The sequence below is a fragment of the Amborella trichopoda genome, chromosome 9 (genome assembly GCF_054954075.1).
Source record: "Amborella trichopoda isolate Santa Cruz 75 chromosome 9, AtrichopodaSantaCruz75HAP2 v2.0, whole genome shotgun sequence".
Classification (NCBI taxonomy): domain Eukaryota; kingdom Viridiplantae; phylum Streptophyta; class Magnoliopsida; order Amborellales; family Amborellaceae; genus Amborella; species Amborella trichopoda.
In genome coordinates this window covers 2,335,942-2,474,055 of record NC_142344.1, presented here as the reverse complement: position 1 = coordinate 2,474,055, position 138,114 = coordinate 2,335,942, and the positions used below count along the sequence as shown (strand labels likewise).

The window sequence follows — 138,114 nt, the reverse complement described above, 5'->3', positions numbered from 1 at the left end:
ACGATTTTTTCTTGAACTTTTCAAAAGAATCCAGTTTTAAATATTTTTCATAAAAGCTCATTTTTTTGAAAAAATCGGCATTTAATCACCTATATACTAACTATGCTTGAGAGTAAAAAATTCACCTATTGCGTGAGCCTGTTTTCGAAATTAGTGTAAATCGAGTCGACCTATGAACACTTGAAATTTGACGATCCAAAAAATGCATTAAAGATGCAATATTTCAAAGATTTGAAATCCATTATTCTCACGCTCATGCATCTTAAGGTCGAAATGATCAATTTAAGGATTTATGGGTATTGAAATAACCTCTTCTAGTGAATTTTTGAAACGTATCCTAATTTGATTGTTTAAGGCCTTATCCCTATATAAAAATTTTTCTTTATTGGGATCCAAGGAAATTTGAACCTAATCGTTTCTTGGGCATATTGGTCACCTCCAAACAACACTACCGTTTTCTTAGGGTGAATTTCAATGGGCAGATAGCATTTATTCTTAGGGTGAATCAATCGGCAGAGAGTAGTAATCGTGAAAAAAAGTTTATATAAGGATCCTACCCTATAATGTAGAACTACGAATGTCCCTAAAAATCTATCGGAAAAGGTAGTTTTAATGTTGAAAAGCCCTTTGATTGATCATCTCGACATCGAGATGTATGACTATGAAAAATAAAAATATTTTAAATTTAAAAAATAATGCATTTTACAACATATTATCTACACCATTCATTTTCAAGATTTTCAAATGTTTATAGATCTACTTGATTTCAACCATTTTTAAAATTTAAAATTTTATAATTAGATATAAAATTAGATTTTGAGATAATCCTAAGAATATTTTACATCCAAATTATATACCATGATAAAATTTAAAAACGCACTTTACCGCTACACCTACTGATGCATCCCTGTGCAAACTGCATCCCTACACCTACGGATGCATCCCTGTGCAAACTGCATCCGCTACACCTGCGGATGCATCCCTGTACAAAGGAGTTTTTTTTCTTAGTGTGACGTTAAGGAAATTTAGGAGAGCTTGTAAGTGGAGTTTTCCCAAAAACCTGGACTCAAAAGTGTTGAAAATAATACCCGCGGCCCAAGCAAGCCCGCACCATCGGTGCAATCCTAAACAGCGCAAGCTCGAGCCACTAAATTTGGCCTAAGGCCTAGGACCATGCTTTAATTTTGGCCTAGTGCCTGGGATTGGGCGTGGACATGGCTCAATGGTCATGGCCCCAGCAGGCGTTGCTTTTTACCAAAACAAAAATATGTGAAAGAAACTGTGTAATCTGCCTAGGGCACAAGCCGCGCCCAAGGGCTAGGCCAAGCTCGCCCCGGCTTGACTTCACCAGGCCTTTTGGCCCAGTCTGGGCCCCCAAGTCCAACGCAAAGCAAGAACCAGCCTTGCCACAACTCATGCTACACTTCCAGCATAGAGCATTGAACATGGAACTTGATACTTTTGGGCGGTCCATCTGAGTTATCCCTTAGCATTTCCAGCATAACTACATCTCCGTCAAGTGGTGTTTCAAACCTCGGATTGTATCAAAAATTCAAAATGAGCCTAAATTTGTGATCTAAAAAACATTTTTTTTTAAAAAAAGTTTATATAGAGCCTAGGCTCAAAACAACCAAATTAGAGCCTACCTCAAAAAATTCACTTAAAGAAGTTGTTTTGATGTTTAAATATCCTCAAATTTATCATCTCAACAACAAGATGCATGAACATGTCAAAAACATAGATTTTAAGGTTTGAAAACAATGTATTTTATAACGCATTTTGGGACCGTCAATTTTAAAATCTTAATAAATCTGTCGATCTACACTATTTTTAATGCTATAAACTTCATAAATAAAGATGAAAATATATTTTAAAACTATCGCTAAGATTTCCAGTATTGAAACCACATTTCTCGATACTATTTGAAAGTAGGTTTTAATTTGATTGTTGAGAGCCTAGGATCTATGCAAACCAAACCCTTTAAAAAATTAAAATAGAGCTAAGGGGGATCTTGAAGGGACCTAATAAAAAAAATAAGCAAGCTTAAAAAAGGGAAAAAATAAACAAAGAGGGTTTTTTTAGGGAAGAGAGTCGAAACCGATACCATTCCGGAATTGGTTTGGTCCCAAGGGAGCTCGGACACGGTGGTCCAACTCTTAAATTTCTTAGTTCTAAAATAATGCCCACAACGTCGACAGTGCGGACACCTTCAAAAAATGCAACATCTCTACATCCAAAGCGTATTTTGGATATTTCGACAAAAAGACGAAGGGTAAATAAGTCACTTCCAATACAGGTACAGCTTACAGCCAACTCACTACTCAACCGCGCAGCCACACGAACCGAAGCCACACCCTAAAAACTTGAACATCCTGACCTTTCCCAAGTACCGCGACTTGGTGGGCTCACGCCCAACCGAGCCCACCAGCTCCCTCAGCGTGTCGGGCTTTGACCCACCAGAGTCTACTAGCCTCCCAAAGTGCTCCTTATTCTGCTTCTCTAAATTACGGATTTGCCCCTGAAGCTCCTCCATTTTCCGACCCAGCACGCAGACCGTGTGGTCATTTCTCATCCTCACAACGCACCTGGCGAGCTCAGTAGCCTTCTGGCTCAGAAACTTGTTTTCCGATATTACCCTTCGGTTCTCTTCCGTAACGGCCGTTATTTGGTAGGCCAGTTTCCCGTTTTCTGTCAATAAAACAAGACGCTCCGACTCCAGAACTTCTAGAAGGCTCTTTTGCAAATCAATCTTCTTGGACGTGTCTTTCAGGGATTGGTTGGTTTGCTTCATTTCATCCAATATAATTTCTCTCTCTACAGTTGCCATGACGAGCTCAGTTACGAGATTGCCCGTGTCGTAACATGGGGCAGCAGCGACTTTTAGGGGGGATTTGCAGGGGTGGTATTGGAATTGGTCAGTTTCTTGGGAGTGCTGAAAAGAGATGGAACTTTCGGCATCGGACTCGATTTCGTTCTCGGCTTTGATTTCGGCGAAATTTTTGAGGTGAGAGAAACGCTCAGCTAAAGAGAGAAAGTTTTGGTGGAGGTCATAAAGAAGGGAAACGAGCTGGGGCCTGCTTTCGTAATAAGTTTCCGCGCGTTGGGCAAAAGAGTTGAAAGTCTCTTCTTCAGCCTGGGACTTCAATACGGCCCGCATCCTCCCTTCAACATCTGTTGAATGGTTTTTTCACGTGGTTTTAGAGAGAGAGTATAAGTACCATTTCTCACGTGGTAAACAATGGTGAGTTAGAAAAGGTTCATCACCACGTTTGGTGCCATGTGAAAAGATTTCACCGGAAGTTCTTTCACAAGAAAGAACTTCCATCTGCAATTAGATTAGGAGTAGGTGATCTTTTTCACTAATTAATCTCAATGTATTTTTTTAAACCAATTGGCTTACAGTTGGAGTGAAACACTCCGACACCCAATCACGTGAGAATATTTTGTTATGCAAAAATACTTCTCATAAAACATTTTCAACCATACCAAACATACCCTAGTAGAGAGAGAGAAAAAAGTAAAACTGATGCCATAGCAGGTAAAGAGAGAAACACAAACCATCAATCAATGGTTTTCTAATAAATCCAAGTGATGGTTTACTTGCATTACATACATCAAAGCTGGTAGGAAATAACAAATATTTTCGTCCAAGACGATTATCAAAAAACATAGATAAGATATCAACATTTACCCGAATGTTAATAAACAAATACAACGGCAACAATTTCAACTCAATGTCATGTGCCTGATGGGATTGTGACGAATAAATCAAAAGAAATGAGTAAGATGTCACATAAGGTCGCAACACTCCGCAACCTTAAAATGTTGAATTACATATGCACTTCAAAAATTCATCCCAAAAAGTTGTTTTAATGTTGAAGGGCCCTTAAATTGATCATCTTGACATTGAGATGTATGAATACATATAAAAAAAATGATTTTGAGTTTCAAAATAAGTACATCTTGCAACACATTATCTAGACCGTCTATTTTCAAGATTTTCATATGTTTATAGAACAACTAGACTTTTGTCATTTTTAGACAATAAAATTTCATAGTTAGATATGAAAATAGACTTTTAGATAATCCTATGAATTTTTTACACCAAAATTACATGCTATGATAAGATTTGGAAGTTCGCCTTAATTAGATTGTTTAAAGTTGCAACCTTATAGAAACAATACCCACTGTTTAAAGTTTTCCTTTTTTTTTTTTCTTTTCTTTCTCTTTTTTAGAGAGGGAGGATTTTGGAGAGAAAGACGTTAAACAGATAGAGGAAAAGTTTAAATAGAGCCAGAGGCTCTAAACAATCAAACTAGAGCCTGCCTCAAAAATTTTAATAGAAGAGGTTGTTTTGATACCCAAATATAATGAAGTTGATCATCTTGACATCAAGATACATGATCATGAAAAAATAATAGATTTCAAGTGTTGAAATCAATTTTCAAGATTTTCATAGATATGTTGATCTACACTATTTTTTAAGCTCTAAACTTTATAAATAAAGCTGAAAATATATCTTTAAGGCCTATGAGACCCTCTTACATTCATGTGTGTAAACCCCAAAAGATCACCATTAAATTTGACACAGATCACTAGAAAAAGTATCACATGGATGCGAGGCTTGACGTTTTTAGAGATTTGTGTCAAATTTAATGGTGATCTTTTGAGGTCCTATACACATAGGTGTGGGAGGTCTTATAGGATCATTACTCTATTGGAAAGAGTAGAGTAATGATCGTACGAGACGCTACACCCGTATGTGTAGGACTCTAAAGGATCACCAATAAATTTGGGTTAGATATCTAGAAAAGTTATTTTTTAAAAATCTATATCAAATTTATTAGTAATCCTTTGTGGTCCTGCACACATGAGTGTGGGTCTTTAATACCATATTTCTCGATACTATTTTAAGGTAAGCTACAATCTGATTGTTTAGAGCCTACGAACTAGACAAACGGCACCGAAGAAATAGAAAGAAGTGTTACTTAAGATCTTGTTTGGACCAAGTGCGCTAAAAAAAAGGGTCAACTGGTTCGAGGGTAAGAAGATAATTACTTGTAATCCCCATACCATCAGAACGTTTTTCAAACCAAGGTATCTTGGGAGAGGGCACAAATATAATTTCCCCAAGAAAATATCGTTTGCAGCCTATGCTCGGGCGAGAACATGCAATGCAAGCTAGTACAGCCATAAAATGGAAATGCCTAGGTTGTGTATGAACATTTTATTTAAGCAGATGGTGAAGTGATCATGTAAGTTTCAGTAAAACCAATGTATTAAATTTAGTGATTTTCGATCTGCATCATCAATCTGATGGGAATCGTTCTGGACTAAACTGGTTAAAGGATGCTATGAGTTTTGGCGGGGCTCCCCTTAAAACCCCCAACCTGTGAATACTAATTTTAATTATTATTTGGGAAAATATTTTTATACCCTTATTTTTAAGTTTCTTTTCACAATAGACCCAAAGTTTTAAAAGATATTTTGGAACATAAAAATTGTAAATTTTATTTCTTCTAACCCCTAAGTTAATTTAAACATATTTTTTAGGTAAAACAAATCTAAAAAAACATATATTTTCTAAAAGACATCCTCCCAAAGTTCTAGAGAGAGAGAGAGGTTTCATAGAGGTGAGAGGTTGATGTTAGCGGGAGGAAAGATAGGTGTTTCGATCAACACGGGAGAGAGAGAGAGGGGGGAAGAAAGAAAAAAAACATCGGTTTGGGTATATAAGTGAAGAGAGAGAAATCATTGCATTAAAAAAGAGCATGTATTTCTAACATTTGTTTTAGGGTATATAAGTGAAGAGATAAATGATTGGATTTAAAAAGAACATGTCTTTTTCATATTTGTTTAAATTAAAAAACAAGTTTAAAATGGCGGGATTAGAAGATATTTTTTGAAATCTTGGGTGAAATCTAAAAATAGAGAATACGGAGATATTTTTTCTTATTATTTCATTTTAATTATCACTAATCCTTTTAGAAGTCACTAATTTGGATTTATCCAAACCAATACCCATTACTGATCCATCCTCATTATTTTAATTGAACCTGGTAGATGCAGTGCAAACATGAGCAGTAGCGCAAAAGAGATGGTTAAGAAAAAGGTTAGGTTCGTTTTGTGTTCATTTTTTTAGCATGTAAATAGCATATGCACCGTCAGATGCGACATAGCAAAATCCAGGCCACCAGGTAGACTTATCCAGCGCCGACGCAATTTGTCAGGTATTAAAAACCCAAATTTCGGAAAAACATTTTGTTTTAAAAACATATCGAAGGATCACTATTTAATTTCTCATTATTCAAATTCAAAACAAAGAACTCACAAACTTTTAACGCGAGAAATCAACAATTTAATTTGATAGTGACTCACCCGCAATTGTAGATTGAAGCCATGAAGACATAGTAGAGATTTGCATGCCATCTCTCCCAGAGGTCATAGAAGAACACCTTAACATATTTACCTGCAATTGCACGCACCTTAACTTTAACCGATATCATCGTAAACTCGTAACTGGGAAACAAATCAACCATAAAAATTTTAGCAAAAAAAAATTAAGACTAAAATCCATTTCAATTTAGAGATTAAAAATAAAATCTGCAAATTCACTAAAGTTGAAATTTTTGGGATGTGGAAAGTATTATAATTTTACCAAGTCTTTTTACTGATGCGTAATTTTACTAATTCTTAAACAACATATTAAGCTCGAATTATGGATATGTGTGATTATCGATAGCACAAATAGAAAAATTATCAAAATAACCCTTAACTATATAGCGTAATTTAACAACTTAACTTTAAAGTATATCTTTTCCCTATTGATTAGTGCCGGTCCTGGTGAGAAACAAGGACATGCCAACTTCGAACACAGTCCTATAAAGAGGAACAAAATTTTAGGAAGAAAATACATAAATTAAAACCATTCACTTTGGATATAAGCCCTCACAATCATCGTTTTCGGTTGGATTTGAAATCGGGTGGTTAAAAATTTGTTATTTTTTAGGCATAAAATCCTAATAAATTTTCTTGAATATTGCAAAATACTTGTATCTATTGAAATTTAGATTGATTGGTTAAAAGTGATTATGACTTTTTTATATAAAAAATAAATGATTTAATAGTATACAATTATCCCAAACCCTTTAAAAAAAGGTAGAATTTGAGGGTAATAACCAAATAAATGCAATAATTATTGAATTTTAAAAATAAAATAAGAACTTCTATAAGCCTACGACAATAACCATTAAATTTTGAGGAGTCAAATTTACTATCAAACCGATCTAAAGTGGTAGGTGTCGAATACAGATATCAGGACATGGGGCCACAGATCCAACGGTCCAGAGCTCCCCTTGTGTAAATTGACGGCGAAGATCACCATCCATTTGAAACCAGACACTAGTTAGGTATGTGTTTTGTCACGTTCTTTTCAAGTTTTTGAGACTCCCAAAAGTGGATCATTTTAATTTGACGTAAGGAGCAAAGGGCCAAATCGTCCTTTTGTCTTCTAACAACTGGGTAGCGTCCCATCGGGTATAAAAGCACATGTCATGTGTACAGAGTACTGCAAGAAGAGTACACTCCTTGTCTACAGAGTACTACGAGGGGAATCATAAAGTTCCTTGTCCTTTTATCTGAGTAAAAAATCAAATTCGTAAAGCAAAAGTAAAATCAGAGACTCATCTTTCAATTCAAATTGGCCCTGTTTAGATTCCAGAAGATTTTTGAACGGCACCTCTTTCTTTTTTTTCTTTTTTTTTTTTTCCTTTTTTTTAAAAAAAAAAAAATTGAAAAATTTTGAAATTTAAAATTCTTTGGCACAAATTGGAAGGAGAGTGAAAAGGCAAATCTTAGGGGAGAATGGCCAAAAGAGATGGAATACAACGCGACTGCTCACCTTTACCATAGAGAGGTCACCATTATTTACAACCAAATTTGATAGTTTACCACATAAAGGTCACCATTATTTACAACCAAATTTGATAGTTTACCACATAGAGGTCACCATTATCTAAAACCATCCAAAATGAAATTTGATAGTTTGGATGTTTCATTAAGTTTGAAAAAAAAAATTTGAACTTTGAATTTGACCGATGAGATTAATACACCCATCCATTTTCACATTTAATGGTCAAGGTTAATTGTTACCAACTTATAACATAGGTAAAAAAAAAAATTATCAATAAAATTCTAAAACTCTAAATAAATTAAGAAACTAAAAACTATCTTAATTATTTTTAACTCTTGAATAAATTAAGAGACCAAGATAATGACAAACTTAAAAACAATAATGTATTGAACAAGTAAAACCTCCCCTCAAAACACCTTGAAAATTGGAGTTTTGACAAAAACCTTAAGCCTTGCCCATTATAGTTATGAAAATAAATTAGGACTTATGTTTATATCCATTATCTTCTAAAAATAAATGTTCAAAGAACATGCAACATCTCTACTAATGTTTTAAAGTCAAATGTCATAGCCGGACTGAAAAATGATTTTAGAGCCACCATTGACCATTCTTTCAACAGTAGCATTCAAGGGGAAGCTATGTTCCCGTAGAGGCTACCCTTATAGAAAAGGAAAATGGTTTCATGGGGCTGCGGCCTTATTGAAATAAATAAAGCCTCAATTCATAACTCATTGAAATTTACAAAATTCAAGCGTAGACAACCTTTAAATCGATCGTCTCAACTTGAACATTATGGTTGTAAAAACAATTAGTATTGTAAATTCTAAGAATAAAGTACATTGCAACAAATTATCTAGGCCATCCAATTCACCCTAAGAATAAGTGTTCACAGTTCCAAAAATCTGTAGCATTTTTTTAGTTTAAAATTTTATTGTCGGTGTCGAAAATTGATTTTAGAGCATGGAGATTTTCGATGCCAAAAGTGCTTTAAGAATAAGGATTTGAGGTAAGGCTTTATTTTGTTTCATAAAGCATGGGCGTCGTAGCACCTTCATCTTACAAAACCTCATAATTTTAAAATAACCATATGATTCTTTCAGTGGATCCCCACATTTAGAGAATCGTTCTAAGTACCTCTAAGAATTGTCAATCTAAACAAATGTTATAAAACCCAAATCCGGAGTTGAGATTGGTGGGGCAAGTTCGAACCCATTTCAAGTTTAAACCCATTTCACCGTATGAGAATCCATGAAAAATAAATTAAATAAGAAGTTAAAAATAAATAAATAAATAAAGTTTATGGTACAATGTTGATTTATCCTATCAGGTCCTCCGACTCTGGGGCAGACTCACTCATTTCGCTCACAAAATCATCGAGTCTATGAAAATCCATAATTGGGCGAGTCCATGAAAATGAGACCTATTTGGATCCGGGGAGTCTCAACTGATTCCCAGTAGTGAACATTGATTCCGGATCACAAATGCAGATTCACTGCCAGCAGTTTTTTAACACTATTCTACACTAAGAAAATGGATTAGAAAACACTAAAAAAATAATAATAATACTAATAAAATAAAACAAAACGAAACAAAATAAGACAAAAACAAAAAAAAGGTGCTTGTCACCCATGAATACCAATTTCAAGGGCAATGAGAATGCTAGTGCATAGAAAAGTAGTACAAGTATTTCCTTAATATTTGAAATTTAAAGAGTTTAAATGAGATGAAAAAGTTCATAGTGTTTGATACTCAGGGGACAAATACCCTGTGGAGAATGTTAAATATATAATTAAATACCAGCCTTTAGTTAACAGCACGCCGTTTACAGGGTCTACAATAGCTAAGTGGACTACAGAAAGTTCACACTTAACATCGTGACAAATAAGTAGCAGTGATATTTATGGTGCAAGTCGTAGACTAAAAATAAAGAATTATTACAAAATAGACGATTATTGCCACGTAAAATTTCAAAATCTCTCGCCTCTAAATCGTAGAAAAGTGGTAGAAATATTACCTCTGTAAATTGAACGTTTGAGCGAGCCTTCAAAATTCCAAATGTGTCATTTAGAGAGAGAAACGACCTCGGATACAAGCCTTCCCCTTTCTGATCACTGTAACACTCCTATAAAAAAAAGGAAAAAAATTAAAAGAAAACCCATTTTCAGAGCTCAGATTAGCAAAGGAAAAACAGAAAAAAAAAGTAATCATAATGAGCTAAAAAATGGAGAAATGGAGAACGCCATTACCTTTCTGAACCAGTGCTGTTGGCTGAGCAGTTAGCCACTGAGCAAAACCCTAACGCCGGGGCTCAAACTTCTTCTTCGGTCCAAAATTTCGGCGACTTCGGAGCTCAAAGAGAAGAAACTGGGGTCCGGAGAGGGTCGGAGCAGGGTATTTAGCCCACAACCACCGTGTTGGCCACGAAATTTCAGTATCGGAAACCTGGGGCCGAAATTTCAGCGGGACGAAGTTTGAACTTCAAAATTTGAGGACGGGAATGTTACCGAGGAGAAAGCCGGCTTTTCGCCGAAATTTGACAGCGCTCGAAATTGCGTGTCGAAGAAGAAGAAGAAGAAGTGCAGAAAAAGCTTTACATAGCAAAAGACATTGGCTGAGATGAGGAGGCTACCCAGTTACAATCGGACACGTGGGCAAATGTAATATAAAGTCTGAACGAGGTCCCTTAGTTTTAAAGTTGAAATTTTGAAATAAGGTGACGGTTTGTTTAGCGGGCTAGCCCACCGTCCGACGGTGGAGATTACAAGTTGGCTGGTGTGGATTTGCAGTTTGCAATCTCCATCGTGCACCCAGGTTGAAACAATTTACCTTGAAATAATCATGAATTTTTGTCTTTTTTATGGGAGGCTGGATGAGATCCACGAAGCCCCGAAATGCCAAAAGATGATAAAATTCTCAGATTGTAACAATCCTGGCGAAATTAATGCATAGATTGGTGTGCCCACCATATACCGTACAATCCATTTTTAAATTTTACTGAAATATACAGTTTTTCAATTGGAAACACATCACTTTCTTAAAAAATGAGTTTAATATTAAGAGTTTAAGTTTTAACGGGTGTGTTAAAAAACGGAAATCGTGAAAAAGGGATCGGATCGGCTAAGAAATCGAAAATCGTCCGGCTCTAGAGAGAACCAGACGCGGTTTTAGAGAGAACCGGACGATTATGCACAGTGACTCGCCGAGTCACTGTGCAGAATCGGTGAGTCCGTGAAGAACACGGGTTGCACAATGTTCTTCACGGAATTCTTTGAAATTTGTCATTTTTTATCATTTTTTTTGTTTTTTTCGGCATGTGATCAAATTTGCAGGGTGTAAACAGCTTTATTCAGCTTTTTAATGATTAAATGGTTGAAAATTTTGGTGTTTTTGGATCACGAAAAATTTGGTGTTTAGGGTTTCCGCCTTTTCTAAAAGTTTCATGGCAAATAGGGCATGAATCTTTCAAAATTTGTAAGGCATTTTGATCTTAAAGCTGTGAATCAAAACCTTTTGTTACTAATTTGTGATAATCGTTGAGAAAAACAGAGTTTTTTGGAGATTGAAGGCTTCGGTTCAAAAAATCAGGTAAGAAGTTTGGGTTTTTTTTTTTTTCCGCCATTTGATTTATTTCACGGCATATTTTAAACATAATGAGTTCAATAATTAGGGTTTTTAATCTTTATTGTGTCTAGTATGATTTAAAATTTTCAATTTTACGTAATCTGGTCAATTACGGCATGAAATTTGAGATGAACACTGAGATGTCTGCGGAACCAAAATTCTGCTGTTTTTTTTTTTTTTTTCCGCCTTTCGATTTTGTTTTCATGATATATTAGAAATAATGTGTTAAAAATTTAGGTTTTTGATTCCTTATATTGTTCTTTATCAAAAAATATACTCAATTTGATGTAATTTATTCACTTAGAGGTGGATTTTTTAGTTAAAATCGCTTATGTAAAACGGCTCTGTGAAGAACATAAATTTTTTTTTTTTTTTTTTTTTTTCATTTTTTTTTTTTATTTATTTATTTTTTATTTTTTGTAACCCATGATAGAATTTTTTGTAATCCATGATCGAATTTTTTGTAATCCATGATCGAAATGTTTGTTTTTTTTTCTTGTAATCCATGATCGAATTTTATTTTTTATTTTTTATTTTTGTAACCCATGATAGAATTTTTTGTAATCCATGATCGAATGTTTTGTAATCCATGATCAAAATGTTTGTTTTTTTTTTGTAATCCATGATCGAAATGTTTGTTTTTTTTTTTGTAATCCATGATCGAATTTTTTGTTTTTTGCTTTTTTTGTAACCCATGATAGAGTTTTTTGTAATCCATGATTGAATTTTTTGTGATCCATGATCGAATTGTTTTTTTCTTTTTTTGTAATCCACGATTGAATTTTTTGTTTTTTTTTGTAATCCATGAGCGAATTTTATGTAATCCATGATCGAGTTTTTTGTAATCCATGATAGAATTTTCTGTAATCCATGATCGACTTTTTTGTAAATTTGTGATTTTTTTTTTTTAATCCATGATCGAATTTTTTTTTGTAATCCATGATAGAATTTTTTGAAAATTTATGATTTTTTTTTTTTAATCCATGATCGATTTTTTTTTTGTAATCCATGATAGAATTTTTTGAAAATTTGTGATTTTTTTTTTTAATCCATGATCGATTTTTTTGAAAATTTGTTTTTTTTTTTTTTAATCCATATTATTCAAAGATAAAATGAGAGAGATGATGATTCAGATGCCACCCTATCCCAGCCATATTATTCACATATCAAGTCCCAACAGCAACAGTGTAGGGATGAGCACGACAGTGCAGGTGAGCATGAATGATGGACAATCTTTGGGGATTTTAGATTGGGAATACAACGAAACACTAACACTCAGAGATTTGGGAATAGTCAGACGCCTGCTAATATCGATGATTCGTTTTTAGATCGAATCAATGAATTGTTAAACGAATTCAATCAATGGCACCAGCGTGACCAAGAAGAACAATAACATCTTCTATCATTTTATTTTTAGATCATATGTTACTAATTTTATGCTTTATTGTAGTCCATTTATGTTGATATACTTATTCCATAATAATTATATGTTTATCCTTTTGTGTGATGTAAATTAAAAGCTGAATGGCAAAAGAACATATCAATATTCGCATATTCATTCAAAAACATGTAAATTCTTAATGGAGTACCCTCATTTCTTATTGAATTCTTAAAAAACAATATTTATAATGAATTTTAATAATTTTTTCGGATTTTTTTAAGCTTTATTCTGACCGATTCACCCGATTCCCGATCCTGATCGTCGATTCGTCGATCCGGATCGATTTTTTGGAAGCCCGATCCGGGTCACCGATCCGTTTTTTAAACCATTGGTTTCATCTAACGAACCTAGTCAAATGTGATATAAAGTTTTAGGTTACAAACTTTGATCGGCACAATTATAAATTTGAAAAATAAAATAAAATATTTGAACATCACAAATAGTTAATCTAATATTTTATTTTGTTAATTTTTTATCGATTAGTTAGCTGACCCCAATTAGTTGGGAAAAAGCTTTGACGATGATGAATTATATGTAGATCAATAAATCTACATTATTTATTGAGCTACAAAGTTATAGATCTAAAGCATAAACACATTTAGAGTGACTCGGTTTATATATTAGATACTAAATCCACGAAAAAATAACATTTATGAATGCACAATAAAAGTTTTCCTTAAGGGCTCGTTTGTCTTATTAGATTCAGATTTTCAAGTATCATTTTTTCTAGAAAAGCCGGGCCAATCGTGTTTTTTTCACTTAGAATTGATATTTCCGTTGGAATTTAGTTTTCCATGGGATTCCTGAATGTTCATTTTAAGCCTAAATTTTAGAAATCCCACCAAAATAGATGGAATTTACATTTCATGGAAAGATTCATGTTGATACTGAAGAACAAAAAAACTATTAAAATTTTAGAGAGAGAAATATATCAAATTTTAAAGAGAGAATATATTAAAATTTTAGAAAGGGAAATTATATCAATCTTTAGAGAGATAAAGTATATGAATTTTTTTAGAGAGTGAAAATATACAATTTTTTTTATAGAGAGAAATAACCTGAATTTTTTAGAAAAAGAAACTATCTCAAATTTAAAGTTTTAGGGAGACCATATGAAGATTTAAAGAGATAAACTATTTCAAATCTTAAATTTTAGAGAGAGATAAAGTATCTTAAAAATTTTTGAATTAAACTATCTCAAATTTTAAGTTTTAGATAGAGAAAGTACCTCAACATTTTAGAGAGAGAAACTACATCATATTTTAGAGAGAGAAACTATATGAAATTATTAGAGAGAAACTATCTCAAATTTTAAAATTTAGATAAAAAAGTATCTCAAAATTTTAGAGAGAGAAAGTATATCAAATTTTAGATAAATAAACTATCTCAAAATTTTTAGAGAGATAAATTATTTCAAATTTTTAAGTTTTTGAAAGAGTGTATATTTAAATTTTAGAGAAAATTTTAGAGAGAGATACCATCTCAAAATATTCAGAGATAGAGAGAGAAAGGACTTGCATTTCCATAAAAAAAGATATTCCATAATAGGGAATTTGCATTTCCTTGATACGATCCAAACAACATACATCCTATTCTAAAAAATGTCAATTCCAGTAAATCTCAACTCTAAAATTGACTTTTTAAAAGATTGAAAAATCCAGATCCAAAGTGGCCCTAAATTTCATAAAACGATGATGGACAAGTGACCTATATTTGCCTAAAAGCTATAATTAATTTGTCTATTTGAGAACTGACGGTAGACTGGTGTGTATTGTGAACCACGCTTCAGACGTGTATGGTATACCTTACCTACACATGATTCTTGTTTTCTTTTTATTGTGTGGAAGGTAGTTCAGCTATTTCGAGCTTGGGAGGACGTGTATGGTTTTTACCGTTTCAAAAAAGAAAAAAGAAAAAGAGGTCTTGTATGGTTTATATCTATTCATGTGCCATGTTTCTCTCAAGGACGTGTGATAGGTTGCATTCGTTGTTTGAAAAACTGCCCGATCTAACCGGTAATCGCCGGTTAGATCGGAATCGGTTTCTTGTTAGTTTCGGTTTCAGATGGTTTTGGTAATTGGTCGGTATTTTAAAAATAAAAATTTTTAAAAAATATTTGTAAAATCTAAAAAACAATGAATTTGATTTGTTACAAATATTAAAAATTATTTTAATCATTAATACTCACTTTTAAAATCTATTTTTCATTAATTTTTAATTTTATTTTAATATATTTTGTTTTAATCATTATTTATATGCTTTTTATATTTTAAAATTTTTTTTTTCCGATCGAGCCGGTTAAACTGCTTTTGGCCCATGATCGGTTAACCGTTTCGATTTGATTTTACAAACACTGATTCCATTTAAAGTGGGAGTGAGCCAAAACATCGGAGTAGTTGGGCATTAAAGTGTATGCTTCCCCCTCAATCATATTTACTGTCAATTTCTACGTTTGGTACATACTTGGACCTACATCAAGTGGTTCCTATCCAACCACGCTCGATAATTTTGACCCCCTTAACAATGACTAGAGATTTTTTATTCTATTATTATTATTATTATTTTGACATGTGCATGGTGGGATAAAAAAACTATTTATCTTTTGTACAACGAAGTCATAATCATTATTGTCTTCTAAATTTCAAAATGGGTAGTTGTAAGTGTGTCATTGAATAGAAACAGAGTTTAAAAAACAAAAAATTATCGGACTTAGTGACTCACCCCAAGCCATCCAATTTGAGATTTGATGAGTATGAATGATTGTGATTTCTATGTATAAAAGATAAATAATGTGACTTGTATAGAGCCGAGGCTCTAAACAATCAAACGAAAGCCCACCTTCAAATAATGTTGAGAAATATGGTTTCAATATTGGAATTCTTTGTGATAGCCTTACAACATATTTTCATCTCCAAATATAAAAGTTTAAGCTTCAAAAATAGTGTAGGTCGAGTAGATCTATCAAAACTTGAAAATCTTGAAAATTGACATTCAAAAAATGCATTGCAAGATGGACTATTTACAAAACTTAAAATCTATTTTTTTCTTATGGCCATGTATTTTAATGTTGAGATGATCTATTTCAGAATATTTGGGCATCAAAACAATCTATTACAGAGAAATTTTTTAGGTGGGTTTTAATTTGATTGTTTATATCCTTAGCTTTATATAAACTTTTTCTAAAGACAAATAATTTGTATAGACAAACCCTTAAAAGATACACTACCACTAAAGACTTAATCCATTTATTTAAGGGAATGGATTATGTCAGCTTACGTGCTGGTGTCAACCAATGGTTCAGATTGCATTTGAATCGATTTGACGTTCACGACCTTATTTTGTATTTAAATTTTCATTTTTTTTTCTACAAATCCAAATCACTTGAAAATTTTAAGCTTACATTCTACTCATCAAGACACACCTAATAAAAAATAATAATTCAAAAATATAAATTAACCAAAATACCCTCGAAAAAGTTTAGGGGGTATTTTAGTCAATTTATATTTTTTGAATTATTTTTTTTATATTTTTATTAGATTCTACTATTTTTGAAGAATATACGTTCAAAATTTCAACTGATTTGAATTTGTATAAAAAATAAAATAAAAGTTCAAATACGAAATGTGGTCTTGAGCATTGGATTGGGTCCAGTTCAAATACAAACTAAGTATCTAGAGAAGTGAATTTAGAACAAAATTTTGGAAAAAAATAGAAATATATGAATGTTATTTTTGGAGAAAAAGTGAGATTGAGGAAAGTAAAAAAAAAAGAAACCAAAAAATAGATAATAAAGAAAGGAAAATTTCGTATAGAACCCTAATTCGTCGTATTATTTCATGGTAGAGCCTCATTCCGTTTTTCTTTCAAACGACATAAATAAACCTGTAAGGATTTCACCATACCTTCTCATCTCTTATCTCCCTCTTTTGTTGACTTTTGATCATAAAAATGAGTTCCAACTCTTTTTATACCATTTCAACCTAGTAATTTTTTTAATGGGTAGAAAGGGGAAAAGATGATTAAAAGAGTTTTTTTGGTTGAAATGATATAAAAAGATTCGTTAGAACTAATTTTTATGGTCAAAAGTCAATAAAAGAGTGAGATACGAAATGAGGGAGTACGATAAAATCTTTAAAAAAAAATTTATCCATTTTTAAATAAATCAGGGAATCTCCTTTAACATGACGTAGGCAAATAAAAAGGCTTTGGTGAACAAAGCTTTGGGGGTGACACACAAGGTAGGTGTACAAAATCGATGACCATGATGTTAGAAAAAATCTAGAGAAAGACAAGGTTGGAATATTCACGGATCACTCAAATATTTAATTTGTAAATCGTTGAAGAGGATTGCTTCTCTCTCACGCTTTCATATCCCACATCCAATTTCTTAAGCATGTGCCTATCATTCATGATTTAATAAATTTAATGCTTTATATTCCCAAACTTTTTACTTCATTACACAATAGACCCCAAACCTTAGCATCTTCCTAGAAATTGAATCTGCCTCACTTTCCGTGAAAATATTCTTAGGACCCATTCGGCTCACAAGGAAAAATTATTTTGGAAATTTTAAGGGGTTCGAGGGAGAGAGAGGGCTGAGATATAGATGATTGCTTGTAAAGAATATTTATTTTTAGAAAATAAATTATTGACTGATTCAGTTAGAAGTCTTTTTCTTTCAAAAGAAGAAGTAAAAACAGAAGTTTTCTCTCTCAATTTAGGCCCCAATTGTCAAAAATTGCCTCATTTCGAAAAAAAAGTACATTATCGGTATCATTATGCGAATTTTATCCCAACTAATTGGGGTCAGCTAATATCAATCATATTCCATCGTTACACTCTATCAAGGGTTAACCCTCAATCAAACTACAAGGAATGTCTTAGCACGAGCTTATAACATTGAATGAGAGGATTCATAATAAAAGATGTGGAAAATTTTTTATGTTGGTTGCCAACAGCTAAATCTTCTCCTTTCTCATCCGAACTTTGGACAGGTCATGAGGAAGTTTTGAAAAAAACCTATCTTAGAAGTTAATTTCAATTGAACTTAATTGGTATTGCAAAAATAATTACTTCAAATTTCAACCCGATAGGGATGTGTTAATTAAATCATTCATTGCCTCTCATCTTCTATGTGGTTCATTATCGGTCAAAAAATAAAAAACAATTAAAAAAATTCTACAATTAGACCATTCACCTTTGGTAAAACATACTCACAATTAATCTTAACAATTGAATATGAAATTGGATGGTTGCATTTATTCTATTGACCAAGTTTAAACTTCAAAATAAATTTTCTCAAACTTTATGATACACCCAAGCCATCAGATTTCACATGAGATGGTTATAAATAATTGTAACATCATTGTATCAAAAGGTAAATAGTTATACAATCCCTTTAAAAAAATAAAACAATTAGAAATAGCTCGGATGAGGAAGTGTAATTTTAAAAAGGAAAATAGAGTAAATTAGTCGTACAATAAATTGCCTACAATGCAAATTATTGGGAGGGACCTAATTGTATTTATTTTCGCTACTCTTGCGTTATATTTTATTTATTTTTTAAAAAGTGGCAATATTGTAAAAATAGAACCGAGAAGGAGATAAACATAGAGACATACACGTGGTTCTGCGATTCAGCCTACATCCAAGAAAGAGGAACAACCTATTTTTCTTCATATGATTACAATAGTTCCTCACGCTTATATATATAGGATAAACATAAGTCAAAGGAAATCCCATGATACAAGCCTAAGACAACGAAGGATCCCGTAATAGGCTAATTACAGCACAACCGAATAAGGAAATGATCAAAGGCTCTGATGAAGCACAGTTGGCATGGCTGGTACGACTAATATCCTTCCGCGACCTTCTCTACACTCCCCCTCAAAATTGGGATTGAAAAATGTCAAAAGGATCCCAACTTGGACAAAATTTCAGAGAATATCGACTTTGTGAGAGCTTTAGTAAATATGTCTGCCAATTGATATTCGCTTCGAAAAAACGGAGTGTCTGTGACTTTAGCTTGAACCTTCTCTCGAATATAATGGCAATCAATCTCTATGTGTTTTGTTATTTCATGGAAAAATTGGATTAGATGCAATATGGATAGCAACACGATTGTCACAAAATAGTTTCATTACTTTGTTTGAAAGCCCATACCATGAAGAAGATACTTTAAGCAAATCAACTCACTTGTTGTTGAAGCCATTGCTCTGTATTCAGCTTCAGCACTGGAGCAAGTTACAACACTTTGTTTTTTACTCTTCCAGGTATCCAAATTTCCTCCTACTATTGCACAATAGTCAGTTGTGGAATTTCTATTGTCAGGGCTACCGGCTCAGTTAGCATCAGTATAGACAAGAATATCAATATTGCCATTACATTTAATTAAAATACCTCTTCCTGGAGTAGTTTTTAGGTACCTCAAGATTCTATTAACTGTTTCCAAATGAACAGTTTGAGGTGAATATATAAATTGACTTACAAGGCTAACAACATGAGTAAGGTTAGGCCTTGTAATAGTATGATGAATCGAATTTCCAACTAGTCTTTGATAACGGCTAACATCATGAAGTAATTCTCTCCTTTAACTAATTAATTTTGCATTGCATTTTATAGGTGTCTCGGCCGGTTTGACCACCAATTTTTCAGTTTCTTTTAACAAATTTAGCACATATTTTATTTGTGCAAGAAAAATACCTTTCTTTGAATATGCGACTTCAATTCCCAAAAAATACTTGAAGTTGCCCAAGATCCTTGATGTCAAATTTCCTATGAAAAAAAAGTTTTAAGTTTTGAAATTCTTTCATTGTCATATCCAAAAATGACAATATCATCAACATAGATAAGTACTATAATTGTCCCATTTTTACTTTTCTTTGTGAACATAGAAGAATCAACATAACTTCTTTTAAAATCAATGCTCAGGAGAGCAGTGCTAAGTTTATCATACCAAACCCACGGAAATTGCTTTAAACCATATAAGGCATTTTTTTTTGCTTGCAAACAAGACGAGGCCTTTCTTATTGTGGATGACCTGGAGGTAGATCCATATAGACTTCTTCCATCAAGTCTCCATGAAGAAGGCATTTTTAACGCCCATTGATATAAAGACGATCCACAATTCACAACAGCAGATAAACGGACATGAACCGTACACATTTTTGCGACATGAGCAAAAGTATCCTTGTAGTCTACTCCATAGGTTTGCATGAAGCTCTTAGCAACTAACCCAGCCTTGTGTCTTTCTATAGTTTCATCACTACTGTACTTAATTTTAAATACCCACTTGCAAACAACATATTTTTTTCATTAGGGAGTTGAACAATATCCCAAGCTTGTATCTCTTCGTTCATGGTCATTTTCCATGCAGGTTGTGAATTAGCATCATGAAAGTTTGTTGGCTCAAGAGTAGAAATATAACTCAGAAAAGGTATAATATTTAGATGAGATATTTTTATAACAAATTTGACTTTCAATAGGATGCGAAACAACATGAAAAATAACAAAATCTTTTAAAGAAGAAGGGGGTTGAAAAATACGGGAAGACCTTCGAAGAGCAGGAGCTTGATCAGGGAGACGGGCCACAGGGACATCTTCATGAGTAACCTCTTCATTTTCATCAATCTGATTAGCTTCTCCCTCACTTACTTCTTGTTGGATTTCCTCTTCTTTCGTCGGCATAAATGGTTTCCAGTTCTAATTTTTCTTTATTTGCTTGCATGTCGAAAATATTACTAGGAATGGGCAATCGAAGTTTGTCTAAATTCTCCCCCTGAATCCTATTTTATTGGGAATTTTGAAAGTAAGATTATCTTTCATCAAATTTAACATCTTCTGATATATGTAATTTTTTAGTTGTAGGATTGTAGCATTTGTATCATTTTTTTGTCGAGGAATACCTAAAAAATATATACTTAGTAGCCCTAGGATAACGTTTGTCCCGGTGTTGATCAATATTATATACATAACAAATGCAGCCAAACACACATAAGTAAGACAAGTCAATTTTTTTTCCTTTTAATAACTCAAGAGAATACTTATTCCTGATAATTTTGCTCGGAAGTCGATTAAGAAGGTAACAAATGGTTAGGACCGCATCAAACCAATAAAATTTTGGTACATTCATTTCAAATAATAAAGATCTGGTAACTTCAAGAATATGATGGTTTTTTCTTTCTGACACATCATTTTGTTGAGGTATTCCAATATAAGATGTCTGTTGTATAATGCCATAATAAGAGAAATAGTTTGTGAATGCATTGTTCACATACTATGTTCCATTGTCTGAACGAAAAATCATAATTTTGGCATTATATTGATTTGATACAAGATTATAAAATTATTTAAATAGAGGGAAAACCTCATTTTTATCTTTTAACATATATACCTAGGTGACACGTGTATATAATCATCTGTAAATGTTACAAAATATTTGTAGCTATTATAGGATTCAACAGGGGTAGGTCCCCGTACATCAAAATATATAAAGTAAAAAGGTTCATCATAATCATGCATTGAAGATTTAAAAGGTAACCTGGGCAACTTCACAATCATGAAATCATAGAGTTAAGTTTGGCATCAAAATTTTCAAAACATTTTCAGTTGGATGTCCAACTTTAGAATACCATAATCTATCAATATTACCATTATTAATTTTTGCAACTATAGCATAATTCTTTTGATCAAAAAGGTAAAGTCCATAATCCATTTTCCCTTCACCAATCTTCATCCCAGTGGCCTAACACTGAAAGATAACGAAATGAGGAAAACAAACAATATCACAATTCAAAATTTGACTTAGTTTGCTAACTGACAATAGGTTGGAAGGAAAAGGATGCAAGTAATGAACCATAGATTTGTGGGTTTCAAAAAAGAAATTTATTCTTCCAATATCATGAATAGGAAATAAAGAACCATTGACAATTGATATAGGAGTTTTACTGACCACCTGTTGAAACTGAGATAGGCAGGAAAGATTGCTTGTCATGTGGTCAGTTGCTCCTGAATCAATCACCAAGTATTAGAACTCAATGAAGACAAGAAAACAATTTGATTACTTTGATCAAAGGAGAAATCATGAGAAGATGATGCATCATTCTTACCCAATTGCTGAAGAATTTGGGTAATATAAGAGTTGACGGAAACACTTTGAGCCAATGACCTTTCAGAAGACTTGTCACATGCAAGTTTAAGATGAGGATAGAGAACCCATCACCTATCCTTAATGTGGCGAAGACATTTGCAATGCTCACAACGAGAAGGTGGTCTTCTTCCATTTCCATGACCCCTTCTTCTGCCACGATATCCTCCTAGATATCTCCCTTTGCTATTGGCAGGTTTCTTATTTGTTTCCGTCTTCTCTTTAACAACAGTCATAGCATATTTTCACTACTCTCATCTTCAATTTTGACTTCAATATTCATCAATTTTTTCCTAGTTTCTTCGCGTAATATACTACAAAAAATTGATGAGAAGCTGGGCAATTAAGATGACATCAAAATTTGGGCCCTTACTTGCTCAAAATTGGGTTTGAGAGCAGCAAGAAATTGAAAGATCTTATCCTACTTAGGTCTCTTTTGCATAGTGGAAACATCAGTAGTAGCAAGACAATATATAGATAACTCATTTCACATAGGTTTCAGAATACCCAACAATTTAGTTGTAGTCTTATTCTCTTACTTGGTTTTGTATATCTCTTGTTTTAACTCAAATATTTGAGCAATATTGCTTTGCAGTCCATAAACTTCTTTTATGGAACCCCATAGATCCTTAGCATTCTTGGCACGAGTAAATATCTCAGCAATTTTAGGATCCATTGAATTTAATATGCATGACATCATAAGTTGATCATCTGTTTCTCAATCTTCGTACTCAAGTTCATCACTACTCAAAGCCTTTTTCTTGCCGTTGATATACTTGAGTTTTGATAGACCCCGACCACCAAGAGCAAGAGAGATGACTCTGGCCCAAGATAAATAATTAAAACAATTGAATAGTGTTGAAGTTAATCTCAAAGAGGTGTTACTTTCGGATTCATGAACCACAGTTTTAACAGGTTCTACTTTATTATTTTCATCCATTAAATAAAAAAGAAGCAAATGGAGTGTGAATAGCCATGTACCGGCCAAAAATAACAACCCTTTTGAAGAGAAAACCACCAAGACAACAGATCGCTAAACTTCAGAGTCGATCAACTTGCTATCCACGATTGAAGGGCTTTTTTTTTTTTTTTTTTGCAGGCAGCAGCTATCTACCGTGTTGGAATGGAGGCAGCTGCAGGCAGCAGCTATCTACCGTGTTGGAATGGAGGCAGCAGTCTACCGTGCAAAATATGTGCAAAATATAAGGAGTTATAAGAGGTTTGAGTTTATCAACAAAGTGAATCACGACATTGGAATGAATCACATGCAAAATATTGGGCTTCGATGCCCAATGCAAAGCAAAGGTAAGAGATACAAAAGTATTCGGTGTGTGAGGCGATGAAGTCATGGCCATGGGTTGCCAATGGGCTTGGCTAGGGCCCAGTCAAAGTTAGCCCTGCCCGTAGACCTGATACGGTTGGTTTGAGCTTGGTCCTCCCTAGACCAAGCTGAGAAGGCCCTTGCCTAGGGCTGAGTCAAATACAATCAAAAGAGGGGGGAGTTCGGATTAGGCTGGGCCGATCCAGGTTATGCTTGAGCCTAAGGCTATCGAGGAGTTGGGCCAAATCTAGACCTAATCTCTACAGGGACAGCCCATACCCTGCGTGCCCTTGACCAGGCCAAAAAAATCCCTCACCAAAACCCAGCCCCCACCTTATCAAGGCCTGACCGGGTGAAATAAAATAAAAAACTATGTGCGGTCATGGCCTAGACCTTGCTCGGCTCGGCTCATGCTAGCTCAATATTGGCTCAGCCCTTAGGCCAAAATTTGTGGCCCATGCCTTATTTTTTTAGGGGCGGTCTGACCGGGCAGGGCCACCCAGCCCATTGCCATCCCTGCCCGAGCCTAACTCTTGAACCATGGCGGTATAGGCTGGGCTGGCCCATTGAAAACCCTAAAGTTCTGCCGAATGCAGGAGGTTTTTTAATTTGTTCTTATGGCTTACAAACAAGTCACATGTTTCACCGGGGGACCACTGAATGAGCAATCTCGTCAAGCAGGACCACGTAAGTACACTACGAGAGATTTCGTGTTTCATGAGACCAACTATGGGAGCCTTCAAACGAGATCAAAGATCGACTTTTAATAGGCCCAGAGCTGAGTTGATTTGTGGGGTGGATCGCCCTATGGTCAAACAATAAATTAATAAAGAAAAAAATTTATATAAGGTGTCAAGGTGCACCTAGAAAACCCGTTAGAGGAGGTTGTTTTTATATCGGAAAACCTCAAAGTGATCATCTTGACCTCCAGATTCGTAGACACAAAGGCCTAAAAATAGCTTCTATTCTAATACATTATCGGATTATCTATTTTCAAGTGTTTACAGATCCGTTTGATCATCACTATTTCTAAAACTTTAAATTTTATAATTGGAGGCAATAATATATTTTCATATCAATGCAACGCTTTGCGATACTGAAACAACATTTTCAGCATAGTTTTAGGATCCACCTTACTTCAATAGTACAAAGTTAACACCTTATACAAACCTCACCCATCGATTAAAAAAAATAAAAAAATTAGTAGGAATCAATGGGTGGGGAGACATATTAAGCAAAAACAAATTTCAATTTGAATCGACAATTCCTTATCCAATTTTTTTCTAAAAAAATTTGCTCAACACTATTAAGCATAACAAATGGAGTGTCTGAAAACATCATCAAAGAAGGAGCATTGTCGTAGACTCCAACATAACGTCCTAGGCTCTATTCCCATTGTTATTTATAGGCTGAACAGCCAAACCACGTATATCTCTGTGATTTTCTCTTTTTCAATTCTATTTTCTAACATGGTATTAGAGCAATTGATTAAGGCCAACCAATGCGATTTTAGTCGCTATGGGCACCAGATTCGGGGGAATTTTGAAACTAATCGAATGTTTTTTCTCAAACTCGATCTTAGCCATCATAAATATTTCAAAGCTACCTTCAAAAGATGCGCATAAGGCATTAAAAATGAAGATTGTATATCAATATATACGTTGATCCCGCGGGACCAAATTGCTAATGTCCATCTCACTACTTTATTTCAGAGGTGAGGCGCACAAAGAGCGCAGAGAAATCTCTTCGGATGTCCGCGCCCTCTCTCCATCTCTCTTCACGCGCACGCAAAAAAACTGAAAGGCCCCTCCAGGCTCGCCATTAAACCCGTGTGCCCTATATATATCATAGTTAGCAAGTTGGGACTATGTTCACCTTAAAATCAGAAATAAATCATTTTTATTTTTAAAAGTCGGATGAAAAAATCAGGTAAAAAATACGGATTGGTAAAAATATTTCATATAAAAATATCGCTAATATATCGGATTAGGCTAAAAAAAATTGGAATCAAAAAATCAAATAATTTTATACTATTAGAAATTTTAAAATTTTAAAAAATAAAAATTATGTTAAGCTATCAATTACTAATTCATCCATAAATTTTTTATTAGAATAATATAATTAAGTCAATTAATTTAAATGTCCGTGACTCTCATCCAATCAATTAATATTAAATACATAATTAACTAGTATATACAAAAAAAAGTATCATATAAATCTACCTATTAAATACTTTAAGAAACATCACACCTACTTATTACATACCAAAAACAAATATACTATATAAATTTATTCATTAAATATTTTAACTATGGTATGGTGACAAATATACTACATAAATTCATTAAATACTTAAAAGGTATAGTTGACATTCAGATGCATCCGTATATGTAGAGGTAAGGTGTACCTTCAAATTTTATCATGGTATATAATTTTGATGTAAAATGTTATTAGGATTATCTCAAAATCTATTTTTATATCTGATTGTAAAATTTTAAATTTTAAAATAATTAAAATCAAGTAGATCTATAAACACATGAAAATATTAAAAATAGACAGTGTAGATAATATGTTGTAAAATGCACTATTTTTTAGACTTAAAATATTTTTATTTTTCGTGGTCTTATATCTCTATGTCGAGATGATTAATTAAAGAGTTTTTCAATATTAAAACTACATTTTTCGATAGATTTTTGAGGTGCATATGTAGTTCTACATTATAAGATTGCATCCATATATAAACTTTTTTCATACTTATGGCTGGTACCAAGGAAGAGTACGCGATTTTTGTTTTCTTGTTACAATGATTTAACTATAGCATAGTGACTATGGTCACTATATAATTATGGTTAAAGTTCTATAAATTTTTTTGATTGAAAATAGGCTCTTAGAAATTTGGGTTTCACGTCTTGTCTTTACGGTTTAGAGAGAGAGAAGCAAAGGAAGATAAGAAAATGGGCGTTGGGATCATAGCCATTAGGTATAGAGAGAGAAGGAAGTAGGAAAAATTCATCGTTTATAGAGAGAAGAAGGAAGAAGGAAGAGCTCATCGGCTTCACAAACCCTAATGTTTTAATGGAAAAGGCCCTAATTGATTTTTAGAGAGAGAAAAAGAAGATGTGATGCTGATTTTTGAATAGGATATTTCTCTCTGATTTGAGTTGTTGTTTGAGAGAAAGCCTTAATTATACTGATTTATTTTTAGAGAGAGAAAAGGAATAAGGTTTTTCATTTTGTTGGAAAACAGGAAAAGAGCCGAAGGATTAAGTTTAGGGGATTGCTTGCTCCTGTAAGTTTACAGTTTACACTATATTGTTTATATTTGTTATCACATAAGCAAAAACAAAATATTGATTACTGGGTCATGTACTCACCCACTTTGCTTCTCATTAAGTAAAAGATTATGTTTTGAGCTCTGATTTGTGCCATAAACATTATTTTCATTAAAACAATTATCACAAATAATAACATAAATCTGTATGTATATGATTTTTTTTATACAATGATTTACTTTACGAAATGATTTGCTATGAACAGTATTTATTTCATTTACACAATGATTTTCCATAATAACAATTTGTTTAAATTTTTTAAAAAAGGAAAAAAATTCATACTTTCAATATGTAACTATAGCTTTGAAGAAGCACACAATGGGGATAAAAATTTATATTTTAGATTTTTTTTTGAAATAATATTTTTTTCAAAATAACAATGGCTGCAATACACAAAATAGAAAGAAAAAAAAAATACTATTTTTTTGGCCTGATTTAGATCGTGTTATGAAAAAAATCGCGTTTTAAACGTTTTATTAAAAGAACACGATTGCTTCACGACCTTTTCAAAAAGGTCACCGTTTAAAACTGTTTCCATAAGACTGCGATTTGCTAACTTTGATATATATACCGATCTACAGGTCACCTCTTCGTCGTGCAACAGAAAACCCTTCTCTCTCTCTCTCTGCTGTTGCACCTCAAAATGACCGCTATGAACCGCTTCCTCAGATCCTTGACTTCTCTCTCCTCTCGCCCCTTCTCCAGTCTAGTTTCAGAGGCGGAGTCTCGCTTACACAACCTTTCTCTCTCTAAAAGTACTAGTAGGAGTTCTCAGCCATGGCGGCGAGACCCGAGCGAGAGGAACGTTCAGTGGGTGTTCTTGGGGTGCCCTGGCGTCGGAAAGGGCACTTATGCGAGTCGACTTTCTCACTTGCTTGCCGTGCCTCACATCGCCACTGGTGACCTAGTCAGAGAAGAGCTCGCTAATTCTGGCCCTCTCGCTGATGAGGTAAAGAGGGAACTCTCTCTCTCTCTAAATCACCTGTTGCAGAGCTGCCCCTCTTTCTTTCTCTCTCTCTCTCTCTCTCTCTCGTAGAAATGTTCCCTTGCTGGAACCTCGTCTCAGGCTTCTCTGCTTCAATGCATGTTTGAGCTTTCTCTTCTCCTTCTTCTTCTTTTAATTGGGCTTGATTTTTTTATTTGACGCATTTATTACAAATAGGGGAATTTCATGGGAGCGCCCTCGAGGTTTAATTGCTTCTATTTTACTTCATGTCTTTGTTGAATTTCTTAGAAATGGAGGGATTTCTTGACAGGTAATTGCTGAGATCTGTTTATTATTTTGGAAATTGAAAGCTTAAAGTAGCTCTAACAATGCTTAACTTAGTGATTTTTTGTTTCTAAGCGATTTCATGAAACTTGGAGTTTGGTTGAGCTTGAACTATTTAGTACCAGCAGTTCTTTGTGAATTTAAGACAATAAATCTGTTGATTTAGAATACCTAATAATTGGCAACAAAAGAGGTGAAACCATAGTTTGTGGTATCACTTATAGGTAAAAACTCGTGCCACTCATTAATCCATGTCCTTTTATTAATTGTTTGGATCATTCTTTCCTATCAGGAAAATTGAAGAACTTGTTGATATTGAAGAACTTGTTCTTTTTACAGAACATCTTAATAATCTTATTTTTTTGTTACGCTAGTGGTTTGCTATCAGCTCCAATAACTTTTCTGTTGCAGACTTGCAGTCCTGATATGTCTATGTCGACATGCCTATGAATGGATGATAAACTTATATTTCTCATCTTTAGCAAGGGTATCTCAACAAACCACTTTGCTTAAAATAATGTAGTTTTCGATATGTAATAGTGTAAATATTGACGTTTGATTAGCCACTAACTGTGGGAAGACTCCTTAAGAATGTATAATGATGAAATTATGGACACATAATTGGGTCTTATGTTGTGGCTGATTCTGACTTGACCAATTTCATATTTGTACATTCATTCTATTATTCTTTATTTCATTTTCCTGTTCATCTTTGTTTTGTGCAAAAGATGATCTAGAAAATGGAGTGAGTGGACTATTGGATTTGCATGCAGTTCAGAGATTGGAAGATCATAATCTTTGAATTGAAGGATGGGCTTCAAGCTCCAATTTAATGGAGTTTTGATATTCATAAATCTCTTCCCAAAATCCCTGCTTTTGTAGTTTGTGGTCTCTACTGTCTCATAACTCGATTTAGATTCCTTTGGATGGATCGAAATCTCCCTTCTAAGTAATAAGTTTCATATGAATTTGGTAACCAAATAACCAAATTTTAAATGAAAACTTGGATATCAAATTGAAAATTTATAAATCCTTTGGGTTCCTAATGGCATCTGATTTGGTGTTTGGTTTGACGATTGGGCTTACAAGTGATTTGGAGAGTCGATGTGGTTGATCTTGGTATAAATTAACTATTTGGGGTTCATATAAACTTGTGTTTTCTGATACATCTATGCAGATGCATAGCAGAATGTGTTGGTGTTTGTACTCTTAGTTCATTATCTTGTTTGGTAATTTGGGAATGCTTATAGTGTCTCCATTTCCTGATAAAATGATCTTTTCAGTATCAGTATAAATGACCTAACTGAACCCCTTGAATCTAAAGCTACTTGCCGCTCCAATCCAGTCCCAACAATGCATTTCTCAGACTGAGAAACGGAACTGCTTTGCCCACTTATCCTCCCAAAATATAGGGTTGTTAAGATATAGATCCCACAGGGCAAACCAACCTAGGTAAATGCATGCTATCTTGATGCAATTATTGCTTCTTATTCCTACATCTGATCCATGAATTGTCTGATCCCTCATCAATTATATGAAATTTATTGAAAAAACTATCGCGGAGCAAGTGATCTCGTCTTTCTGCTAAACAAGATCTATTGAACTCATAATTTATTGGATACTTTTTATGGATGCAATTAAGTATCGCAAATAAATTGATCCCGGTTGGTCAATCTTTTGAAAAACCAGAGTCTATCTTTGAGAAATGATCACTTTGAGTCAGACTCCATAGAATTAGTTCAATCCTTTTTCTGTCGTTAAAGGTGGAGAACTGAACCAATAATTATTTTCATCATCAATCAAATTACTGCTCACGACCCCAGATTCTATTTTCCCATCAATCCAACTGCTGTGCACGGTTTTTCTTTTTCTTATCAATGAATAGATTTCTTTATGACATTTTTTTTTTTGGCTGATAATGACTAATTATTACTTATAGTTGCTTGGCTTTTGTTATTATTATAGATTACTAAATGGATTTGAAGTCTCAGCATTGCAATCCCTTTATGTTGTCCTTTAGTTTTGTTAGAATGACTGTATGAAAAGACATGATTTTGTGGCCTTGGATGGGATACCTTAGCCTTCATCCTGCATAGCAGAATATCAATTTTGCTCTGATTTTTCTTTTTCCAAAATTCTTTTTGCAGCTTTCGAGCATTGTAAATCAAGGCCAATTGGTTTCAGATGAAATTATTTTCAATCTATTGTCCAAACGTCTTGAAAATGGGGAGGCAAAGGGTGAATCGGGATTCATTCTTGATGGATTCCCACGAACGATAAAGCAAGCGGTATGCATATATCATCACATAATTGTGGACATTGAGTACTAAGAGTAATGTCTTTGTTTATTTATTGGTGATCGTAAGATGTGAGCTTTTAATGAGTGTTTGGCTTATGTTAGGACAACTTCCTAGGAAGAGGAGAAGGTTTTACATCATTAATTTTGCATGAGAGTTTTATCTGCATTTCTTGTTTAATTTGTATTTTTTGTGTTATATCCTAAATAGTCAAATGAGATGTTAACTGATTCCTTTGTCCTCTGCATCGAATTCTTTTTTCATCTTGATCTGGTTTCCAGTGATTGCAATATTATGTGATTCTTGTATGATGTATGGACAATTGCAGGGTCTTCATTTGTGGTCTTTGGCGTTGATTTTACATCTTTCTTCTATGAAGAAATGTCATGAACAACAGTTGAAAGTTTCTAATAGTTATATGATGTCTTTATAGAACTTGACACATCACATGTTTAGCATGTGAGATTGCCCTTAGGGATTCCTTCAAACGTACACTACTTCGAATTAAAATGATTATGGGTTTTGCCCTGATAAAAGATATGTCATTCTTTATGTTTTATTGTCAGCTATTCTCATACTCTATTCATTCTGCCCTGCTCTTTTTCTTGCATGCCCATGCAACTCTTTGGAGGATTATGCTTTTATAATTTGGATTACAAGTCATCACCCTTATTTATTAGTTTTTTCTACCTAATCTTTTAAGTCTAATGCTTGTTTTGTGGAACCTCCTGGTGTTCTGCATAGATTGATCTTATCATTTATTTTGCCTGGATGCAGGTACAAATTTTCATAATGGGCATCTAATGGGGTACAGGATTCACCCCAGCCCTAAGAAATAGGACTCAACAGCATGGTTATGCACACAAGCACATAGATTTGTTATGAAATCACGAACATCAATATGAGAAATGAAGCCAAAAAAGACATTCCCGCAAGGAAAAGAAAAACATATCTGTCTTGATTATCCTAAACATGAAAAATCAAAGAATCTATGTTAGTAGAGCTACTGAAATATCTCCCACTTTGATTGGAGGCCCAAAAAGAAAACTAGAGATGGTGAATTCTTTAAATCCTATGCAGTTCTATTTGAACTTGGACATCACACTTGTGACCCTTAATGGAAGCAACTTTTGTAAGACAAGTCAATTCATGATGGATCGTCGCTTTTTCATTCTTTCTTTTTTTTTCCCTTTTTTTTTGGTGGGGGTGGGGGAGGGGAGGAGATTGTCTTTGGGATTAGTCTTTGCAGCAATTTCCCCCAACACTATTGACACAACTTCAGTTCCTGTTCAATCTAGGCTGCTGAATAGGTTCAATATTAAACCATAACAGTATGAGTTTCAAGGGGTTAAAACTTTTCAGAAATCTTATTTGTGTTACGTTGGCTCCTTTTAAAGCATCCCTTCAAACGCTAACAATTTCATGATACTCATTGGCTGAAACAGGGACATTACAGCATGCAGATCTACTGTCCAAACATAATTAGGACATGGCTCGTGGAGTTTGCATGTTTGATTTTACATTAACAGTATTGAATCATGCGTATAGAAAAATGCATGCTAATTTGTTATGTTGTTAATTAAGATGTTTAGACAATCAGTTGCCTCTATAACTCAGTGGTTGAGCATCAGTCTTGTAAAATGTAGGTCTCATTAGAGAGAGAGATGTTTAGGTAGTCTCAATCTTCGATATTGGTTTGATAAGGATTCCAAATATTGAGAGAGAGAGAGAGAGAGAGAGAGAGAGAGAGAGAGAGAGAGAGAGAGAGAGAGATGTTTAGGCAGTCTGAATGTTCAATGTTGATTTGATAAAGATTCCAAATAATGTTTCCATCATTCTATAAAATTATATATTAGAACACTTGTTTTGCACTACATTGCCATTACTTATATGTATGAAATATTTTACGCTGCATAGCAAATTTTTGTGATCATTTTGAGATTTTAAAAGAAGATCCTTTTATTCTATGAAATAGTACAGAAACTGCAATTTGTGCGAGGAAGAGAAATCTTGAATACATAGTTTTTTTGGTCTGGAAAGGATAGCATGGTAGTTATACATGATATCTCTGATTCTTGTCATAGAATTGGGAGAAAGGGGGTCATGTTAATATTTGATCTGCAGGAAGCATTCTATGTTTGGGATACCTATTATAGGTGAGGAAACCCCAGAAGTGAGGAAATTAGCCAACATTGAAATGGGCTTCTATGTTGAATACAATGCTCGAAAATTCGGTTGCCTGACCGCCTAGGTGGTCGCCTGGGTGAAAATTTTTTTAAAACGCCTAGGCGCAGTCTGTGCAGGGGCATTATGCGTTTCGCTTCTTGGTGCCCACCTAGGCGCCGCCCCATGACAACTTGCGGGCGGTGGAAAAAAACCCTCAGGTGAGGGTAAAAAAATGTAATTTTTTCCTCCTAAAAAGGGGGGAAAAAGGTTTTAGGGGGTATTCTAAACCCCCAATAGAAAATCTGTGGCCTTTAGGATGAGAAAACCCCCTCAAAAACCTTTCTTTTGTGATTTATTAAAAGATCGATAAATTTTTTATTTTTTGATTTCTTCCCAAAACAAAGGCAATAGTTTATGGGTGGATTTGGAGCTTCTAATTATTTATTTTGAGAAATTTTGGTGACCCAATAGTCGAGGTTTGCACTGACATCAATTTGATTTTGATATTTTTAAAGTATTATATTTGAAAGAGGGTTTGATTTTATTTTGCTACAACATTTTATGTTGTGAATCATGTATTTTTTTTTTTACTTTTTTTTTTCTTGTACGATATGTTGTCATGTCTATAGTTAAAAGATTGATTTTTTTTGGTGATTTATTTTATTTTTTTCTCACTTGGAGAATGAAATTGAGTATATGTTGTATTCTTTTATGAATAATTGATTCTTTTTTTTGTACAATGTGTCTTATATTGATATTCTATTTTGTTTGTTTCAGTTTATTTGATAAATAATTAATTATATGATATCTTAATGGGTTAAGTCTTATGTGAAAGTGAAACTAAAGTCTTAAATTATCTTATATATTCAGTTATTCATTTAAGTCTTATTGTAAAGTAAAGTAATAATTAGTGTCTTAGTGACTTAATTCTTTAATAGTTTGTTGGGGGGGGAGGGGGATGTTTGATTTTGACGAGGGCACCCTGTCCCTGGGCACCTGCCTAGGCGGCCAGGAGCCCAATCCATTTTTTTGAACATTGGTTGAATAGTAAATATTTGAATCTTAAACATTAACTTCTTATCTATATTGACTGGGGAGTGTTGCTTCTAGTTATTGGATTTTCAAGAAAACCTTTTCCAAAATGTAGCGACTACATAAATGAAAAATTATTTAGGGCCAAGCTAAGGTAAAGTAAAGGATCAGCCTTTTGCTACGGGCCTACGATGACAACTTATAATTATATATTTCAAGATTGGTAAACTATTTTTTTTTTTTGTTACTTGGTAATGCGAGTTTTAGCCCTAAAATTTGATAACTTTAATACTAGGTATAGCCTTAAAATATGACTATCAAATACCTTAATATTGCCCATTATGTATGATCTAAAATTTATCAGTATATATATTTTATTTTTGACATGTTAATGGGGTGGGAATGGTTCCATCGATGTCACGTTGTGTCTCTACGTCCTGGTTACCCAGGCCAAGGGCCCATTCCTATTTATGGGTATACTGTTAGCATTAGCTTGAATGTGAATCATATAGTATCTTTTAGTGGGATGCTTACTTGCAAATCTTCCAGAAGACTCAAGATAATTTTATAGCTTCGATTCCATAAAAGCATGGATACTATAGGTCCACTATGAATCAACCAAATAATTGTTTCTTCCTCTTTTGGTTATGCATATGGAACAAAATCAACCATCGGTCTTAAAGTGTACCCACAAAGGTTACATTGGCATCAGAGTGTTTTAAGGTAAGGGTACATTTTCTGTTTTTTCTTGAGACAAGTGTGAGCTGCTTCCTTAGCATATACATAACCACATGTTAAGGTGAGCTTTTGCATGTATTTCTTTCTCTTAAGCTCTCTCTGGCTTGTTTAAATTTTTCTTTTGCAGACTTTGAGTTGTAGACGTGTAACTAACTCCTTTGACCACCATACTCTTTCAAGACTATGGGACCAATGTTCTGTAGATCTGCTGTTAGATATCTTGTCACCTTATTGGTGAGTTGTTAAAAAAAAAAAAATATATAGAAATCACCTTATGATGGGTTCTTTAGCAGCAAGGTCAGAGGACCTCTCTCTCCTAAATGCTAAATGGTTTGGTAGTGTTCCAAGACTCTGTTGCTAAATGCTTCTCTACTATGTGGGCAGAAAACAATTTATTTCTAATAAATTGAATTTACAAGCAATTGCCATCATTTTTTGTGTTTTTTTGTCTATTGGAGCATTTTTAGACCAAAGATAACAATTAGCTCATGCAAGATCCTTGGGTTCAAGGTGTGATGAAATAAAATTCTCAGGCCTATAGGATTTCAGTTTTGTGGGGCTAACTTTGTTCTCTTCTTATCTAGGCTTGCCTTCAGTGACAATGCTTGAATAAGGGTTTCGATATTCAGAGCTTTAGAATGAAAGTATAAATTATTGTGATATAATGAAACTCGTAACATTGACACTATTAACATGGAAATACGTACCAGAAAACAGTATCGACATGAAATGCGAAATGGCAACATTAGTTGACAACCATCTTAACACATTGGTGCTTTGTTATAAATTGCAAAGTTTGATGGTGGGTAAACTGGAAAGCAAATGCTCCTGACTCAGTTGAGCCCATTTGAGAAATATTACATTGTGTGTTCGTTGTTTCTTTTGCTTGTCTAGCAAAAGAAAAGACATATAGGCTTTATCGTAGAGTATTTACTATTGTTCTTCCTTGGGGCTTAATGGTAGAAATGTGGTTATGCTCTGTTGATCCAGAAATGCGAATATAGGCTTTCATATTAGAGAATTTCCTGTTCTTTATTGGGGCTTAATGGTAGAAATGTGGTAATGCTATACTGATCAAGAAATGCAACAGAATTTTTATCGTAGCTGTAATTCCTTGCAGAGGAGCTGATGCATGTATTTTCTTTGCATTTAGGAAATATTGGAAGAGGTAACCGATATCGACCTTGTGGTTAATCTAAAACTGAGAGGAGATGTGCTTCTAGAGAAGTGTCTTGGAAGGAGAATTTGCAGTGAATGTGGAGGCAATTTTAATGTGGCAACTATTGACATAAAGGGGGAGAATGGAAGGCCCGGCATATGTATGGCTCCTCTTCTTCCTCCTCCACATTGTGTTTCCAAGCTCATTACTCGATCTGATGACACTGAAGAAGTTGTACAAGAACGACTCCGTGTGTACAACAAAATGGTATCTCATCATTTTTTCATGCATTTCCTTTTATGGCTTTGGTTTGTTGTTAAAGCTCTCTCTGTCTCTTACTCCCTCTCTCATTCTGGATTACTTTGTTGTTGCAGAGCCAACCTGTGGAAGAGTTCTACCGTAGTCGAGGCAAATTGCTGGAGTTTGATCTGCCAGGTGGAATCCCCGAATCATGGCCAAAATTGCTTGCTGCTCTCAATCTTGAAGATCATGATCATAAACAAAGTGCAGCTGCATAATGTACCGGTGGTCCTTTTGTTTTGTTTCAAGACCCTTCATTTTTCATTATCTATTAAAAGAGAGTAGAGGAAAACGGACAGGATACGAGGATCTGCTATTATGTTGTTGTATTGTCATTCTAAGGGTGGGAACTCAAATTCATCAATTTTTTTAAATAAAGCTTTGGCTGTCGTAAGAGGCGGCCAAGAAAGCGGGCTTTCAGAGAAGCATACATCGATGTGCATCAATCATATGTCCAAAGATGGAGATGGATACGGTATTGAGAGTATTTGATATGAAATTTTGATTGAGGGAGGATGGATTCTCTATTATATTATCATGATTGATTCTTCTATTTTTATGTTCCACAATACTGTGCTTCAGTATATGCAGGACCGGATTGATAGCTATGCTAGGATTGTAGTTCATTTCTATGCCTAGGATTTTAGTCTTTGGCATGGGATCTGACTGTGTACTTCTCTCAATTTCTATCTATCCAGACGCATGAGCACATATACAAACCCTCTCTCTCTATCTGTGTTCCAAAACAGGCAATTCAGAATGGATTTGGCGGGGTCCACGTCTCTTGCTGGAATCACTGGATGGTACTATTTTAAATTTTTCTGTCTGATTTTTGGCGATCAGGATTGGATTAGTGGAGGCCTTATCCACCTGGATGATCTGGGTTTTAAAACACCGCACTTTCTCTTGACATTTGCATGTCAACATGCACAAAGCTCATGCACAGTCCGATCATGGTATGGATTGACAAAAGGTCATTACATTTGAAATTGGAAATTGGATGTTATTTATTGATTACACTTTCCAAAGAAATTTTTGAAAATTTTATCGAATGTGATGTTGTTTGTCGCTTGATTTCACATCTGAGAGGTACAAGTAATTGTGGGTAAACGGTCTCATGGTAACTTGTATGCTATGACTTCAACACGTTGGAATCAAGAAAGTATATTGAACAAGCACAGCTTCTCATTGAATTGCCCTCCATTGGATGGCTACAGGGATTGTTGAGCCACAAGCGTGTGAGTACCCAAGCAGTCAGTTTGAAGGGATCTGCATGAGCAATGAAAGATTCCATTGGATGCATTAAATTGATCCTTAGATGAAAAATTGTATGGCCAGATTCATTTTATTGACTATTCTCATGCTTCCAAAGAAGTTTTTTTGAACTTTGTGAAACACCCAAACTATCATATTTCTTTCATATTTCATATAAGATGGTTATAAGTAATTGTAACCTCCTTGTATTAAAAGGTAAATGGCCTCATTGTATACAATCTTTTTATGTAAATGGTCTTAACTATGAACTATCTTATGTCTTAATTCATCTTCAAGCCATGATTTGAAATTTTAGGCATTGGTTCATTTATAAAATCAAAATAGAACAATTATAAAATAAAATATAAGTACAAAAAATTGACTAGGATTCTATATCATGAGACCATTTATTTTGTTACAAAGAGGTCAGAATCACTTCTAGTCATCAAATATCAATTTGGATAGCTTGATGTGTGCCATGAAATTCAAGAATTGCTTTTTTTTTTTAACTTTGAGTCTAGCTATTAACACATTTACAAGCACCCGATTTAAAATTGTTAAAAAAAGAGAAAAGATTGCGACCTTTTTGTACTAAAAGTAACTATCTCTTTGTATACTTTTCCAATTTGATTTGGGGTAAATGTTGATGTCTGATGGAGCTGTTCATTCACAAATAAGAGGAGAACTCACAAATCAAATAAAACTGAGGAATGACTTCATAGTTGTATAGCAGTATAATGAAATAATTTTAAAAAACTATGCTAAGGCCATTTGTTTGATCCTAATTTTTAAATATATATTGCTTTTATTGTAGTGAATAATCATAAAAAAACAAAATTTGAAAACACACCCTAAAATGTAATTTTCTTTTTAACCCAATTAACGTAAGCCGTCTGTTTTGATAAAAGCTTAGATTTAAGCCTTAGAAGATTTTTTTCTTTTCCAAATTTTTGAATGGCTTTAGTATCGTAAAATTTGAAAACACACCTTAAAAAGTATTTTTTAGCTTAATTAACATAGGGCACCATCCATTTTGGTAAGATACTTAGATCTAGACCTTGGAAGATGTTTTCCTTTCCAAATTTTTTAGATGGCTTTATTATCATTAGATGAATAATGTTAAAAAAAAGAAAAAAAAAAAAGATTTTGAATTTTTAGAGGCCTAAATCTTGAATTTTACAAAATGGATGGTCTAGACTCATTGTTTGAGAGGGATTCAGTTTGACCACATCTAGAGTGTAATTTTTTTTTTTTTTTTTTTTGGAGATTGGTTATTAGGAAGAAAAGAAGATGTGTACAATTTTTAAGGTCAGAATAATGCCACAAACATGATTTTTTAAAGGAAAAAGTTTATAGGTTGCAACTTTAAAATGTAGAATTACAGATGCCCTTAAAAAATCCATCAGAAAATGTTATTTTAATGTTGAAAAAACTTCTAATTGATTGTCTCAATATCGAGATATAAGAATATGAAAAAAGAAGAAGAAGATTTAGAGTGCAAGAAGTAGTGCATCTTGCAACACATTATCTAGACCATCTATTTTCAAGATTTTCATATGTTTATAGAGTCTATTTGATTTTAACTATTTTTGAAGTTTAAAATTTTATAATTAAATATAAATTTTAAGATAATCCTAATAATTTTTTACACCAAAATACATATTATGATAAAATTTAGAGGTATGTCTTAATTGGATTGTTTAAAATTACAACCATATAGAAACCACACCAATGTTAGTTTCAATGACATGAAATTATTCCCCAAGAAAAATAGCCTTGATCTCTTTTTAAATTTTTTTTCACTAGCAAACTCACCCATCCATAACTTAAAAAAACCACCCAACTCCTCAATAGCCATCTTCTTCATCTCTTTTTTACAGCACACCACTTTATTACTCTCCCGTCTTCACAGCTCATCTGCAGCTTTTTTGCCCGAAGGAAAAGTGTACAGTACAATGCACTCCATTAGAGTAGGATCTTAAACAGTGTGCTCCCAATATACATATGCGAGGGAAGGATAAAGACATGTTAAACACAAAACAGGCATAAACGTGAATATGAACCACCCCTTTCTCTTTATTCCGTTCTGAATTTTTCCTTCTCCGATCAACATCCCCGTGAACTTCCATAAAACAGCTCTCTCTCTCTCTCTCTCTCTCATATAAGCATTTCATCAAGTCCCTCCTTCTATCTTGTTGACCTTAACGATGGCAGTCATGTACAAAATGTTATTTGGATACCTTTTCATAAATTTTTTCTAAAACTCAATTTTGATGGAAGTTCGAACCCAAACCAGGCAGAATTTGGAGGGCCTAAAGCTGAGGCAAGAGCTCTTTTGGAGGGCCTAAAGCTAATAAAATATTTTGAGGCCCAAAAAATGACGGATGCGGTTTGTACAGAGCATAGGCTCCAAACAATCAAATTCAATGTTTAAAAGAACGGCCGATTTCTAAAAAATCAGCTGACTAACTTGGGATCAGTCATTGGCCGATCCTGATTTGGCCCAATTCCAATGGTCATGTATGCAGGAATTTTTATTCAATGCACTAATCTGCCGAATAATGTACTAATCGACAATTTGTTCTAAAAATCGGCCGATAAGTGCAATGTCACAATGCAAAGTATGTAAAGATGTCCTTATAACATTTTTATATATTTCTCATATTTTTTTTCTTTTTCCTAATCTTCTATGAATATGGTTCCTATGTTGTGAGCCCGCATATTATAGAAATGTGGGCTTGGCAATAAATATATTTTTTAAATAATTTGATCCAAATTTTTTATGGAGATCATAAATATGAAAGAAAATAAATAATTTGAAAACTAGAAATAATAATTATGGTAAGAAAACTTGTGGACCATTAGTTACACTTGTTTTTATATGGACTACCTATTTGCATCCATATTTAAGATGGATGCTTTATGCCTCTGAATTGCGTATGGTAGAAACGCTGTCTAGCCCGCATGAAACAATTTTCCTTCTTCTATTTAAATTTTATATATTATTATATACACCAGAGTTGGGTAGCCCCGATAGGGATGTAGGTCCCTCAACTCGAGGGATATAAAATTTATTTATTGTTCATTTGATTTGATCTTCAATCTAATACCTACACGACCAACCCCCTGAGGGCCACATAGACACATATATGAGAGAAATTTATTCTTGTCAAAAAAAAAAACAAAAGAGATAGAAATTTATCAAAATTATCACAAGCAAAAATTTTATATTTTACCTATACTTTTAATTGAATTCCGAAATACCCAAAAAGAACAAACATGGTATTGATTTGAAATGTTATAATATTTTATTATATATTATATATTAATATATTTATTTTATTTATATAATTTATAGTATATAGTATATATTGATTACATAGTATATATAATATATAATATTAATATATTTTATTATATATTGACCGCTAAAAAAGTATTGCTTTAGGTGCCTACACATTTTCTCCGAACCCAATTATGCTTATAATATTTATTTGTTTTGCTTTTCTTATGAGACAATAAAAAAAAAACTATACATGTATATTTTAAACATTTTTTACGATTATGCTTATAATATTTATTTGTATGAAATTCTTTAAACATAGGGAAAACCTCATTTCTAGCTTTTAACATATATACCGAAGTGACACGAGTATAATCATTTGTAAATGTCACAAAATATTTGTAGTCATTATAGGATTCAACAGGGGTTGGTCCCCACACATCATAATGTATCAAGTAAAAAGTTCATCATAATCATGCATTGAAGATTTAAAAGGAAACCTAGGCAACTTGAAATATGTGTAAATCTCACAATCATGAAATCCTATAGTTAAGTTTGGCATCAAAATTTTCAAAACATTTTCAGATGGATGTCCAACTCTAGAGTGCTATAATCTACCATTATTAATTTCCATAACCATAACGTAATTCTTTTAATCCAAAAAGTAAAGACCATCCATTTTCCCTTCACCAATCTTTGTCCCCGTGGCCCGGTCTTGAAAGATAATAGAATGAGGATGAAAAATAATATCACAATTCAAAATTTGAATTAGTTTGCTAACTGACAATAAGTTGGAAGGAAAAGAAGGCAAATAAAGAACCTCTGAATTGTGGTTCCAATGCCATGAACAGAAATTAATCTCACAATTCAAATTTATTCTACCAATGCCATGAACATAATTAAAGAACCATTGGCAATTTATACATGAGTTTTATTGACGACCTGTTGAAACTGAGATAGGCAAGAAAGATTGCCTGTCATGTACTCAGTTACTTCTGAATCCATCACCCAAGTAATAGAACTTTAGGAAGACAAGAAAGCGAACTGATTACCTTGGTCATAGGAAAAATCATGAGAAGATGATGCACCCTTCTTACTCAATTGTTGAAGAATTTGGGTAAGTTTATCAATGGAAATATGGGAATCAATAGAAGCACTCTGAGCCAATGATCTTTCAGAAAACTTGTCACGTACAAGTTTAAGATGAGGATAGAGAACACAACACTTATCCTTAATGTGGCCAAGATCTTTGCAATGCTCCTAGAGATCTCCCTTCAGAGTTGCTATTAGCAGGCTTCTTATTAGTTTCAGTATTCTCTTCAACAACAGTCATAACAGATTTCTCATTACTCTCAGCTTCAATTTTTATTTTTACATTCATCATTCTTTTCCTAGTTTCTTTGCGTAATATAGTAGAAAAAACTGACGAGAAGCTGGCCAGTTCAGATGACATCAATTTTTGGGTCCTTACTTGCTCAAAATTGGGTTTGAGAGCATCAAGAATTTGAAGATCTTATCCTACTCATCTCTCTTTTGAATAGTGGAAATATCAGTAGTGGCAGGATAATATATGGATAACTCATCCCACATAAGTTTCAGAATACCCAACAATTCAGTAGCAGTCTTATTCTCTTGTTTGGTTTGGTATATATCTTGTTTTAATTCAAATATTCGAGCAATATTATTTTGATTTCCATAAACTTATTTTATGAAGTCCTATAGATCCTTAGCATTTTTGGCATGAGTAAATATCTAAGCAATCTTAGGATCCATTGAGTTTAATATCCATGACATCATAAGTTGATCATTTGTTTCCCAATCTTCGTACTCAGGGTTATCATTACTCGGAACCTTTTGCTTACTATTGATATACTCGAGTTTTGATCGACCCCGACCACCAAGAATAAGAGAGATGGCTCTGGCCCAAGATAAATAATTTAAACTATTGAAGAGTGTTGAGTTAATTTCATAGAGGTGTTACTTTTGGATTCATGTACCATAGTTTTAACAGATTCTACTTTATTCTTTTAGTCCATGATATAAAAAAGAAACAAATAAAGTGTTAATAGCTACGTACCAGCCGAAAAAAACAACCTCTTTGAAGAGAAAACTACCAAAATAACAGATTGCTAGACTGCAGAGTCGATCATCTTGCTACCCATGATTGAAGGGTTTTGTCTTTGTTTTTTTTTTCTTGAGAGTGATAGATGCAGCAGACAACAACTGTCTAGCATGTTGGAATGGAGGCAGCGGTCTACCGTACAAAATATAAGGAGTTATAAGAGGTTTGAGTTTGTCAACAAGCGTGAATCACGTCAATGGAATGAATCACGTGCAAAATATTGGGCTTCAACACCCAATGCAAAACAAAGGTAAGAGATTTCAGTTTATCAACATAGTAAACCATGTCAATCGAATGGTGTGATTGGAAATAAGGACGGAAGGCAACATCTCTCTTTGTATGACACAATTTAGTAGTGCATCAATATCAATTGCTCTGATACCATGTTAGAAAAATAGAACTGAAAAAGAAATAAACACAAAAATATATATACGTGGTTCGGCTGTTCAGTCTATAGGTAACAATGGGAATAGAGCCTAAGACATTATGTTGGAGTCTACGACAATGCTCCTTCTTTGGTGTGTTTTTAGACACTCCATTGGTTTTGCTTAATGGTGTTGAGCAATTTTTTTTTTTGTTAAAAAAAATTGGATTAGGAATTGTCGATTTAAATTGAAATTGGTTGTTGCTTAATATGTCTCCCCACCCATTGATTTCCCACTAATTTGTTTTTTTATCAATACATGAGGTTTGTATAATGTGTTAACTTTATACTATTGAAGTAAGGTGCACCTCAAAACTATGCTGAAAATGTACTTTCGGTATCGCAAAGCATTGCATTGGTATGAAAATATATTATTGCCCCAACTATAAAATTTAAAGTTTTAGAAATAGTGACGATCAAGCAGATATGTAAACATTTGAAAATCTTGAAAATAGATAGTCCCGATAATGTATTAGAATATAAACTATTTTTAGGTCTAGAAATCCCTTTCTTTTCGTGTCTACGATTCTGGAGGTCGAGATGATCAATTTGTGGGTTTTCTAATATAGAAAGAACGTTGGGAAAATTGCTAAAACCCCCCGACAATGAACTTTTTACCCACTTTACACCCCAGCCAACTTTTCTTAGCAACTCTCCCCCAAAAAATGATGTTTTTGAGCTAATACCCCATGCACAAAAAGTTCACTTATTTTAGACGAAAATACCCTTCCCTCACATAACATATAATTTTCGTTAGAGAGGGCGGTCCGGCATTTTGAACCGGCAGTCAAGCGATTTTTTTTGCTGGAATGGGTGGTTCGGCGTTTCATGGTGGCGGTTCGACATTTTGAAGTTACGGTCCGACATTTTGAAGTTGGGGTCCGGCATTTTGAAGGGGCAGTCTGGTGTTTTTATATGGCAGTTCGAAATTTTGTAAGGGGCAATCCAGTGTTTTGAAGTGCGACAGACTGAGCAGTCCGACATTTTGAAAGGGCAGTCCGACGTTTTGAAGGGGCAATCCGGCGTTTTGACATGCGCCAAACTGAGCAGTTCAGTATTGTACAATTGCGGTCTGGCGTGTCCTTTTATTGGGATCCGAAAATGTTTTGTCATGTGAAAAGAGGGTATTTTCGTTAAAAAAAATATAACTTTTTGAGTTTGGGGTATTAGTTATAAAAGATGGTTTTTGAGAAAAATAAAAAAAAAAGTTTAAGATGAGGTTGAGTGTCTAAAAGAGTATATTTTTATGGCTTTTTAGTAATTTCCCCAACAACCTTCTTCAACGTTTTCTAGGTGCACTTTAACACCTTATATAAACTGTGTTTTTGTATTAATTTATTTTTTGACTATAGACCTACTCACTCAATTGGACGAGCCAAAGCAACTTGGCCCAATGGCAATGGGGCGATGCATCCCAAAAATAAACTCGCTCTCGGCCCTACTAAAAGCCCATCATCCATCTCGTTTGAAGGCTCCCCCAGAGTTGGTCCAATGAAACATGAAATCTCTTGTAGTGTACTTACGTGATTGACGACATTACTGAGTCAGTGGTCCCCTGGAGAACAAATTCAAAAATCGGAAATGACAGTTTTATGCGACACAAACCTCCATTCAATAACGTTTAGCATAACTTTGAAGAGGGGAACTATCTTAAGCTTTAGGTTTTTGAGTGTGAGAGAATCTTAAAATTTTAGAAAAATAAATTATATTAAATTTTATAGAGAGTAATGCATCTAAATATTTTAGAGAGAAAAATTATCTCAAAATTTTTATATAGACAATTTCAAATTTTAACTTTTTGATAGAAAATATATTAAATTTTAGAGAGACAAATCATATCAACTATTTCAAAATTTTTATAGTTACACTATACCAAATTTTGAGTTTTAGAGATAGAAAGTATATAAAAACTTTGGAGAGAAAAATTGTATCAAGTTTTGTTATGAGACAATGGACATGGAAGTGATTGCAAGGAATTTATAAATTTTTTATAATTTATCCAAACAAGAAATTTGAGCAATCCATGACAAAAATTTTTACATTAAAAATCTATAAATTTTTTTGGATTTCAAATATCTAAAATTTTTAATTTTCTCCTATCCAAACGGCCGTGAGGATCAACACCGAAGAAAAAAAAGGAGGAGGGGAGATACGTTTTCTCGCTCTCCGTTTTTAGAGAGAAAAAGTGCGTAAAGCTAGTGTTTTAACGAATATTTTACTGAGGCAACGGCGGTGGTTAATCATTCAAGGATTTGGTTACTGATGCCGGCGTGGATATAAATACAAAACCCTTCTGGTTTCAATGGTCAGAGCCTCATATCATTCGATTTTCTGCTTCAGAGCCCCAAAACTGGTAGCTCCTAAATCCATAACAAAACACTAATCAACCCACTTCAACTAAAGCTCCAATGGAGGTGAGTACTAAATATTGGATCAAATCTCTCATCGCTATGCTCTATTTCACGCCTCATTCACCCTGTTTTCTCTTGCCGCTTTAGTGAGATGTCAAAGTTTCTCCTTGGGTAGAGAGAGAACCAATGCTATCGATTTGTTTTTTTAGTTTAAGAGAGATGTTTGGTATTTGAAATTTAGCCCTCACCTAGTCTTGTATTTGAATTGAATTGCGGGCAATTAAGAGAAAAAAAAACAAAAACCTTTATGTGAGAGGAGGTGGTGCTTGTAATTTTCGACAAATAATAGCCCATTTAATAATTGACCTTTTCCAAAAGTGTCCCTACCTAATTTGACCGAATGGAGCGAGAGAACAAACCTTAATATGGAGAGGAAGAGAGAGGAACCCTTTATACATGTATGTATAGAGAGAGAAAATTCGTTGATATGGAGAGAAAGAGAAAAGACAGACAGACAGACAACCTTAATATGTACTATGGAGAGAGACAAAATATGGAGAGGGACAGCAACCCTTTATATGGAGAGAGAGAGCGCAATCCATATTATAGCAACACCATGGAGAGATATAGGGAGAGAACCCTCAATGAGGAGAGACTGCTATGTATGGAGAGAGCGAGCGAGCGCGAGAGACCTAAAAAAAGAGCTCGGATTTAATTGGTTAGCTCTTAACGATATTCAATGCTAGATCATAAGTTCAATTCCTACCAAAGGTAAAGACCCTCTCCCACCGACTCACAAAAAAAGAGAGAGAGCGAGAAACCCTTAAGTTGGACAGAGATGCACTCGTAATATGCGATGAAAGAGAGAGCAACCCTTAACATGAAGAGAGAGAGATAGAGCTTTAATATGGAGAAAGAGACCCTTAATATGAAGAGATAGAGAGTCGCCCCTATTATGGACAGAGAGGAATAATTGACTACGCACAAAAATCTTTTGACATGGGTTAGAGAGAGACATGTTTAGGAAAATGTTTAGATAGAGCCGAGGCTCTAAACAATCAAATTAAAGGTTATCTCAAAATTTTTATTAAAAGTTGTTGTTTTGATACTAAAATATCTTCAAATTGATCATTTCCACATCAAGATGCATGGACGTAGAAAAAAAATAGATTTCAAGTTTTTGAAATAGTATATTTTGTAACGCATTTTTAGAGAGCCGCCCCTATTATGGACATAGAGGAATAATTGACTACGCACAAAAATCTTTTGACATGGGTTAGAGAGAGACATGTTTAGGAAAATGTTTAGATAGAGCCGAGGTTCTAAACAATCAAATTAAAGCTTATCTCAAAATTTTTATTAAAAGTTGTTGTTTTGATACTCAAATATCTTCAAATTGATCATCTCCACATCAAGATGCATGGACGTAGAAAAAAAATGGATTTCAAGTTTTGGAAATAGTGTATTTTGTAACGCATTTTTAAACCGTCAATTTTTAAAATTTTCAAGTTTTTATATATCTCTCGATCTACACTATTTTTAAATATTTAAACTTTATAAATAAAAATAAAAATATATTTTAAGATAAAAAAAATTGCCAGTATTGAAACCACATTTATAAGTATTATTTGAATATAAGCACTAATTTGATCGTTCAGAACCTAGGCTCTATACAAACCGCACCCATATATAGAGAGAAGAGAGAGAATTTACTATGCACAAAAAATCCTTTGACATGGGGTTCTTTTTGGGCATAACTGAGGCATTTGGGCACACTTTGCATTTGAGGTATAGGGTACAAATTTAAGATTCGAAAAACATAAAGGAAGTACAGAGCGCAAAAACATCTGCGGCCTGATGAAAAAAAGAATAAAAACAACCGTAATTAGCGTTTTACAGGGAAAATCAAGGGTAATATGGGAACAATATAGAATCATGGAACAAACGACAAATGCTCTTTTTCAGGTTTAGGGAGAGAGAGAACTTACTCTTTTCAGGTTTAGAGCAAGCAAGAGCACTTTTTCAGGTCCAGAGAGAGAGCCCTTCCAAACCTCTCTAACTGTGAGGAAGGATCTTATATAAACCCTAACTTCTTAACAGGTCACTCTCTCCTGGGGAAAACTGAAACTTCATTTTCCTATGCAAACCGTGAAAACCCTAATTTGGAGCTCTTTTCACCCTCTAAAACCTAGAATCAACCGTTTGCCCCTAGAATCCGCCGTCGCAGATGCCTGCAACTTCATTTAGGCCGCAATTAATGACCCAAACGAGCTCTCAAATGAGGAAAAAGACTGGAGGCGTGGTTCCTCGAAGGAAAACGATCCCTTTTGGTAATCCCTCTGTTCCGTGTAATGAATGCTTATATAGGTTTTTCAAACCCTAAAAACGCTCTCATTTGGTGAAATTAGGGCAAAACAACGATTGGTGACTGGTGTTGGGACTTGACGCCATGAAGAAAGCTCGGTTTTTGTGAGGTTTTGATCTCAAAACGATCGACTATGGTTGTAGTAACGAGAAGCCCTACAAAATCAGGGTTTCGGTGAAATTAGAGCAAGAGAATGATTGATGATAGGGATTGGGATGCAGATGTCTGCAATGGCTCCTCAGGGGCCTGCAAACCCTACTACCTCTTCATCTTCAATGAGGTCTTCTCCCACTCCTTTGCAGGCCCAGCTTCCTTCTGGTTTGCCTGCTTCGTCTCTCTCTCTAGGCCTTCTCTCCCTACCCCCTCCTTTACAGAGGAACCCAGAACACATGATAAGCCCTGAGCCTCTCTCTTCTGCTCACCCTTTGCATGAGTCTTCTCCTATCTCGACGTTTTTGCCGAGGATCAAGTTCTCTGATATTGCCCCATATGATGGTGCCCCTTCCGGACTCTATAACAAGGCGGTTGAGACTTTGTCAGGATCTTTAACGAGGCATAATGCAGCGGTTATTGAATTGGGAAGTGAGGATTCTGCGCTGTTGAGGTGCGCAATGGAATCAGCGAAGCTTTATTTCAGGACTCGTACAACAGCTGGTGGTGTGTGGTCAAAGTCGAACCGAGGGATCTACATGTATCGAGCTGGGAGGTAGGCAAACACTTGAATCTTTTTTATATTAAAAATTCATGTGGACCGTGATGAGAATGAGTGATTTTATATCATTTTCATTATGTTTTTGGGTATTTGTGATTTATGTATCAGTATTTAAGGATTTTTTTTCTTCTCACTTTTGTGTTTGAATTCGCCAATCATGTATATCTGTTTTCTCAATTTCTGTTGTTCCTGGGAAATTGCGAGTAGTGAATATATGCCAACTTACATTAGTTTTTCTCAGTTTGGTTCCATTATAGTTTGTACCAAAGAAATATCGTTTCCTGTTTGTTTCCTCTTTTAATCATATTTAATTTATTTACTTGGTACAATTACTCTACAGCTTAGTGATTCAATAATTTCTTATATATGGAATAAATTGAAAGCAAGAAAGAATTCGTACAATTATGAGATATATCAACATTATAGTAACACAGGCATCAAGGCAGTTAGGGTCCCCTGCTCTGGCTTGGATTTGGCCGGTTTCCCTGTTCAGCTCAGTTCTGCCACTTACTGGAAACATTTTAGTTTGTATACGCTGCTGTATCAAAATATGTACACCTTTTCAAATGCAGTTCTACATATTTGGAAAAACATATTTTGTCTACATGTTTGAGTTTTTAGTTTCCCTTTGAAGCCAGGTTTGAATCGTTTTGTACCTAATGTTGGGAAAATTTAGTTAGATACACATCATTGGGAGCTTAATTTTAAGGTGCAAATCTTAATGATATACCATTCCCGATTATGTGACTCAGGTGTTGGTGACCCAAATAACTTTAGGACTTAAGGAATAGATGGAGTGTGATTCTCACATTGGCTCATAATTCTTGTGAAGCCCTAAAATGGCTGGTACAAGCAAAGGAACTGGCCGGTTCTGGGTTGTTTAATCCTGATTTGGCCAGGTATGGGTGACTTGTTTCAACCACCTGTGAGGTTTGGGAGGCTATTCTTGACTGGACTTGAGAGTTTGTTTTTCCAAAAACCAGGCAACTTCCCAAGTTTTGATAAAACTTCGGAAAAATGTCTCAGAGAAACTTCTCAAAGTTGCTGTGCCAACAGTAGATTATACATATGCTGGAATAAACCAAGGAAAATCCACGATGATGCAGCCTTATACTTTTTTTCTTGTTCTCCTTTCTCCATTCTTGATAGATATCAGAGTTGGGTAAACTAACATTACGCATATATATATATATATATATATATATATATATATATATATATATATATATGGGTGTGGTTTTATAAGGTTGCAACGTTAAACAATCCAATTCATTCGCACCTCCAAATTGTATCATAACATGTAATTTTGGTGAAAATATTATTAGGATTTTCTCAAAATCTATTTTCATATCTAATTATAAAATTTTAAACTCCAAAAAAGGTTAAAATCAAGTAGATCTATAAACATATGAAAATTTTGAAAATGGACGGTCTAGATAAAGTATTGCAAGATGCACTAATTTTTAGACTCAAAATATTTCTTTTTTTTCCATATTCATACATCTTGATGTCGAGCTGACCAATTACAGGTTTTTTCAACATTAAAGCAACCTTTTCCGATGGATTTTTGAGGTGCATCTGTAATTCTACATTTTGAGGTTGCAACCTTATATAAACTTTTTCCTATATATATATATATATATTGATTTTTTTTAATGTTGAAAAATCCTCTAATAGAGCATCTCGACATCGAGATGTGTGAATATGAAAAAAAGAAGAAGATTATGAGTCCCAGAAATAGTGCATCATGCAACACATTATCTAGATCGTCCATTTTCAAGATTTCCATATGTTTATAGATCTACTTGATTTTAACCATTTTTGAAGTTTAAAATTTTATAATTAGGTATAAAAATAGATTTTAGATAATCCTAAGAATTTTTTACATCAAAATTGCATGTTATAATAAAATTTGGAGGTGCGCCTTAATTGGATTGTTTAAGGTTGCAACCTTATAGAAACCACACCCTATATATATATTTTCCGCCTTTGATGTGGAGAAAGAGAAACAGTGCCCTCATGATCTAAGTCTTCCAGGAAACATCACCATTCCTTGCTTATATGCATAATTTGGTTTCTATATTGCCTACACCGTGCCTTGCAAGAATTGGGTCATATTTTTCTGAACAAGAATCCTGCAACAATAATTTTGGTTACTTCTATACATTTTACTTGCTTTTGCCGCCCATCTAAATGGGTGGATTGATTTGATTCCTCTTCTCTTGACCTTTTCTTCTGTCTTCATTTTTGCACTTCATGATTTCTTATCCAACTTTATACCTGTTCATCAAACTCTTGCTCATGTGTATCTTACACCGAAGATGATTTCCTATCCATTTTTTTTTGTGTGTGTGCTAGTTCATATCCACAATATTGTTACTCTCTGGGTTATCTTGTCACTCTCTGAATATTGTTGCTCGTTTGTATCTTCCACTGTCAGTGTGATGCACAGTATGCCACATATTTCTGTCAATCCATGTTGCATTGGTTTCATTTTCTTTTCTTATTTGCTAATCTCCAGTGTCTTCCCGTAGTTTGGTGTTGCAAAAGTTTTGGTGGATGGGATAATAATGACTACTTTTGATTGTAGGGCTCTAGAAGAGGGGGATTCATCTCCACCTTGTATGGGGGAGGTTTTTAGATGTTTGGGGAAAGCGTCTCGTGCAGCCTTGTGTGCTATTGCAAGACATCTTCGTCTGCGCAGCGAGTAATCACAATATTAATACTATTGTTTAATAAATCATGATATTCGTTACTCCCATTCACTATTCACAAATACGTTTACTTTCTCTCTTTTGTCTGATTTTTGTTTTTTGCTCTCCCTTGGCAGTGTTTTTAACCAATTGCTGGATGATACACCTTTACCTCCCAATGAGGCATCTTCCTCAGTACTGGTTGCAACTTATTCTCATGCTTCTGTACAGAATGGGAAGGTGGCTGTTGGTGGAGGAAAGCCTGGAATGAACTATGAAGTGGAGAAAGGATTGCTGACCTTGATTGCTTCAGACTGTCCAGGACTTCAGGTGATTATTTTCTCCTTAGTAGATAAAATTGTGTCTCTGATGTTGTCATTATCCAGTAGACATGCATATTCCAATTTTGAAGAAGGAAGTTTGTTGATTTCCTTGTTATTATTTTACTCTTTTATGGGTTATTGTAGTCGCTGATCATCAATATTGTGTTTAGTATGATCCTCAAATCATCTTTACAGTTGGTTCTTCTGTAGGTTTGTGACCCAAATGGCCGTTGGTATGTAGCAGATGGTGGATCAGGGCCTGGGGATATTTTATTGCTCACAGGCAGGGCTCTCAGCCATGCCACTGCTGGCCTCCGGCATGCTGCTTCTTATAGGACAGCTCCTGACTACACATCAGGCGCCATGACTGGTGGCAGGTTGAATTTACATATGCAATGCTCACATTTTTCCTTCTATTTGCTTTGTAAACATTATTTATGGAAAAGTTTGATACTTTGGTTTGTTGGTGTTTTTACTTTTAATGATTTATGATCACGTTTGCGTGAGAAACCTTTGTGCTAAGTACGGTCTGTGATATTTGTGTTATACTGTTGTTATTGCAGGACTTCTTTGGCATTTAGACTCATGCCCCAAGGCAATGCAATATTGGACTGTTCCCCAATAACAGCAGCTGGTCATGTTATCCCACAGAACTTTGTGCCCATCACTGTAAGCCAGTTTATGGATGATCTATCTGCTGAAGATGATGCAATGTGCAACAACCGTGCAGAAAATACTTACGTAAGTTAGGATGCACTTATTTTATTTGGATAACTCAAATGTTGATTTGCTTCAACTACTGAGTTAGTGGTCCATAAGTTTATTCTGAATCACTTTGTTTTGATAATATCTGTATCGTCTTTTGTCCTAACCTGAGCTGACAGATGCTGAGGGTGTAACGATCCTTTCAAGGATCCGGCCACTATTAACTATTCATTATGCAGATCTCCTTGGAGACTTAAGAGCATTATTTGGAAGTAGACATCTAACAACAAAACTATTTCTATTGTTTAGTCTAGGATTGTCTGGAAGGCTTCCCTTCTTTGCAGTAAGGGATATTTTTCATAGTTGTATTCTTGATGGTAAATATCTGGTTTTGCTGGCAAGTTCTATGAGCTTTCCAATTATTTGATAATGCTTTTCTACTGCATCAAAAGTTTCATTATTCGATCAATGCCTGGAATATCAACCAAATGTTTTGAGAAAGGGGTTGGGTGTCATTTTGAGGAGCTTGGAGAGGTTGTTGGTTATCATGAGAAAAACTGAAATTGTGGGCTTGCCCTTCCATGGGGTAATTTGGATGGTGGGTCTCATAGTCAGATAGACCTAGTTATGACTTCAGAAAACTGAGTCCCAATATTAATGGGATGAGAGTTGCATTTCCCCGTACAGGCATAACGGGCCCTCTGAGGCTGGCTGTAGTCTGTAGCCTGGTCTTGCCTGATTACATTGTCTGCTGGTGTTTCTATTCCATTCAGATTTGAGAACTTTTGCCTGGGATGAGATTGTTTTACTAAAAAATGCTTGAGTAATAGTGACAACCTTTTTGGTGAAGGTTTATGCATGACTTACAGAAAATTCAGATGATGAAAAGGGAAATCAGCGTGGCTGGAAGAAATATTTGCTGCCTGGGGATTGAGACTGAAACAGGAGTTAAGATTGCTAGGTTGGAATCTATGAAAAATGGAGTAGACATTCATGAAGGCTAAATTTAAGGAACAATTCTTTTGTGATTATTTCTCTTACTTTGGTGTTACTTATGCAAAAGGGCATCAACACTATTAGGAGTCCTATTCTTTGGCGAAAACATAGTAGCTTGATTGGTTCACTATTTTAAGAGTGCAATTGATGTTTAGTTTGATGGGTTGGCATTGAAAGAAACAGTCTCGCTTTAATATTGCCAGCTTTTTTGCATGGGGATGTCAATATTGTCAGTAGCAAGTTGTATTGTGTCTCAGTACAACTCTTAAAATAGTGGGTTGAGAGCAAATATTATTTCAAATAGCATGGAATGCTATACTAGTTATCTCCTATTTATAAAGATATATTACTTTGTCTTGAATCAGTCTCCTCCAAATTCCATTGTATGAAGTTTGCTGTTAAGTGGTGTGGTGCAATTTAGCTTTGGGTTCTTCTTGTTTGTGTTGATTTAGGATCTTCCGCTGTTAATGGTGAAGCTTTTTCAATCTTCTTTATTAATTAATGGATGTATTTGTGCATCTTGTCATGTATTTATGATTGGTTAGCGATGAGTTCATTGTTCTGCATGAGTCAGTTGTCCCTCTTCTATGTTATCATCTCTAAGAACTTTTTTTCTAGAATTTGTTAAAAAGAATATTCTATCCTGTTTGTCTTGTACACTTTCTGTTCATTTTTAGATAATTATGCTCGATATTGTTTTTGGGTGACAGGAACCTCGGAATAACATAACTCCAGAGCCAACATTGAGGAGTGTTCTCTGGGATCCCCTATCGTAAGTAATTTCGTAGTTTTGAGTCTTCAAGTTTGTGAATGCAACCTTTTGTAATTTTGATAGTCTTAAGTCTGTTCCTGCTCATGGGTTGGGAGCTTCTTGTTAGTTCCCTCCTCTTCAGTGTGTACTTTGTATGTCAGAACTAAAACTTACCCATAGAAGAATTGGAGGAGCAGATGCATAAAAAATAATAATGAAATGTGTACCATCTTGTGAGTTGCTTTTCAGCTGTGGAATAGGGAGGAGGAGATCTTGTCGTATTTGCTTGCATCCCCCTCTCTGCCCTTCTCCTTTCCTTTCTTTTGTTTTTTTGGAAGATGTTCCTGACTCCAAAATACATATTTACAAGACAATGAAAGAAACGAGAGAAATCATGTTCTAATATATTCAATAGTATCTCCTTTCCTCTATCAAAGTAACAGTATCTCCTTCCTTAGGAACCTTATATGTATTGTCTCCAAAATTCTGAACTGACAAATCCCTTGTCTTGTGAATCGTATTTCATGCTCCTTTATTTTGGTTGGTTGCTCTTCTGTATTCTTGCTGATCTGATAGCCTTGATTTTATGACAAACTTATTCTCTATCTTTCATTCTGATATATGTATTTTGTTAAGGGAAGTGGCCTGTTTAGGTACTTAAAAGGATGTGTAATTCGTTTCCTCCTTTGATACTCTTCTTCCTTCTCTTATTGGAGCTAATTTGATGGACTATTTTGGTTTTTCTGCTCTCTTTAATTTGGATGGCTGTTATCTACTGTGTCACTTGAGATGGCAAGCTAACTTGTTTCGTTTGGAAGTTTTTTGTGGCATATTGATGTACGCACTAACTGTTCTCTAGATCTGTTGTACAATTCTGATCTCTTCCTTGAAACCTTGACCATAGCTTCCTGTCTCCCCGAAAGAGAATTTTTCAAGCTATTGAACACAACCTATGTGATAGATTTGGACTGAGATGCAGTCTCGGTCCTAGATTTCAGTGGAAGGATATATTTCCATAGTGACCTCTCTACTCCCTTTCTATGGTCTTATGCATATTATGCTAGCCAGATAACTCATAAAAAAAGGCCAGATAGATAGTTTCAGAAATCACAATATATACTGAAACTTCTATATGCAATATTAAGCCATCCAAATTATGATCGATGGCAACTGACCTCATTGTTGGAACTTCTGAATGAAGTTTTATTCAGATGGGCATACGATGAAGAGGTTTGGCCTTGTTTGGGACTTGGGACTGATCGAGGCTTTTCCTTTAGAGCTTGCATACTCCATCTTGTGATTCCTTTAATTGCTTTTCTACTATCAATTGGGTTGTCTTAGAAAATCTCTGCGTAGTGGATGGTGTATCCTTTTTCGAGATAGTTGTTCATATTCATGGAAAGCATGGGGTGCCTATATGGATTTTCAACATATTGTTAGTGATACATGAACATCGACAAGACTATTGGCGTCTACAAATGTCCAATGTGTCTATTACTGTCCTAAAAAGCGGACAAGGCTAGACACCTCCATATGAATATATTATAATATAAATAAACTTTTTTACACAATATAATATCCTTCTCAATACATAATAATAAGTGGATGAGAAGGCGATAGAGGACCGTAGGCCAGGAGGCCTTGAGTTCAAACCGTACCATCAGCCCCTACCCAATGCTTAATTGTTTATAATCTACCCAGGTGTAGTGTTAACATGGGACACCAGCCTAGATGAAGTGCTGTGGTAACAGTGTGTATAGTAACTTAGTAAGTTCTAAAGCTTCTCTGTGTACTGTATAATGGGAGCACCATCTTTTGTGCTCTGCATTACATGCTATAAAAATATTACCCATCAAAGGAGCTGACTATGTCGAATTTTTAGTAGTAGTGGAATATTGCTGCTCGAGTAAAGAAATCAAGAGTTCTGAGTTGTCTTTCAATGCTCTCTTGTGCTGTAAATTTTATTAAAGTGACTAAAATGTTTGTATACCATATCCATCTTAGAAATTGGTTTTTAGCAGTTTGTCTATTGATTATGGTGAAGGCTAGAATTTTTTTCCATCTATCGCTTGAATTATGCTGTAGTAACATTGTTCTTTCCTTTGGGTTGATCTGGACAATTTGAAAGCTCAAATGTTGGTATATGCTACTGAATATATGGAAGCTTACTATTTGCTTATAATTATATGATGTTGCCAGTGGTGCGTTCCTTGAAGATGCCATGGTGGTCTCCTGTGGGCATTCATTTGGTGGTCTCATGCTGAGGAAGGTCCTTGAAATGGTAACAAATGCTCCTGTCTTAATTTGTAACGCAAGAGATATTGCAAAACATTGGAAAACTGTGCATATTAAAAACCAAAGCAAAATACCTCCGAAACAGAACAGTTTATAAGCAGAAGATATTGTGACCAACTGATGCTATTCCCCTTCCCACCCACCCCCTCCCCCAATCACCAAGTATAATGAACACTACAACCTCAATGACTCTTTCTGATCACATCCAATATAGAGAATAAAGATTGCATTAAGTGTTTTCACGAGTCATGGCCCAAGGTGGATTGGTCATTCATGACAATGTTTTGCCTCCATGTATACATTTTATCAAAATCCTTCTTTTACCTTTGAAAAGTCTGATGGCTTTTTTTTTCTGGACTGCTATTACAGCTTTCATTAATTAGTGCGTTTTCTTAACCGGTTGGGAGGTACCATTTTGCATATGTGCTTCAACCTTTGTAGTTTTCTTTTTATTTTCCATGGTTCTAATTGTTCTTATTGCCATTTGCCCCTGGGTTTTCTGACATGCATATATAACCATGGATGTTTATCCTGCACTCCTTTGACCTTATTAATGATAAGTTGCCTTAATGGTGAAACATGGCAGGATGCCATTGTCTTAGTATGTAGGAAATCTTGGAATTGCTACAGACACTCTGATTAACATGACCATCATATCTTTTGGATTATTTATTACGTATTATTGCTTATAACCAAATGTTTGGAATTTCCTTCTAAAGTCCAACTTTCTAATACTGGGATGGTTACTGTGGGGTTTAATTTTTGTATTTCTAAGCGATAATATTTCAAAAATAAGATATCTGTGCATTGTTTTGCCATTGAACTACTAAATGTGGCTCTGAAGAGGAACTAAATATGGTGTCCTGTTTGTTTGGTAGTCAAGATGCAATATTTGTGGTGCAGAGATTGATGGTTCCACTCTGATTCCAAATCATGGTAAGATGCGTGTTAGCTATAACAATTGTCATATGCTCAAAAATTTTTTTTCCCAAGAACAAATAGTTGTTCTGTTTCTTCTAATTTCTGAAGAAGCTGAATTTTTTCAACTAAAAATAAAAAAATGGCTGATGTCTTTTTACAGCTTTGAGAGCTGCTGCTGCTGCTGTAAAACATGAGGATGATAGAAGGCTATTCCACAATGCAACACTTCGAAAGCGCCGAAAAGAAGCTGGGGAACATACAGATGCAATCAAGAGGCTTAACAAGGTATTCATGCAAATTCGAAACTCTTTCTTATGTGTATCTCCTTTTATACTCCTTCCTCGAGAAAAGAAACAAAAGGAATGAAGAAGAAATTCAACAATCAGCAGTAACTAAACTTTTCTGTTATTGTTTCTTCCAGAGAGATGCCAGGGTTGAAAAATTGCTTTATCTCATTGAAAAGAAAATGTTTGTGTTTGCAGTTCCTGTTGCCTTTGCCTGACTTTTCAACATTGATCTCACAGGAAAATGGGGATATGGGTGCTGATGGAGATGGTCCTCGACACCTAAAGGGAGTCCAGTATCCATTTGCAGTAAATGAGAAAGTTCTTATCAAGGTACTGTACACACTCAGATATTAAGTTCTGGTAAAACCTCTCCGTGTAAATTCTTATTGAGGGAACTAAAGGAAGACTAATTATGCAGGGGAACAGGAGGACTCCTGATAAATTCGTGGGAAGGGAAGCAGTGATCACATCTCAATGTCTCAACGGCTGGTGAGTTTGTTTACTTCTCTTACGGCCAGAATAACCTCAAGATGGAAAACTATGGAAAGCCATTCTTTATGCAAATTATGAATATAACTTGGAACTATTGTGCACTAGTAATATCTTGTCTGTGTGGGAACTTTAGGATCTTTTTTGGTGGAAATAATGATCAAGTGTCTTCTGGTTTTACTGTGGTTTGTACTTTTGCCTTTTGTTGTCTTTTTATTTCTCTGTCTCTTGGGCTTTCTGGTTGATTGCCAAAAACTCCTCAATCACCATGTTACCCTCAAATTCAACCCTGTTTTCAGATTCTCATTTTATTGTGGTATTTGACTTCCATTAGAACCTTTTTTGTTTTATTACAATTGCAATATAATTTAACTGCATGAAGGAAAATGCAATTTTGGTTGCAGGTACCTGTTGAAAATTCTTGACACGGGGGATAGCGTGCGCTTGCAATACCGTTCTCTTCACAAGTTGCAGAGCTCTCAAGGAGAAGACAGGATTCAGTCGCAGCCACTCATCCAAAACAACCCAAGCTGACACCTAAGTTCGTCTTCCTTCCGGATTGACATTGTTGCCATAGCCATGCTTCAATTTTAAGGTTATAGATCCACTGTTTTTTGTTTTTCTTTCTAATTTATGTTTTCACTTTCTTGTATGTGAAATTAGTCAGAGATGGGAATGTGCAATAGACTTGCCTTGCTATCATTGTAAATTGGTAGAAAAGGAAAAATCTGTACCAAAAACTGAGAGCTGAAGTTAACAAGAGTTCGACAAGCAGGTGCAACACAGTTGTTGAATAATTCTCGCTCAACTCTCTCTGTCTCTCTCTTTCTCTCTCTCTTTTATTCTATAATTCCTAACCCCCTGATTTTGCAATTCAATCATAGTTGCGTAGAGGTTATATTAGTTGAGTTTCCTTTTTTTTTTTTTTTTTTTTTTTTTTCTGGTTTTGGGAAGATCATGTGTGGTTTTAAAACTTTGGAGACTTGGGATGATGCATTTACCTATTTTCCATCATGGGTAGGGGTTTTTTGTTTCATTGATGGCCTCTTTCAAGTGTGAGCTGCAGATAATTGAATGTGCGGTTGTTGCTATTGAGAGAGAGATGTTTAAAAGGAAGAAACGATCCGGACGGTACGTGAAAATAAAAAGATGAAGCAAGAGAGAATAGAAACAAAGAAAATGCACTTGTACAGAAGCTTCTAAAAGTTGATACAGCATTCAATCAATCTCTGGTAAAGAATGTTACAATGCACTCAAGTCTACATGGACTGCAGCAGCAATCGCTGCCAAAGAATTCGTCACATTGCAGAAAGGGAAATACAGGATTGTTATTTTACACGTACTGTAATGTAATGCTAACTACCAGTGCCACGAGAAAAGTAAAGTTTTGAGCAACCACATGCTGAGAAGCACGCCTCCGACATCTACTAGCCTCGTCCCATTATTGGGATGGGGATTCTGAGGACACAGACCAGGATCGACAGGAGGGAAAGGGATATCCGGAGATGGGTAGTCGGGAGGGGGAGGAGGTGGGTGATGATGCGGTGTTGGTGTGGGCGGTGGCCGGGGCTGGGGCGGGCGCGGATGCGGATGCGGATGCGGATGCGGATGCGGGGATGGAAACCGATCCTCTGAGTTGCGCCTGGGGCTCAGCATGGGGTCTTGTTGGATATTGGGTGAATTGGAAGGGTCGAGATGGGGCGGAGAAGTTAAGGTCCCACCCAGCGTAGGCTTAGCAAGGTCTTCCTCAGGTTGTTGATGGCGATAAGGGGAATTGTGAGGGGCAAAATGGGGAGGAGGTGCCTTGCGGGTCCCACTCTTTACTGAGTCAGCTGTGTCCTGCATGGCGTTAGGTGTATTGTCAGGGTGAGGAGGAGAAATGGGGTGGGGCCCACTCGAATCTCTGTATACCAGGTCCTGTTGGGGATTTGGGGAATTGACATCAGGGCCAAAAGGGGAAGGAGGAGCCAAGTGGTCCCCACCGGGCGCTGAGGCAGCAGGGTGATCGTCTTTGGCATGAGCTGGAGAAGCCAAGTGGGATGGTGGGGCCCGAGGAGAATGCTTGGGGGTGGGTCCTGCCAGGGTGCGGACGCTGAGCCTCATGCCCTGGGAGCAGTGGTCGGAGACGGAGCAGATGAAGAAGCGGGAGGCGTTGGGCGTGGTGAGCGGGACGAGGGTCGTGCCCTCGATGTGAGGGTGGTGGTGGGGATGCGTGGCGGAGCAGGAGTTGAAGGCGTCTTCATTCACCTCAACCACGTTGTGGTCCGGTCCATGCATGAATACTGCTCCCACAATAGGCACACGCCCAATTAGCTTTTCATATCTTCAGCTCTCTCTCTCTCTCTCCATGTTATCTTTCACTTCTCTCTCTAGTTAGCTCTCCCAAGTATCACTTGATGCATGCCCTCTGTGTCTCCCCCATAGACGCACGCGCACACACTCTCTCTCTCGAAGATTGATATCTTCACTTTTCTCTCTCTCTAGTTAGCTCTCCAAGTATCACTTAAATGCATGTTCTCTCTCTCTTTCTTTCTCTGTCGCACAGCTTGATATTTTACCTCTCCAGGTATCACCTATTGCATGTCTCCTTTCTATCTCTCTCTAAGCTTGATATTTTACCTCTCCAAATATCACCTGATGCATGTCATCTCCCTCTCTCTCTCACTCAGCTTTGATTTTCACCATTCTTTTTAGCTCTCTCCAAGTATCACCTAATATGCAGGTCCTCTCTAATATGCATGTCGTCTCTCTCTAAGCTTGATATATTCACCTCTCTAGCTGTCTCCAACTATCACCAAATGCATGTTCCTCTTCCTCTCTCTCTCTCTCTGTCCCTCTCTTTTGAGCCTTACTTGTCTATGTCAGATTTCATTGTGGAGGATAATCTCTACCAAATTCACTTACCCAACATGACAAAATCTACCAAATTGTCACGAACTAATAGAGACGCAGAGAGAGAGAAAGCGAGAGTTCTTTAATATAATGATGTAATCAAATTAATTGATGAAGAGAGAGAGAGGAGAATACTTTAATCGAACTAATTCACACGAGAGAAAGACTGGTTACGACGATGAAACTATTGATGATTTTTTTTTTCGTGTCAACTGTGTGATTTAACCACGGAAAGGTAACAATGCAAATTGGAAACCATGGTATACAGCTTTGAGGCTCACTTAAGTTGTCCCCTGGATAGAACAGTCTCTGTGAAGCCCATTGTTCCATATCCACGCCCAGTTCCCAACCTGAATCACCTCCCACTACGTGATCCTTCGCTGCACCACATACATAACACAGCCACCACAATAACACTGCCATTAACCATGTCTTCGTCTTCATCTCTCTCTCTCTTGAATGAACCTGCAAAAAAAATCTAAGATATCAGTGACCTTTCAAATAAGCGAAGGAAAGATAAGTAAAGAGGGGATTCAAATAAGCGAAGGAAAGACGAGTAAAGAGGGGGAGAGTTCAACTAAAAAATTGAAGAAATGGGAGGGAAAACTGAAATGCTTTCATTGTCCCACAGGAGCAGACTGCCTGTTCGATCCCTCAAGAAAGCTAACATTGAGGATCCCAAAAATTAATGGGAGATATTCTCAATAATCTAGCTTCAACTCTAGGACACCCTTTTTACGACTCCTAGGACTTACATATAGATATAAGTTATTTGTTTTTAAGATTGATTTTGGACAAATTATAATGTAGATATGAGTTTTTTTTTTTTTTTAAGATTAATTTTGGACTAATTATAATCTCGAACATGAATGTGTTGAAAAATAAGTTTTATTTTTAAATATTGAAGATAATAATTTTATTAAATCATTGTTTATGCGTCCCACAAAGCGTCATTTGTCTTACGTTAGTAGCGTCCTCTGAAAAATCAGACCCCGTAAAAATGATCATCTCATCCAGGGTTGGCGTCCTCTGAAAAATCAGACCCCGTAAAAATGATCATCTCATCCAGGGTTGGTTTTTTTGGCATTCCAGAAAAAGGACGGTATTACCCTGACCTTTATGCTAAGACAAATTACCCCTTCTTTTGACAAAACCGCCCATCTGTATTAGTCGTCTACATTCTTTTACATACTGGTCTTTTTACAAGCAACAAATCCGTCTTTAGTTTAAAAGTGAGGGGCGATATGTGACTACATGAAAATTCCGGCTCATTCTTTTCTTGAATTAACAAAACCTTCCAGCCGCTTCTTTAAAAAAGCCCGCGAAATCTATTGCTCGCTTTTGATTTTTTTTTTTCTTATAAAAGCGAAGAAAAAGAGATTTATCAGTAAATTTAAACCTATTAACTGATTTTTTTTTTCCTTTCAAGAGTATAAATATCAATTAGCTGAATTACACCAAGCTAGTTATAAGCAGGACACGCATATCTTTTTGAGAAGCGGGAAATTCAATTCAATAGGAAATTGAATGTTTCCTCTATTTACATGAAAATTAAAAAGACGAAGAAAGATTAATGGATTAAACCTTTAGGTGCTTAACAAAAAAAAGGAGCAAAACCTCAGTATTTTCGGATTTAAAAAAGATAAAATGAACAATCAACTCAACCGAACGTGAATAAACTAGGAAAAAGATACGAAAATTTCTACAAGTGAAGATTTAGGAAAATGACAATTTAGGTGCATGGTTTTAGCAGATTAAAAAAAGACTAATCTTATGATAAACAAGATTAAACATGTAAAGTTAACAAGAATGAAGCACGACCTGCATATTAGTTTCTGTTAAGAAACTGCCAATCAAATTAAAAAAAACAAAAAAAAAAGATACATCTTCTCGATTTAAAGAAGCTAAACATGAGAGAAGAGATCCTTGATTCTGAAGTATAAAAAAAAAGATACATCTTCTCGATTTAAAGAAGCTAAACATGAAAGAAGAAATCCTTGATTCTGAAGTATATCCTTCTCTGAAACTAAGAACGGATTAATTAGAAGTTCGGAACCACTGTTTCAAATTTTCCATCAATAACGAGAAAATAATTCTGAAAGCACAGTAGATTTGAAAGATAGAGGTGAGTTTTGAATCTGAATCTGTAAGTCACAATGTTTTCCAATTTCTCTTGGTGAATCAACTGACTATCCATACAAGACTCAAGAAAGAAGAAAGATTGAAATTATCTAACCAAAATTGATTCAGTTAATTAAGACTGAGAAAGTTTCTTGAATTCAAAGCAAAATGGAGAGAAAGGAAATATTTCAAAATAGAAATCATCTTATTTCCAAAATCCAGATGAGATTAAAATGGTTAAGGAGTTGAATATAGTTGAAAAATCAGCAGCCTGAGTTTCTATTCCAAAAGCTCCATTTCAGTCTACAAGAAAACAAATCTAAAACAGTTATTGAATCAAAAGAAAAGTATACCATTATTTTCTAAATCTGAACACTGAAGATTAGGTAACTGTAAAATTATATACAACAATTTCAAAGCATTGCAGATTCCAAAATCTAAAAGATTTCAGATCGCCATAAAATTGAGAGCATAACACTTTTCTGGACACCATAATTGTCAGGATACTATAAATTCCAGAAAATAACAAAAATCAGAACAATATAGATTTCTTTGTTTAGAGGAAGAAGTCAAGTGACGAAAAAAAAGAAGCATCGATTCATTTATATTCTTAAATTAAAACTAAATCACAAACTTATTTCTCAATCAAAGTCACAGGACTGATTATTTTCTTCAAATGATAGAAAATGAAATCATTCACGAAAATTCTTGATCTAAACTAACAATGCAGCAGAAAGGGATGCTTCCTCCTCGGATTACTTCTCTTATGAGCTCAAAATACTGAAAAAAAGAACAGAGGATCGCATAGAGGAATGAAATAACAGTGGCTGATGCAAGAAACAGTGTTAAAAATAAATCGAAGAAAGCAAGAAAAATTCAATCAGAGAAGGAAGAAAAGGGAACGTGTTATACCTATTCACCGATTGGAGAATGAAAAGGCTTGGCTCTGCAATTTTTCTGAGAAATTTTTCTCGCTCGTTTATAGCGTTTGAAAGGGGAGGTGAGGGCAATTTTATAGGCGGCATCGGAATAACCAGGGCCAAAAGCGTAAAATGTCGTCCGATGCGAAACTATTTCTAGGAATTTTACTGAAAAGCTTCTACAAAAGGGGTCTATTTTTACTGCATATGCGCGAGATATCCGCCGTCAGAAATGAGATGGACGGTCGAAAGGATTTGGACTTTCAAATTCCAATGAATGACTGTACATGTGTATTTTTACTGCAAATGCCGAGATATCCGCCGTCAGAAATGAGATGGACGGTCCAAAAGATTTGGACATCAAATTCCAATGAATGACGTGGGCTATCGTTTCGTGCATATGTTCATCGCCACCGTTGGAATTAAGAACGGACGGAAAATAGGCTGGGAACGGTGCACATTTTGTGCTTCACGTCAGTGATTTTGTTCTCTCATCAATCCCCAAACCCCCAGATTCTGTCTTTCTCTCTCTAAGTCCTGTCTCTCTCTAGAATCCGCTACCCAGACTCTATCTCTCTAAGTTAGTTATTCCGGTGTCATCTTTCTCTCACATCCCCATTCGCGGCTCTCTTTCTCTCTCTAAAACCCTGTCAGTTATGGTAGTATTCTTTCTAAAACCTTGAATTATTTGAGCGCTGAGGGTCGTTTCTTTGACTCCCTCTCTCCCTCCAAAGCCTTCCTCGGAATCTAAATGGTTGATGATGGCTGTTTTCGTTCAATCCTGGCAGGCATTTTGCAATTAAATATAAAAAGACCACTAAAATGTTAAATAGTTAATGGGTGCGGTTTCTATCAGGATGCAACCTTAAACAATCCAATTAAGGCCCCTTTAAAATTTTATCTATGTAATTTTGTTATAAATTTTTTTAGTATTATCTTAAAATCTATTTTCATACCTAATTAAAAAAATTTAAATTTCAAAAATGGTTAAAATAAAGTAGATCTATAAATGTATAAAAATTTTGAAAATGGATGGTCTAGATAAGGTGTTGCAAGATGCACTATTTTCGGTACTCAAAAACTTTTTTTTTTCATATTCATACATCTCGATGTCGAGATGATCGATTAGAGGTTTTTTTCAACATTAAAACAACATTTCCGATAGATTTTTGAAGTGCATCTGTTATTCTACTAAGGTTGCAGCCTTATATAAACCTTTCCCATAGTTAATATCTTATATAATTTTGGTAAATTTCTCATTTTATATTGAGGTCGGAGCAATTTTGGGGTTTATAGTAGAGTGCCATTGAGTACTATTTCTTTCCTCGTTTTTATAGAACATTTATTGATTTTAATTAATCCCTTAAAAAATAAGGGAAATTAACTTAGTATATAATCCTCTATCTTCACTCTAAAAATTTTTGGCTTATGAAGAAAATAAAAAACTGTTATTTATAATCTGAAGAAAGGCAAAGATTTATGGTTTTGTTTTTTGTTTGTAGACGTTTTCGTTGTTATTTACCTCTTTAAGCATGTATAAGATTGGGCGTGCTTTTTTTTTTTTTTTTTTTGGGATTTTATGCTGATGACTATAATGTGTCAGGCTTGTGCATTAGTACGGTGTGGTCACTTTTATAATGTATAATTGATTTTAAAAATGTCGGCTTGGCACCAAATTGTTTGCCCTGAAATTGGTCATTTCGTACCGATTATGTCAATACATTGGAAATCGTCTTGGTCTAGAAGAGAACCGGCGAGTGACGTTTTGCTAAAGTTAAAACGTTGTTTGGCTACAGTAAAAATACCTATTCATCGATCCGGATCTGGTTTGGGTTGGTTCACTATTTTTGCATGCGTTTTTTTGCCGGTTCACTATTTTTTTAGGTACAGTTAAATGGCACTCCGGACCCGTCAATTCACCAATCCAGACGCTGTTTGGCTACATTAAAAATACCGATTCATCGATCCGGATCTGTTTTGGGATGGTTCACTATTGTTGCATGCGTTTTTTTGCCGATTCACTATTTTTTTTTGTATAGTAAAATGATGATCCGGACCTTCTGATTCACCGATCTAGCCCAGTTTTTATGATGTATAATCCGGGCCACCGATTTTTTTTTTAAATCAATGACTGTATAGTGCTAGAAAACATGAAACCAGATCGACACTCGCTATGGTATCGATCTTGAGTCGGGTCTGACATACTTGGTTCTCATGTGTATACTTCCGAGCTCAGCAGAGTACCAAGCTTGAGTGACTCAGGGAGTTCGACTGGACTCACAACGCTTGTATATGATATTAACCATTTTACTTTTGATAAGGATATGCTTGGTAGTGTTTATTGGGTAAGTTGATAGGCTTGGTAGTAATGTGAACTCGATAATGGATTGCTAATTTATGTTTGGGGTTTGGTGTTTTTCGTTCTTTCAGTAAAGAAAGCACGGTAATTTATAAGAACTTCAAACAATTTGCTTTATTCAACTTGGCGTTTCGAGAGTCGGATCGGGCTGTATATTATGAAGAAATAAAAACAAAATTAACCGCACGGGGAACCAGGGTATTTCCATTGTTACTCATCGATATTAGAGCAAGTCCCATTATGAGAATTTGTAAATCATGGATATTGGCTATATTAATTTCAATAAGCCAGCCGAACTCGCCCCTTGGCTCTGACATGGGGGTCCTCCCCCCTGAGATGGTGTATTTGAATTGGGGGAATCACCCCTGGTGGTCATCATGGTCGATGCTCTACAATCGAGTCGGGTGATTTACTGTAGCGACACTCATGATTCTAAAATCGGTTCGGTTACCTATATCTCTTGCCCTAAGTCTTAATTTTTTATTTATTAATACTAATATATCTTAATGCTAGTACACATGTCCATAAAGTTTAGACCTTTTGTTTGATCACTCTCCCAAAAAAAAATTAAAAATAAAAGATTAGTAAAAGAAAAAAAGAGAAGTGTCATTATTACGTATGACCTTTCTTTTCTTTTCTTTTATTTTTTTTTTTTTTTTTTTTTTTTTTGACAAACAAAACTAATTTTATTACTCAAAAAGGTATTACATAGAGATCAAATAAAAAAAAGAGAAGCATCAACATCCAATTCATCTAACATAGAACCCTATATACCTGTCTGCTACCTCATTGGCCTCTTCGCAAGGGAGTCTGCTACCTCATTGGCCTCCTGATAAACCTGTCTAAAATTAACCTCCAAAACATTACAACTATTTATAATATAAACCTGTCTAAAATTAACCTCCAAAACATTACAACTATTTATAATTTGTAACCACAAAGACTGAAGCTTCCATGCATAGTGCTATAAAGTCCTTCAACCACCATTTAATGAAGCAACCATGCCCTGAAATTGCCATGGGCCATGCTATCAAAGACGCCAATCCACCTTGAACGGCTACAATGTTCCTTCGTTACCACAAGATATGTCAGAAGCCGTCTGATTTTATTTTGCTGAAATCTCCACGGTTAACCTTGTGCAGAGTAACATCCTTGGGGCATGCATTATATGTGAGGGGACTCTGATTATTTAGTGCTTGGCTTATAAATACCAATTGGGTGCGTAGCTTATAAATGCCAATTTGTTCAGCATTATAGTTCTAGTTATGCAAGTGTCCACCTATGCCCAGAACTTGAAGTCATTGGACCAGAAATAAATGTTTATAAGAATTTTAAAACGAGAGCAGCTTAAGGAGAGGTGGTCAAGGTAATAGAGTGTCACAATATGATGTCTTTGAGTTTCATTCAAACATGTATAACTCCATGCCTGATGGTTAAGCTAGTTGGGTTGGTAGTTTCTAGAATTTTTGTAGCCCAAGGAAAGGATAAAATTTATCAAAGTACACTCAACAAATTAACTATTCAACATCTTAAATGTTTTTTTATTTAATTTCAAAATACCTACCAAAATACTCCTGTTTAAATGTTAAAAGATCTGTTTTCTATGCAGCCAAGCCCGCATATGTAGAAATGTGGGCCTGTTAATAAATCTATTTTTTAGATGGATTTAAGACTTAATATTTTTAAGGACATGTAATCTCTAACATAGAGATCATGAATATAAATAAATAAATAAATTTAAAAAACTAGAAATAACAATTCTAGTAAGAAAACATTTGAACTGTCAGTTTCCATTATTTTTAAATGGAACACCTGCTTGCATCCATCTTTAATATGGATGCTTTACACTTTCTAAACTGCATATGTAGAAATGCGGTCCAGTCCACATGAAACTATTTTTCAATATTTAATGTTGTTAAGTTTATCTTGACAAATTTCTCGAATAAAGGAGACAAATGGGTAAGAAATCTACTCGTTTTATTTGAGTGACTCGGATGCCGATTTCAATGGTAGAGTCGAACTAAGTAGTACATGATATTCGAGTCTTAAAAAATTGAAAAACCTCATGAACTGTTTGTTTTTAGTGGAATGTTATCTTGCACTCGGGTAGGGGTTTCAAACGGGTCAAGTTTACCCTTTGACCCAGCAGATAGGGTTACCCAACCCGGGTCTGGGTCTAGACTTGTAAAATGGACCGGACAGGGTAGGGTGACCAACTTGGAAAATTTGGGTCTGATCGGGTCTACCCAACCTGCCATACATACGCATAAAATTTATAATGTTATATTAACTTCATATTTAATTAATATGGTGCCGTTTTTCGTTTTTTAATATGACTAGGTTCCGACCAGACCTGGCCGGTCGACTCTGGGTCCAATTGACTTGAAACCTACCATGGATACGGTCTAACTTAGACCTAGTTGGGTCAGGTTGACCCAACCCAGACCCAAACCTACCGACCCCAGACCAATCCCGAACACATCCGTACATTTGGGAATAGGAAGCGTTTAAATTTTGATGACAATCTCCCTATATGTATGTTGAGAGAGATTTTTGTTGTACCACAATAAGCCATTAGGAATTAGGGCCATGGAGAGTTTGCCCGTCTCTCTCTCCTTTTCTGTTTGGTTTTTCTAAGGTTGAGGCATAGGGCGCATCTCTAAATAGCGTTTAAAGGTGATTTTTCAGTAGCAAAAATTAGAAATATATATTCATTCCTAGTTACAAAATTTAAAGCTTAAAAAATAATGCAAATCAAATAAATCCATAAGCACATGAAAATACTGAAAATTAACTGCCTTGATAATGCATTACAAGAGCCAGTATTTCCCAAATTTGAAATCTATTTTTTTTTAAGTCCATAAATGATTGATTTAAAGATTTTCTTACATCAAAACAACCTTGAAGTGTACCTTAATTTAATTGTTTGGAGCCTCAACTTGATATAAACTTTTCCTTTTATTTAATGTTGTACTCGTTAGTGTTTCGCTAAACACACTTGATGTCCATGAGGAAAGATATTTCTATTTAAAGTTAATGAAATGCCTAGTGATTGAAATCTTGGTCGAGTCCGGGAACCGGCTTGGTCGAGTCCTCAATTTTTAGTGCCATGTACACTGCTCAGGACTCGGCCGAGTGCCTAAGTGTTCAATAGGGACAAGTTCGAGGCCCCAGCCAACTTTAAAAGACAATGGAAATAACAAAATTCGAAGCAACTAAAGTACTCACTCTTCCATTTAAACTTCGATCAACTATTTTTTCCAAGTTCCTTTTTTGGGTCCATTGTTGTTGAATCCCCTGCATGATAAAGCCATGGCAATGGCCTTAGCGTCCTTTGATTCATTCCTGCTCTCTCTGGAGACCATAGAAAGCGGACCATTTTAAGTTAACCAACATCCATGGCATTGCACTACCAAATTCGATGTTTGGCTGTTACAGATCGTGCGTCCAGGCTTTGGAGAGTTCTCTGTTTTTAATCTCACAGAGAGGAAAAGATTTCCACATTGAGCTTGCAAAGCTCCAAATGTGATTACTTCCTAACATGAATGGGTACTGGAAATTTAAATTTTATGACTTGTAACATCTGTACTCCACGAGTTATCATCTTCTATACTATTCTCCTCATGCAAGGATTCCATAGCACCACATCTTATACATGTTACTATCATTTGTTCATAGATGAAGTGTCTAGGCATTGAGAAAAAGTAGGGTACTTGTGTTTACAGAACCCCACCTGCACGCACACAGGCACACACATACAGAGAGAGAGAGAGAGAGAGAGAGAGAGAGAGAGATCCAACTTGCAAACCACGGAGTTCCTACAAAGCCATGAAACAGCGGCCATTAACATTCTTGTATTCAAAACTCAAGGGTGGAAGGTACTATTGAAACTAGTTTGGCGATTCAATACAATTGGTAAGTGTTACATTCACTTAAGAAGATATGCATGCAGCCGGAATTGCTGTCGTTTTTTTATCAGCGGGCCATAGGCGATCAACCCTTTTCTTTTGCAACTTCAAAATCCTGCCTTTCAGACCACTCTCTTCTTACTTGATGAAATCTGATTCCGTCTCACCCTCTTCCTCCTCGATGAAGCCGTATTTAGTCTCATTTTCTTCCTGGTTCTCAAAATGCTCTAATAATTTGGTTAGGGAAGGGAGTCGATGCTTTGGTTTCCTGCTCTAATCCTTCCCACTAATCTCTATAAAAATACCTTGTCTTTCTACTCTGCTAACACCTAGAAGGAGCTTTTTTACTCCATAACCATTACCTCTAATGGTGGTCAATTCAAGAAATGGTCCCATGTACCATAAAATTTGGGGAGGCATTGTAGCTCTGGTTTTCTTAATCCATGTTGTCTTCATCTCCATATTTTCAACATCTCCTCATATCCAATTCCAACGACCTAGTTTTCTTTCTTTTTAAGGAGCTTTTGAGAAATCACCCATAAAAGTCGTCTTAACTAAGATATAATGTTGTATGCTTTAGGCTTCCGCTAAGGCAATTAAGCCTTGGCTTAATTTCAAATATCTCCAAGGCAATTAAGCCATTTTTTGTCATGGTACATTTGCTTAATTCCAAATGTCTCGTAAGTCGAGGCTTGAAGCAATCATCATTGATTGCACGATTCATATCAAAGTCCACATTTTTTTAGCAAATCAAGTAGGCCAACTCTCTTAGCTTGTTCAGAAAACATCCTAGGTAGGAATCTAACACATTCAGGAGTTTTGGTCAAAGTTCTAGGTCCAATACTTGGAGTTGTTGGAACTCTCCATATTCTAAGGTTAACTCTTCTAAGAGTTCATAATTTACTAATATATTAAAGTAGAAGAGATTAATTGAATATGACCAGAAATATGAGAGTGACACACTATTTGTTTGAAGGTGAAGTATATAAACATCATCTATGCGTTTAAAGAAATTGTTGGGATGTCCTCTAGAGATCTATATCGCATTAAAGTAAATGCGTTAAGAACTTCTACCTTGCCCCACCAAAATCATATGGCCAATTCTTGCATCATATCGTGCATCTTCACCTTGTCATCATTACAACCACTTTTTAACATTCATGCACTTTGAAAATAGTCCTAAGGGAACAATGTGCTGTTTGAGAAAATGACATGTAACAGCGTATCATTCAAATCATCAAAATATCATAGCTAAATTTTAAAGGGATGAACAGGGATTTACCCCAACCTCATTGTATTCCAGCCGCCAGTTCATTCACTTTTTCACACAGTCCCATTACTGTTGGGAGCAATATTAATCGCAAGGAGCAAATCTTCACACTTTTTGATAACAAATTTGGCATGCAGTTTTATCAACAGATCAGCAATCCGTCTCACTCCTTTCATGTTTATTTCGTAGTGAGACCACCAATTTGAAGGCCACCCTCTTAGACAGTTCTTTCCTTGTTTGCTTGTGACCATCTTTACTTCCCAACCACATCCAATTCCACAATTAGCTTCCAGCCATTCATTTGCTAGGCATCTGTTGATCTTCGATAGTCCCATAGCAGGGCCAAGATCTCTCTGTATTGCCATCTTTCTTAACTTCCTGCCCTTCTTGTTAACCGAAGTCCATAGATCTGAGTGGATACATGCAATTCAAAGAGATGAAACAAACTAAATTGAAAGAAGCGATGATGGATCTACCTGATTTTTCACAGACAGTAATAGTGTGAAACTAAATAGGAAAGGATGGTGTCTATGTTTTGCGAAACTAAAGCTTGCAGTCACGGAATAATTCAAAGGATTTGGCAGAGAAGAGTTCAAATGATTTTACTGTATCTTTGTGATTCAGAGCCAGAGAGTTAAAAACAAAAAATTGATGTTCAAGAAAGACGATAAGCAGTCAAGAGAAAGAAGAGAAAAACTTCAGAGAGCAAAAAAAAATCAAGAATCTTGAAATTAAGAGGAGGAAAGTGAAAGATGAGATAGAAGAACATGGGTTCACTGAAACCAAGGAGAAAGATGAAGCTGTGAAGGACTTCAAAATGTGCCATTTTTGACAGAGAGAAGTAAAACTGTAAAAATAAGCAGGCCTAGTCTGCTTTGTTAATGTATGGTAAGGCTGAAAACCCTCATTTTATGGGTGGCTATGAAAAGGAGAGAATGACATCTTGCTTTATTTTTCTTGTTTAACTTTGAGGTGCGTGCTCTTTCTGTGGTCGATCTTTTATGAGTGCATTAGATTCCGGGTACGAAGGCAGTGCATGCCAGCTATCTTTCTTTTGGCGTGTAAGTTAAGACATCGATTGAGCACAATAAATAACAAAAAGAAAAAAAAGTAGAGAAATTAATACTATATTATCTATATTGTTTATAGGAAAGAATTGGTGTGGATGCAATTTTACAATGTAGAACATATGACACTTCAAAAATTCAAAAATCCATCGAAAAAGGTAGTTTTTTATGTTGAAAAATCATTTGATTAATTATCTCGACATCTAGATATATGATCATGAAAAATAAAAAGATTTTAAGTCTCAAAAATATTACATTTTACAACATATTATCTACCCCCTTTATTTTCAAGATTTTATATGTTTAGAGATCTACTTATTTTGACTATTTTTTAAATTTAAAATTTTATAATTAGATATAAAAAGAGGTTTTTAGATAACCCTAATAACATTTTACGTCAAAATTATACACCATGATAAAATTTGAAGGTGCATCTACAACTGCATTTGTATGCCAACTGCAACCTCGTTTATAACTAGGGGTCGTTGAAAGATGTCTAATATTTCATATTTTAAATTTGAGTAATGATCTTATGAGACCTTCCCACGTCTATGTATGTAGAATCGTAAAGGATTACCATTAAACTTGGTACAGATATTTAGAAAAATTATCACATGGGTGTATAACTCGACTTTTCTAGAGATCTAAGCCAAATTTAATGGTGATCCTTTGGGTCCTACACACATGAGTGCGGGAGGGTCTCATATAATCATTACTCATAAAAATGAGCGAGATGTTAAATAATAATTCTAAGATCATTATTTTATTTTTATTTAATTCCAAAAAGAGTAATGATCCTATGAGATCCCCCCACACCAATGTGTGTATGACCTCAAAGAATCACCATTAAATTTGACACAGATCTCATGTGATACATTTTCTAAAGATCTATGCTAAATTTAATGGTGATCAATTGAAGTCCTACACACATGAGTGTGAGAGGGTCTCATAAGATCATTACTCTCTCCTAAATACATTTTGATTAATATCCCTTAGATAAAATTGCTCATGAGATAAGCGATGTTGTAGTAGGGGTAAAACACCAATTTAATAAGAACATTACGAGGTCTGGGTATGGGTTTAAATTTTGGACCTTAAAGGTCGGGTCGAGTCCAAAAATTGGACTCGCATACTCTTTGAGTCCGGGTTTGGGTCCAGCCGACCCGAATAATATAAATATGTGTAAGTATTCATAAATATTGTTGATACGTTTGTTTCTTAGGGATTTCTAGTAATTACGTAAAACAATAAGGCATGTGGGTATATGTGGATATTCATAATATTGTGCAATACTGTAAATGTCGTTAATACTATGGGTATATGATAGTAAAAAAAAAGATGCTCATAGTCTTAGGGTGGCAATGGACCTGACATACTTGGGAGGTAATGAATAGACCCGACTTCGGGTCTAGGTCATCATCATCATAGTATTTCCCCAATTAATTGATGACGACTACACGAATCCTGAGCCACCATTATGCTCTATTAAATGCCATACCCTCAATGAGACCATAAGTCTTCATATCTTTTCGACCTTGGATCTAGGTATGAGTCCAAATTTTAGACCCAAAAAGTCGGGTCCAGGTCCAAAACCTAGAGCCGAATACTAATCGAGTTTGCATTGGAGTCCAGCCGGACCCAACCCGTTGCCACGCCTAGTTGGAAGTTCTAGTGTACTAAAACCTGAAATCCGGTTTTAGATCACCCACTCACTGCACTAATTCAGATCAACAAGGCCGTTAGATGGGCCAGATCAATGATCCAAGTTTGTCAAACTAGTAAAAATAAGAATTTGGGGTCCTAGAATCGCCTATCGAATCCGATACGTATGGGTTTAATACCTTCGTTGGTTCCATTCTTCTTTCTCGGGCCTAAGGGGCTTAAAAGGTCACACTTCGAATACAAGTTGGACGAATCATGGGCGTCACCTGTTCCTAAAAAAGAAAAAAAAAAAGAATTATAGGCGTCACCTGTTCCTAAAAAAGAAAAAAAAAAGAATTATAGGCGTCACCTGTTCCTAAAAAAGAAAAAAAAGAATTATAGGCATCCCCTTGCAACTTATAAAATGAATTATCTTAGTGATTGCTAATTGAACACGCTATGTGCCCTTGTGCACGTGCGAAGTAAGGGTTAGGTGTAGAAAGACTTATTGGAGTGTGTTCACCTTTTCAAAAATCATTTTGGAGATAGAACCAAGATCCGAAACTTCACAAGTAGATCATCAAACCCTAGAGTCATGAATCCAAATAAAAAAGAACTAAGAGATTTGAGCCTTGAAAACTGTCCTTACATACCGTTTTCCTTTAATTCAATACTTCAAAGATCATTAAATTTATATGATTTTTGGAGCTCCAAATTCATGGATTCGAGACATAAATTGATTCATGGGATGACCACTACAAGATTTGAGGCATAAATTGATTCATGGGGTGAGCACTATTGAATGACTGCCTTTAAATAGCATTGAGATGAGTTTCGGGCATTTCGATGATTGAGAGAAATTCATATTGTCATCGTCAATGGAATTCTCTTTGCTTCTTGTTTGAAAGGTTCTGTGACTTCTTTAATCAGACGCCCAACAACAATGAGTCACTATGAATATGGGACCATGCTCCAACCTAATTGAAGTGATCCGCAAAGCTAGGTCCATGATGAGACTTTTCATATGCGCTTCATTTTTGTAATCTCCATTTTCAATCATGCATGTAATTTTTAAGCTCCAGACTCAACTTTATACCTTTTCATCATCTCCACTTTCTGCATGCATTTTTATGGAGACTCACTACAACATATGCCGAATGATCTCCACAAAGTAGAGTACAACCGGACTATGTTGATCGCAAGTGGCAAACCTTCACACTTAAAAACAATATTGAATGGAGATAAAATCTGCTTCACTACTTCCACATCAAGTTCATAGTGAGACCAGTGATTCGCACACCACTTTCTTCGACATATCTTTCCTTGTTTGCCCTGATATCTCTTTCCACCATCTTTTCTTCCAGTTTCACAGCCTGCCTTCAATCTCACATTTGCTCGGTGTCCGGTGATCTTTCTAACTCCCATGTCTCCTTCTCCGCCGTTTCTCTTGCTTGATAAACTTGTTGTTTTACTAATGGATCTGTGGGTCTGGTAAAAAAACCAAATGAAAGAATAATCTTAATGGTTTTGAAAACAAAGTTAATATTCAGGGATTCTACGAGATGGAAAGCATGGGGGCTCTTAGATCATTTGGAAGCTGAAAGTAAAAGAGGAGAGATCAGAACAATGGTTCTCTCCACTGAGAAAGACACAGGAGAAAGAAGGCTGTGAAGGTTCCAACAAGAGCTAGTGAGATTTTGAGAAGCAAAGAAAGCCCTCTATTCTGGCTTTATATCATGTGGGATGGTGACCCTTTCCCTAAACAAATACGGTAGGTGATTTTTTCTTTTTTAGAGATATTTTGCTCACGAGGGAGCACATTGTTCGCTACTCCTTCGGATAAATCTAGGGTTGCTTTTAGGACCTCAAATGTTGGGATGTACCTCTTGAACTGATTTCATTACCAAAAAAAAATATTCCAACGATACACTCTATATCACAAAATATCGATGTCTAAATATTGAAAGAGACTGTCTATTTTTTTAAGGGTGAATCTATATGAACAACTCAAAATATTGTGTCTTTTGGAAATAATTATGTCATGATTCTTAGTTGGATCCGGAAATTTCAGATAAAAATATTCTCCTAGGCATGTCATTTGGTTGAGGCAGCATGCACACAAGATGCTCCTATAGGAGCATGTCGGCACACTCTTTTCTTAAAGGGAAAAGTTTATATAGAACTTAAGTTCTAAACAATCAAATTAAAGCGTACCTCAAAAATTTCACTAGAATAGGTTGTTTTGAAGTTCATATCGTCAAATTGATAATCTTGACATCAAGATGCATAGACATGAGAAAAAATGTAATTCAAGTTTTGAAAATAGTGCATTTTGTAACGTATTTTTTTACCGTCAATTTTTTTAACTTTTAAGTTTTCAGATCCACACGATCAATATATTTTTGAAGGCTTTAAATTTTATAATTAAAAATAAAAACATATTTTAAAACTATCACAAAGATTTTCAATATTAAAAGCAAATTTTTCTAACACTATTTGAAGGTGTGTTTCGTTTTGATTGCTTAGAACCTGGACTCAACACAATCCGCACCCTTTTTTCAAATGATTCTCATAAAAGGAGGGATTTCAATTTGCACATGAAAAGTGATGACATCTTTTTTTGATTTTTAGGACACGCGTCTTCTTATTTACTACTTCCTTTTAGCACAAATACTTTAATGATGAAGAGCATGTGAATGCCAACTATTTTCCACAATATTTTGATTCTATGTAAAGTCAAAAAGTGAGGCAAAAAGTATCCAATGCCCTTTAAGAGAGAGTACAGAAAAGATACATGGGTTTCATGAAATGAGTGGAGGTAATTGTGCCATTCTGACCTCTCCATGTGCTGGACCATGTCATGGGTAGGCACAAAATATGGAGGGCAGGTGTAAGGTACACCTTGGGACCACTTGTTGCAATGAATCCACCCTTTCAAACTCATCTTGGAGATATTTTGGATTCAAAATTTTGGAGGACAATCCATGTTTTACTATTGGGTTTGGTTTCTATAAGGCTGAGGCCCTAAAGGCCTAAACAATTAACGCAAAGCCAGCTTCAAATAGTATCGAAAGTTGTTCCAATAGTTGAAATCTTTGCGATGGCCGGAAAGTTTATTTTTATATCTAATTATGAAATTTAGGACCCGGTTTCTATGCGGCCAAGCCCGCATATGTAGAAATGTGGGCCTCTTAGTAAATTTATTTTTGAGATGGATTTTAAGACTTAATTTTTAAGGATATGTTATCTCTAATATGGAGATCATGGATATGAAAAGATACATAAATTTTAAAAAGTAAAAATATTAATTCTAATAAGAAAACATTTAGACCGTTAGTTTCCATTGTTTTAAGATGGAACACCTAGTTGTATCTATTTTTAAGATGGATGCTTTACACTTTCTGGACCACATATGTAGAAATGCGATCCAGCCGGCATGAAACAATTTTTTTAAAGTTTAAAGCTTCAGACATAGTGTGGATTGAGCAGATTTATAAACACTTGAAAATCTTAAAAACTGATGGTCTAAAAAATCTATTACATGATGCACTATTTTCAAGACTTGAAATACAAATTTTCTCATATCCATACATAGTCGAGAAGATCAATTTGAGAATTGTTGGGTATCGAAACCACCTCTTTTGGGGTGTGCCTTTATTTAATTGTTTAGAGCCTCTCCTTAATGTAAACTTTTTCTTTTACTATTTGGAAAAAAGGATTTGAAATTTGAAAATAGTCTAATTTATGGTTTTTTAATTGTTTATTTCAAATTTGAAAGATCAATCGGTACACTTTTTGAAGTTTCAAACTCATGGATATGAGGTGGAGATATGGTGTTACAATGATTTGTTATATATTTTATGAATCCCTTCACTATGCTCAATGTATAGGAACCTACAAATGACAGGGAATATATGCAATACTCGTTGTAAGTAATATTTGGGGTGCTTAAACCAGCAATCCACCATCGATCTTATGAATAGATGATGGTGATTGGCCAGTATTCCATTATTAGGTCCTGTCAGGCAACGGCTGACCTCTATCAACAGTTTCCCCTCACCCATATCATAGTGATGAAAACAGTTTATGCAAGTAATAACGGTGCGACTCAAAAACCAGAAGGTTCTTTTGCAGCTGGAAACCCCTCCAAGTGATCATCTGGATCTCGATATTTATGGTTGTAAAAGAAAATAGATTTCAAGTCCTTAATATAATCCATTTTGTAGTTCATTATCTATATATTCTATTTTCAAGATTTTAAAGTGACCTAAAATTTTATAATTAAAAGTAGAAATAGATGTTAATGGTGCGCCTTACTTTGATCCCTTAATGTTGACACCTTAATAAACTGCAAAAGGCCATCAGGCATAGGAAATTCATCTATGCCTCTCTCTTCCAATCGTTCAATCTAAATGGATGGTTGTGATAGCTTCAACCATAATGTCACAAGTGATCCTCTGACCGTTTGATCTAAGATCTAACAGCTCAGAGAACACTGGTTTTAATTTTTTTATAAGTTATATGAACATAAGTGCATGTCATAATTTTAATGGGGCGCATCTCAAAAAAATACAAGAAATTTTCCTAAAAAATTTACCAAATTGCCCTTATAATTTTCAGGGGCAAATTGGTCATTTTGTTTTCAAGAATATATTTTTATATTTTTTATAGGCGCGACTCTATAACAGGATGTAACACCCCAAATTTGATGTCAATGTATTTTGCAAGAAGAATTAAAAATAAAATTGTATTTAGGTGTGACATTGTGATCTGGACCATATTAACCGTCCATTAAAATCTGACGGCTAAGAGAAGGATGGCATATATGTACTTAGTGGTATACAGAAAGTGTGGTTTTACCAACATCTTCCATTTTATTAAGGGCGAGAGTGCAAGAACCAGCCTTTCATAACTTGGCCAAGTTACTCGGGCTAACTCCTTCGGCTAGTGTGTTTTTGGCCATTATCCTTATTTTTATATTTTCTTTTCGGTTTTTTTAAAGTGCCCCCAATTATAAATCAAATTTTTTTGAACCCATTTTTTCTAGAATTTTTTAAGCCTATTTGGACTTTAGGATTATTTAGGTTTTATCCTTTTTTACTACTTTTATGGAAAGTTATTTGATTTTCCAAGTTTTTCTATTTTTAAAAAAATTCTAATAAAGGTATTTGATTTTCCATGTTTTTCTATTTTTAAAAAAATTTCTAGGGCCTTTGGCCCTATACCGGACTCACCCGAGTGACTCACCTCGGGCAAAAGGCGAGTACCTTGCCGAGGTGAATTCCTAGACTGTGGCGAGAATGCTTCATTGTAATCATGTATGAAAATAGATTAAAATTTATCAAAGATTCAAAATACTTGAAAAAACGATTGACAATGCAAGTTATTGACCTCTGTAAATCTAAATTTGATAAAAAAAAAAAAACTGTTCTCTTGGGATAAAGGGGAAAAGTAATGATCTATGAAAAGAGAAAACATAGTCCCAAAAATCATCACCATCCAATCAAAGAGATGGGCTGGGATGAAGAGAGTTGGACTCATAACTGGATCGATGTCATGTTCGGTGGCACCCACACGCTTTCCATCACAGTCCAAATCATCCAATCGACAATAATGACCATGACCACCACGCATGTAATATAGTCATACGGATCATTGTACACCCTTAGTAATAAGATTTTTTGTTGATCAAGTGTCTTGTCTGAAGAAGCCTGAACTATGGTCCTGAATATCTAGTCCCTCGGTTAGGAGATCTACTTTGGAGGATTTTTCAATCTGAAATTCTGGGAACCCCTTAAGAATCAATGAGTTATTAACAAAAAGAAGTGAATATTGAGTTTCTAAATTTAGATTTCACCCTTTAAAAATTGGACGGTCTCTATTCAATCATGAGACATTATTTTTTAAAATTACATAGAGAGTGCAATTAGGAAAGTTTTGTTTGTTGAAGTTAACGTAAGGGTAGAAGATTTTACGTCATCAAAATTTGGGGTCCTAAAATTAATCCTTGATAAAATTTTACCGGAGGGAGTAAATAAAATAAACACTGATACCACAAGTAAGCATTGAATCTTTTTTGAGGCAATGTCTATCATTCATCACGACCCCTGCTCAACAACCTAAAGTTTTCTGGTAAGTACATGTTACATCTTAATGAATCAAAACTACAGAAATTTCAGGACCAACCCATTCTTTTGTGCTATTTTAGAGAGGGTCTATGAAGGAACCTCACTATGAAAAGTTTATAGTTGTGAAATGGGGTAGTTACAATTTGCCTCCCCAAAAAATTAATGTCTATGACCCTATGTACATAATAACCCCACTTCATAAACTAATTCAGAAAGACCATAAACCAAAGCAGGCAGTATGGCAATGACATGAAGGATTGATATCCATTCTGTTGCATTGTAATGGGGCCTTCCCACTAAGGGGACTTTTGAAAGGGAGTAGCAGATCAACCTTTTAACCACCATAATAAGACATCATAAATGTTTGAAGTCTCACTCCAAGAAGTCTTCAAATTCGAGAAGTCACACCGCCATGCACATCTGTTGATTTATCCTTGGCTGATACAAGAGGACTTGGTGTTTGGAAAACACAATCATCATTGACCAAATCACCATTTCGAGAAGCAATGGCTGTTGTATGAACATGAAATAAGGGACTAAATCTGCTTTCCTTTGAATGGGCACCGACTTGTTAACGGGTCGCGTTGTTACAACATGAGGTTGCCACTGAATGCATCGGTATCAGAGGACTTCGGCAGAGAACTGATAATTCGAAGAAACTTCATGGACCTCCACCTTGACAGATTATTGATCCTCCTGAGATGAGCAATCACCTAAGGATAGATTTCCATTAAATAACCAAGGCGTAGAAATTTCGGAAAATCAATCAAACAACACATAAGTGATTCACTGTTTAACATTTCATCCATTCCATTGTCCTACTTTCAAATATGCTGCTTTAGGTACACATCAAGCATACATAATGAGGGGTCATATGTTGAATTATCGGTGGAGGGGCAATTTCTAGGTTTGTTGCTCCATCAAATTAAATTTTTTTCAAGGAAAACAACCTATGTAATGTATGGGTATTTTTGAATACTAGCATCTCATTCTAAACACATGCTAGTATTTGTAGATATTAATATCTTATGTAACCTAGTGATAAAGTCTTTTGATAAAAGTCAATAGTAGTGTGATACTGATATTCAAAAATACTAATATCTCAAAACTTGAATTATTTGGTGAGATATTGGTGTTATGTTTAGAGTGAAATATTGGTGTTTGGATTCACCAATATCTAATTAAAATTTAACACCCATGAGACATTAGTATTAAGAGATATGAGCATCTCTCAAGGTGATTTAGTGAGATATTGGTGTATGAAAAATACTAATAGTACGGTAATTAGTTTTGTGAGATATTAGTGTTCAAGAATATCAATATCTCATTAGGTAATTAGGGTGAGATATTGGGATTAAAAAATATCAATATATGAGATAGGCGACTTTATTCAAAAGATTTTTGTTTTGATGAAATTACACTATTGAAATGTTAAATGGTGGATCTCTTGAGAGGATAGTTTTACAAAAAAAACCCTATACGGAATTTTTGGGTTTAATAATTCCTTTTAGCTGTAATTTTTCTAAAATTTTGATCTTGATTTTTGAAAGAAGCTTAACAATCTATTTCCCAAGTATTTAATAACCACACTTTCTTTCCCTCATAGAACTCATTTACAATTGAAGATAAAGTAGTCAAAGACACGGAGACATTCATTTAACTTAACCTACAAATCCCCTTTAAAGCCTCGGCCCAATCTCTAATTTTTTAAAATAAATTGTATGTTACATATTTAAACCGACCTTAAACTACAAAAGGCATGATGAGAAACATGAACCAATAAACAGGGTCCCATGAAGTATTGATAGTAAAGAATGGAAAATTGATTCGAATTTACCATACATAGTGATGCTTTCTCCCTGAATGTCTGAGTCTAAAAGATCCTCATCTTTAGAGTTGGAGAGGTTTCAAAAAGTCTTGCTCATCAGATTTAGGAACATCACTTGGAGTATCGACATGGACTGGTTCATGGAAGGGCTGGGAAGAAATGTCCCTGATAATGAGGGGACGGGAAAGAAAGACACCAGATTCCATTTTCAAAGGGGAGACACCAGTATCGCAAACAACAATTTGTTTCCATTTGAGTGGGCAACACAATTTCCATGATCTGGTCTTCAAGAGGGCCACCCTGCTCTCGTTCCCAAAGAGAAGAGGGGCCAGGGGGGATTACTATACTATCACTTATAGAAGAGGAGGCAATGGGGATTTCGACATTTGGATCCACCACCCACATGAGGATGATCCTCCTCTCCAGAATCCATATGGTCAAGGAATTGAATTCGAGTTGGGGAACGGACCGTATGCTCTGACTCCTACAAACCTTACAACCATTCTCTCTCCACTTTAATGGTTTGTATCCTCTTTGCTGTTCGGAGGCCAGAGGGGAGCTTCTTCAACATTGGACATCGGCCTATGTCTACCCACTCCAGCGATTCCCACCCCAAAACTTCATTGCATGGCATTGCATAGCATACAAGAATCAATTTAGGTAGGCCCTTTAGTTTTACATTTCTCAAATTTATCAATCCATTATCTTCCACATTTTCCTCTATAATTTCCTCCATTCCATTCCATTCCATTCCCTCGCAATCCACAACACTTAGCTCTAAGCTTTGGAAGGTACGCTCTTTGGCCTCCTCTTCAACCATCAAACATTCCAAATCCTTACAACAATCTATTCTAAGATATCCCATTAAGCAAGGAGCAGGGGCACGTTTCATACCCCTCCCCTGCACGATGTTTGTGATATTCAATGCTTTGTGATTCTTCTAAAGCAACAAACAAATGCTTGCTTCACTTGTTAAAGTACAATCCGCTAATGACAACATTCTCAATCTGTTTTCATACAATTTGAGCCAATCCAAATCGACAACATCTCCACATATATATATATATATATATATATATCGATGTCTAGAAAAGATAAACGTTTCAACTGAGTTAACTCCCATGCACTCATCATCCAACCCTCCTCTCGCATGCTACGAGCACTACTCCATTTTAAACCTCCCATAACCAAAACACTCACGCACTCCAAATTAACCAAACAGCATAATAAACCTATTGGGATTCTCTCGAGTCCGTACATGAAAGAAAGATTGAGAATTCTTAGATCAGTGAGCTCAACTAGCCCAGACGTACAATCTGATATTTGGAGTTAGCTGAGCTTTCTTATTGTTGGCGGTAACTTTTTCAGCTTTTGGCATTTGAATAGACAAAGAACACGGAAGTTCATTAAGCGTGATATTGAATATGGGAGAGATTTAATATTTGTGTTGCTCAGATCGAGTACACGAAGGTTGGGCATGCATTCAAAGAAATGATTTGTGGGGATGGATGGCCACTAGATCTTCACTACTTTGAAGAAGCAATGTAACAGGTTTTGGGCATATTGGCAATTCCGGTAGGCTACTTAGATTGTTGTCCATCAATCAAATTCTCTCTGCATCTGGAAGCCTCTGGTGCTTGCTTTAATCCAACACCAGAAGAAGTGATCCAAATAGCAAGTTCACACAGCATATTATGCATCCTTACTGATTTTTCAAGATGGCCGTCTTGAATCATGCATGCTCTTTTGAGGGCTTCTATCATTGCATGCCCTTTATTTCCAAAGGCTTTCATACTTTCTGTATCAGCTACTACCCCTTCTGCTATACAGTAGCGTAACGTGCTCCATACTCCTATCCAGGTGTCTATCAATGGAGAAGAAATATGATGACCGGCCTTGTCGAGGAATAAAATCCAAGATAGTTTCTTTACTTCAACTGTGCACCCAGCTTCCATGTTGTGACACACGTCTTTTTTTCTACTCACCACAACCATCCTCCTTTTTCGGTTGAGGAATTCCCATTTCTTTGAGATCCAATCTCTTCCAAGATTATTAGGTACCCTCAGAACACCCAACAACTTATGTTTTTTATCTTCGTCATCACACACTGCCATTCAAGTGCAAGCGTTTTCCGATCCTCTCCCTTATATGATGCTCAGAGATTGTAACCATTATCACAACATCAATCACACTGATCCGATCATCAGCTATGTGGCTCAGAACCTCCTCCTTATTGCGTTGAGTTGAGCTGAGCTGAGCTGTGGTTCGATGATCCTCGATGGTTGGGGTTTCTAACTCTATTGCAGGCTCCGGAGGTCGAGTTGTTGCTAACCTTTGAATGTTTTTTTCACGCTGGCGGTCTGCCTTTATCTTGAGCTTTGCCGCTCTTTTGCTGAGTCTATAGGTTGACCTACCATTTGTACAGAGGCCTCTTAGCCATGTCCTTCCTTCTTCATACTCGGCTTTTATTCTTGTTGCTTCTTCATCAATTTCACGCAGTGCTTTCAACTACCCATTTCCCTTTTTGAAATGATTTACATTCATTCTATTTGCCAAAAGAGTTTAAAGCTATCTTGATTTTTCATAATCGAGAGAGTTTCTTCGATTGTTTTTATTGAAAAACTGATTTTGAACTCAAATATTATTTTTTTATATATATCATTTGTAGGGACCTTTAGGATATTCCAGTTTTACAATTATTTATCAATATTATCAATTATTATTTCTTCTCTATTATTCACTCGTAGAGTATTATTACTAGAACTACCAGAAGCTGTTCTATTTGATAGTGTTCTAAACAAATTTGCTATTTTATCTTGGTTTTCTTTTTATGAGTCAATTGGAAACAGTCCCTTCACTTTACAGCCTTCTTAGCTCGTGGTGGTCTTTAGGTCACAACGACTTTAGGTATGTTAACCATATAAATGTACAAATTGGTTCAGTTTTCTACTGAATAAACTCGGTTCTGATACCGTAAGTAGCGGAAGCAATCATATAATAAGAAAAAATAACATTCATATGTAACAATTAAATATAAGTATAAAACATAACAGAGATAGACACTTACATGAAGGCTCAAAGTAGAGGTGAGAGGTAGAAAACAAAATAAAAGCTCGAAGTAGAGGTGAAAGGCAGAAAAAAAACTTGAAGTATTCTTAATAAGTACTTAGGCTTACAACAGTCATTCAGAAATTATAATCACTCAAACTTATAACAATCACTCATAAATCGCTCAAGCTTACAATACTAGCTATAACATGCAGAAGGAAATCCCAACGTGTCTTACTTCTGAGGCCTGGTCCTTGTTTTATAGAAGAGGGAGGGCGGATTCCAAACACTCTTAAGTCCGCACCGACAAGATAAGATGCCTTTTCTTTCACGTCAAAGCAAAAGGGAGGTAAAAGCAATTATTCTCGTCATTTTTCAATAGTGTCGGCAATAATGGTTCTTTTACTGTACCAACAGTGTCGGCAATAATGCTTCTTGTATTGTAGCAATAGTGATTGACGTGTTAACAGTCTTCTTTATCGTTATTTTTGGGACACGTGTCCTAAATGGCGATGGAGTCGTATCGTCCCTGATATTTTATCTAATTTAGTTGGAAAAATATCCCTATACAACCATCTTCATTTGGAGGGTCTAAATCTTCGATTTCTGTATCATTTGAGGAAGTTGGGGTTTTAACTTCTACTTCTTCTTCAAGGGCAAAGAATAATTTTTTCCTGAGCTCTGCTTTTGACAGAGTGGGATTTTTCTGTTGCATTAGAGCAATGTAGTCGAAGAATCCCATATCTGATTTTGGTGAAGAGTTTGGAATTGCCTTTATACAGATTTTCTCGGGATCTAGAGAATCATTCTTATAGTTGTCCCACCATTTAATTGAAATTTGTCTTTGTAGTTCTGGAATATAATCCCACCGGTCTAAATCATCTTCAGAAACTTGGTAGGACCATTTTAGAATCCAGAGAACCTGATATAGGGCCATGAAATTTATGTGGTAGTCTCGTTTTAGACTAGTTTTATTATATTCAGGGAATTTTCTATGTGATATTTGGAATTTTTCTGGAAGTATTTGGCTTAATGATCCCCATAGCAGGAACCAACTTTTAAACCAGTTTGGAAATTCTGTTGGCTCAGTTCTTTTAAACTACACATACCAGCTATGTGTATTTTTTGTATTCTGATAGGCAAATACTTCATCCCATGCCTTAATATATTCAAAATAATGATATGATTTGATTTTAAATCCTATTGTAATTAGTGCCCTTGGTTTTAAGGGATTCACGCCCTAGTCATTCTAAGAGATGATCTTATGTATTTGGAATTTTGAATATGCTATTTTCGAATCATTGTTTCTATAGTGGTATACTATTGACACCAACCCGGTTTCCAGTAAAATAACTTCATGCCAATCTCTACATCTTTCTCCCATATTAGGATGTAGATGATGGCGCAGATATATGGCGGCTAATTCAACAGGGTCTTTTTCCCTGTGTTCATTTTCAATTATGATCAGCGGGATATAAGCTGTATCAAGAAATGGAGTTCTATCAGGGTTTGGACTATTATAGCTCAAAGGGGATTGTTGAGGATATATTTGAATCTCTTGAGCTTACTTTCTTATTAAAGCATTCGGATTTGATGAGGATGCCAGGGATTTTCCTAGGTTTGAACTATTTACAGCCAAGTGTTTTCCTGGGCTATTATATATAGTCAGGCCTTTTCCTGAGCTAGGGACTATATACAGCCAGGTGCTTTCCTGGGCTATTATATATAGTCAGGCCTTTTTATGAGTTAGGGACTATATCCATTGGCTGTATTCTCGACTGTAAAAGATAAAAAAGAATTACAAAGATTTTTACGATGTCTAAATTATATTTCAAATTTTTATAAAGATTTAGCTTCAGATGCTAAGCCTTTATTCTAGACACTAAAAAAGAGTCCTCCAGATTCGACGGATGAACATACCATGGTAGTCAGAAAATTAAAACAAAAGGCCAAAGAATTACCTTGTTTAGCTCTATCTAATTCTACAGCTTTTAAGATTATTGAAACCGATGCTTCCGAAATAGGATTAGGAGGTATCTTTAAATAGACAATCCTAGAAGAGGAACAACTTATACGCTTTACCTCTAAAGCCTGGAATCCGGCACAACAAAAGTATTCTACTGTTAAAAAGGAGGTCATAGCAATAATACATTGTGTCACAAAATTTCAAAGTGACGTACTTAAAGAAACGTGTGCAGGGACTGCTTCTTTTGTAGACACATTTTCGGATGTTCAACATCCAAAAATATGACTGCGAACCTTAAACTTTAGGCTATTTTCGGATGTTGAACATCCAAAAAACCCTTCAATTTTGGATGTTGAACATCCGAAAGGGGGTAAAGTCATTTGTTTTAAAAAATTGCGTTATGAAAGGTAAAAAATGAATAGACAAATAATAACGGAAACTATTCAGTACATCCGTAATAACACAAAATATAACCGATATATGTGTAATTTTCCCTATTTTTTAAGGACATGAGTTGAATGAAACTTGGAAATTAACTAGTCTGGGTTTAAAAGGATGATTTGTCCACTTTAGTATGTTTTGTAAGTTGGTTGAACCATAAAAGCAATTTTTTTGGTATGATTTGTATAGAGCCTAGGCTCTAAGCAATCAAATTAGAGCCTATCTTCAAATAGTGTCGAGAAATGTGGTTTTAATATTGGAAATCTTTGTGATATTCTTAAAATATATTTTCATATTTATTTATAAAGTGTAAAGCTTCAAAAATAGTATAGATCGATAGATCTATGAAAACTTGAAAATATTGAAAATTGACGGTCCAAAAATGCATTACAAAATACCCTATTTCCAAAACTTGAAATCATTTTTTTTTCATGTGTATGCATTTTGATGTCGAGATGATCAATTTGAAGATATTTGGACATCAAAACAACCTCTTCTAATGAAATTTTTTAGATAGGCTCAAATTTGATTGTTTAGAGCCTCAGCTCTATATAAACTTTTCCCTTTATAAACCACTTTATCATAACATATTTAACTAAGAAAATAATACATTCAAGGTAATAACATTATTTGTAGGAGTTAAATTGCGATGGTGCGGTAATAAACAATTTCGATTTGATATTGGCTTAAGCGTTGTGGAAAAATAAATAAATAGAGAATTTCAAGTTTTAAAAATAATACATTTTGTAATAAATTATCTAGACTATCTACAAGATATTTAAGTCTTCATAATTCTGTCTAGATTCTCTACAAGATATTTAAGTCTTCATAATTCCCTGATCTGCACTATGTTTTAATTTTAAATTTAATAATTAAAGTTAAACATGGATTTTCAAGAGATTCACAAGATTTCGACGTTGAAACTAAATCTTCCAATCAAATTGAGAGGTATGCCTTCCTCGTTTAGTATAAAGTGGGTATCTTATACAAACATCACCCTTTAACTAAGGCTGTGGTTTGTATAAGAATGAGGCTCAAAACAATGAAAATAGGGCACACCTTCAAATAGTGTTGAAATGTGTTGTTTTGAGTACAACAAATCTTTAAGGGGTGAGGTTTGTATATGGTTGCATCCTTATACGTCAGAGGTCAGATGCACCTATAAAATTTACCTAGAGATGTCGTTTCGACGTCAAAAATCTTATGATGGCTTTAAAATCTCTTTTAAATTTAGCTAGAAAATTTAAAATTTAAAATTTAAAAAATGGTACAAATCAAGCAAACTAATAAACACTTGAAAATATTGAAAACAGACGGTCCATATGACTTTTTACTAGATGTACTATTTTTTGAACTTGAAATTCTTTTTCTTCTTCCTGTTCATTCATTTAAAGGTCTAGATCGGTTGGAGGGTTCTCCTATATGGGAACATTCTCCACTGTAGGATTTTTGAGATGCACTTTTCTTCTATAAGGTTGTAACCTTATACAAATTTTTTCCATCTTTAAGAAGACCTGAAAATTTATTTTTATTTTTAATTATAAAATTTAAATTTAAAAATGATATAGATCGAATAGATCTATGATCACTTGAAAATATTGAAAATTGACGATCTAAATAATACATTACAAAAAGAGGCTATCTCCAAGTCTTGAAACCTAATTTTTTCTGATATTTACACCTTTTTTAATGAATTTTTAAGGTCCTCCCTTGATCATGGCCTCAACCTTATATAAAGAGTTAATTGATTCTTTTTTTTTACAAATTCATAAATTGGAAGAGAAGGTTTTATAGTGAAGAATCAATTATGTATATGAGCATAAATAAACCACTGAAAAACAAGCGCGGGAGCACAGCACCCAATGAAAGCATAAATCAACCACTGAAAAACACGCGCGGGAGCACAGCACCCTATGACAATTCTTGTCTCTCTACTCCTTATCTCTTTCCCTTCACAAATCAAAACCCTAGCAATTACAATTAGGGCTCCATTTTCCATTGCTTACCGTCATGATAAGAATGGAGTCCAGTTTTTCTTCATCTCAAATTCGGGCCTCTTTTCCGGCCAATAGAAGTTGCAGGAAGAAAGATTTTGGACGGAAATTCCCTGGATTTTTCAATGTGAAAGCAGCTTCCAAGCTTTCTAAGCAAAGGCGGCCTCAAAATATAGAGGGAGAGTTCTACGTAGGTTAGTTTATTCTCCTTCGAAGTTCTGATAAATCAAGTGTAAACCAGTGTATAGTTCTTAGATTTTCATCTGGTTCCATGGATGGTTTTTTTTGGAAGTTTCCGAGATTGCTTGTGTTGGGAAAGCTTTTGTAGATGTAGTTTTGGCAATGTTGGTGGGATAGGTGTGTTTCTCTTCTCGAAAGATCTATTGGATTGAGATAAAGGAGTGAGCAGTGCCTAGTTTTTATATTGGATTGTATGAATAGTTTCTGTATGGAGAAGTTGCAGAAGCTGGCTTCTGGGGGAGATTTATATAGTAGTATTATAAAGTTATAAGATGTTATTGAAAAAAAACCTGTGCTTCGGTGTTGGGGAGGAGGGGGTGGGTTTAATGGGTTGAAATTCTTCATAGATGCTGAGACATGCTAAATTCGAATACTATATCTTTAGTAATGCAATGAGGGATTTGTGAGTAATCGGGACTTTATCTCCAAATCTTAACAGTGTCCAATTTGACTACATTATAATTTTATTTAATTTCTTGGGAAAATATCTTGATTAATTGAAAGTTTTGTGGTAATTGTTATTGAAGTTCTCTTCAGAAAAATGATGAAAGGGAAAACGAAAGGAAGAAGTATCACTCTTATTATAACTGAAACACATTGAATGTTCTGTGTGTGATTTTGTTGCCATCAACCAAGAACTCAATCTAAAATACAGAAAAATCAAATGAGAACTCATAGAAAATGTACAAATGATTGAGAAAAATACCAAGAAAAAATTACTAAAGTTTGGGGTTTAAATTTTTCTTATCTTTTTCCCATGAAAAACTAGTGTTTCCTTCTTTTTTAGTTTTTCTTTTCTATAAACAGAAAAAGAAAAAGAGCATCCTGTAACTTTGTTGTGAATCAGTTAGTTTTTGTTAATTGGTTATCAATTTGGATAACACGATGAAATAGACCTTTTTATTGGAATTATCCTAATTGTATTTTGAAAAGTCACTATTTTTGTAATGGAAGTTTAATTGATATTTGCAGATGAGAGATGTATAGATTGTGATACCTGTCGCTGGATGGCCCCTGTAACTGTGAATCGTGTCTTCTTGTTAAGATTAATAAACAACCTGGTAGTTATAACTACATTGACAAATAACTCGATGATTCTTGTTATGTACTTTGCAGCAAGTTTTCAAACGAATTGACGAACAGGCGGCTGTGTATAAACAGCCACTCCATGGGGAAGAAAGACGTAAAGCTCTTCAGGTATCCTTTTGTTCATGGTTTTGTTTGTTTGTTCAAGGTTTGAAATTTTTATTTCAAAGAAGCCCAGTCTGATTTTAGAATCCTATTTGCCAGACTTTGGCCTCTGTAGAACTCCATCATTGGATATGAGTTTTTGAAGGCTTGGATCCAATGTCCACCAATAGTACGATTTGCATTCACCAAAAATTGTGGACTCCATTTCCCCCATTTCTTTTGTGTGTGTGTGTGTTTTAATTTTTTGGATTGCCTAGATGAGATCCACATATGTGCAAAATTTCACGTCCAATGAAGCCCTGCTTTTTGAAGTGGCTCGCACTAAATAATAAGCCCATTGTGAAGTAAAAATGTGAATTTTGGATCGAATTTCAGCCATTTCCCTGATCGAAACTTTGGAATCGAAGACTCAGTATAAAAAATACATCAGGAGTTATTAGTTACCTATTTGCAATTTTTGGGGAATCTAAAATTTGAGAGTTTGAGCTTTTCTTGTCAATAGGTGCACTGAATTTTAAAAAAAGAATACTGCATTTCGAAAAAAAAAGGTACTCTGAAATTTAATGACATGGGTTTTTGTAATATTTGTCCATTAGAATTATTTATTTCAGATTGATGCTCGTGCTTGTTTCTCTTGATATTTACATGAAAAATGTGGATCACTTCAATTAAAACATGTTCCCAACATCTGCACCATCCATCCAAATTGTACAGTCTGATTTTTGTTTCCACTGTTTGGAGGACTGGATGGGCAAATGAGATTCTCTTAAGCTTAACTAAAAATGACAAAATCATGATTTTTGTGACTTTTTGGTAGAGACCCCCCCACTATTTTTAATGTTGCAGGCCTTACTAAGCTGTCCAACAAGTTCCATTCATACTGAGAGTCCCCCATACGACATTCAAGAAGTACAGAGGACATTTCCTATTCCCATTGATGGAAAGAAACTCCCAGTAATTCCATTTCTTTGTTGGCTTTCACTCTTATCCTTATGACCATTGGGCTACAACATTACATGCTGTATTGCATTTTTTCTTTCCATCTTTCTATTGTGTATTTGATGTTGTAGTGTTTATTTATCATGTAAGAGATTTTAAATGTATTAATGGGAAACTATTAATTCTACCTTTGAAAATAAATAAAGAAATAAATAAAGAGCATCCAAAACTAGAACAACCATTCTTGATTTTGTTACTGTTTCGGGAAGCAGCCAATAGGAATCATGAGTGCCTTGATTCAAAGATTCTTCTTGTGGAATCTTGGTAGCTATCTAATTTATAAGCAGCACAAACTTCGCAGAATATATACAGATGAATCTTATCTATCTTCTTATTGACTCCCTCATAGGTAATGTGAAATTGATCCTTACGGGAAGTCCACTTTTAAGAATCAATATTAAAGCTAGACATCTATGCAGTCTTAAGTTACAAATAAACCCTGGACCCTGCTGCTATTGCTAGATGATAGTTCAATGTTCACATTGTCTAAAACAAGGTGCCTATACAAGAAGGCCAAAATGACACTAGAAGATTTCATAGCCACCGTTCATCATCCCGTATTTTTCACAATACTGATATAGCTTTTTAAACCAACACAATTGCATTGAAATTATCAAATCCAAGTCTTCCTTTTTATTATTTATTTATTTTTTACCTCATGGTTTTCAAAGGAATGATGGGTGTGGACACTACCTATTCCTTCCAGATTGGAAAAGGCCATCTTCAACTTATTGATTCCAGTTCGTCAATTTACTCCAAAGAATACAAGGAACTTCTTTTACATGAGTGTTACCATTATAAGATTGGCCATTGAACGGTTAGAGGTATAGTTTAGTCAAAACTAGTCTAACTTCATATTGAATCAGTTGGACCAGAATTTAAAAAAAAAGACTAATAGTTGAATAAATATGAAATGCATTTAAAAATGTTGTCAAACCTTGTTTAGCTAATGCCACTGGTCAAAACCAGATGTTCATACCAGCCAAAACTGATCAAACATTGTTTTTGGCTGGTTTTTGAAAAAAAATATTTTTTGATGTGGACCAAATTGGCCAAGGCACCGTTCAGTCGTCCAGGCCAGTCTTAATAACATTGATTTACATCCTTTGAACCAAAATCCATACGAACAGTCTTAATAACATTGATATACATCCTGTGACCCAAAATTCAAATTGCATTTAAAGAGGGAAGCAAAGAAAGTAACAACATAATCTAGGCTGGGTAAGTATCTTAGCCAAGTAGCAAGACAGGTCCAGATTCCAGAACAAGGTTGCAACCTTTGACATAAATTTCTGTTAATCAGAGCTCATAAGTTTGTCAAGTTTCTGTTAGTTACCATAAATGTTCTATTGCTACTAAAGGGCTTTGTTCTTTTCACATTATACAATCGTTGATTTGGAATTCTATCTTGTGACACTACCAAAGGAGTTGTGAAGATCGGAATGAATTACATCAAGCATGCTGCATGTTTTGAGTTGTTATCAAATGCTTGCAGGGTGTCTACTACTGTGGTTATCACTCAGAAAAATCTTTTGGAGCAACATCGTACTTGATTGTGCATCCAGAGGGGAATATAATGGTTGACAGGTAACTTTTAAGTTACTGAAAAATCCCAAGTTAACATAAGTGTTGGAAGAATTCATTGCTTTCTTTTCTTGATTAGTGTGGGATTCTCAATCTTGATGTGCAATCAATTAATCGGGAATCCAAAACACTAGACTATTTGGTAAAGCCCTGATGAATAAAAGAAAAATAAATAAATGGGAGAGAAACATGCATACAAGGAATTGCGTAAGCAGTTGAATATATCCATGTATGAGTGAAGAAATATAAATGTCATTAAGTACAAATTTCATTTGATTTGGCATTTGATTTGGCATTCTCTTAAGTTCACCTATGAGATGTCCTTGATGCAGCCCACGATACACAGAACATCTTGCAAAACGCATTGAGATGCTTGGTGGTGCACGATACATGTTCTTGACTCATAGGTATGGAGTTCTGGTCACATCCCTTCTGTAAAGCATGCTCTTTCCCAACAAAACTATTTTTAAATGGGAATTCATACTCTAGTTATCATCAGGAGGTCCTCACCATCCAATGAAATGATGTATAGTGATGGACTGAGAGAGGGAACCACTAGAACAAGACATGATGGGTTTCATCCTTCATCACATTCCATCATTTCATTGGACAGTGATTTCCCCAATTGTGTATTTTTTCCCTCGTAAACCAGAGTCCATTGGATGATAGTAATTTTTATTATCTTAATTTTACTTTTGGCATCTAGAGATGATGTAGCAGATCACGCCAAATGGTCGAGGCGGTTGCGGTGTGACAGAATTCTTCACTCACTGGAAGTGAGAGTCCATGACGTCTCTTATTCATTTTCTTTCCTTTCTTTTGCGTTAATCAGAGACACTTCAACTTTGAAATCTCAGGCCTGCATTGCTTTAAACAAATTGGTGATTTTATTGTTGAGCTGATAAATGCAAAAAGCAGGTCCTCTTCCCCTAATCATGGTAAAAGGACTATTATCATTATAGCCTTTCCCAACTATTTGGGATCGGTTACACGAATCATGGTCTGCCATTCTGCTTTATCAAGGGTCATGCCCTCAGTGAGCCCATAAGTCTCAATATATTTTCTCACTATTTCCAATGATGGCGTTTCTCTCATCTTGTCGATTATTAGAGCCATACTTAAGTCTACTTTCTCTCATCTTATTGCTTATTAGAGCCACACGTAAGTTCTCCCAAATGTAAAAGGACCAAAATTAAAAAAAGATCAAAGAAAGATTGTAAAAATAGAATAATCAAATATAAGTATTTATGACACAAAGAAAGAAAACAAGATATGAAAAACAGTAAGGAGACTTGGGAAGTCATCTATTTTTTTGCCTAAGTTTGCCTATAGCACTTTCTCAAAAAAAAAAAAGTTTGCCTATAGCATTCTTTCCTCATAAGTTCAAAAACCAAAATAAAAGAGGAGATGTTGGAAATTGACAAAGGCTTAACAAGCAACACAAAGGATATATCAAAAAAGATAAAAAAGGGTGCGACATAAAGGGGGTATGGAGAGTGTTTATACAGGGATTATGATGATAATTCATCATATATCTCTAGTTCTGCCCATGTAGCATTCGACACTGGTTAGGTAAGATGTGAAAAGGATTGCCTTCTCATAGAACAAAGACATGATGTGTATCTCTATATTCACACATGAATGCATGTATAACATATATATGTTAATACATGAATTTGTTCATGTACATATGTGTATGATTAAAAACCAAACATTCTTGCCAAAGTTGCCCAAATAAGTAGGTAAGCTTTTGGCTAACCAATTTCTTGTATGTATTTCTTTATGTTTTGGTACATTGGCATATGGATCTGTCTGTTCAGGTGCAAATAGACACTGCAGATGTTGAGATGAAATTAGATGGTGATGGACCTTGGACCGTTGGTCCCGATTTTGAGATCATATGCACGCCAGGTCACACTGAGGTAAATTTTATGTATATGGATGCATGCCTGCAAGCACATATACACTTTTCTTTTTCTAAAGGTGCAATTATTTTGGATATTGATTCTCAGGGATCATCCTGCTTATTCTACAAGCCTATGAAGACCTTGTTCACGGGGGACCATATTGCTGCAAGGTCTGATAAAAGCTTTAGCATTTTTGAAATGTACAACTGTGATTCAGGTAATTCTAGGCTCATTTACTGCTTTTGTTGAACACAGTGGTTTGTCATTTATGTGCAGTTTACCAAGGTAGTGCTTCATTTTTGCAGTTATTACTCAGCTGGATAATGTCCAAAAGCTGTTGGAACTTGACTTTCTGTGGATACTACCAGGTGATCCTTATTTCATTTTAAAAAATGACCTTGTTCAAACAAAGGGTTTTGAGCTATGACAAAAGATTACATGTCATGTGGGAGCTATGCCAAATGATTATATACTTGCGTGGGAGCATGTCTTCCATTCACTCTCTCGGGTGAAATCCTCTATAGGATTTTTCTTAAATCCTCTATAGGATTTTTCTTAGGACCTCAAATTTTCGGATTGTAACACTTTCTTCCTAGCGACCAATCTAATATTATGTTATTAAGAGAGAGAGTGTGTGTGTGTTGTGTGACCGCGCATTGTACATGTGCCCAAAAAAACATCCTAAGATTGAAACAAAGATTGTCCAATTTGTGGATGGTCAGATATAAATGTTTAGGAACTCAAAATCCTTTTACTTTTTTGAAAATTCTCTTCTGGCAAATCTGAAGTGTATTCCAAAATTTCAGGTGGAATAAAGCCACCAAAGCGGCTCTTTCACCTGAGGGAGTAAGTGTGCTGCTCCCATTGGAGTATGCTACACAAACTCTTGAGCTATTACTAACTAGCAATGATGAATAATTTTGTAAATTACCCACATGCCCCCATGGTTCAAGATGGTAGTCCAATCGTAACAAAAGAAGATAAAAATCACATATAACTGAATGCGTATGTCCTTTCATTGAATGTTGTCTTCTATGGAATACCATTGGGCAAATTTGGTAAGATTCCGGAGTACCATAGACATTTCCGAAGATTCTTTTGCATCTTATTGAGCATCTACCTTAGAAATGTTTGGGGATTATTTGGTCATATTCAGGAATTCTTTCTCAAGTCAAAGGGTTGTTTTAAAAAACAGGGTCTAGATCGGGGAATCACCCTATTTGGACCAGGAATCACCTGGACCGATCCAGTTGTGAGAAGGAACTGGAACCAGTCAGTCTCCCCCCAAAATCCCCCCCTTTTATCTATTTATTTCATTTTTTTAGCTTTTCTAATTTTTTTTATATATGTTAATAAATTGTAACCCATAAACCCTTATTGTATTTTCCTTTATGTTGTTAATATTTTTTTGATTGCCAGCCTAGTCCAATCAAGATTAGCGATCTGACATAGGATCGGTGAGTGGACAGTCCACCCCAATCCATTTTTAAAACACTTGGGGGATGGTAACAGTTGTGGAAAACTCTGGGGCTATATGATAAGGGTGCGGTTTGTATAGAGCCTAGGCTCTAAACAATCAAATTAGAGCCTACCTTCAAATGGTATCGAGAAATGTGGTTTCAATATTGGAAATCTTTGTGATGGTCTTAAAATATATTTTTATATTTATTTATAAAGTTTAAAACTTCAAAAATAGTGTAGACCGATAGATTTATGAAAACTTGAAAATATTGAAAATTGACGGTTCAAAAATGCGTTACAAAATATACTATTTCCAAAGCTTGAATCCCTTCTTCTTGATGTCATGATGTCAAGATGATCAATTTGAATATATTTGAGCATCAAAACAACCTCTTCTAATGAAAATTTTGAGGTAGGCTCAAATTTGATTGTTTAGAGCCACAACTCTCTATTAACTTTTCCCATGTGATAATGTATGATCATTCTTTCTCCATTTCCAGGGCATGGCAGGAGAGCCGAATTCAAGGACACCAACGAGAAGAATTCAGCCTTGATCCACTTTTTAGCTGATAAAGGGCATTTTTGATGCAAGAATTTTTGTACGGTAATCGTAACGATTGGACAGCATAGATTGCACTTGTGTATGGTATAAATCTGACATGAAATGCATACGATGTAGTTTAGTATATATATGATATGAATGTATATAATGTCGTTTGTGTATGGTATGGCTATGCGGACAAGTACATAATAAGATCATTTGCCTTTAGCATGGTGGACATAAAATTAGTTGGCCAAAACACTGGTTGCTGGGACAGATCGTGACCTCCTCGTACCATGGATATGTAGTCTTTTAGAATGCAAACCCTAGAAGTATTATTACATGGATTATGGACCAATGACAAAAGTGCCAAGAGTTATTTCAAAAGTTAGTGTAGTTTCATTAAGGGTGCGGTTTATATAAGGTGACAATCTTAAGCAATTAAGTCAAGGCACTATCAAATTTGTGCGAAGGTATTATTTGGGTATTGGAAATTTTTGTGTTGACTTGAAAATCTATTTTAACCTCTATTTAGGAAATTTAAAAGTCCAAAAGTGACAGATCTGGGCGGATTTATAGACTAATCTTGAAAATGAGCAATCTAAGCATTGTTTTCCAGATGCACTGTTTATAAAATTTGAAGGCATTTTCTTTATATTCATATATCTTAAGGTTGAGATGACCAACTGGAGGGATTTCCAACATCAAAGCAATATTTTCCAAGGGGTTTTTGAGGCGTGCTTTACTTCTACAGTATAAGATTGACACCTTACATGAACCTTCTTTCCATCCTTGGAAGTTGCCTTATTCTTTCACATATACAAAACTGCAAATTATCAAGCACTAGCAATTTGTGGGTCATTTTATTAGCAACTTATACGAAAAACTCTCTCTCTCTTGGAGGTCTCTAAAATGTCCCAAGTGTGATGTAGATATTAATTCGAGCCTCTTTGGCGCATAAAGAGTTTCGGAGTGGTGGCCCTGATTTTGCACGGGTGTTTACCCACTGTACATATAGCTGAATTTCAAATAGATAATTGTACATATAACTAATTTTAAATAAAAACGGATTTTTCTCAATACGTCATTTGTACTGTTGTAGCTTTCAGCTTTCACAAGTTAGTTTTAACTTAAAGGAAACGTCATTTGTACTGTTGTAGCTTTCAGCTTTCACAAGTTAGTTTTAACTTAAAGGAAACCACTTCACTGATGCTTTTTGCCCGTAAAAATTGGAACTTAATGGATTCCCAGTCATAGAACATGTGTACTCTTCGGATTTGCAAAATAATGTCTTTGAAATACTGCCAGAGGCTTGAGGGGGGCCCCAAGAATGCTTGGGGGAGAGCCGGACAAGGTCTCGTACATCTCTCTCACTCTCAGATGGTCCTCCACAATGAGCAGCTCCAACAGTTTCCTGCAATTCTGCAGAGGGAGAGGGAGAGAGAGAGAGAGAGGCTTCTTGTTAAACATTAAAAATAGTTTGATGCTATACATTTGAATTCAAAGACGAGCTAAAGAAACTTATTCAGATTATTTAGTGCTGAGCATGGTTTCCAGATGAGTTCAACTCGGACTCGGCCTCGCCCTACGGGCAAAGCGAGTTTGCCCTGAGTATACTGTACACATATTTTTAATTGTTATTTACAATAATCTGCCAGCTTTAACAACTAAAACTTAAGTAGCGTGCTGGGCATGCGTGAGTGTTATCCATTGTGGCGAGGGTTCGAATCCCTCTAGTGTATCATAGTTTTTTTATTTTATTTTTTTTAAGGGCAAACCGAGAGTGAAAAAAAAAAGTAGCCGAAGTTGAGAGAATGGGATTTGAACCCAAGTCCTCTTATAAAGTACTTTAAAAGCGGGCGCCCTACCCAACGCACCACTAAATATTTTGCATACAAATGTGCAAGACCAACATTATAAGTATTGAAATGCTCCTTATTGAGAATGGGGTTGGGATTGCACCCAAGCTAAAGTCTAAGCTTCCATTCTCACCCAACGCATTAAAAAACCACTAACAATTTCAAAAATGGGTAGGGGCTTGTTATCCTTACTGAATTACCCAAAAAAAAATACTACTTATTCTTTTAACAAAACAAAGCATAAGGTGAAACCAGGATTCGAACTCAAGACCTTTCACATCTAGCACTCCCTAAGAGAGCGTGAACTGACCTGTACACCATTTGATGCATAATGTAATATATGCGAAGGATACTTTATATATATTCTAATTAATGTGGTGATTTTTTTTTTTTTAAACTCGAACTCTACTCGGGCGAGTTACTTAAACACGCCTGAGTAGATCAGCTCGGCCAAGGGCTGAGTACCTTGGCCGAGTTGATTTTTTTAACACTGGTGCTGAGTGCTAACAAACATGAAAGCTGAAACTACCAAGGAAATGAGGAAAGAAAACCAATTGTTTGAAACTCTCTCTCTCTCTCTCTCTCTCTCTCTCTCTCTCTCTCTCTCTCTCCCCACCCCTCTTTCTCCAATGTCAATATTCCCAATTACAAGGTTCAAGCCAGTGTCTCGAAAGTTATGACCACATCCAAATGTAAAGTCTTTCCCTCTCTCTCTCTCTCTCTCTCTCTCTCTCTCTCTCATAGAACCTATATGAATGCCAATTAAAAGGTTCAAGCTGGTGACTCAGAAAGCTATAACCACCCTCTTACAGAAGTAAAATTAGTATATGGAGCAATGGAAGCAACAAAGAATTTCTAGCCATAACATGCATGGGTACATACATATGCAATGCAGTATTTCAGCAATATGTGTTTTACACTTACTATAAGAATGGAGGTGGATTGCATTAAATAAGCAGCCAGCATAAAACTTTTCCACGTCTTATCATGAATCTTGAACCTATAGAATGGAGGAACAGGATTCATGTAGCCAACCCCAAATAATTGGGATAAGGTTTGGATGATGATGATAATGGCTTATACACACACGCATGTATAAAAACGAATCACGTAATACAAAGTATATGTGATTGATGTACCTGCGGATTCAATATGCTAAATCTTCGGACGATATCATCCTGTCACAATGGAAAACAGAACTGGAATTAGAACCCCTAACACTTGCCTGATACTACATTGACCTATACCAACTTGAACCACAATGATATAAGTCAAAAGGCATGATTGTAATCAACCAAATAAAAATTATACTTAAAGTAGTATAATTCTACTTGAATGCATCAACAAAACAAAACAAAAAAAGTTTATACTTAGACTAATGGAAATGATGGAAACAACTAGGAAAAGTATCGCAAAACCAATTATTCCAAACACATCAGAGTCAGTGCATTACAATGTTTCAAGTTCAATACGAAACGAAGTCAAAAGCTACCACCTCTAAGATGCCCGGATTTTGCATTACAATACCAACAACCCGCCTCATCAAAGACTTATACATGACAGAGTCAGTGCCTCCATCCCCATTTAGCCACGGCAATATTGGCCAAAACCCATTTGAAGAAGCCAATGCATTATCAGCTCCATCAGTTTGATTAGGTTCAGTGGAGGTTTCAACATCTGGTTCAAGTTCATCCAAGACGATAACTGTACGTCCATCAGAGAGATTCAAATAGATGTTCTGATTTGAAACATGAGGCCTGTCAACGTTCTCTTTAGAGGTTGTCTCAGAGCTTTGTCCATCCATGGTCATGGGATTGGAGTTGGGAACAGATATGGTGTTTGGAATATTAGGAGATATGGGGTGGAGAGAATACTTAGCACCAAAACTTGAAGCAAGCACTCGAATGTGATCAAAAGCATTAACCTGCATGCAGTAACAATAATCAGAGATTAGTTTAGAACAAGGACATGATCTGATTGCATTATTCATGCTCAGTTCATGGAAGATAGTATACAGAAACCACATTTAAACAATAATAACTGATTCCCACCATGTTAAGTCATCTAAATAGACAGCTAGACGAGCCATTGATTCAAACACATGAAGAAGATGCATGTAGCTATTCTACTGTGAGAATAAGTGTGGGTTTTCTGAGATGGTTAAAGTATACGGAAATCATAGCGGCAATGCAAGTTTGAAACTTGCGTCCTGCATCATCAACTATAATAAAAGCTTTCTAATAAGCATAGCTCAAACTGGGACCTAGTCCAACAGTTTAACGACCAGCTGAGACCCAACTTTGTTTTGGTTCTTTCTTCTGCGTGTTAAATTAAGCCTTAACCAGGAACCTGGTCAGGTCTAGTTTCCATAGACATTGATTAGCATACAATGGTTACGAGTGACTGGGATTGATAGACTACTGCTTTTAGAAATTCAGAGAAGAGATGACAATGAAGCCCCCAGCATTTACTTTCAAACCCTAACTTTAAAGAAGAATGAATATGGCTTAAAAACTTAGAATTTGTGGAATTCCTCAGCATGCATATTCAACATATCAATGATCCAACCATCAAATGTCAAAGGTTTTGCCCCTCAGTTCACCGAATAACAATAACCATTCACCCGAAAATTCAATGACTTGGTTAACTAATGATAAACATTTGCTAACATAGATCTAGTTCTCACTTATTGATAAGTAACTTTACAAAACTTCAATACAGGAAAAAAGATCGTAAGTAACTAGTAGGAAACTTTAATATGACAAGTAAAATCAAGTATCAAAAATCCAATAGAATTAAGGCCTCACTAGGTCATACCTTTACAACTAGCCTGTGTACTTGTAGCACATCCAAGATCACCTGAGTTATCTTTGTGCCTGACCAAGGAAAGAAAAAATCATAAAACATATCAAATGTATGAATCATGATCAGACCATTAGGAAAGGGTTCTTAGTAATCTTTTAACAGCAATAAAAGAGAACCTGAGAACAGGAATATATATCCTACCACCATCACTTATAAGCTGATCAACTTCTCCCAAATCCAATCCATCCTCACCAGCTTTATGAATGGAAAAATAAACGGTTTCAAATGTTTTAGGATCCATGGGACCACATTCAGGTTGAGAAGAAACCAGTGAAGATAACAGTTTGGCACATTTGGCCATTGAGTCCCATAATGGCTCATTAGAAGGAAGCTCTTCAGTAAAAGCACCAGATCTAAAACAAGACCCTGAAAAGGATTGCTCGTTCTCGACGTGCATGGAAGAACTCTCCTGTTTCGCACTGTCCAGACAAAATTCTAGAGATTCCACAGCTGGAATCATCACACTGTTCAGGACTACCTTAATGCCAGGAAATCCTTTCTCTCGGCGAAGTTCACCTAGCTTTTTGGATGCAAGTTTGAGCTTCTTAAACCTTCCGCTATCAGATGGTGTTTCCCCTTTTGATTTTCTTTTCAAAGCACGCATCCCTTCAGCATCTCCTACACCTTTGTTCGGCAGTTTTGGGAAAATGAAGAATTCCCCAGAGGAAACAAGGGCACAAAGGTGGAAAACCTCACCACAATGCATATCAGAAGGGAGATTAACCCCTTCCTGCAAAAGATCTTCTTTTCTCTCACTAACCCAGGATGCAAATTTGGCTGACCTTTGTCCCGTACTGACTGGAAAGGGAGAAGAAGAGGCATCTTGGAAGAACTTCGGAGAGAGCACAAACGGTCGAATGCCACGGCCAGGGACCTGCTTATGAAATGGAACAGTTATAAAACGTACAGAGCATAATGAACTATAGAGATCACTCCTATTGTAATGATGTACAGATAACTACCACCATCATTAATAATTTACGAGACCATACATCAATAACAGTAGTTTTCGCATCAGCACAAACAAATCGGAAAAGCAGGCATTACAGCTAGATAATTCAATGCATTGGGGTTATTATAAATCTAGAATTTATATGCTCGAGGAAAAATGCAGTTTTATTAGAATATGTCCTTTTTCTTTTTTTGCTAAGTTATTGCATAAGTCAAATCCATGCACTATTGCATTTGAAAGTATGGGGAATGCATACCACAAACTTCTGTGCTTTGAGGTAATTGAAGGCAGCAAAAATATCTTTTTCGTTGAAGCGCCGTAATGAATCCACTAGCAAATTAGGAACCTCAGTTGTGGCTGAGGAATTCAAGAAGACTAGCTTTATGAGCTCCACAGCATTGGCAACTGCCAACGATACACATTCTGACTTTTTGGCTGGAATCTCTTGTTTGTGCAAAAACTTTAGATAAGGACTGCTATTTGGGCCAACTTTTGTAACCATTTGGGAATTGGAAAGTGATATCTCAGAAGATTTCTGGACCTGATCTCTAGAATAGGAAGATGAAGCCAACTCAAGGTTGACCTTGGGATCCTGTGAGCTTAGAGAGTTGTTTGCCAAATCTATGGAAGAGCATCTTTCTACCTCACGAGACTGGCTACTTTTGTCTTCTTGGGCCTCTGAATCTCCGTTCTTTTGAAGATAACCCACATCTCCTCTGCTTTTGGGCCCAATTCTTTTAGTAGCATCCAACTTCATTTTTTTACTCCTGATCACTTCCTCCACAGCCAACTTAACACTTGGTTCATCAAAATCATCCCAATGAAATTCATGAATATTTGACTCATGAATGGCTAATTCAGTAGCAGCACCATCCGTGACTTCCCTTGCCGAAGTCTCATTAAGCTGCTTGACATATCGATCAGCAAGCAGATTACAAAGACTCATAAGAGCTCTTCTCACTGAACCGCTTTGTCTTAAGATCGCCATTCTTCTTCTGCAAGTGTCTGGGGGTGCAGGTAAATCAGGTATAGTTGTCCAGTCAACACGATTAAATTTTGCACCCAAAGCCACACGGTACCTTGCATACTGGATCACCAAGCGCCTGTTTTGCATAAGGGAATCATTTTAATTTTGAAAATTACATGTATCACATTGGTGACCCCCACATAAATAGAAAGGGAACTGCAATTGAATGCCAATTCTTCTTACCTATCTGATCCATCTGACCATTGAAATTTCTTTTTGCGTGATGATTTCAGCTTTGAATGGGTAAACTGATTGATAAAAGTACCCATATCCTCATCTTCATTGATAGAATTATCAATCCTGTATTCATCATGATCATGTGGAAAAGCATGACTGAAGTTTTGAATTGTTTGGTTCTCTGCATCTTTTTCAGATGGTGCTGAGTCATTTGATGCTAAATTGGGAAGAACCAACGGCAATCTAGACATAGTATTCTCAGAGGTTTTCTTCTTTTTAGAGGCATGAATGCCAATATCGCTTTTCATCAAATGGGACACCTTTCGTTTTGCAGATTTCCTGGAATCATGCAGAAGTGGTTGGAGACGGACTTTCCTATTCCTATCATAAGATACCCGAAGCACCTGCACCCAGCATCTGTCAGAAGAACCATGCTCACTTTTTCTTTTCTTTTCTTTTTTCTTGAAAAGTAGCAAAAGAAGAACTAAGCTTAATATGAATACCCAAAATAATAGGGGAAAAAAAAGACTTGTGAAAAAGCAAAGCGAAGGGCTAACAGGTAAAATTCTGTTGTTTAAGATTATAATGCAATATATACATCAAAAAGTTCAAGCAAATAGTGACCAGTCAATACAAATATCAGCCAATACAACAATAGGTTCCTCAAATAATATGACAAGGCAATCAAAGAACCAACAAGCTGCAGTAGATAATGAAATTACGTCTATTTTTTCATTGATACTGAAACAATTTCATATTACCATTTACCAAAACAAAAATTTAATAACTTAAAATGCAATCCTTCTGCTTGGCAGATTTTTTGCTACGTTGCATGCACACTACACACATGCACACACACAAATGCACTGGCTAAGAGTAGTCTCGTATTTGGCACAAATACACGTCAAGAAATGTTTGCTTGGTTTCTCACTTTTTACAGCTAGAGAGTTTGTGTGTTTTTGTTACTGCTAGCAATAGAACATGAGTTGCACGCTTTGTTTTAAGTCATTTGTTTTTTAAAAATAAGATGTATAATTAAAAATTATTCATAGAGATTCATGGTCATATTCTATTTTAGACTCGTGTGCCATATCAAAATTATAAAAGATACCCACGAATACTTTCTAAGAGCATTTTATAAATGTATAAATGTTTTATAATGCAGAATGGAGGTCTGAAATGTACCATGCAAAAGCTTGAAAGGGAAAAAACAGAGAAGAAATCACAACAAAACTCTCCCATCTGTATCTTTCTATCTTTCCACTTTATATATTTATTTATTTCAGTTTATTGCCTGGCTGCCATGTTCTATCCAACTAATATTGGTGATTCCACCAGTATATTTTGAATGTTTAAATTTTCCCTGAATGTTTTATAAATAGTTGTCTATTCCTGATTTCCTGTAGACATAGTCGTTTTTACTTTTTTGAGACTTAAAGGTATAAATGTGATCAAATGCATGAATTAAGGGGTAGTGTTGATAATAGATTAGGTTTTGTCTTCTTTTTTTTTTTCTCCTCCATAATTTGAGTTGAGATATAGGCTTAGTGAAAAAATTAAATAAATGGATGAGATTTTTATAAATTAGTAGATTGTGGAACCAAATAATGGGTGGCTTACATCAAAGGACCTTCTTTTTAAGAAATAACTATTTTAAGGAGCAAATTTAACTAAAGCATACTGTGAAATCATAGGTTACCTTTAAACATAGTTTGGAATACTTCCCTTTTTCTAGAAAACTCCTATATCAAAAATATTGGGTATCGGTACTTTAAAAAAGGATTATCCTTCTAAACTTTGGTTATATATTAGAAATTTGGTTTTGAATTAATAAAGAACTCATTTATAGACATGATTTCTCAAATACACAGCTAACTTCTTAAATTAAGTAAGGAAATCATTTTATGAGTTTTTAGATCTCAAATTGTCTGTAAATTAAAGAGGACGACTTATGTTTCTTTTTCTTCTCTCCCTTTTCTTTAAGTGGGCATAGTCTTATTTACGCCAAAGAGTCATATTCATTTGTGCTTTTTTAGTTTACTTGGATAGCAATAGCAAATTTTTTCTTGAGTGGCCATAGTCTAATTTAACGAAAAATCATATCCATTTGTATTAAGTTAATTTAAATGGAGAGAAATAGTGGATTTGTCTATTGTAGCAATAACTCTTGTTGAACATGGTCCTTGATTTCTCTCTACTCTCTCACTCTCTCTCTCTCTCTCTCTCTCTCTCAAAGAAGCCACATCTAAACATTTAAATTTAAGTGATTAAATAATATTTGAAACTTTTGAGAAGACAAATATGATACTTGCTCGCTAAAAGCACCAAAATGTAAGCAATATAATTTGAGAAATTACATAGCATTTGGAAATTAAAAAGGAATTAACTTTAATTTTATAGGTCAACTAAAATTTATAATTCTGAGCAATATTTCTTACTCAAGGAGAAATTAAAAAATTTACTAATAGAACAAAATTAATTCATAATTATAATATGAAACACATTTTAATTTATTAATTAAAATTTTAAGAATTTTGGGAAAAAATCTATGATAATGATGATTATGATAAATTAAAATTTTAAGAATTTGGTCTTTTAAAATTGAGTTGTGTCAGGAAACTCATACATATATGATTATTTCCCTAACGTACTCAATATTTTGGGATACTTGATACCCTATATGATTATTTCCTTAAGGTACTCAATATTTTTGGATACTTGATGCCATTACCCCACCATGTAGTAACTTTTTGTCCAAGAGTATTTTAAGTAATTAATTAAAGGTAAAGTATAAATTCTTGGTAGAAAGAGAAGCATTTATTAATTATAGTGGAGGATAACATCATCGACATAAGGTGTGATATCACCCACATGGAGCAATGAATGTTTCTTATAGAAATATCTATCCTACCGCTCCTAATGACGAAAAATGCTCTTACTCAAAATTTCAATTACCAAACAAGGGGCAATGAGTGTTAAAAAATGTTGAGTACATTAAAGAAATATTCATATGTATGAGTACCCTAACATAACATAAAATGAACTTATTTAGTTATATTTCAATTATTAAAAATTTAATTCTATGATATAAAAATTTCAACCTTTAAAAGAAAAACTAATAAAAATATGCAAATTAAAATTTACTTAAAATATAGTTTTGTATTATAAAATGAAATTTATTTCAAAGAAGTCCCTTTGAAGAAATTAGAAATTGGTAAAAAAATTATTCAAAATGATTAAAAATCTATTGTCTTTTCAGATAAAAATAATGCTAATTGACAAGAAAATAAAATTAGTAGCTCTATTTGTCTTATTAGCAATTAACGTAAATCTTCATCCATGCAATTTGTCGGACGGTAAAGGCGCTTTATTTCAACAAGATGGTGAAATTTGTGTGACAATGATCCTACAGTAGCACATTATATATTTACTCCATGTTAAAAGCTCATTTTGAGGATATTTTTATGTAAATTTTAGTTTCCATTTTTGAACGTATGGAGTATTTTTTTAAAAAAAAAGTAGGGATGATATTTTAATTTTGCAATATACAAACCCATTGTTTAAAAATTTGAGTATGTATTGAGGGAGCATCAATCGATATTATGTTTAGAATAGATAGTAATGGTTTTAATAATGTTGTAAAATAAAAGGTTCACCAAAAATGGTTTAGAAAACTACGTTTTCTACTTTTATTTTTTTTTATGCTGTTAACTTAATTTTAAATTGTGAATAGAATTCCTATTAATATGAAATTACAATTTTAATGTGTGTTAGCTTTTGAGTAACAATTTGATATCCTATATAAGTAATTACGCATTTGAATGTAATTGAGTAAAAACTTATATATTTTTAAGTAATAAATAAAATTAATTAGAAATTAAAATGAAATAACAGTAATGCCTAGGCTTTAAACAAAAATACTAATTGGGAGCTTATTAAATCAAAATGTTACTGGGATTCACAAACAATTATTAATACTCTAAAAAATAATATTTTAGTGAAATTATCGCTAATATTCCTCATAATTTGTTGAATTACAAAATACCATTTTTTTTATTTTTATGTGCATATCTATTTTTCTCGAAATTTTTCATTATATCTAAAATAACATTGTTACTATCCCATTAGAATTGTACCGTCTGCCGCTCCCTAAAGGATCTATTAGATCCACAGCTCTCCATTTCTGTAGCACTGGGTGCTACAGTTTTGTTAGAACATTGAAGTTTTTAGCACTTCATAAAAATGGAAGTATCACCAAGAGTCTCGACATGACCTTACAAAATTGTGGTGGCGTTTGCACCGTTATGGAGATCATATAACAACATTGCCTTTTGCACCACTACCAAAACGTGGCCCCTTTTTGGGTGCTTCTTCCCAAACTGGGAAGTGTCATATGCACTACAGATCTAATAGATCCGTAGAGCCTGACCTTTGTGGGCCTATTTTGGGTATAACAAAATAATTTCATAAAAACAAGTTTACATGTAAAAAATAGGGATTGTATACAATAAGGCCATTTACCATTCTTACAAGGAGGTCACTATTGCTACTGGTCATTATATGTCAAATTGGATGGATTTGGTGCGTCACAAAGTTCGACAATATTTTTTTTGAACTTTGAGTCTAGTCAATCACACTCACAACCACCCAATTTGAAATCTAACGGATAAGATTAATTGTGACATGCTTGTATTAAAAGTAAATGTTCTCTTTGAATACTTTCCCAAAAAATAAAATTTTAGATGTTTTTGTAATAACAAAAACTATAAGTGATATTAATAATAGTTTTATTAATAAGGTGATGTCATCATCACAAACAGTTAATTGAGACTCAAAGTTTGACATTTTATTTATGAGAGTACTTTCTTGCAAAGTATTAGACAATTGAAAACGTGAGTGACCCATGTATTCCCTATGCTATAAAGTAGTTATAATTTAAATTTATTTTTTTAATTAATTAAGGATGATGTCCGTATATGGCGCCCTCTTTATATTTTAGAACTATGGCACACCTCTAAAATGTGCTTGGAGAAGTAGTTCTTGTTTTTAAAAACCTTATGATAGCTTGAAAATCTATTTTTATCCCTATTTATGAAGTCTAAAATTTTAAAAATGTTACGGATCAAGAAAATCTATAAAGATCTAAAATATTCAAAATAGACGGTCCAAATAACTTGTTACAAGATGAACCATTTTTAAGACTTAAAATTCTTTTCTTTATATCCACACAACTCGAAGTCAAGATGATTGATTGGTGGATTCTCCATTATCGAAACACTCTCTTCTAGAGGATTTTTTTGGTGCACCTTACTTCAATAGTTTAAGGTTGCAACTTTATATAAATTTTTCATTAATTAATGATATTTCTCAAATATAATTTTTAATTTATAATTATAAATTTAAACTCATTTAGATTTATCAATTAAACTTTTAATAAATGTTACTTTACACTTACACTCATGTTCCACTTTTTTTTGGGTAAAAAAGTGAAAAAAAAAAAGGGTAAGTTAGGGATTTGGGCCCTACCCTTTGGTGAGAATGGAGTGTTTTTTTTTTTGGGTAAATCAGTATAAAAAAAAAAAAAAGGTAAGTCAGGGATTCGGTCCCCTACCCTTTGGTGAGAATAGAGTCAGAGACTTCATCATAGGGCTAGTTGGTACTACCGCTACGGCCCCAACCCATTCTCAAGTGATAAGTCTACGGGGATTTGGGCTCATGTTCCACTTTTCATATTTTTTTATTTTTCCCCAAAATAGTTCCAAACTGCATATCGTAAAGAATCCAAACAGCACCTAACTATTAGTCCTAAATCACTTATTACAAAGACTCAAGGCAGTCCAAAACAAACCATTCCAGACCCTCATTACAAGGACTCTAAGTGGTCTAAAACCTAGTAGTTCTACACCACTAATTGGAAGGAACCACAATGATTTGAAATTAATATTTTTTGAAAATAAATATTAAAATTAGTTTCCGATGTTTGTATTTTTTATTCAATGGTAAACTAAATTATTAACCAAATATTTCAGAATTTGATAGTTTAGAATTGTGTTCATGAATTGAAAATTATTCCAATTCATCATCATCATCATCATCAAAGCCTTTTCTCAAATATTTCGAGTCAGCTACATGAATTTCAATCTACATTATGCTCTATCAAGGGCCATACCCTCAGTAAGGCCGTAAGTCCCCATATCTTTTCTCATTACTTCCAATCATGTCTTTTGACACTACACATTGCTCTTTTTAAGCTTTATACTTGGACCAACTCGCATCTCCTAATAGGTGTTATACTAGGTCTGTGTTGCATATGGCCCGGCCACTTAAGTCTACTTTCTTTCATCTTATCGCCTATTGGAGCCACACCTAAGTTCTCCCGAATGTATTCATTTCGAATTTTATCCCTTCTTGTCTTGCCACCCATCCATCTCAACATCCTCATCTCAGCTACACTCATCCTATGGATATGTTATTTTTTGACCGCCTAATATTCCGTCCCATAAAGCAAAGCTGGTATCACAACTGTCCTATAGAACTTCCCCTTCAGCTTCATTGGTATGTGGCGATCATATAAAACTCTGGTTGCACATCTCCACTTAGTCCACCCAGCTCTAATTCTATATGCGACATCTCCCTCAATGTCTCCATTTTCTTGGATTATCGACCCAAAATACCGAAAGTGCTCTCTTTTTTGTATTTCTCAACCGTCAATCTTAACTACTCTTTCATTTATACTCCCATTATTACAAAATTATTCTAATTATAATTTTACAAAATATTTAGCTTATTAAAATAAATTTTCAGGCCAATCACGAGATTTTTGCTTCTGAAATATCATCTTTCGGCACTATTTAGAGGTATGCCTTAGTTTGATTGTTTAGAGCCTCAACCTTGTACCGACTACACCCTTAAATAAAATATTGACATTTTATTAAATCTTCGGAATAGAATTGATATCTAGTAGTACAAATCAAATTCATTTTCTATAAGTGCTTATTTAAAAGAAATTATAAAATAAATAAAATATCTTATTAATATAACAAATGATTTTATAGCATCAAAGGATATAGTCTTTTAATTTAAACATACGGGCCAGTTGGAAAAAACAAAAGGGTGCAGTTTGTATAGAGCTGAGGCTCTAACAAATCAAATTAGAGCCAACCTTCAAATAGTGTCAAGAAATATGGTTTCCAAATAGAAAATTTTTGTGGTAGCCTTAAAATATATTTTCATCTCTAATTATAAAATTTAAAGCTTCAAAAATAGTGTACATCATGCAGATCTATGAAAACTTGAAAATCTTGAAATTGTCAGTCCAAAAATACATTATAAGATGCACCATTTCCAAAACTTGAAATCCAGTTTTTTCTCATGTCCATGCATCATGATGTCAAGATGATCAATTTGATGATATTTGGGCATCAAAACTACATCTTCTAGTAAAAATTTTGAGGTAAGCTCTAATTTGATTGTTTAGATCCTGAACTCTATATAAACTTTTCCCAAAACAAAAAAGTATTTATTGACGACTTATTGATGGATGGCATTGTCAGCTTTTAGTCAAGTCATCCCCATTTAAGGCTTCCATAGGTAGTGTGGAAAGTTTGCCTTGTAATGTGGTCCCTCAGGATTACATTGTACATCAAAGGATATAGTCTTTTAATTTAAAAATACGGGGCAAGTTGGAAAAAACAAAAGGGTGCAGTTTGTATAGAGCTGAGGCTCTAACAAATCAAATTAGAGCCAACCTTCAAAGAGTGTCAAGAAATATGGTTTCCATACTGAAAATTTTTGTGGCAGCCTTAAAATATATTTTCATCTCTAATTATAAAATTTAAAGCTTCAAAAATAGTGTATATCATGCAGATCTATAAAAACTTGAAAATCTTGAAATTGTCAGTCCAAAAATACATTATAAGATGCACCATTTTCAAAACTTGAAATCCAGTTTTTTCTCATGTCCATGCATCATGATGTCAAGATGATCAATTTGATGATATTTGGGCATCAAAACTACATCTTTTAGTAAAAATTTTGAGGTAAGCTCTAATTTGATTGTTTAGATCCTGAACTCTATATAAACTTTTCCCAAAACAAAAAAGTATTTATTGACGACTTATTGATGGATGGCATTGTCAGCTTTTGGTCAAGTCATCCCCATTTAAAGCTTCCGTAGGTAGTGTGGAAAGTTTGCCTTGTAATGTGGTCCCTCGGGATTACATTGTATATATATTTCCTCAGGTTTGCTTCGTATCTTCAAATCTAAAATTGGTAAAACTCTGTTTTAAAGAGGTTGATGGCTAGGTTGAGGTTTCGATCCCCTGAACTATGGTTCTTTAAAATGGTCTTACAAAGTTTTATCCTAGACACCATGCACCTACGGGAATGTATAAGATGATTCATGTATGAATACATGTAACATATTTATAAAGTTTATATACAAAGTTTAAATATATGAAGTTTCAGAAATACAAACTCATAATACTTTGTGTGCACCACGTGGTCTCCAAATCACGTGGTACCTTATATATTATAGACAGTCTCTCTCTCTCACACACGCATGCACGCACATGTAGGCCCAAAAGGATATGGGACATGGTTCGAAATAGTGAGAACATATATGGCGACTTATGGTCTAACTAAAGGTGTAGCCCGTAATTGAGCAGAATGACGGACCAAAATTCATGTAGCCAAAATCCCAAAAGGCTCCGATGATAATGATGACGATGACGATGACAAACATCAACCACAAGTAAAAGTAATGTTGATGATTAAGAACAGGGTCTATAACTTCTAGTACCTGTTTGACTTCAAACAGTATCATATAGCTCTTCAACCGTCTGTTTTTTACTTCGGACTGTTGCGAAGTGCCCTTCCCTCACTTGAGCAGTGGAAGGACACTCCTCAAACGTCCATTGTTGATATCGACCCAGCGAGACGCTGGTAGCAGAGGTTTGAAGTCAAACAGGTAGTATGGTATAATAATATAAGTGAATGAATACCTCAGGAACAGCAGAGCCAGGAAAAACTTTCGCTGCTTCTATTGGATCTGCTGCAGAGTAACAGTACTCTAAAGTTTTCCAATATGCATCAACAGCATCTCTGTTTGAGAGGATAAAATCATGTCGGACTTGTCTTGTTTGCACATACAAATTGACCCCCAAGGATGGTTCAGCTCTTGCTAAAGGCTCTTCAATGTAAGGTCTCAGCTCGAAGGCATGGGTAAGAATAGTATATGGAACCATTTTTACAAGCTCGCCTTTATGTTCTTGGTTCACAAGTTGAAGCAGCTGCAAGAAATTGTCAATTTGAGAGGACACAAAAATGCATCTCTTAAGTGAGAAATAGGTAAAGATGAAAAAAATCTATAGACATTTGCAGACTAAGTGGTATACGATAAAAGTATCATTGACATTGTAGAATGATAAGGATGAGATGCAAATTTTAAAAATTCTGTGGACAAAACCAGCATAGGAGAGTTTCAAATAGGATTCTCATTTACCGCAAAAGCCACCTTAAACCAATCCGCCTTGAGAATTTTCATACTCATCACAAATAATAATAATAATAATAATAAACAGACTTTTGTATATTAATACAATAGAATATTGGGAGACATCCAACAACTACTAATTATACGAGACCTCAATGAAAATCTGAAGCCTAAGGAGGACAAAACATAAAAGACTAATTTAACCAAGAATTCACATCCCCAAAACTTTACGTATAATCAGCACCTCTAACAAAACCACATTCTGGATACATAAACAACTGAGTCATTATTTGAAGCTTTGCAGTTTATATTCAGTAAATCATAACAAATGAGGGTCCCACAATAAGCCTTTAGAAAAATCTTCCCAATTAAAGTTGAAGTATTACCAATTCAGAACCAGATATGGAAGTCAAAAAGAATTACAAACACTAGATTATAACAATGGGCAAGCTTTCTATGTTTCCCCTACTGCATAAAACTTATGTACTTCTCCCTATCCAACCGTCCATTCTGAATGGACGACTGAGATGGCCCCAATTACAATGTCACGTCTCTAAACTATTTTATTTTTAATTTTTTTTCTACAAAATATTTTGACACCAAATTTTGGGTGTCCACTCCTATCTTAAACCCGCACTTGTAAAAAATAAAAAATAAAAATATTTTCAATAAAATACAATGACCAAAATACCCTTTTTTTAGGTGTGCCCATTGAGAATATGGCACTACCAAATTTCATATTCATACAATTTATAGAAAAAAACTAAAAATAAAATACTCTGAGGAGTCCGATCAAAGATCAAACGGTCAGTGGCTCACTTGATCTAAATTGGACGGCTGGATGGAGGGGAGGAGGGAAAGTATATATCTTCTATGTTGTAGGGGAAGTATAAAAACCTTTCCTTATAACAATATCAATTAAACAACTGGGATCATTATGCATGGTTGAGAAAGACAAGCAAATGATACCTTCAACCTGCGTAAAATATCAATAAGCCTTGAAAGGCGCCCAGTCGCTTGAGAATTCATGAGACTCTTGTACTCCTTCTCAGGAAGGTCAGAGAGGCACAACCTATGCCTGCAACTCTCAATCAGATCTTCGAATTTCTCAACAGACCCTATGACTTGTAGAAACAACTCAATAGGCATTGCTCTGACAGAAACATCCAATTCAAACAATTTGCAAGTGCTTTTAGGATCTTTGTGGTCGTTCTTGCAAGAGTACAAAGCATCATTCCAATCTGGTAAGCTACTTACATAGTCCCATAAAAAGTTATGCAACAATTTTGCACGAAACATCTTTCCAGGAACAAATCCGTTCACACGCATAGCTTCCACCCTAACAGCTTGACTATCAACAGCCACGGGCTTTGTCCTCTTAACCCCACTTAACAATGGGACCGGTTCATCACTCTTCAGTCGTTGCAATCCTTGACAACGACTTTGCATTTCAAATTCCCTTACCCTATCATGAATTTGACCCATAAGTCCAGGTTGTGATAAATCAATGGAAGGATGCAATACAACTTCAGTTGTACGACTACGTTTACAGTTAGTTACCACAGGTATGGCAACAGTTATACATTTGCACTGCCCCTTTTCCTGAAGCTTTTTCAAAGAACGAGTTAGAGTCTTCCTGGCCATTGTTGTGCTTTTCTCCTCCTTTTCAAGACCCCCAAGCCACTTGTGAAGTTCAGCTGTCGGAATAAATTTTTCAACCTGCCAGAGACAACACCAAACAGGTATCAAAACTCTAAGTAGACGAAGATAACAATAGGATTATCACATTTGCTAAAAGGTGCATCTTAATAACAACTCCAGAAAGAGAGAAACCATGTTCCTCTAATTTGAAATTTGAATAAAAAAAATTTTGGCAAACCCAAAGGCCATGTGCTCAGAATAATCTTCGTAACTGGAATCTATACAAAAACACAAGCATGATAAACCTTATAAAAAGTTTCTTCGAAGGCATAGGTAAATAAATAGTCTTCTTTCCAAGGTCCCATCTGTGAAAAATATTCATCTTTCACACTTCAGTTGCAGTATATCAGAGGCAAACAGACACAATGTGTCATGGATCATTTGAACTTGTAGCAGCCTTTTGATCACCTTAACTCTGAACAGATCACCCTCACTCTACTATCTTCATAAATCTACCCATGCATGCTGAAAAATTAGCCCATTCCAAACCCCAACCCCAACCCCAAATAGGATTCACACAAGCCAAATGAAGCCCCATTAAACAAGTAGTGACCTCCCACAAGATCCCATTTTTATGTTAAACTTCCCTGAAGTCACCAGTACTTGGTCAAAAGTATCGAGAATTATGAAGACTTTTGTGTAATTGCCAAACACTACATGAAAAAGACCTTCAAATGCAGGCAACAATTCTCTTAAGTGTGGCAACGAATGGCAAAAACTTGTCTAAAAGTAAGAAAGACTTCACAATTAAGTACCTAGAAAGTGAAAAGATGTGCCAACAAGGTGGTGTTATGTGCACAATGAATAGCAAAATTGGAAGACATAGCCGATGGATGCTAAAGCTACAGACCTACTATACAATCTCAACCTTCATGAGGAGAGTTAATCACAGAATGTAACTCAATGAATGACATAAAGAAGGGTAGCTGTAGTTCAGGGATCAAGTTTTAATAGTTATCCCAGCTTCCCAAGCATGGAAGATTGTTATGATAGGGAATTCTATTTAATAGTGTCAATTTTTGTCAAAAAATAAAAAATTATCGCAAAAGCAACCCCTAATTAATAAATTCAGCAACTCCAGGATATATTTACATTCAAGATGCAAGAAAGCGAAGAAATTATGCAGGTACATTTTATATAGGTGGCTCCGGATAAGACCTTTAATCTTTCCAGTATCCTCTGTTCCCTTTGAGCACTTGCATCTGCCCTGAATGCAAGGCGTGGATATCTCTGATCAGGTCGACGCTCTGCTGATTTTGAAGAAATACAAGATGCAGTTTTTGATGCCTGATTTGATCTAACTAACTGCCTCACGACATCATCATCTCTAATATGAGCATCTCTTATCTCATGGCTTATCTGACCACCTTCACAACCGCCCGAATTCTCATGTACATCATGAAATTCAACATTTTCTGTTTTCACTATAGACATGTTATGAGTTGTGCATTCATCGCTTGGGTTGGGATACGGCATTGAGATCCTGGGAGATGCTTGCTCATGGAGAACAAGCTCCATCTGAGAATACCTAGCACCCAAATGGTCATTTCCTTCATCAATAGCTTTGTCATTAACAGGACCATCAGAACCAGGTTTCAAGTGTCTTGATGTCCAAGCTCGATATTGCATTGACCTTTTATGACTTTCATCCTGAAACTGCACTCCAAACCTACACATACTAACACGGCGATAGAGATTCTTCTTATTGTTAAGCCCAAGTCGTTTCCACATCTGTTCATCAATGTCAGAGAAGTCATTTTCAATGATTTTCAGCAAACACATCAAGATAACATTCACATACAGCATATGCAGGTTAACAAAGCCTACAGATAAATATACAAAAAGGAAAATAAAGATCCCCAATGGAACCTGAAAATCACAAGAAAATGGCCATCAGAAATCAGATACATATGACAGATTTGATAGCTCCAACAAAATGAAAAACTAAAAGGGCCCCATGCTTCCAGAATGAGAGACCCCATCGGAGATGAACATCAATGAATAAACACGGCAAAAAAAACTAGGATTTGGGAAAAAAACTCAAAAAATCAAGACAGTGCCTGGAGACCAGCATAGATCATGCAGGTGGTCCACAAATGTGATATATCAGGACAGAACCCGGACCCTCAATTTTTTTCAGGAAATAGTTATTTTACCCCAAATATATTCCCTCTTACCCCCTTGTCCAGAATATTAATTGTCAGATCCGGGGTAAATTAGCCATTTACAATAGAATCCCGTCACCAGAACTAAGTCGGTAAAACATTTTTCTTAAAATTGTGTGACCAAAATTATAAACCTGAACTCAGCAATCATACTGAGATCTAGTTGCGGGATATGCGCAACAGAATCCAGCGACCAGACAGCTGAGAACCGAGAAACATTAAAACTGGACCAAATATTGATATTAACATTAAAAAGCATCATGTAGAGGAATATGCAAACCTCTGTAACAACCAATCCCGTTGATCCTTCCGCATCAATCATATCATACATTTGATTATCAATAGGAAGCTCTACAAGTTGTTCCGAAATATGACGCTTTGATGGAAGGTTGACATCAGAATCATCACCTATAGAATGCGTCGGATTTGGCTGAAGAGCACTAGGTTTAAACTTCTTTGCTAATCGTATGCAATGAACCACCTGCAGGAAAGCAACCAAATAAATCAGAAACAATGAAAATGGTTCTTCACAATGGAGCTAATCAAGGTCCCCCCAATTCAAAAATTAAACCAGGTCTTTTGCATAGGGAAAAGAAAGTAAAACAACATGGAAAGTTAGAAAAAGTTAAGGTCAATAAAGCATCGATATTCTCCTAAAATCAAAGCGTATATAAATTAATACTTGTCAGCAAACAATGTTCTTTGGTCAGAGAATGAAGAAGTGTGCCAAGACACTCATTTAGAAAGGACATTAAAGTCGAATGTATAATGGCCACTATACCGGGATTTGAAATTCACCAGATAAAGCAAATATTACCAAATAAGTATAAAAATTGCACAGGAATTATTGGGGACAGTGCCTGCCAAATTCACTCTATTGGGAATACCGAGTCACTCATGCAATGATAAGGGATAGTTCTGGAGTATTTTGTACTTCCTAGAAACATGGACTTCATTTCTGTGACATAAAAGTAAAGGCCACTAACCACATTAGAGTACAATTACTGCATCCTAAACAAGAAGAATTCAGCATGAAATCAGGGCAAGGGAACCAAAACAAACCAGTCACACATATAACAATGTCCATGTTAGCAACATCAAAACAAGGAGCGGAAAGAAGCTACAACAGTGAGTAAGAAATAGATATGATAGAGGTATAGAACCGATGTCAAAAAAAATAAACAATACACCTTGCCATCAATTTCTGCACGGAAATCCTCCACGAGTTGAGCGCTTTTCAGCATTTTAAATATCTGTGAATGTGGTGTTAAAAAGGAGATTAGAACTCGTGCACGTGGCAGACTGGCATGCACATCAAACTTTAAAACACATCAAAAAATATATGCATCAATTTTCCAGACTATTAGGCTTACTTTACGCCATGTTCTATGCCCTTTTGAAGTCATGCGGTAACCAAGAGCCCTTTTTAGATCTGAGACAACAAGGACCTTGACAAAAGAATCTCATTTTTAATACAGAGAAGAAAGGAACATAAAAATGCAATCAAGATACCAATTATTCGACAATATCGGCATGCAACATACATTATTACTCGCTTCTTCAAGTAAATCGCAAACAGCTCTCATTGCAGGTAAATAATCCTTTATGAGCACATCGCCTTTGACACCTCCTTCAACAACTATTCCAGTCAAACTACATCCATCTGTGTTTTGAAGACCTTCTGAAGGATCTGGCCTCATAATCTCAACTTTTTGTTGGGAGCTCAAATTCAAATGCTTAGAATAACGAGATAGATGTATCAAGTTGGTATTGACAACAGCGCTAGCCTTCAGATTGTTTTCCTCCTCCATACCAGTATCCTTAGTTCTCACAACCGTTGACTGCCTCACTAACAACCCTCGGCATTCAAGACTCTTTACATCATAAAAGATTTGACTTCCATTCTTGTGAAGTTCTTTAGAGAGCTCACTCTGTGTTATTCCACTAGTTCTGCAATATAAGATCAAATGGCATTTGTAAAAACAATTAGAGGCAAAGTTTGACAAGAGTGCACTGCAAGAAGAAAAAAAAAAGGTCAGCAGTTCTTTTGTCATATGTCATATATTTTATTTAGTAATGCAGTGAAGGAATAAAGTGGGGATACATAACCAGTTTAATAAGAGGACTTGAGAAACAGGAACACTTTATACACCCACCTGACCTTTTCATCAGAGTTTTCCTAAGTGTGATGCACAAAATATGTAGTCTTGACAAACTTGCTAATCCTATGTTGCATATTAAGAACCAGAGATACCCCATGTATCTCATTAAGTCCATACAGCAAATTCTCCTGTGTATCTTTATTCGTTCAAGCGACATTGAGCTTCCAAACCTCCATTACTAAAACCTACCTCTCATCCATATAATGTGCAAGCATTTATTGCGAAAATATTTCATCTATACTGAAAATATGAAGCCCCAAATGCAAACAACATAGACCCTGTTTCTTCCTATTCCGAATGTTGTTCTTCTTCTCCTACCCTCTCTGAGGGAATTTGGAACCCACCCTATTTCTCCATATTCCTAGCTCACATGTTGCAACTGCACTTTCTTGAATACAATTACATAACCCCTTCAGTGCTCAAAAGTTAGTCCAAGCAACTTAACTTCCGTGGTTGAATTCACTAAACTAACCTCAGCCTCTTTGGCTAATAATTTTAACAATAGCTACAATTGTCAATTGAATTTATACTGGCAATGGTAAATAAAGAATTGTCTTATTTAAGTATCAAACAAATTAATGTTAACTAAGGATAATCTATCAAAAATGAGCATCCAAAGCCAATTCTACATGAGTGAAGTAACAGTAATTTAAAGGAAACCAAAATAAGGAAAATATTAAATGGACTAACCTGGCCTTGGCAAGTCTCTCGAGAATAAATCTCTGACGCGAAGAAAGGCCAGCATCCGATGCCTTATAATCATAGAGCCCCAAACAACAATCTCTAAGATGCTCTGGTGCCACAATGCTCAACCCAAGATTCTCAGATTCCTGAACTTGCTGAATGGAAGGATCATTCGAACTGAAAGACTGGCCATTAGCCTTGAACACAAGCCCGGGAATATTGAGAACACCTTTCCATATCACTTGCTTTACTCCATCACATAGATGCAGACCTACCCTAGAGAGATAAGGCTGGAGAGTAGTCCATAAATTCGCTAAGGGGCACCCAGCAGTGCCTTGGATACATATCTCTTCTAGGACTGATGAAACCATTGAATCCATGGTTATCGCTTCAAATACTTAGGGTTTGGGATAGAAAATTCGATTTCAGGGATTAGGTTTCCTGTGAAGGAGAAAATAAAATGAAGGTGAAGCCAGCACATGCTTTGGGAAAACTTTCAAGTTCCATAACACACCAATTTACCATTAGTTATAAAACATGAACTACAATACCAAAGTCAAACATAGTTCACTGCTCATGACGAACAGGCTCTCGCTTCTCCCAACCCAGTCCAAAAGGTAAACTGAAAACATCAAATGAAAAATAAGATAAACAAATAAAGATTACAGGATAGTACTCTATATCAAAGATATTAGTTGTTTTCTTTTTTTTTTTTTTTTTTAGCATAGCTCATACCAGCAATAATAAAACTCAACAAATAGAACAGCCATCAAGAACATGTAGAGACAGCACCTCAATGGCAAAATGGGAACTCAACATTTTTATGAAGGCTCCTACTCTTCGCTCCACCCTTGGCCAGAAAATTCACTACTGTTAGAGCATAGTGGTTGCTAGCCATTGTAACAGCTATAACACTGCAAATCAAGCCTTCTTATGTTAGCCTTGTTCTAGAAAACCTTCATGTAACACCTTTGTAACAACACTACTCTTCTCCACTTCCAAGATGGTCATATTTCTAGAAAATAGCAGACAGCAACCAATCATTCCCCTTGCTCCCTCATAAAACTTAAATACCAAAGGATTATAGAAATAAGCAACAGAGGGAGTTCTATAAGCTAAGGCTAAGATGGCCATCTCCATCTCCTGCCCCATTGTTGAATGCCAATTAAAATTCAGTATACCCAACTAATACCATATCAAACGATATGAAACAAGAAAATAGAGAAACCCCATAGTTGATTGCCCCATCAAAATTCAATTGACCCAACTAACACCATATCAGAATATATGAAACAAGAAACATGAGAAACCTCATAGTCGATTGCCCCATCAAAATTCAATTGACCCAACTAACCCCACACTAGAAGATATGAAACAAGAAACATGAGAGAAACGTCATAGTTGATTGCCCCATCAAAATTCACTAGTCCAAACTAACCCCATATCAGAAGATATGACAAAAAAAAAAAAAAAGGAGGATGTTGTTATCTGAGAACTTGATATTCGCCATGGATATCATTAAGAACACCATTTTTCACAAAAAAAAAATTGAGTATGTTGTTATCTGAGAACTTGATATTCGCCATGGATATCATTAAGAACACCATTTTTCACCGACATTCTGTGTTGTATGGGCTCAATTACCATTCTCAGGTACATGCAATAGTTTCTAAAGTTGGTCAAACTATGCTATAAAGATACATACACCTTTCTAACACAGATGAGTCAAAAAGGCCAACTTAAAAATTGGCCTTCCAGGCATCATCCACACACCATTTAAAAGTGCAAGAATGAGGGTTCAGGTGGCAATAGAAAAAATACACACCATTTAAAAGTGGGGGAATGAGGGTTAGAGGTGCCAATAGAAGAAATGTCTAAGTTTTTAAAGCATCTTATAGTATTATGCCCTTGGTGTCTCAAAAAGAAACACCTAACCACACATGTCCATGTGTTAGAGGCCGATGGTAAGTGAGAATTTATAAATCTAGACCAAAACCTATGTCTCTGGTTTCAGAAATCATCAATTCATATAACCGTACCGCATACCAAGAGTCTGTCAGTGGCTGTGAAACAAAATCATATAATTCTTGATTCTCCATAAATCATTCAATGAAATTAGACAATGCTGCTAAATAATTACAGGGAAGCATCCATGATATCGCCAAGCAATAATTTCATCCATTTTACTTTTCCTCAATATCGAACAGTCTCAATTTGTCAATCTCAGTTTATCTCGAAGTACAAAAATTGGTGCCTTTTCCTCCCCATATATATTTCTTTTTAACAGAAGCAAGGATCGGATGTCACTGTAATTTGGTTGATCCTAATAACCAAAATCCCATAGCGCAAAAATTGACCAGTTTAAAATCCAGAACAAACAACCGAAAAGTTTCCCCTTCTCTAATTAATAGTTTAGCTTTTATTGTACTTCTTATAGATGTCAAGAAGATGAGATCGACCTAGATGATTTACGGAGAGGGAGAGAGAGAGAGAAAGAAGGATAAGATCGTCGGCAATAGTTCAGAGAGATGAGATCGTGGGCAATAGTTCAGAGAGATGAGATCGAGAGAAATAGCAGAGAGAGAGAGAGAGTAATAAAAGTGAGGTTTACAGAGAGAGAGAGTCTGGTAACCGAAGTGTGTGAGAGAGAGAGAGAGAGAGAGAGAGAAAGAGATTGAACCTGAGAATCGAAGGGAGATACCTCGGAGCTCAATGGCGGGTTTCTCTGGTCCTGGTGGTTTGGGTGGTGAAAGCCTCAGCTTCACGTCTAGGGTTCCAATCATGTCGCTTAACTACCACACCCTATGGAAAAAGGTTTTAGCGACTCAAGACTGTTTTCTAAAAAAATAGACTTAGAGGATCAATTTGAGTCAATTTGACTTCTAATTAACATATTAATGACTTGATTGGAAAGGAAGAGTTTTGGTGCACCCCCTGACTCTTCAATTTCAATGTGCCACCTTTCATAATCCATCTTGGAGATGGATTTTGGGTCTAAGACTTCTATCGTGTGGATCACCACGATCATAAGTTCGAGAAAATAAAGTAATTTGATTTGAACTTCAAACTTAGTGAGCTATTCATTTCAATTCTTCAACGATATATTTGGAGGTCCTAAATCATGAAAAGTGGATAATTTAGAATGGGAAAAGGTTTACATAAGGTGTTAATCTATAACTTGAGTAAGATGCACCTCAAAAATCCAACAAAAATGATATTAAAAAACTTTCGTATTGATCATCTCGACTTCGAAATTCATGGATATTGAAAAAGAATAGGGGGATTTCAAATCCTAAAAACAATGCATATCACGCATTTTCTAGGCAGTCCATTTTTGCGTATTTATAATTCTTATTCATCTGAGAACTTACAATTTTATAATTAGAGGTAGAAATAGATTTTAAGTCATCATAAGATTTTTGACACGGAAACTACATCTTCTAGTACACTTTGAAAGGCAAACCAATACCCATGGCTGGAATTTCAAAGGTTTTTATGAAGTATAATATGGAGACTTGCATGTACTTCATCAGCCAGATTATGTGTGTGGGAATGGGGGACAACTACCAGGTCACTTTTTTATTTTGGGATTGTATACAATGAGATCATTTACTTGTGGTACAAGGAGGTCACAAGTAATTATAACCATCCGATGTGAAATTTGATAGCTTAGATGTATCAATTATTTTGAAGTTTGAACTTGGTCAATGGAATAAATGTAGTTATCCAATTTCACATCTAATGGCCAAGTTAAATTATGATATTAGGTGCGCCTCACTAAGATATACACATGCTCCAAATTTCAAATCATTCCGATTTGTAGAAAAAAAATGAAAAATAAAACACTAGCAGACAATCGTGTTGTGTGATGAACTTTTAACAGTGATGAGAGTAGGTGAAATCAATGTTCATTTTAAGCTATAGGCATTGAGAAGATTTTTCCATATATATAGATATATATATATGGAAAAAGCTGGGATTAGCCCACTAACTCATATGAACCCAATGACCCATATTGAATCTGAACCGATCTGACGGTCACAACTTCATTTCATGTTTGAATTTTAATTTTTTTTATACAAATCAAAATCACTTGAATTTTAGACGTGTGTTATTCTCATCAAGGCGCACTTAATAAAAATATTAAAAAATTATTTGAGTAAAATAAAATGATCAAAATACCCCTGAAACTTTTTGGGGGTATTTTGGTCAATTTATTTCATGTAAAATATTTTTTTGATATTTTTTGAAGATCCAACTATTTTTTATGAAAAAATATTAAAATTCAAACACTACCGGATATTCGTGATAGTCAGATCGGCCCAGATTCAATCTGAGCTATTGGGCTCCTATGTTCATATGAGCTAGTGGGCTATCCCAGCTCTTTCATATATATATATATATATATATGGGCTATCCCAGCTCTTTCCTATCTAACATATATTTTTAGTTGGAGGGGATAGATGTGCCAACAAACTCACCAAAATAGATCCATAGAATAATGTGAAATTAATTGGATCGGTTAAGGGTAGGGGCATTTCTAAATTTGATGGCAAAGTGATCCACGGTATTATTAAATACGTTAAATTGAGAGGTTCAAAGTTCAAACCTAAAGCAAATTTACTAATCGTGTTGTCTATTTAAAGGTGTGTTTGTTTCGTGGATGTTGCCACTTTCACGAGCGACCTATAGAAGTTACCACTTCTAAGGGCCATATGGAAGTTATACAATAGTGGGACCACCATATGGAAGTTACCATTTCTAGGGGCTTGAAAGAACAATATCAATTCACAATATGTTTTTGGCCGCTGCTAATTCCATGTAACCCATGAAATCAGCAGCTTCAAAACTTTGTGGAAGATGGGGCTTCGGCATGGCAGCCACCTTTTCTACAAAACAAATGTTCAGTATATTGTATCACCTACATATTGCTACTTCACATGAAATTCTAGGGTGTAGATCTCTTTACGAAGTTGTCTGCAGTTCAGACTAATTCAATATTGTATTCTATTGTAGAGGAGCATCTTCTGCCTAAAGACAAAATGACCAAATACAGCTGTAAGTGATAAGGGTATTTTGGTTTTTTTAATAAAAACAATATTTTTTTATTTTTATTAGGCTTGAGAAGAAGATGGTACGTCCCAAATTTTATCTCAAGATTTGTTAAGAAAAGAATAAAATTAAAATACTCCCATTTAAGTAAGACCATACCTTTAGAAGCTTAAGTTGTCATTTTATAACTAAAGTTATCTTAGCCGTCCAATCAAATGAAATAATTGAAGAATTGCAATCGCAGATGTTTAGTACATGGGTGATGCATATGTAAAGGTTTCCCTCGTATCCTAATGGACGCAAATATTCATTCTCATATCGCTGAAACTAAGTAAAAATAGAAGCAAACATAGAGAAAAAAAAATCAGTAAGAAATATATGAAATTTTCAAAGAGGAAGGCACCACTAATCCCATCTTTCATTAACAAATAGTTAAATAAATTTATTATAAATAGCATAATTTCTCAACGCTGATCGAAGTAATAGATTGTGACAGAGAGGAAGAGGAGAGATTTAGAAGGACAAACTCAGTAACCATTTGAGAGAATATCGTTCCCCAAAGAGGTGGCCAGGTGGGTAATGGGTCGGGTCGACTAATGGACCCAACAAATCAACCTGACTGGGTTCAGTTCTAGACCTAGAAATTGGACCCAACAGGTTGGGTCCGTGTGCACCTGACCTTGACCAGACCTTTCAGGTCTGGGAAGCCAAAACCTTGCTTATGGTTCATTTAGCTATGGCTTACAACAAGGATACTGGTCAGGATTCGCTCAGGTCCCGAGTGTAAGTTAGGCAGCTCGAACTAGACCGAGCCTGAATCCCGAGAAAACATAACATATCGAAAACATCCGAGACTCAGCCGGTCCTGCCTCGGTAATCTCCTAAGTCCATGTAACTCGGATGAGTCCCAATCGAACACAGCCAAGTTTTGATGCACAGCCATTTAGTTGCTCTTAGAAACCAACCACGATGCTAGATCTATCTTACTCTTACCCTCTTCCTTGGTCTTACACATACCCCCTTTTACTACTACATGATCGCACGTTAATTGTCACCTTCTCCTCTGTAAGCTCATCTTCTCCTGTCGAATCGAGGTTGAGGAAGGGAGTTTGCGATGTTTTGGTCTTCCCACTCCAGAGCTTCCCACCACTCCCTCTCTGCAACAATGCTGCCAGATATGAAGGAGAGTTTCTTTAACTTCGGGTATTCGCAGATGTCCAACCACTCGAACAATGGCCAGTTCATGGCACGGTCACATATGATCTTCAGCTTGGGTGGCTTCGATAAAATTAACACTCCCAATCTTGGAAGTGCATCATTTTCTCCCTCCCCAACTTCCATAATCTCTTCCAATCCTTCTCATTCCCAGACACTCATGTGACGTAAATTTTTTAAGAGATGGACAACACCGTTTGGGAAGAGAATCAGCAATTTGGACATGGAGGAACCCCAAGGCATATCTGATTCAATACCATAGATCGAAGTTCCAGACCCTCTATGCTTTGAAACATGTCAGCTTTGGCATGCTCAGCCACCACCAAACTCTGCATTTCATAAGAAGAATCTATTCGTAGATGGTTTGTGACATGAATGGCGAATCGTTTCCAACACGGGCAGCATACGAGAGAAGCGTTGTATGTTCTGAAACTCTTCTAGGGCAATGAAGGCATCATCAGGAAGAAAGCAATGATCTAAGAGCAAATCCCGTACGCCCCTACGAATCTTCATAAGCCAATCCTCAGAGACCATTAACCCTATCCTGTAAACATCAATGGTGGTTAAGCAGTTCAACTCCCACATCCTCCACCAACTCTCTGTTTCGTGTGAAACTTTGCTATTTCTCAAGAGCAACTCTTCTAAATTCGGGAAACCACCAGGTACACAAGGGGGGATTTTCACAAGGGACCATGTTTCTGATAGATGTAGGTGTCTTAAATTAACCAAATTCCAGAATCCGACAGGAAGTTCTTTGATCTTCCAACAATATGGCAGGTACAGCACTTGAGGTTGCTGGAGCTCTCCAATTGTTGCTGGTAGATTCAAGCATTCCCCAGTCAGAGTACTCGGAGGTCTACCAAGTGTGACAGGGAAGATGGTAGAGATGTTACTTGTGATTTATAGAGATCAAGAACTCGAAGGGCTTGTATGCATTCAAATAAATTGTTCGGCAGGATGACCTTTAATGAAAAGTTGTCTCGAAGGAGCAACATCACAAGATTTGGGTATTCCTGAGTTAACTGGGGAAGTCGCCGAATACGAGTATCAATAATTGAAACTCTTTATAACTCTTGCTGTTTCTCATCGTCTGGCATCTTCCTCAGTCCGGATCTGGACCACACTAAGGACTGAGGCTGGTATTTAGACTCTATGGACATAATCCATCTTCCCAATTCGAGCAACATGTCATGCATCTTGACAGTATTTTCAGAATTACCACCTTATAGCATGCATGAAGTCTTGAGGCCTCCGACCAAAGCATGCACCATATTCAAGGTGGCTCGGAATTCACCAAGTCTATCTACTAATCCTTCTACAATGTAGTAATCTACGATTTCATTGATACTAATAGAGTAGTCTTCAGGGAATGTGGCGCAAAATAAGAAGCCAGACTTTAGTTCATCATCATCTAATCTATCATAACCGAACTTCAAGGGCTTGAATACATCTTGAACCATACCTCGGAGGCTGGAGGCTGATTTCTTCCATTGATGCTCTGCATCTTCCCACTCCTCTGCTCTTTTCCTGTTGCCATTGCGCGTCCCACAGTGATGATCGCGAGGGCCAACCCGTCGCACTTTTTAAGGATGGCTTCTGCCCTGGGCCTTATCAATGGAGAACGAAAATGTTGACCGGCTTTCGATTGGAAGAAATCCCATGATTCAGCGAAAGACCATTTTTTCATTTCCAAGTTATGCTCGGCATCCATGTCGCTACAAACATTGAGACTTCGGCTGATCGCAATAATCTTACTCCCATTCTCGATGTTGTGGTGGAATTCCAACTTCTTTAAGTTCCAACCGAGCCCACAGGTCATCCAAGATTAGCAGATACTTCCTCTTTTTTAAAGCAGACCTCAATTCTTGCCTTGCCATCTCAATATCATCACTAGAATAAATTGCCTTGCCTTGCCTTGACTGGGTTTAAAGTCCAAAAGAAAAGTTTTATCGTACGACGCACTTCAAGCTAACAAAATTCATATAAAATATCTCCAAGTAATTCTAATAGTGGTTTTGACCTCTTAATACCAAAAATAAATAATCTTAAAATGTATAGTAAATCTTTGAATAAAAAAATAGATGATTAGCCCAAAACTAACTACTACGCCTTCTTTTAGAATGACAATGCAATACTATTCTTCATCGTCTCTCTCGGTCTATCTCATTAGCCAACTCGTTCTCATTTCAATTATATTCAAGCCTTGTGGACCAGACACGGTATCTGACACGTACATCTAATCAAAGAGCCCGACATATTGCTCCACGAACTTGAGATAAAAGAGAAACACTAAATGAACAAATGGAAATTGGAGACTTAAGTTGCTTTCCCCATCCCATTCCACACTGTTTCTTTATTGGATCCCCACCAAAACTCAAGTGCACTGCGAAAACAGGGTGGCACAAGGGCCTGTGGCTGCATGTGTCCGCGGCTATGCAAAATACTTGCAGATAAAATTACTCTACCTGGGTTGGAACCTGGACCTGAGCTTTGTGACTCTCCCAGGTCATGTAAAAGACCAAAAGGGGTTGAAAACTGTAAAATAAAAAAAAACTTTATTAAAAAAAAAAAAAGTCATAAACAACATTAAAAGTCTACAAAAGATAGAAAAGAATGACTACATAATCATAACATGTGATAAAAAAGATCAAGAAAAGGAAAATATAAAATTTAATATGGAATATTTACCAAAAATAAAAATCACACGTAAATACATTTATGCAACATTTATTGGTTCCTTAGTAGTAATACACTTAAAACTTTTAAAGAGCTTTTAATATACCCGAGTCTGTACCTTGAACTCGTATTGGCAGGGCGTCGAGGCCCTCCACTGAGTCCAAGTTAATTCGCTCGAGTTTTAGAACACCGATATAAAAGGGACATGGGAAAGCATCTAACATGTGCACAGCTTTACACTGCAATTCACAAATCCTTATATTCCCATTACACCCTGATACCGCATTTGGTAACATACCAGTGACATCACTGGCGTTATATTCCCATTACACCCCAGACTTTGGAGTTTGAACGAGCTTGTTTGTTCTAGGGCTTATTTAAAAGTAGATCCATTTCTAGATTTTATTTGAAAAATAGAAGTAAATCAAGGTTTTAAATACCTTTAAGTAGAAAGACTTCTTAGTTCAAAACTTAAGCAAACTCACTAAAAGTTTGGTTTCCTTAAATATGATTACCAACGCGATATTTCATCTCCCACAGTAGCTGCTTCATCTGAGGTCATAGAGCTCTCTATGAAGCTGTCTGCGAGTCGAGCTCAGGCTTGTTCAAGCTTGGCTTTTTCATGTTAGAGTCGCTTGAGCTCATGATTTGAGCTTGACCCACTCACCTTGAGCTCGAATAGATCGGGGATCGTAACTGATGCATGAAAAAAAACACACAGATGCATGGAAAAAGACAATATGGGCCATCTGGCCTATGAAATAGTATAGCCTAGATTGAATGCACAATAAATAATGACCCCCCAAGCCCTAGAAACCAATCATCAAAAATTCTAACATAAGGGTGGAGGTACGACGCATCTCAGCAATCACTTTCCACGTCTGATGGCTTGGGACTGTGTGAATTACTGTTTTAAACAGGTTGTGCATGTTGTATACTGCCTCATGTATGAAAAAGTATTTTGTATGGCCGTGGCCGCATGCAACCCCAAGCCGTGCCTCCTCTGTTACAGACGTACAAATGCACCAGACAGGGTGCAATGACGCCTTCAAAACGAAGACGTTGGGCTCAGTCTTACGTCATTTAATTCAAGGGAAATTCATCAAGAGGTACAATGAGATGAACAACATAAAATTCCACATATTTCTTAGTTAATTAAAAAACCCATCAAAGAACACAGTTGTTAATTAGAGCAATCGATATTTTAGATATGCTTCCATGAACGAATGACACGTTGAATAGTTCATATTTTAAGGTGTCAACATTAAACAATCAAAGTAAGGTGCACCTCAAAATTTTTAAGGATGTAGTTTTGCTCTTGAAATCCTCTCTGATAGCTTGAAAACCTATTTTCAGGTAATCCGAGAAATTTCTAAAAATTGAACAGATTAGCGGATCTACGAATATTCAAAAATCTAAAAAATTGACGGTCTAGATAACCATATTTAAGATGCATTATTTTTTAGACTTTTAAGTCATTTTAAGCATTTCTATATTCATTTAGTGATCCAGAGTGTAGAACCTTCAAAAGTTCCTATGGGTGTTTCTCTCTACAAAAGTTCGACGTCTACATTGGTTTCTTCTTAAACAAACTCCATATAACTCTATTGCCAAAAAAAAAAGTTCTCTTAAAAATAATCCTCCTCTCTCTTCTAAAAATGTGTTCACAAAAGGCCATGAAAGCACTCAAGATTGAGAAAATAAATGCGACAATATAAGAAATCACTGAAAAGGTGCGGAACAGAATACACAACTCTGCAAATTCAAGGTCAGCCCAAGTATATCCTTTTATTAAATAAACTAATATGCATAGATTAGAGAAGTGTTTCACCAAAAAAAACATGGTGATAATTGTCAAATTGCTTGTTATGCTCTAATAGTTTGGGAAGAGAGATGGAGAAAGAAAGAGGAGGCATGGAGGAGATAAGAGGAAAGAGCCTGAGAGAGAGAAGACACAGGTTTAATGGGACTTTCTGGTAGAGATAGGACCAAAGGTTTTGTAGGTTTTATCTCTTCATGTTCTATTTTCCCCTGTTGTATGGGTTTTTGGTATAAAAATTTGGGAAATATTATTTAAGGGGATAAATCCCTTACAAGATCATTGAAGGCGTCGAATTATTTCTGCTAACATTTTGACGTGTTATTTTTTCTTTCTCATATCAATCAGGTAACTCCTCAAAAGGATTAAAAGAATTCTGAAAGAAAAAGTTAATGTAAAGTTGCAACATTAAACAGTAGAATCAAGGTGCACCTAAAAAATCCAATGGAAAATGTTGTTTTGATGTTGAAAAATCTTCTATAATCATCTCGAGATCAAGATGTATGGAAATCAGCGTTTTAAAAAACGCCGAGTCGAACCGGACTCGTCCGGTTCGACTCGGAATTCGCGAAAAGGGACCAGATCGGTTGAAAAATAGGAAATCATCCGGTTCTAGAGAGAACCGGACGATTATGCACAGTGACTCGCCGATTCACTGTACGGAATCGGCGAGTCCGAACAATGAATCGGCGAGTCCGTACGTTTTTTTTTTTTTTTTTTTTTTTTTTTTTTTTTTTTTTTTTTTTTTTTTTTTTTTTTTTTTTTTTTTTTGTAATCCATGATAGATTTTTTTGTAATACTTGATCGATTTTTTTGTAATCCATGATCGAATTGTTTTTGTTTTTTTGTAATCCATGATCGAATTTTTTGGTTTTTTGTAACCCATAATATAATTTTTTGTAATCCATGATCGAAATGTTTGTTTTCTTTTCTTGTAATCCATGATCGCTTTTTTTGTTTTTTTTTTTTTTTTTGTAACCCATGATAGAATTTGTTGTAATCCATGATCGAATGTTTTGTAATACATGATCGAAATGTTTGTTTTTTTTTTGTAATCCATGATCGAAATGTTTGTTTTTTTTTTTGTAATCCATGATTGAATTTTTTGTTTTTTGCTTTTTTTGTAACCCATGATAGAGTTTTTTGTAATACATGATTGAATTTTTTGTAATCCATGATCGAACTGTTTTTTTCTTTTTTTGTAATCCACGATTTAATTTTTTGTTTGTTTTTTTTTGTAATCCATGATCGAATTTTATGTAATCCATGATCGAATTTTATGTAATCCATGATCGAATTTTATGTAATCCATGATTGAATTTTTTGAAAATTTGTGATTTTTTTTTTTTAATCCATGATCGAATTTTTTTTTGTAATCCATGATAGAATTTTTTGAAAATTTGTGATTTTTTTTTTAATCCATGATCAATTTTTTTGAAAATTTGTTTTTTTTTTTTTAATCCATATTATTCAAAGAGAAAGTGAGAGAGATGATGATTCTGAGGCCACCCTATCCCAGCCATATTATTCACATATCGAATCCCAACAGCAACAGTGTAGGGATGAGCACGAAATACTGTAAATTAAATGCTGAATGGCGGTTCATGCAAGGAAAGAACATATCAATATTCGCATATTCATTCAAAAACATGAAAATTCTTAATGGAGTACCCTCATTTTTTATTGAATTCCTAAAAAACAATATTTATAATGAATTTTAATAATTTTTTCGAATTTTTTTTAAGCTTTATTCTGACCGATTCACTCGATTCCCGATCCGGATCGCCGATTCGCCAATCCGAATCAGTTTTTTGGAAGCCCGATCCGGGTCACCGATCCGTTTTTTAAACCATTGATGGAAATAAAATAAAAAAAATATTTTAAGTCCAAAAAAATTGTATATTGCAACACATTAACTGGACCGTTTATTTTCAAGATTTTCATGTGTTTATAGATGTACTTTATTTGAGCTATTTTTGAATTTTAATTTTTTTTTAATTACTGATGAAAATAGATAATTAAGCTATCATAGGAATTTTTTATATCAAAATTATATCTTATAATAAAATTTGGAGGTGCATATTACTTTAATTGTTTAAGGTTGCAACCTTATGCAAACCACACCCAAGTCTAAATTGCATTTATCCTCCTGTGTTGAAAATAGAAGCAATCAGCATCATTTTAGTAATTTGAGTCTCAAGAAGCCCCTAGTTATTCCTCAAATAGAACGATGAAAACACCCCTAGTTATTCCTCAAATACCCCTAATTTCATTTTACTAATTTGAGTCTCAAGAAGCCCAATAGAACGATGAAAACACCCCCAGTTATTCCTCAAATACCCCTAATTTCATTTTAGTAATTTGAGTCTCAAGAAGCCCCAGAAGAACGATGAAAACCCCTTAGTTATTCCTCAAATACCCTTAATTATTCCTCAAATAAGGAACACACTAGTGATGAATAGTAATAAATAACTAGGGACTTTTTTGTCATTTGATACAATAAGACATATGGGTGCCCTTTTCATCTCTAATTATGAAATTTGAAGCAAAAAAATTGTTGCAAACGTAAGTAAATCTATAAACAATTGAAAATCTTTAAAATAGGAAGTAACAATTGAAAATCTTTAAAATAGGAAGTTCAGATAATGTGTTACAATATGACTATTTTTGGAATTTAAATCATTTTTATCATATCTATATGATCAATTGGAGGGTTTTCCAGTGGGTTCTTTTTTTTTTGGGGTGGGGGGACAACATGCCTCTACCTATTTTTTCAATTAGATTAGGAGTTAGTTTTTTTAAAGTATTAGTAAGACGGTGTTAATGGTAGGAATGGATACCACAATGTGGTGACTAAGATGTCAGGATGCTACCACCACGACCCTAACCCCTTTCCCACTTTCCGATGAGTGTTTGCGATACACCTTATTTTTATAATATAAAGGTTGATACCCCATATAAACTTTTTCACTCGCACACAATAAAACATTGTTAACATAATTTTTATATTTGTAAAGACATTTTATGGAATAATTATGGAATACTAACTTTGAAGTTCACTATTGTATTATATATATAGGGAAAAGATCCTATGAGCCCATAGGTCGATGGAACAGTGCAAGCTTAACGGTCCATATTGAATATGGGTCGATCTGACGAACACGATTGCATTTCAGATTTGATTTTTGATTCTTTTTCTACTACACATTTGGACCATACTTTAGAAATAATCATTTCTTATTTTACAAAGCAATGTGATCACTTAATATGTATTGTGAGTCAAAATTAAGGGGGGATGACTAGTTTTGGTGCCCTAAGCCCTAAATAAGTAAGAAACGAAATGCCGACATTGCCAATCAATATTATCCAAATCATCCGATCAATCTAAATTTAATTGTAGAGTAGGAGGCACGTGTTTTGGACGGGGCAGATGTTTTATGTTATGTCGGTTGTGAGGGTCTTTGTGTTTAGGCAAGTGGTCCAAATTTGGGCAAGTGTGGGATTCTTCCCCATTCGAATACACGCCCACATTCATCAACAAATGTTTTCTTTATGGATGCTACACATTCCTCACCGAATCTTATAGAATAAGGGCACATTTCTCAACAAATCCTATACAATAAGGGTGGTCTTCTAGTTACTCAGAGTCTCTCTATATAGATATAATTTCTACTCATTAGATGTCTAATTGGATGGCTTGAGATAAGTTATGTCGAGATATTTTTTTTAAAAAAAATTGTGTCTAATCAATGACATTCTTACCACTACCCATTTTGAAATTTAAAGAACAAAAATGATTGTGACTTCCATATATAAAAGATAAAAGATCATTGTAAACAATCTTTTATATATATATATATATATATATCAACATTAATGACAGAGTGTGGACCCCACTCCTAAAAGCAAATGCATTATGAATAGGCCCACCATATACAGTTGTTCTCTTCTTTCTAACACAAGCATGCAATGTCACAGGCAAATGGTCCTCCAACCGTAGTTCGGATATAATAACGACACATTTAACGACTAGTGTGTATCAACATTATTTCATTTTTTTCATTTTGTATTTTCTATAAATCTTTTTCAGTCGAAAATTTGGTGAGATGTGTGTCGAACCTAAGGGCACAAGGAAAATATTCAGAAAATAATACACTAAAAAAGAGACCAAAATGAGTCCACCCTTTTTTATGTACATGGGCTGTAGGACTTGAGCGGCTCAAATAATCATCCTATATGTATAGGAAAAAACTTTTGTACATTTGAGCCTTATTCTACATAGATGAGACACTATCATATTGACAAAAAAAATTGTGGATATGGAAAAGGGATTTAATATTTTCTTTTGGTACAGGAAGGTCACAATTATTTACAACCATCCGATGTGAAATCTAATAGTTTGGGTATGTCATAAAGTTTGAGAAAATTTATTTTGAACTTTGAACCCGGTTAATGAAATAAATACAACCTCCCAATTTCACATCCAATGATGAAGATTAATTGTGACCACCTTATACCAAAAGTAAATAGTCTTATTATATACTTAACACATTTACTGCACTGTCCATTATCAAGATTTCCAAGTGTTTATATAGTTCCTCTGTTTGCACTATTTATTGAGCTTTAAATTTTTATAATTAGGGTTAAGACTAAAAATTTAACTTCGCCATTGCCGATCCTAAGCCTTGATTAGAAAAGAATAAGTTGTTTTAAGTTGACAATTAGCATAAAATTTTTACTACATCTATATCGAATCTTAATTCAAAAGAGCATGACTTTTGATACAACTGAATGACGGGACATGATTCGTATAACCGATTCATTCCTACCGTGGTTTTAAAAGGTAAAACTCGATCCCTGTTGTGAATGTGAACGATAAAAGGTGGGGACATGGATGCCCCATCTTCGCTTTGGCCATTGTTTTATTGAAAGGGCACAATAAAACGTGGCTCTTGCTGATATCATGTGATCCAAAAAGCTATCATGGATACGAATAATGAAAGTGAAGGAGAACAGACGGTTGGCAATCGAAGTCAAGATGTTCAGTGTTGGACACAAAATATGGAGGGGTCCACACGTGAGATGCCAAGAACCGCCATGATTAGAAATGAGGGTCTAAGCTCCACCCACTGAAATTAATTCATGATTTTGTTGAAATTAAAGGATTTTGTAGAATAAATGAGCAAAGTGCTTGAATTTTTTAAAATTTTTTTTTAAAAAGTTCACGGTATTAGAAAAGTGTTTGAAATATTTTTTTTGCCTGCAGTAAAAAGATGGATTTTTTATATCCTAAATCGATGGAAAACCGATTTGGACTCGTGATAGGGGTCCCCAATACTTTTCTTTAATGATAAAAAGAAGGGGAGTATGACTACAAAATTTGGAGAAAAAATTCCCCTAAATCAAATTTATCCATCCCATTTTTAGGATGAGTTTTCATTTTTTGAGGCTATTCATCAAGATGTAAAGAGTGTGTACTTAAAAGGGTCAAACAAATATCCCCAATATGAAACCTTTGTATAAAATCACTCCCCTAAAGAATAAAGGTCGTATAATCAAGATTGCTGCAAAACACTCGCATACATTGCGTGCAAATAAGAATTGTGCATCACATATGCACATGGTCTATTGATTATACGCTACATGCAATCTACAACATCTTATGGAATGACAAATGATGGACAAGAACCATTCCAAACTATGACATATTTCACATTGCAAGCTTGCTTCCTCTCTTTTCTTTTATTTTCCTTCCTTATTTTATTTTATTTTTTGTAGACCAACGGTGAAGGTCCTTTACTTTTAGGAGTGGCACCAGGTCTGGATTTGGACCCAAATAGTATTCGAGTCCAGGTTTTAAAACCCGACCTTTTGGGTCAGGTCCATTGCCAGCCCTACCTACTTGTAGACTTGTAGTAGGAATGACAACCCATACAAAGGAATCGCACATAAAGGAGTTGCGCCTTGCCATGGTTTGTTAAAATTAGTGTCTTTAAAATAGAACCGGTAGGTTGAATGAGTTCTCCACTGGGTTTCGAGTGGGATCGGTTGAATTTGAGAGCTGGCTCACCCGACTCTGTTATTTTTAAAATAAAAATATAAAATTAAAGTTGTATATTTGAGGTTGTACAAAAAGTTCGTAAAAGGGGTCAAATTATCCTTATTGACGTAATGAAGGGTTAATTTTTCCTTCTCAATTCAATTAAATACCTCCTCGAAATAAAAAATAAAAAGAAAAAGCCAAAATGCCTTTGTTCTATATTGGGAATGATGATCAATTAATGGCATTTTAATAATTTGACCCCCCAGAAGCCCAACTAAATGATAAAAATGCCCTTAATTTTTCCTCATTATAAATAAGAAACACAATGTTCAATATTAGTAACGAAGAGCTACTAGGTATTCCCAAGTTTTCTACCCGAGGGTGTAAGTGTACAACATACTCCCACAAGAGCTTAGTATACACCCTCAAATTAAATATTTCAATAGAACAGAGGGAATTCATCAAAAGTTATCCTAGCCAATAGAGTGGAGATTGATTTTGATCATTTTATCATTTGATTAATTTTGAGAAGTTTCTTATATATTATTTGAGGAATCATGCTTTAACTATTCCTCATGAATTACACGCAAGTGGGTCATTTCAAGATATTATGAAGAGACAGATTGATAATGAAATATGTGAAAAAGTAAGGGCCAAAGGATATATCATTGACTGTAAACACTTCAAGAAAAAGAAGTCTTAACTTTTTGGGCCAAAAAGAAGTGCAATGGGGACATATTCAAAGTTCAGTGGCTACTATTGGTAGTTGCCAAGCATGGTCAATGATGGAAAGTTCATAAAAGTAAAGATTTTTCTTTTATTTTACTGTAAAAAGGAAAAAGAAAGTAAATAATTTATTGAAAATTCAATGAATGATAGCTAAATGTTTGATAGGAAAATATACAGAAAGTATGCAATAAAGCCGTTTATCTTGGTACAAAAGGTTACAGTTGCACTGAGCCATCCGATGTAAATATAAGTGGCCAGGTATGTGTTATTGAGCATCACGAAGT

The 138,114-nt window shown here is 35.2% G+C and overlaps 6 protein-coding genes and 1 long non-coding RNA gene across 54 annotated transcripts; 3 read left to right on the top strand and 4 right to left on the bottom strand.

Annotated features, from left to right (window-relative positions):
• Positions 1-2,118: 2,118 nt before the first annotated feature.
• Positions 2,119-10,467, bottom strand: LOC18437653 (kinase-interacting family protein). Of its 4 annotated transcripts, XM_020669617.2 has the most exons (5): positions 10,159-10,467; positions 9,927-10,034; positions 7,275-7,601; positions 6,379-6,469; positions 2,119-3,171 (listed from the first exon to the last, which is right to left on the bottom strand). In XM_020669617.2, exons 4-5 carry the CDS (start codon positions 6,461-6,463, stop codon positions 2,318-2,320), a joined length of 939 nt encoding a protein of 312 aa, XP_020525276.2. In that variant the 5' UTR covers positions 6,464-6,469; positions 7,275-7,601; positions 9,927-10,034; positions 10,159-10,467; the 3' UTR covers positions 2,119-2,317. The 4 variants fall into 4 exon arrangements, with proteins under 4 accessions (XP_020525276.2, XP_088703179.1, XP_020525277.2 ...); XM_088847053.1 differs by lacking the exon at positions 7,275-7,601 and having other exon boundaries at positions 6,379-6,879; XM_020669618.2 differs by lacking the exon at positions 7,275-7,601 and having other exon boundaries at positions 6,379-6,519.
• A 16,900-nt stretch (positions 10,468-27,367) lies between these two features.
• Positions 27,368-36,247, top strand: LOC18437652 (adenylate kinase 1, chloroplastic). Of its 2 annotated transcripts, XR_016040986.1 has the most exons (5): positions 27,368-27,721; positions 30,190-30,330; positions 31,117-31,147; positions 35,429-35,701; positions 35,809-36,247. XR_016040986.1 is itself a non-coding variant. In XM_006847855.4 (4 exons), exons 1-4 carry the CDS (start codon positions 27,416-27,418, stop codon positions 35,950-35,952), a joined length of 864 nt encoding a protein of 287 aa, XP_006847918.1. In that variant the 5' UTR covers positions 27,368-27,415; the 3' UTR covers positions 35,953-36,247. The 2 variants fall into 2 exon arrangements, 1 of the variants encoding a protein (XP_006847918.1); XM_006847855.4 differs by lacking the exon at positions 31,117-31,147.
• Positions 36,248-47,133: 10,886 nt separating this feature from the next.
• LOC18437651 (RING/U-box superfamily protein) lies at positions 47,134-58,502 on the top strand. Of its 4 annotated transcripts, none has more exons than XM_088847052.1 (13): positions 47,134-47,498; positions 47,577-48,239; positions 50,836-50,952; positions 51,076-51,268; positions 51,472-51,638; positions 51,825-52,002; positions 53,673-53,734; positions 55,913-55,994; positions 56,887-56,944; positions 57,090-57,214; positions 57,454-57,546; positions 57,635-57,705; positions 58,110-58,502. In XM_088847052.1, exons 2-13 carry the CDS (start codon positions 47,734-47,736, stop codon positions 58,237-58,239), a joined length of 1,782 nt encoding a protein of 593 aa, XP_088703178.1. In that variant the 5' UTR covers positions 47,134-47,498; positions 47,577-47,733; the 3' UTR covers positions 58,240-58,502. The 4 variants fall into 4 exon arrangements, with proteins under 4 accessions (XP_088703178.1, XP_020525236.1, XP_006847917.2 ...); XM_020669577.2 differs by having other exon boundaries at positions 57,412-57,546; XM_006847854.4 differs by having other exon boundaries at positions 47,134-48,239.
• Positions 58,503-58,897: 395 nt separating this feature from the next.
• On the bottom strand, positions 58,898-63,701 carry LOC18437650 (uncharacterized). The gene is made up of 3 exons (XM_006847853.4): positions 63,631-63,701; positions 60,879-61,062; positions 58,898-59,987 (listed from the first exon to the last, which is right to left on the bottom strand). Exons 2-3 carry the CDS (start codon positions 61,039-61,041, stop codon positions 59,065-59,067), a joined length of 1,086 nt encoding a protein of 361 aa, XP_006847916.4. The 5' UTR covers positions 61,042-61,062; positions 63,631-63,701; the 3' UTR covers positions 58,898-59,064.
• A 2,969-nt stretch (positions 63,702-66,670) lies between these two features.
• Positions 66,671-71,609, bottom strand: LOC148780292 (uncharacterized). Its single transcript, XR_016040984.1, has 2 exons — positions 66,899-71,609; positions 66,671-66,850 (listed from the first exon to the last, which is right to left on the bottom strand). It is a non-coding gene; the product is annotated as an uncharacterized LOC148780292 (long non-coding RNA).
• Positions 71,610-89,054: 17,445 nt separating this feature from the next.
• Positions 89,055-97,456, top strand: LOC18437647 (metallo-beta-lactamase family protein). Of its 6 annotated transcripts, none has more exons than XM_006847850.4 (11): positions 89,061-89,482; positions 90,501-90,544; positions 90,645-90,725; positions 91,566-91,673; positions 93,214-93,305; positions 93,635-93,709; positions 94,009-94,078; positions 95,123-95,224; positions 95,315-95,426; positions 95,515-95,577; positions 97,171-97,456. In XM_006847850.4, the coding sequence occupies exons 1-11, from the start codon at positions 89,305-89,307 to the stop codon at positions 97,254-97,256; spliced, it is 1,011 nt and encodes a 336-aa protein (XP_006847913.2). In that variant the 5' UTR covers positions 89,061-89,304; the 3' UTR covers positions 97,257-97,456. The 6 variants fall into 6 exon arrangements, with proteins under 6 accessions (XP_088703175.1, XP_006847913.2, XP_020525196.1 ...); XM_020669537.2 differs by having other exon boundaries at positions 90,501-90,550; XM_088847049.1 differs by lacking the exon at positions 90,501-90,544 and having other exon boundaries at positions 89,055-89,482.
• Positions 97,457-98,264: 808 nt separating this feature from the next.
• Positions 98,265-123,240, bottom strand: LOC18437646 (B-block binding subunit of TFIIIC). Of its 36 annotated transcripts, none has more exons than XM_088847035.1 (19): positions 122,998-123,240; positions 121,089-121,210; positions 120,848-120,918; positions 120,303-120,737; positions 118,995-119,400; positions 118,824-118,898; positions 118,641-118,703; positions 117,731-117,931; positions 116,444-117,016; positions 114,554-115,303; positions 113,094-113,381; positions 104,098-104,495; positions 103,144-103,990; positions 102,077-102,809; positions 101,888-101,946; positions 100,566-100,994; positions 100,210-100,248; positions 99,995-100,070; positions 98,265-98,633 (listed from the first exon to the last, which is right to left on the bottom strand). In XM_088847035.1, the coding sequence occupies exons 4-18, from the start codon at positions 120,674-120,676 to the stop codon at positions 100,056-100,058; spliced, it is 5,250 nt and encodes a 1,749-aa protein (XP_088703161.1). In that variant the 5' UTR covers positions 120,677-120,737; positions 120,848-120,918; positions 121,089-121,210; positions 122,998-123,240; the 3' UTR covers positions 98,265-98,633; positions 99,995-100,055. The 36 variants fall into 36 exon arrangements, with proteins under 36 accessions (XP_088703161.1, XP_088703163.1, XP_088703166.1 ...); XM_088847037.1 differs by having other exon boundaries at positions 122,977-123,150; XM_088847040.1 differs by having other exon boundaries at positions 102,052-102,809; positions 121,089-121,311; positions 122,998-123,150.
• Between the last annotated feature and the right edge of the window lie 14,874 nt (positions 123,241-138,114).

Bases quoted from the DNA above. Each gene is read 5' to 3' on its own strand.
- LOC18437653 (XM_020669617.2), bottom strand. From the start codon at position 6,463: ATGTTAAGGTGTTCTTCTATGACCTCTGGGAGAGATGGCATGCAAATC. The intron at 3,172-6,378 runs GTGAGTCACTAT...ACCATTCAACAG, and splicing joins GCTTCAATCTACAATTGCGG to ATGTTGAAGGGAGGATGCGG.
- LOC18437652 (XM_006847855.4), top strand. From the start codon at position 27,416: ATGACCGCTATGAACCGCTTCCTCAGATCCTTGACTTCTCTCTCCTCT. The intron at 27,722-30,189 runs GTAAAGAGGGAA...TTCTTTTTGCAG, and splicing joins CTGGCCCTCTCGCTGATGAG to CTTTCGAGCATTGTAAATCA. The intron at 35,702-35,808 runs GTATCTCATCAT...TTGTTGTTGCAG, and splicing joins TCCGTGTGTACAACAAAATG to AGCCAACCTGTGGAAGAGTT.
- LOC18437651 (XM_020669577.2), top strand. From the start codon at position 47,734: ATGATAGGGATTGGGATGCAGATGTCTGCAATGGCTCCTCAGGGGCCT. The intron at 50,953-51,075 runs GTAATCACAATA...CTCCCTTGGCAG, and splicing joins CATCTTCGTCTGCGCAGCGA to TGTTTTTAACCAATTGCTGG. The intron at 52,003-53,672 runs GTAAGTTAGGAT...TTTGGGTGACAG, and splicing joins ACCGTGCAGAAAATACTTAC to GAACCTCGGAATAACATAAC.
- LOC18437650 (XM_006847853.4), bottom strand. From the start codon at position 61,041: ATGAAGACGAAGACATGGTTAATGGCAGTGTTATTGTGGTGGCTGTGT. The intron at 59,988-60,878 runs GTGAGCCTCAAA...TTGTGGGAGCAG, and splicing joins CTATCCAGGGGACAACTTAA to TATTCATGCATGGACCGGAC.
- LOC18437647 (XM_020669537.2), top strand. From the start codon at position 89,305: ATGATAAGAATGGAGTCCAGTTTTTCTTCATCTCAAATTCGGGCCTCT. The intron at 91,674-93,213 runs GTAATTCCATTT...AAATGCTTGCAG, and splicing joins TTGATGGAAAGAAACTCCCA to GGTGTCTACTACTGTGGTTA. The intron at 93,306-93,634 runs GTAACTTTTAAG...TCCTTGATGCAG, and splicing joins GGGAATATAATGGTTGACAG to CCCACGATACACAGAACATC.
- LOC18437646 (XM_020669653.2), bottom strand. From the start codon at position 120,676: ATGGATTCAATGGTTTCATCAGTCCTAGAAGAGATATGTATCCAAGGC. The intron at 118,899-118,994 runs GTATGTTGCATG...TCTTTTGTCAAG, and splicing joins TTGAAGAAGCGAGTAATAAT to GTCCTTGTTGTCTCAGATCT. The intron at 118,704-118,823 runs GTAAGCCTAATA...CCACATTCACAG, and splicing joins GGCATAGAACATGGCGTAAA to ATATTTAAAATGCTGAAAAG.